Genomic DNA, 144,179 nt, shown 5'->3' with positions numbered 1-144,179 from the left:
GGTCGTTCCGATATCACAGCACGAGTACGCTCCGATGATACGCACGTCGCAGATTTTCTTCCGCATTAAAGGGCAATACGACTCTCTGAACGTTTTATTTTGACTTTATGTATGAAATGTAAAGGCAGGATTTATTTCGAAAAATATTCACAACGGCGTAGTTGTGGTTCTACACGTGGAAGAATAAGGCCGTTATTTGTATTCCATAAATTCTAATTATTTGTCTCTCTCTCTGTCTTCGTTCACTTAACAGTGTGTCTATATTTCTAACCGTATATCACTGCACCTGTCCAGTAAATCATCGACTTCATTGTATATACACATTACCAGCCTCAACTATGCATGTGCTGGATTTCCAAATTTTTGTCTGGGACGCATTGTTCAAAAATAAATTATTTATTTATTTAATCCGATCTCTTAACATCGGATCAGAATTTCATACGTACCATAACATTTTTACGTAATAGTCCCCTAATATATAACAGTTTTAATATCAGAAATAATGTTAAAATAATTTGAGTGTCTGAAGTGTCAGTGAGAATAGATTGTACTGACCATGAATTAATAAAGTTAATACTGGCAGTACTTATGCTACTGCAACTGATGCCACTAACAGCAATAAAAATAGTAATACTATTAATAATAATAAGAATAAAAACAATAATAATAGTGGCAGACAAAATAAGAATTTACATGTGTACAAAATAGATACAGCGAAATTTAAGGAGACTGCATCGGCTAAGAACACTGGGTAATGAAGAAGATCAGGTTGGATATAGGAATGTACGGGGTAACAGGTCAGTACAAGAAAAATGGTAATATTAATTGTTGCATTAGTACCTAAGTCATTAGGTGACTTCTGAAGCTGGAGATTTAGTCACCTATCCAATATGATGCGGGAGGTTATTCCAGAATCGGATTCCTGCTACTGAGAAGGACTTCGAGAAACTGGCTGAACGATGGAATGTGACAGAAATGATTTCGCTCTGACGGGAACGGTTGTTTCTGCCATGTTGTTCAGATAAGAGCTTTAACGTCGAAGATGAATATGAGTACAGTGTTCGTTGATAATACAGCAGAGAAGACAGGGAGTGTGGAAGTATCTGCGCTTGTCTGCACGCATGTGATGGTGTAATATGATCAAAGAGTCGAACGGCACAAGTATAACGAACGCAGCCATTCGTGACCAGTTCCAGACGCCGTGAGATTTCCTGAGAAAGGCCTTGCAGGATGACATCGCTGTAACCAATAATCGGAGGTATAAGTGTTTTGTCAAGTTTCTTTTTCAGGTTAAGAGGGAATGGCCTTTTAATTATTTTTGTAGGGCATGTAGAACTACTAATGCTTTCTTGCACACTGCAGTGACGTGCTCCGTCCAACTTAGATTTTCCTCTACTATTACTCCTAGACTCTTTGTTGAAGGTTTTCGGGAGATTTTGCTTGGCCTTAACGTTGATGCTGGCTGAAACAGTAACTACCCTCTCAAACGTGCCAAATTGGTATTTCCTTTGCCCCAGCAGCAATTCGCCTGGTATTCGGCTGTAAAGACCCTGCCTCTTCACTGGGTCATCGCTCGAACAGTCCGCTACACGTTTAAGGGTAGGGAGTGAAAAGAATTTTAAAAAGATAAAAAAGTCTATCTTTCCGTCTAACTGCGTACCTCATCCATCAACAGGTACCCACCAACCTTTCTATCTTCCCACACAAATATTTTGTGTGTGTGTGTGTGTGTGTGTGTGTGTGTGTGTGTGTGTGTGTGTGAAGGAGAGAAAGAGAAAGAAGGGGAAGTGACAGAGACAGAGAGAGAGAGAGAGATGGGGGGGGGGGGGGGCGAGGGGAAGAGCATCCCACTGAAAATCCGTGACAACCGGAGATCGAGATGAAATATGACGTCACCTTGTGAGTTCCCAGATATTCGTCGCCAACCTACGGCGCCGCATGACGACCATCGAAATTGCATTTGCTTCCTAGGTATCTCGTGTTCACTAATACACGACTAACGTGTTTTACAAACCCTCAGTATCACGTAATTTTGTAACAAAGACTGTTAAAGATGAGAACTTCATTCTCAAAAAAGTACCTCAATCACTGCAGGCTGCGTTACAACCACATGTAACGTGAGAAAATTTCTCTAAATCAGTTGCAATATTAGCTGAAAATATGATAGTTACTATAAGTAACAACTAACAATCATGGATACAGTCCCAGATGGTCCGCTGAGAGTGCTTTATATAGCGTTCTAGGTACAATACCGACAGACCTGTCTTGGGTACAATACCGACAGCCCTATCTTGATATGCTATTCGCGACGAGTCGCCACACCAACTCCAACTTGATGACGATGAAACCACTGAAAATCAGATTTTGAGTCAGGTCTATAGCCTGCTCAGATAGTCTAATGGTTAAGGCAACTGCTCGTTATAAGAAAGAGATCCGTTTTCGAATCCTAGTCAGACACAAGTTTTCATTAACCATAACGATGTACTTTCCTTGTATCTGAACAGTTTGCATTGATTTCATTACATCTTCGTACCTTTCATCCCCTATCGATCCACTCGTTTCTTTTCAGTGTATTCTATTTATTTCAAAAACATCTATTTTATATAGACAGCTGAGCACATCGACAGGAATGACAACGTCGTGCTGTCTACATCACAGTGTAGTTCTTTTTATTTGACGCCACTGAGCCTGTAGGCTTGTGAACACACTGCATATCTCTTCAAGCAGCTACTTAGTTGCTTTCACGGCAGTGGACTCCGAATGGACCCCCATTTCTGCTTGGAAAGAAAATTAAAGAAACGAGGTGGTGTCAATAGCTACCAACGCTGGTCGCAAGGTAACTGAGAAGGTCCTAATAGGTGCTAGCTAGGAAATACGTCTTTTCATATACAACTGTAAATTACGTGATGTCAAACGTTTGCTGTAGTTCGTCAATAGACGAAATGCCTCTTTTACGTAGGCTGGTATAATTTGTCGGCGGTTGCAACGAACAACATATGAAATTTATCGAAATAATCAGCATCCAGTTTATTTTGATAAATAGAACTACAGTTGCTGAAGACGGATGAAACAGAATACACGAGTAATTCACAAACGAACTGTTACATCAGCACCATATGATTCCTGTAATTAAGTCGTGAGTGTCAACGGAAGGAGTATAAATCCCAAAGAACCCGTAATCTATGCTCAATGCCGTTTTTCGGTGGCTTTTAAAGCACAGTCATGAAATAACTGACTGCTACTACTATTTTCATATACTTTAAGTATACTCCATGTTTGTCTTAGCTGCACGTTATGGGACAAATAACGAAACATATTTCGTATCTGTTTATGCATTTAGGAAATATAGGAATACTTCAGTTTGTACACATATCCGTTATACAATATTAACACGTCAATGTTTTTACACCATAGGCCACACAACACGTTTTACTATTTATTCGCCCTAGCAACGTGGCGAAGTACCTTTTCAGTACGTTTGTAGCTTTTTAAACAAGCGTTCTAGGCTAACTATCGCAATTGATTGTAGTTTTATCCATCTATTAATGCTCTTTAGGCAACTATGTGTGAATTAACTTGAAGAACCATGCAGTGATTTCGCTGGAAAACGGCCCATCTTAAGTTTTAATCTTGGTACTTAAGACTTCAGCTGGTTTGCTCCTTACAGAATCGGCAGGCAAACAAACAAACACATGTTTTGTGAGCGTTATTGTTCAGTATACTACAGAGATCCAAGTGTGATCCTTCAAGTATAAGGCTTAGTGATAGTTTATCTTCTTGCCATTGCGGGCTTTCAAAAATAAAGATGAAAGGTGTGGTGGCACTCAACTACGTACCCTCTGACTCAACGATGAAATATTAAAAGTTTTGGCTGGTTTTGTTGTCTAGGGACTGGGATACACAGTTGCCACAGTACAGGCCAAACACTGCTCAGTCTACAGTATACGATAAGAACATGCACATGAATCGAATGGTCGAAGGTTTCTATCACTCGGCAATTGCGAATTATGAATGTAACACATAAATTTATAAATGAAAGATTGCAATCAAATAAAATCTGCAGGTACTATCTTAACGACTTTAAATGATGAGTAAGGTAGTAGAAGTACTTTTGAGAATGTGGTATATTTCTGCAAAACACTTATTGGTGTCAATGGTCCAGCAATTAAATAAAATATAAGTTGAATAACATGGAAACAATAGATTCCTACTTCACGTAATTACTTAAGAACAACAACATAGCTCGCGAGATATTCACTTCTGAACGCATACTACGACTTTACTGCAGAAGCCACGAAATCACACAAGAACACAAGTCTGCACTCCGAAATATTTCTATACTCCGCAACCACGCGCGAACTGCTCCACTCTCCAAGTCTTTCCGCCGACTCCACGTCCGTCGCGACGTCGCGTCCAGCACTTCCCATGTCCAGAACTGCCGCACCACTCAGAACTACTTCGTATCCTCTCCGGAAACGATGCTCCTCCCCAACCTCCATACATCTCTCTTAGTAACGAGCGCTGTGATTGGCTAGAGTGCTCCCTTCATGTCTCCAAGCCAATGTGCACTCACAAATATACACTCCTGGAAATTGAAATAAGAACACCGTGAATTCATTGTCCCAGGAAGGGGAAACTTTATTGACACATTCCTGGGGTCAGATACATCACATGATCACACTGACAGAACCACAGGCACATAGACACAGGCAACAGAGCATGCACAATGTCGGCACTAGTACAGTGTATATCCACCTTTCGCAGCAATGCAGGCTGCTATTCTGCCATGGAGACGATCGTAGAGATGCTGGATGTAGTCCTGTGGAACGGCTTGCCATGCCATTTCCACCTGGCGCCTCAGTTGGACCGGCGTTCGTGCTGGACGTGCAGACCGCGTGAGACGACGCTTCATCCAGTCCCAAACATGCTCAATGGGGGACAGATCCGGAGATCTTGCTGGCCAGGGTAGTTGACTTACACCTTCTAGAGCACGTTGGGTGGCACGGGATACATGCGGACGTGCATTGTCCTGTTGGAACAGCAAGTTCCCTTGCCGGTCTAGGAATGGTAGAACGATGGGTTCGAAGACGGTTTGGATGTACCGTGCACTATTCAGTGTCCCCTCGACGATCACCAGTGGTGTACGGCCAGTGTAGCAGATCGCTCCCCACACCATGATGCCGGGTGTTGGCCCTGTGTGCCTCGGTCGTATGCAGTCCTGATTGTGGCGCTCACCTGCACGGCGCCAAACACGCATACGACCATCATTGGCACCAAGGCAGAAGCGACTCTCATCGCTGAAGACGACACGTCTCCATTCGTCCCTCCATTCACGCCTGTCGCGACACCACTGGAGGCGGGCTGCACGATGTTGGGGCGTGAGCGGAAGACGGCCTAACGGTGTGCGGGAGCGTAGCCCAGCTTCATGGAGACGGTTGCGAATGGTCCTCGCCGATACCCCAGGAGCAACAGTGTCCCTAATTTGCTGGGAAGTGGCGGTGCGGTCCCCTACGGCACTGCGTAGGATCCTACGGTCTTGGCGTGCATCCGTGCGTCGCTGCGGTCCGGTCCCAGGTCGACGGGCACGTGCACCTTCCGCCGACCACTGGCGACAACATCGATGTACTGTGGAGACCTCACGCCCCACGTGTTGAGCAATTCGGCGGTACGTCCACCCGGCCTCCCGCATGCCCACTATACGCCCTCGCTCAAAGTCCGTCAACTGCACATACGGTTCACGTCCACGCTGTCGCGGCATGCTACCAGTGTTAAAGACTGCGATGGAGCTCCGTATGCCACGGCAAACTGGCTGACACTGACGGCGGCGGTGCACAAATGCTGCGCAGCTAGCGCCATTCGACGGCCAACACCGCGGTTCCTGGTGTGTCCGCTGTGCCGTGCGTGTGATCATTGCTTGTACAGCCCTCTCGCAGTGTCCGAAGCAAGTATGGTGGGTCTGACACACCGGTGTCAATGTGTTCTTTTTTCCATTTCCAGGAGTGTATTATAACACATACGAAATACTGGATTTACGTTTAAATAACTTGAAATCAAATAAATATTCCTACGGCTGGACCATAAACACGCTCTAACACCCATTATTAAATACATAAACAAATTAAATAAACATATATCAAAGGAATAGCAACAAAAGGTAAGCCAGTAGCCTAATGTTTCTGTGATTCCTAAATACAGTAAATATTTACCCAATTTCTTTATGAATAGTATATATATCTGAGATAAACAAAGACATGGATGAATCAAAATATTTGTAAGCATGCTGCTACCGTTTTTTCGTGTAACTGTGTACTTATCGCCTGACGCGATGGATAGTAATCAGCCACTTTTACCTCCAATAACTCATGTACTGTTTAAGTTACATGCCTGTAATTCATACCAATTTAGGTTTACACTAATAGCTTTCTAAAGACATGTAGATCGACAAAATCGGATGAACCGTTTGGATTTTGGAAATTCGTTGCTGGGTGTTACTTGTATAATTTATTGTCAGGCACTAAACTTTAAACTAATAAATATATTGAAAATCTGATTACACCATCAGAATCGTCGTGCAAATAATGGTAATTTACATGTTTCTTTTTGAGGTATCATTATGCATCTTGCTACTATTAATTTCTATACGAACTGTGAAATGTCTGCCATTAAGGTTTCACGAAGTCCGCCATCTCTGGCACTCCCAGCTTGTCTCCTTCATCGACACAGCGTCACAGTGGAATTCCCAGCCACGCAGCTGGACCACGCGCTGGGGCTGCCCCTCTCTTCCGTCTAACGTTCGGCACCACGTGTTTGCTGCCGGGCCCCAGCTGACCGGGCAGCCCGTGCGGCCATGCCAACTCCGAACTTCGAATATTTTCAGGGCGCCACAATTCGCCTGTTAGCTCACACTGTCCAAACTACTACTGTCAGGTCTCTGTATTGCACAAGGGATCCACAACGATAGGACCAAAAATCAAAAAAGTATTTCTTTGGACAGAAAATGGACACTACCAACACCAAGTTAACTCAACTTCGCAACTGGCTACGTTAGTATCAAAACACTCGCAGATCCGACAACAAGACTGGAAAACGAGCACCACAAATGGTCACTGCATCATCACTAACCGGTTTGTACCATCTCCTCTACAAGTTACACGTGACCACAATCTAAAGACAAAGAGCACTATTGAGAAGATGTAGAGACCCGGCATTTGAAGGTAACTGCAGAAGGATTCTATTGCCTCCAAAGCACATTACTCTTGAGGAGGGCGAAGATAGGTTAAGAGAAATTAGATATCGTATGGAGCCAAATAGACAATCCTTTTTCCCTCGCTCCATCAGCGAGTGGAACAGGACAGAAAATGACTAGTAATGGTACAGGGTACCCTCCGCCACGCATCGTACTGTGGCTTGCGGAGTACGTATGTAGATGTAGATGTAGATGTAGATGTAGAGAACTAAACACTTCATATTTCCACTTGAACAAAATGGAATGTACTATCTGCTAATAATCCTCGCAAATCCGTTCCGTTCGTTAAACAGTGGCCCCAGCTAGCAGACGGCTCCACGCACTGCTACGTGGTCTCTTCCTGTAGCGCAATTGTACACACACTAGACAACAGACCTCACCTTGAAAACTGGCAAACGACTGAGCCACTATCTACGTCAGCGCGTGAAAACGCACTCGTGAACTCTTCCAAAACTTTCCGCACGGGGAGAACCATTTCATTGATCACTGACTGCCAACATCTGAAATACACTCCGTACCACTACATCCAACCCAGAGGGCACGAAACTAGCTTCTGTCAATCCACTTGGACGCCAATCGATTCCTGATTTCGCGAGCTATCAAACCGCTTCACGAAATTATTATATAGTGCAGTCACCCTTCAAAGCGGAGCGTAAGCACTTCAACTGGCCGTTTCCGGCTAACGCTCGAAATACTTGGCGACACTTCCTGGAGTTTGTTTCTCAATGGGTTTTCAAAAACAACAGTCTTCCTGTCGAAATGGTTCACATGGTTCAAATGGCTCTAAGCACTATGGGACTTAACAGCTGAGATCATCGGTCCCCTATAACTTAGAAATACTTAAACCTAACTAACCTGAGGACATCACACACATCCATGCTCGAGGCACGATTCGGACCTGCGACCGTAGCAGCAGCGCAGTTCCGGACTGAAGCGCCTAGGACCGCTCGCCCACAACGGCCGGCCCTGTCGAAATGACTTGTATTTGAAAACAGGTGGGTGGGCTCAGGCACCACTCATTTCCTAGATTAAAGGTGTAGTCTTCTTTGAACACATGAAAAATAGGTGATTTTCGTGATTTTTCAAATAAAGTCTTGGGTTACATACATCTAGTCAGAGATCCCTGAACATGTAGAAATCCTTCAGGATCCAAAAGGTCGTCCTCCGTCATCTTCTTCGTGGCCACGATGGTGCTCTGAGTCCCTTTAACAGCTTCTGCCATCCGCTGCTTTGCTCGATCGACACGCCTTTCGTCTGCTTTTGAGCAGAAGTTGTAATAGGTTGGTCCAATACCAAATTCGAGTACTTTCGTAATTTTCATAACGCCTGGCAGGATGTCTTAAAATTACATGCTGCCACATTAGCCGCGATATCGACTAGTCTTCTCGCGCTGCGAATGGTTTTCTGAGACTTTTTTCACAAATCGCCTTGTAACTCGATAGCGGAGTTTCTGCCGAATTTGGGATGAACACTACAATAGTAGACATCTCAGAGAACGTTTTAAGTCAAAACAAAAGTACTGATTGTTTGAAATTTTCGAAGAGGGCTACCTAGGGGAAGACCGGCCTCTTGTCTCCAGACCGAAGAACAATCTCCGACACGCAGAAACCGGGAAACTGCACTGGCGTTCACAGCAACGACCATCACTAACAGAGCAGAGCGTTACACTGACAAATACTCTACGAGCACATAACGATTCCCCACAGAGTTGTGCCAGTATCATGACTTAAGAAGTCCAATTAACTTTCGTAACGTTAAAGTCACACTCTAGAACGCGACGACCATAAGAACCGCCTGCCAGATGCACGGCGGACTCTGAGTGCAGACAACTTGGCATGCAGTGTAGACTAGTCTTACTGTCTGCCGTGCTTCTGCCAGCCCATCAACGGAATGCTTACATACGGTCCAGCCACATTAATTTCACCAACGCCTACTTTCGACGTTAACTACTAAAAGACGGCAGCTCTCAGCCCTAGCAGTGGAGAACGTATAAAGCCTGTCGGGGAGACGCGCCGTTGTCGTAATGCAGAAGCCGAACGATCTACCAACATCCGAAAAGTAAAAGTCATTGGTGGAAGCATTTCTGAAACGGCTAAGTTTGTAAACTGTTCGCGTGCCACAGTGGTCAAAGCACAATGAGGTGACAAAAGTCATGACGTTGCGATGTGCACATATACAGGGTGGTCCATTGATCGTGATCGGGCCAAATATCTCACGAAATAAGCGTCAAACGAAAAAACTACAAAGAACGAAACTTGTCTAGCTTGAAGGGGGAAACCAGATGGCGCTATGGTTGGCCCGCTAGATGGCGCTGGCATAGGTCAAACGGATATCAACTGAGTTTTTTAAAATAGGAATCCCCATTTTTAATACATATTCGTGTAGTACGTAAAGAAATATGAATGTTTTAATTCGACCACTTTATTCGCTTTGTGACAGATGACGCTGTAATAGTCAGAAACATATGGCTCACGATTTTAGACGAACAGTTGGTAACAGGTAGGTTTTTTATATTAAAATACAGAACGTCCGTCAACCTCAATGCATTTGGCAATACGCGTAACGACATTCCTCTCAACAGCGACTAATTCGTCTTCCGTAATGTTCGCACATGCATTGACAATGCGCTGACGCATGTTGTCAGGCGTTATCGGTGGATCACGATAGCAAATATCCTTCAACTTACCCCACAGAAATAAATCCGGGGACATCAGATTCAGTGAACGTGCCGGCCATCGTATGGTGCGTCGACGACCAATTCACCTGTCATGAAATGTGCTATTCAATACCGCTTCAACCGCACGCGAGCTATGTGCCGGACATCCATCATGTTGGAAGTACATCGCCATTCTGCCATGCAGTGAAACATCTTGTAGTAACATCGGTAGAACGTTACGTAGGAAATCAGCATACACTGCACCATTTACTCTGGCATCGATAAAATGGGGACCAATTAACCTTCCTCCCACAATGCCGCACCATACATTAACCCGCCAAGGTCGCTGATGTTCCACTTGTCGCAGCCATCGTGGATTTTCCGTTGCCCAATAGTGCATACTATGCCGGTTTACGTTACCGCTGTTGGTGAATGACGCTTCGTCGTTAAATAGAACGCGTGCAAAAAATCTGTCATCGTCACGTAATTTCTCTTGTGCCCAGTGGCAGAACTGTACACGACGTTCAAAGTCGTCGCCATGCAATTCCTGGTGCATAGAAATATGGTACGGGTGCAATCGACGTTTTTGAGATTCCCGATTCTGCAGCAATTTTTCTGCTACTGATGTGCGGATTAGCCGCGACACCAGCTAAAACACCTACTTGGGCATCATCATTTTGCAGGTCGTGGTTGACGTTTCACTTGTGGCTTAAATACCGTAACTATCCGGCGAACGGTGCGGACACTTGGATGATGTCGTCCAGGATACCGAGCAGCATACATAGCACACGCCCGTTGGGCATTTCGATCACAATAGCCATACATCAACACGATATCGACCTTTTTCCGCAATTGGTAAACGGTCCATTTTAACACGGGTAATGTATCACGAAGCAAATACCGTCCGCACTGGCGGAATGTTACGTGATACCACGTAGTTATACGTTTGTGACTATTACAGCGCCATCTACCATAAAGCGAAAAAAGTGGTCCAACCAAAACATTCATATTTCTTTACGTACTACACGAATATGTAATAAAAATGGGGGTCCTATTTTTAAAAAAACGCAGTTGATATCCGTTTGACCTATGGGAGCGCCGTCTAGCGAGCCAACCATAACGCCATCTGGCTTCCCCCTTCAAGCTAGACGAGTTTCGTTCTTGGAGGTTTTTTCGTTTTATGCTTATTTCATGAGATATTTGGCCAGGTCACGATCAATGGACCACCCTGTATAGTTGGCGATAGTAACGCGTACACAAAGTATAAAGGGCGCTGCCTCGGCGGAGTTGTCATTTGTACACAGATCATTAATACGAAAAGGTGTCCCATTTGATTATGGCCGCACAACGGTAATTAACAGACTATGAACGCGGAGTGATAGTTGGAGCTGGGCGCATGGAGTATTCTATTTCGTAAATCGTTAGGGTGTTCAATATTCCGAGATCCACAGTGTCAAGAGTGTGCCGAGAATACCAAATTTCAGGCGTTACCTCTCACCACGGGAAACGCAGTGGCCGACGGCCTTCACTTAACGACCGACTGCAGCGGCGTTTGCGTGGAGTTGTCAGTGCTAGGAGACAAGCAACACTGCGTGAAATAACCGCAAAAATCAATGTGCCACGTACGACCAACATGCGGCAAAATTTAGCATTACAGAAGACGACGGAAGATTGTGCCTTTGCTTAACACCATGACATCGCCTGCAGCTCCTCTCCTGGGTTCGTGGACCCTAGACGACTGGAAAACCAGGGGCCTGGTCAGATGAGTCCCGATTTCACCAAGTGCTGATGGTTCGAGTGTGGTGCTGACGCCACGAAGCCGTGGCTACAATTCGTCAACAAGGCATTTTGCAAACTACTTGTGTCTCCATAATGGTGCTTGTTGTGTTTATGTGGAATGAACTGTGTCCTCTGGCCCAACTGAACCGATCACTGACTGGAAATGGTTATGTTCGACTACTTGGAGGCCATCTGAACTCATTCATGGAGTTCGTATTCCCAAAGAACGATGGAACTTTCATGGATGACAATGCGCCATGTCACTGGGCCATAGTTGTTCGCGACTGGTTCAAAGAACATTCTGAGGAATTCGAGTTAATGATTTGACCACCCAGATCGCCCAACATGAATCCCAGCGAACAATTTATGGGACATAACTGAGAGGTCAGTTCGTGCACAAAATCCTGCACCGGCAACACTTTCGCAACTATGGGCAGCTAAAGAGGCAGCATGGCTCAGTATTTCTGCAAGGGACTTTCAACGACTTGCTGAGTCCATGCCACGTCGTTGCTGCACTATGCTGATCAGAAGGAAGTCCGACATGATATTAGAACGTATCCCATGAATTTTGGCATAGCAGTACATGGACCATGCGTGGCAAAATGGCGCTATGCGAAACCGGCGCAAAGGCAACGGTGGTGCACCACGAGCTGTAGATGAACAGGGTGGACCATGGCTATGTGTATGATCGAATAGATGTGTAACTGTTGAGCAACTGACCGCCCAGATGAACCAATGGGCTACCAAAAGCGTCTCTTCAACGATCATTCAGCTTCATACGGGCCTCCACAGCAGGAGGTTCATCCACTCATGCTGAGTACTGTTCATCGACGATGAAGGCTTCAATTTTCACGCATAATACCGCAACTGGACGTCTAGTGAGTGGTGCCAGATGGCCTTTTCAGATGAATCACACTTTATTTTCCATCTAACAGTCTCGTCATTCTGGAAGGCACATTTGACCAATACAAGTGCGCATCTATCCTGGAGGACCATGTCCACCCCTACATACCGTTTGCTTTCCTCGGCACGATAGCATCTACCAGAAGGACAATTCAACCTGTCAAACAACTCGCAGTGTACGTACGTGGCTCGAAGAGCACGAGACTGAGCTTACCGTACTCTCCTGGCCATCAAACTTCCCGAATTTAAATCCAATTGAGAATCTTTGGACCACCTGGACCCTCAACCAGAAACGTAGCGTGGTTGGCCATGGCCCTGGAATCGTTATGGCTCCACATCACTATCTGTACCTTCCAGGACCTCACTGTCACTCTTCCTGCACTTCTCGCAGAAGTCTGCGCTGCAGAAGGTGGTTATTCGAACTTTTGACGGGTGGTCACGTTAATGCGACTGGACAGTGTATGATCGTCACGTTCATGCCCGGTCCAGACATAATAAATTAGTATGAATACGGCTGTCTAGGTTTTTTTAATTACACTACTGGCCATTAAAATTGCTACACCACGAAGATGACGTGCTACAGACGCGAAAATTAACCGACAGGAAGAAGATGCTGTGATATGCAAATGATTAGCTTTTCAGAGCATTTACACAAGGTTGGCGTCGGTGGCGACACCTACAACGTGCTCACATGAGGAAAGTTTCCAACCGATTTCTCATACACACAGTAGTTTTCGGCGTTGCCTGGTGAAACGTTGTTGTGATACCTCGTGTAAAGAGGATAAATGCGTACCATCACTTTTCCGACTTTGATAAAGCTCGGATTATAGCCTATCGCGATTGCGGCTTATCGTATCGCGACATTGCTGCTCACGTTGGTCGAGATCCAATGACTGATAGCAGAATATGGATTCGGTGAGTTCAGGAGGGTAATACGGAACGCCGTGCTGGATCCCAACGGCCTCGTATCACTAGCAGTCCGCATGACTGTAACGGATCGTGCAGCCACCTCTGGAATCCTGAGTTAACAGATGGGGACGTTTGCAAGACAACAACCATCTACACGAACAGTTCCACGACGTTTGCAGCAGCATGGACTATCAGCTTGGAGACCATGACTGCGGCTATCCTTGTCGCTGCATCACAGACAGGAGTACCTGCGATGGTGTACTCAACGACGAACCTGGATGCACGAATGGCAACGCCATTTTTTTGGATGAATCCAGGTTCTTTTTACAGCATCATGATGGTCGCATCCGTGTTTGGCGACATCGCGGTGAACGAACATTGGAAGCGTGTATTCGACATCGCCATACTGGCGTATCACCCGGCGTGATGTTATGGGGTGCTGTTGATTACACGTCTCGGTCATCTCTTGTTCGCATTGACGGCACTTGGAACAGTGGACGTTACATTTCAGATGTGTCACGACCCGTGGCTCTACCCTTCATTCTATCCCTGCGAAACCCTACATTTCAGCAGGATAGTGAACGTCCGCATGTTGCAAGTCCTGTACGGGCCTTTTTGGATACAGAAAATGTTCGACTGCTACCCTGGACAGCACATTCTCCAGATCTCTCACCAATTGAAAACGTCTGGTCAATGGTGGCCGAGCAACTGGCTCGTAGCAATACGCCAGTCACTACTCTTGATGAATTATGGTATAGTGTTGAAGCTGCATGGGCAGCTGTACCTGTACACGCCATCCAAGCTTTCTTTGACTCAATGCCCAGGCATATCAAGGCCGTTGTTACGGCCAGAGATGGTTGTTTTGGGTACTGATTTCTCAGGATCTATGCACCCAAATTGCATAAAAATCACATGTCGATCCTAGTATAATATATTTGTCCAATGAATACCCGTTTATCATCTACATTTCTTCATGGCGTAGCAATTATAATGGTCAGTAGTGTAATATCAACAATAATCAGTGTAGAGTTTAGAACGATAGAGATTATTAAAATGTATAATTTACGGGTGTGAATTCGCTACTGATAATGTTATATTTGTGTATCACACGTCAATTTTTTATCTGATAAATTCGCAGCTCAGTTTGTCGTCGACAATTTCATCTACGTGTTTCAATACATAGTATCTGGTACAGCTGAGAAGAGAGCAGTGTTTACAAGACGCATTTAGTTTTTTTTCATCCGTTGGATGCATATCCATCGAATGGGGACGTATATGCGACTTTTAACGCAGTTGCGAGTCGAATATTAATTCTTGTTTTCAGTGTACTTGCCATTGGCAACACAGCCAACGTTGAAATGTGTACCTTTCTCGTATGTCATTTCTTAATTTATGGTTTAGTTTAGCCAATGCAGTGTAATTCAGCACTGAGGTACAAACAGTTTCTGCGCCAGTGACGCTTATGAGAGTAATTTATTTACTATTATTTCGGTGCAGGAATACGTATCGCCCAAGCGTATCTTGCATCCTATGGTCGGCAGCAATATGACGTCAACACGGGGTGCCTTTATTAGGCAGTCGCCGCTGCCTGAACGAATAACATTTTTTATAAGTAATGGTAGATGATTGTTCTGTGTTCACCGATTACATGTTTATCTGAATTTTCTGTTACATAAGAAAACGTTTCCAATTTATATGTAGTGAAAAACCGAATTTTCTTTAATTGCATCTTTCAAATGTGGTATAAACCATTATAATAGCTGCATAGTAACCATTTACCAAAATATGCATCACAAAGCTTGATTATCATCAACTGCTCCAACTTCCTCACCAGGAGTAAGAATAATTAAATTTTTTAAACAACCCAATATTGAGCGAATCAGTACGTAGGAGGAACAGAGCGATGTCAAGTACACTCCGGAGTATTTAGAGGTCTACGCCTTTGGTTTATTAATCGTGATCGAGAACGCAAGTCTCCTTGGAAATTGTAATCTCCTTAAGATAAAAAGGATATCCACTAGAAACACTGGTATCTGTTTTTTCCTTTCCTTGTAAAATAACCATTTCAGTTTCGTTACCCAAAATTTTATTTGCGAGCACTTGATTGCTGTAAGAATTTTTTTTAATTTAAAATTATGAATGAATATTCCAAAATAGCTCGTTGGGATTATCAACAATCAGCACATTGCTCCCGAAAACTAAGGCTTCGTTGCTAATGTCGATTATTCGTGCTTGCCATTACCTAATCACCAACGTCACCGGTACCTTCGCCATCCCTAATTTTTTCTCAAACAGTAACTCATATCCAGAATGAGATTTTCACTCTGCGGCGGAGTGTGCGCTGATATGAAACTTCCTGGCAGATTAAAACTGTGTGCCCGACCGAGACTCGAACTCGGGACCTTTGCCTTTCGCGGGCAAGTGCTCTACCAACTGAGCTACCGAAGCACGACTCACGCCCGGCCTCACAGCTTTACTTCCGCCAGTATCTCGTCTCCTACCTTCCAAACTTTACAGAAGCTCTCCTGCGAACCTTGCAGAACTAGCACTCCTGAAAGAAAGGAAGTTTCAGTAACTCATATGTTAGTACGCTAGGATGGAATTCCGTCAGATTCTCAGACTTTCCCCGTAACACCGATCTCATCCCTGCAGTGCATTTTCCAGGCATTACGACGTATGTATACCCAGACTTGTCGGAAAACATCCACATGTTTTAGGCCGGCCGCGGTGGTCTAGCGGTTCTGGCGCTGCAGTCCGGAACCGCGGGACTGCTACGGTCGCAGGTTCGAATCCTGCCTCGGGCATGGGTGTGTGTGCTGTCCTTAGGTTAGTTAGGTTTAAGTAGTTCTAAGTTCTAGGGGACTTATGACCTAAGATGTTGAGTCCCATAGTGCTCAGAGCCATTTGAGCCATCCACATGTTTCTGAGTTACGCTGGGCCATACAAAAACGTACATCAATCTTTATACAGATTGGTTATATGGCCTGGTATTATTTACACTGATAGTATTCTTTTAGTCACACATTTTCCTAAACGAGTACTGTCACTGGAATGCAGCACTGATTCGTCCATTAAGTGTTTCCATGACGAGCAGAACTGGTAGTAGCAGCTGAATAAGACACTAACAAACTTTGTTAAAACATGTTAAATATAACGAAAACCTACGGCTCTTTTTCTGTGACAGGAAACCAACACCAGACAGAGGAGGAAAATGTGCCCAGGAAAACTGCATGTAAGGCGACGTATAGATAGCCATCGAAGTAACAGCAGCGGAAATTAAAAAGATAAGAATATTGTAAAGTTAGTTCAATATCCAGCACAGAAAAATATACTGTGAAATGACTGCGGTAATAATAGGTGTAATATATAATTTGATCTGAACCAGTCCGTTGTTATTTTTACCAAACACGCATACTAGAATGGATACATAAATGAATATACACTCCTGGAAATTGAAATAAGAACACCGTGAATTCATTGTCCCAGGAAGGGGAAACTTTATTGACACATTCCTGGGGTCAGATACATCACATGATCACACTGACAGAACCACAGGCACATAGACACAGGCAACAGAGCATGCACAATGTCGGCACTAGTACAGTGTATATCCACCTTTCGCAGCAATGCAGGCTGCTATTCTCCCATGGAGACGATCGTAGAGATGCTGGATGTAGTCCTGTGGAACGGCTTGCCATGCCATTTCCACCTGGCGCCTCAGTTGGACCAGCGTTCGTGCTGGACGTGCAGACCGCGTGAGACGACGCTTCATCCAGTCCCAAACATGCTCAATGGGGGACAGATCCGGAGATCTTGCTGGCCAGGGTCGTTGACTTACACCTTCTAGAGCACGTTGGGTGGCACGGGATACATGCGGACGTGCATTGTCCTGTTGGAACAGCAAGTTCCCTTGCCGGTCTAGGAATGGTAGAACGATGGGTTCGATGACGGTTTGGATGTACCGTGCACTATTCAGTGTCCCCTCGACGATCACCAGTGGTGTACGGCCAGTGTAGGAGATCGCTCCCCACACCATGATGCCGGGTGTTGGCCCTGTGTGCCTCGGTCGTATGCAGTCCTGATTGTGGCGCTCACCTGCACGGCGCCAAACACGCATACGACCATCATTGGCACCAAGGCAGAAGCGACTCTCATCGCTGAAGACGACACGTCTCCATTCGTCCCTCCATTCACGCCTGTCGCGACACCACTGGAGGCGGGCTGCACGATGTTGGGGCGTGAACGGAAGACGGCCTAACGGTGTGCGGGACCGTAGCCCAGCTTCATGGAGACGGTTGCGAATGGTCCTCGCCGATACCCCAGGAGCAACAGTGTCCCTAATTTGCTGGGAAGTGGCGGTGCGGTCCCCTACGGCACTGCGTAGGATCCTACGGTCTTGCGTGCATCCGTGCGTCGCTGCGGTCCGGTCCCAGGTCGACGGGCACGTGCACCTTCCGCCGACCACTGGCGACAACATCGATGTACTGTGGAGACCTCACGCCCCACGTGTTGAGCAATTCGGCGGTACGTCCACCCGTCCTCCCGCATGCCCACTGTACGCCCTCGCTCAAAGTCCGTCAACTGCACATACGGTTCACGTCCACGCTGTCGCGGCATGCTACCAGTGTTAAAGACTGCGATGGAGCTCCGTATGCCACGGCAAACTGGCTGACACTGACGGCGGCGGTGCACAAATGCTGCGCAGCTAGCGCCATTCGACGGCCAACACCGCGGTTCCTGGTGTGTCCGCTGTGCCGTGCGTGTGATCATTGCTTGTACAGCCCTCTCGCAGTGTCCGTAGCAAGTATGGTGGGTCTGACACACCGGTGTCAATGTGTTCTTTTTTCCATTTCCAGGAGTGTATATAATGTCTGAATTAAACACAACTGCAGCTGAGCTGCGCTGAGATCTGGGTTTGCCTGGAATTATCTTCGTGGTACAAGTGCAAAATTACAAAAAAATTTAAATTCAAAAGCATAGTTGAAGGTAACACTATGATAGGAGCTCAATAAAAGTAAACCATATGCCTGATGTAAAGGTTGTAGCAAGACCAGAGCTCGCTGCCCGCAGGTAGATTTATCTGAAAAGTAGGGAAGAAATTCCATTACAAAGGTGCTTGATTAACCACACACACTCAATTGGAGCTTGAGTTGAGGAAGAATGTGCAAGCGGAAGATTTTTCAGATTGAGAAACACACTGTCATGCAAAGTCCTGCTACAGAAAAATTTTTCAAAATCTACACCATCATTCACACTCTTCTAATTTTCAGCTCCGAAACAGCAAAAGGTAGGAGAACTGGTAGATAATTATTTGAAATCTCCAAAAGAGTTATCCATGAGACTACCACAAATAGAAGACAGTGGAGGCAGCAGAGAAACAAAAGCCTATAATATGATGGGGTGATATTTGAAAACACCGCGAGAAAGAAGCAGATCTAGTTAGCTGCTTCTTGACACGAATTTCTGAATAGGCAATGCCCAACACTCTGACGGAGGTAAAACAACAGAAAATATGCCCCGTTTTGCAGTACGACTACGTGGGCGTGATGTGGTGGCAAACAACCTAAGTAGCCGTATGTCACAGAAATAACATACTACCTAGACATAATTGGAGCTAAATTGTTGAAGAAGCAAGTTTCAGTGCCTGTGACATCGAGGTGTTGTTAAATTCAGCAGCAGCTGAACAATAGTTTTAAAATATACTATCGGTATCTAGTTCTTCATTCAGCGCATAACAATTACGATTCCCTGCCTGTTCTCATAAAGTTTATGATCATTAGCGATGTTCTCATCCAATAACGAATTCTTCCTGTTTTCGAATTTTTTAACTGTCCAACACACATGTTTGCTCCTCTATTAGTCTATTTCAACTCTATCTCGAACCATTTTCGTAAAAAATAGCGATTAACTTCAGTGAGCGCATTGTTTTATCTTAATTAGTGAAAATAATAACGAAAAAATGATCAGTAGGGGAATTAAGTAGGCAGTCGGCTCGAAAAGGTACGCCCTATTATGTACGTCTGCAGTTGTGTTACGCGATTATTCGCCTCACTGCAATGAAATAAACTGATTACACTATTACGGTGCAGCTGCTCATAAATTGTCAACTAAAGAATGCAAAAAATATGTTTCTCCCTTTACTCAAAATGAACCATCTTTAAGTTCGTATTAGTGTATGTACATTCATCTGCATTAAGGACAAAGCTCATTTTTTAATACCTTCAACATAAAAAGAAGTGTTCTCCATAAACGTGCAGCGAAAGTGATTGTCTCGTAGTTATAACAAAACCGACTGTAAGAGTGCGTCTTCACACAGATGTTAGACATCAGACGAAAACAAAAATAACGACTTAACTTGTTTCTGTTAGCTGTAGCGTTCTTGTAATAGAGGCGGCGATTGAAGGAGTTACTCCATACAAATTTAAAATAAATAAATAAATAAGAGTTTTTGCGTCATTTGGACAGCTCATGCTGTCAATGTAAAAGCTCTAGAAATTGCTTTGTCTCATCTGTTATCTACAGTCACTAACGCAAAGCCACTAATTTGGCACTGGTAAGATTTTCACCGTTAGATGGAGTAATTCCACAGTGAAACAAGCTGCACGTTTGCCGTTTTAAATTATTTATTTCTCCAGAACCATTTTGTTGAAATATTTATTTTCAGTACTGTAATACAAGAATGTACACAGTACGTTGCACTTTCTTGATTCCAACATTACTTCAGACTTTAATAAGATGAAACTAATGTAACGGCGTCGTCAATAATAACAACGAAGGTAAGAAATTTTGAATATTATAACGCAAAAGTTCATTATCATGTGAATAAAAACCAAGGGTAAATGGCACAGCTAGTATTGATAAGAAACGAAAATGCAATGAAAAAATTTATACCCACAAGAAAATGACTTGTTATCGAATTCTGCCTAAGCTATACAACAAACAGATAATGCCCACTTGCAAGCATAGTACTGGTTGAGTGTGTAACATTCGTCCAGCGACATCTAGCGTAAAGTGTCGTAGTTGTTCTTCATTATATGACGACACAAGAAACAGATTTTTCCAGTTGTTTTGCTAAATAAAGGAGAATATCGTTAAGAAATATTTTTTTTATTCTCATACAAAGAGTTTCCTCATGATTATTAGTGCGAGCGAAGCAATACCGAAGCGGGAAAACTCTTTTAAGTATAATGTGAAATTTTGAAGTGGTGAATAGAAGAGAGTATGTCTGAAAGATGTTTGAGACTTTTCCGACATAAAAAAAGAGACATTCCGTGGCTACATTGTCGATTTATATCAGAAAAATGACGTTGTCGATTTTGGTATTGAAGAATTAGAAAACTTCGTTTCACCTGGATGTATGTTGGAGTTTACCAGGTAACAGGTACAAAGTTGCCGGAATACACCTTATTCTCGCCGTGACATTCCCAACTAAGTGTACATAAATACAGTGAACTCTATTCCTAAGATTTACTGCCTATGTGAAGAGACAGTTGAACACTTCATTTAAACTACTTTCGCGCGAAACATGTAAAGCATACTGTAAGTGGATTGATTCAGGAAATGAAGAAATATCTCCAGCTATAAGACTTCATCAGGTTGAAGCTTATGTACCCCACTCCTTACGGGAACGATTGTAATTGGGTATAAAAATTGAAGAGTACGATTACTGTTTGGTAAAGTATGATTTATTGTAAGTATTGTCCTTACCAAAGTTACCCACTGAAACAACTCAGAACGGTTTTTTCAGATAACGCCGCTTGTGGCCAGAAAGTTCAGAGTCCAGACGCTCTCCTGAAGCAGCATCCTACTTGTGTTGCACAAAGGAGGTATCAGAAAACAAGCTCTATGAAAGGAAGTGTGTTTAGGGCAGAACAAAAAATAACACCATCTTCAGCCTTCTTTATGTGCTTTTTTACTTGGATGTGTATGATGATGATAAGCTTGTACCTGGTCACATCTACGTAACTAATAACAAAGATTTTGCTTTGACAGAGAAAAAAAATGACGCAGTAATCACATTTAACACCAGACCAGTAGCATTAGAATCAAACGTATTATGACTATAAACTGAAAAGGAAGACTATCATATCATGATCTGAAAAGTAACTAAAGGTAATTTAATGAGAATGACGAGATACCTTTATGAAGTAAGAGACACTGTTGTAATAAAACTGTGAGATCTGTAGTCCATGATGTCCGAAATCTATTAGATATTCCATACCACCAGTTTACCGTGTATTTTATTATCCTTTAAACAAGCCGGTACGGATTTCAAATTGACTAATTATTGACTAAGTATTTTCAAAACTTCTCAAATGCTTCAGTGGTTTCACTGTCAAACTATCTATTTGTAAAACTTATTGCTTTTTAAAAATCGAGATTATGTTTAAAAGAAGTAAAAAGTAATTAGTATATTCAAATTTTTGAGTTACCTGCAATAAGCGAGAGGCGTAGTGATCTTTAAAAATCCTGAGTAACAGTACAAAATTTTCTTTTTCTTTGCCAAAACCTTCCAGTGAAATCACTCTCTTTCCTATTTCAGCATTAGACTCCTCAATTGCCTTTGCAGGTCTCTGTCAAAGCACCGATCACACACGAACTAAACTTCACGAAACTGAATTGTCAGGCATCAGATTTCTAGTGATAGGACAACTGCATGAAATTTACGGTTGACAGTACTCATTATTCTTAGAACATATTGTGTACCAGAGGACTTACGTGCATGTCTGCCCGCGTTTTTCTATCTTTAATTTCTTCTTATCACACACCGAGTATGTGTTCCCGTTGTACTGAATCTCTATGCTGATAGTGTTGCAGGGAAGGAGGTCATTATGACTACATGGTATGGCGTCATTGGGAACTGCCTCTATCCTTTTCGTGCATTTCAGAAAAGCATGAGCCGTCCTGCTTTGAATGAAATTAGTTATTTAAAACACTTAGACTTTCCTAATTATAGTCCTCGTTCGATTATGTTTATAACAGCAAACAATGGCGTAATTCTTCACGTGATTGGGAAAAGCCACATGGAAGTGATAACCCCAGCTGGACGCCCGAAAATCAATGTGTTAATATGCGTTATAGTTTGTCAACCTTCAGTGTTTATTCGTGCATCAACGTTATTTAATTATACTTCCAATATTTAATCCAATATTTAATCCAATATTTGACACCAGCGGCGTTCAATCAGCACCAGCAATGAAATGTAAACATTAAAAAAAAAGCTGCCTGTCTTCGAACAAGATTAATTTATTTCTGTGCTCGTTTACTTTCATTGCGTGTCAATTACGGATTACTGTCCAGTTCGGTACTGTTCTCTTAGACTAATGTAACTACTAGAAGGGTACCTTAATTTAAATGCGCACGTTTTGCTGCCTTGAAGTCATAGTTTTTTTTAATTCGCTCTCCTCTCTGAAATGATGAGCTAATTGCTCAGACATTAAGACATTTAGAGAAACAGAGGATAAATTATCTTTCGGCATTCCGACTTAATGTTCACGAAACCCTCTTTACGCGGACGATTTCTCCACAAAGTCTGAGATTGCGGGGTGCTTCTAATGACGTGGTTTTACACCGTCTTTTCAGTTGCCTGTCTATCCTAAGATGTCATTTTCTACTTTCTACCGCTTATAATCTTTTTAAAATTTTCTTCAACTATCCATAGGGGAACTCGGGACAGAACGCTATAGCGGGGCGCAAAGGAATTCCGCTGTTTTCTACTCTGGATAATGCTGAAATCTATTGTAGTGACAGTAACTGGATTTTAAATCAACGGAAACGACATTTCACAGGTTTTAGCTTCTGAAATGAAAGTTTTAGAAGCATCTAAGGAGTTTAATATACTCAAATCAACATTGGAAAGATACGTTCGTAAAGCTAAGAATAACCCCAACTATAGAGCTGACAAAGCAGGCGGGAAATTTAAAAATGCGTTCGCTGCAGAACAAAAACTCGAGACGGTATCATACCTGAAGTCAATGTAGCGCACACTTCATGGCCCGAAGATGAAACAGATCATCAGCCTGCCAAGTAGCAGAACGAAATGACTAATCACACAGATTTGACGAAGAAACTTCCCTAGCTGGGAAGGACTGGCCGATAGGATTTATTACTAGGCATGCTATGCTGTCTGTGCACATCCGGTGCACGAGCTGTGGGATTCAATAAAGTAACAATAACAGTAACTTGGCATTCAGCATTAAAAATAATTGTACATTTTTCAACAGGATATTAAAACATTTTCTTATTTTTAACGATCTTTTATGATTTTATACTCCTTAGCTTAAAATGTTCGTTAAACAATTTTATGTATTTATTTTAAGAATATTTCCGTAATAATTTCCACTTTTTATACAATAATTTCACAGAACATTGCTTATCCCATTTCCCGTTCGGGAAATATGCATGAGTTTCTTTGAAAAAATGTAAAAAAATACGTAACACACAGTTACAGTTTTCAAGCATGTTACATTAGTTTATACTACAAGGTTGTTTTTCATATCTTTGAGATATGTTTTCGTACGCTCTTTTATTTTACAAAAATTGTTAAGCGTTAAGTATCCCGTTCCACCCCGGGTTCCTCTACGTATGTGTCAAATTTAGGCGATAATCTGTTTCCATATTCTAATCTTTGTTAGATCCTGCTGTTCCTACCAGCACCAGATAACTATTCGTGAATACCTTAACACATATCAAGCTGCATTTATGTCTTTCTCCAGATGTGTATTGGCCCCAGTTCCAACAGATGACGTGTGCGGCTCGAAAGGTATTTTCAGCAAAAGAACGTCCTGCATTCGTTGAGGCGTAAGGGAACTGGTGTGCATGTATTATGCAGATGTACCTGCTGCCCCGAAACTCGCGATCTTTGCAAAGCCTGCCGTTCACCCTTGTGCTGGGGCGAAGTAGCCAGGTCCGGCGTCTTGTCTGGGAGAACAGCGTCCAGGATCTGAGGTGACACAGGAGACAGCTAAGGTGTCACAGATGGCGTCCAGGGCGATCCTGCGTCGCCGCATTCCAGGGAGGCAGCCCGGAGCCCGTCCACAGTAGCTAATACAGCTTCCATTTGCGGCAGCGTTTATCGAGGCCGGTGGTCTGCATCATACTATGGCGTGTCGTACCGGAAATGCTGCCAAACAGGGCGTCGTGAATGTTCCATTAAGTTTCAGAATTGCAGCCGGATTACGTCGACTTCTTGTCACGATATTCCGGTTGACAACCTTTGAGTCATCTTCAGGTGAATGTTTCCCCTAGAGATTAACAGTGTATACCAAAAATTGGCGCGGAGACGCACGCGCAAAGGCAGCCGCTGCTACATAAGCGACCTCTGTCGAGTTGGCGCCCTCTTCGAATATTGCTCCTTATGTGGCGCACAGGCGCATAAGTAATAGTGAAATTACATGCGCGCTCTTTGTCGGAATGTGCGCTCGCGGAGTGAAAATTCAAATGGCAAAAATTTTTCGATAGGGAGAGTGAACAGAGGTTCATGTCAAGCACATTTATCCTGACTAATGGCTTGTGACCTCGGAAGTCAATCCACGTGAGGGAGAATAAATTAAAACCCAAAACTGGCGTAAGAACCAATAATCTTTAAAGATCAGATAATCACATCAAGCTAACAGAAACTGTGTACGTATGGATATTCATCAACCGGGAAATAGTGTTATCGAACGCTGTAAACTAGTATTCGTTCGATATTCGCGAGCGTCAAACATCTACTGGCAGTCTGATCACACATGGACAGCTCGATTCGCAGCCATCTTCCACAGCAAACTTGGTCTCGGAAATATCACTGGGCACACTACTGCGTACGTAAAAAGGAGCATGAATTTCTATTATGCACGAGAATTGTAATAAAGTAACTTAATTGTAGGTGAAGCCTGCTAAAGGAGATTCCAAATAATTCCGGAGAAACTACTTTCTTTCATATAAGGTGAGAATGTGGGTCGCGCGGGAGGAATGCGCGAGATAGTCGCTGCAGTCGCACTATCCTCTGTGCCCTCCGTGGCTCAGATGGATAGAGCGTCTCCATGTAAGCAGGAGATCGCGGGTTCGAGTCCCGGTCGGGGCACACATTTTCACCTGTCCCCGTTGATATATATCGACGCCCGTCAGCAGCTGTAGGTATAAATATATAATTCTAATTTCTTTACTTTCTTTGAGGCGGGAATTCACAAAAAAAGGAAATACCTGAGGGAGAAGATTTCGTTAGTGAACTGTACGGTAGCCACTGAATTAAACAGACGAACAGTGCTTGAAGAATCATGCTCTGAATGTAATATTATTAACAAGTGACGGAACACGAATCATCACGAACCAGAATACCCGAATTCTAACGAAATATGACTCTTGCTGATTAGTATTATTAACAAGTGACGGAATACGGATCATCACAAACCAGAATACCCGAATTCTAATGAAATATGATTACTGCTGATTACTATCGCAATATGAACACACGGGTATGTAAGTATACCGAAACAACGAAACGGGCAACCTACCTCTGAAATGAAAATTGTTACAAGACACTTTAAATCAGTGCTTCATGCTTGAGAGTAATGAAGAGATAAATTTTTGCCTGGGAATATGCGCTGCAAGTGTGTCGAGAGGGTTCATGACAGTGGTGTATGAGGCCCGAGACAAGTAGCCGCCCGGGGTAGCCGAGAGGTCTTGGTCACCTTGTCACGGTTGGCGCGACTACCCCCCTCGGAGGTTCGAGTCCTTTCTCGGGCATGGGTGTGGTGTTGGCCTCAGCATAAGTTAGTTTAAGTTAGAGTAAGTAGTGTGTAAGCTTAGGGACCGATGACCTCAGCAGTTTGGTCCCGTAAGTCCTTAACACAAATTTCCAAATTTTATTTTTTTCCGACACAATCGACTGTGAGAAGACAGGTCAGGTAGCTTAACCCATGGCAGGGAAAAATTGCCTTTCTGAATCCTTCACAGTATTTCCCATCCTTGGCAGACTCTGGTCTTCCTCAGTGTTGACAAAATATTCATAGAGAATCGTTGGCTTTCAAGCTATGGGAAGCAGACTAGTACAGGAGCGGGTAAATAAAACACTACTGTGTTGCACTATGTGAAAATTATCCACCAGAGTGGCTTTCCCATACATACACATATGTGGTATGGTAAGGATGGACATATCTATGCAGCAGGGTCTTGGAGATTTATAAATATTTTATTATGACGAAACGGTAGTCACAGTCGCTTTACAGAGTCGCTGTAGTATATGCCAATTTGGCGGCATACTGACAACCCATTGCGTATGTAGCATTTCAAGTGACCAAAAGAGTACTGAAAAGAGATTACCCGATAAAAATACCTATAGGAGCCACGTAGGTATGGAAAACCTGTTTGAACAGCTCATTATCTTTTCAAAATTACCTTCATTAGGAAGATGTAGCTATTCAAGCAATACAATAGTCTCTATGTTTTTAAATTATTTTCATTTTCCATCGACTCTTTGTTTACTTGGTAGGTACTTACTTCTGGTTAACTCGTGGAAGCCGAAAAACACGCCGACAAAGAAGAATTTGGTTTTCGTAACGTCGACGACTACCTTATTAGAGACGGAGTTTCAACTCTAATCGTGACCTGCTCGAAGGAACACCCTTGATTTTCGCTTAGTTATTTCGATAATTCACCGAAAGTATAAATGTGGCTAGCGGATAAAACGTTGAAAACTGCAAAACTGAGAGAAGTAGATGAAGTCATATACGAGTCGCCACTGCTCAGTATTTTAGCAATGACGGTTAGAAACAAAATTCGGTTAACTTTATGTATTTTATTACGTAATCTAATTTTTAATTAATCGTAGTTAGTGGAAAATTTGGAAAAAAGGTTTTCAAAGTATGACGTTAATGAAAATAACCAACGGTCGCCAGTTCGTCACCGGAACGAGAATCATTAAATTGAAACTGAACTTTATACTCGTAAGCAATCTTACGTAAGGATAGTCATTGGCATCATGACATAAGAACAGTGCCTAACGCACACTTTCAAGTACTTCACACCACACTTGTCAGAGAAGTCAAAGAATAATCAAATAGCAAATACATACAACATATTATATTAATTTTAAAAGATCAATTAAAGTAAAATTGCTTACTGCCTGTGACAGAAATTTTTTGTTACATTACTCACCGTAATACTGACTGTCGTAATTGTAGCAAGCAGAAAGATTGTTTGAATTTACTCATTGGTAAGGACTGTCATTTACCTAGTAGTCTCATATTTCTTTGTAATAAAAGTTATAAATCATTCCACAAGCAATAAATTAGAAACTGTGTTTTGACAGTGAAATTCAGTGTCCAAGTTACGTAAAGTTTTACTACCAATTTTTTATTATGAAAGTTACTCTATTTTGAGCAAGTGAATTAATACTGACTTTTTCATCATTCTATTTCTGAATTTATTCATACTCCAACCAAAGATTTCATTATTACGTAATTGTCCAAAAGTTGATAATCTAATAAATTATGTTCAGTCCATTTTCAGTTCATTTTCTGATTATCTAGGTTCGTACAAAGGGATGGAATGGATGCTACTTGGATAACGAATTAGGAAAATTATTTACGTGACAATGTGCCCGAAAACAATGTTATTTAAGCAATAAATTTTCAACTATCCTGGTTAGCCTATTACAATTCTAGTTATAAAAAGTCTTGATCTTACTTCACTTCATGATGCCGTTGGTTTGTCGAGGGGCTTCATTTGGCGATAAAATAGGGCACAGGTTGTTCGAACTGCTACTACATTTTTGGTGCGCTCGCGCGCCCAGCAATAATACATTTACAGTTTATTACACTCTTTGACAATAGCGTTCCCTTGACTAGGCCAGCGTGTTTACTTACAAAATGTTAACATTCGATGCGTATTCTCTTTCTTAAATAACAAATAGCATTTGTAACTTGACAACATATTTACAAGGATAATATTCAGCACAACTAACAAAACAAACTTCGTAAAACACGTAGAAAACGTACGATCTAAAAAATGGTTCAAATGGCTCTGAGCACTATGGGACTTAACATCTGTGGTCATCAGTCCCCTAGAACTTAGAACTACTTAAACCTAACTAACCTAAGGACATCACACACATCCATGCCCGAGGCAGGATTCGAACCTGCGACCGTAGCAGTCGCGCGGTTCCGGACTGAGCGCCTAGAACCGCTAGACCACCGCGGCCGGCAAACGTACGATCTACCACAGAGTTGTGATGTTACAAGTTGTTCTTACAAACAAAAGCCGTAAATAAATAAATGTATTGTGTGCCAACAGTTCGTATGACTAAAAAGGTAAACAGATGGTCTCAGGGTATCTGAGTAAGTACACAGACAGCGTACTACACTATCTGATCAGACGTGTTTGGGCACCTAATAGTGGACATTACTGTGGCGTGGGACCGCCCTTCGCATTCATGACGGCTGGAACTCTGCTGAGGATCATTCCACGAGGTGTCTGCATATCTGTGGAGGAATGGCAGCCCATTATTTCTCAAGAGCCGAAAGCAGAGAAGATAGTCACGATGGACTCTGGGGACTGGAGTGAATTACAAGGTTTAACCCATCCCAAGGGTGTTCCACTGGGTTCAGGTTGAGAACCTGTGCCGGCCACTCTATTTCAAGAATGTTATTATCCGCAAAGCATTGCCTTACAGATGCTGCTGTATGACAGGACTCACTGTCATGCTAATTCAAACAATCAATGTCTCGGGACTGTTCCGCTATTGCACATAGTACATAATGCCGTAAAACGTGTTTGTATCCTTGAGCATTTAGATTTAAGCGCCTTAAGGCAAACACACCCTAAAAACTAAAAACGTCACCATACCGCGTCACCATCTTCTTCATATTTCACCGTAGCCTCTACACATTACGTACCTTCCCTCATGCAATCCGCAAGCCCCATACATTCCATCTCGTTCGTAACCCCAAATCTCTCGTTTTCAGTCATCCACTGTCCTTTGACGTCGTTCTTTACATCACATCAAGCGTCGCTTAGCATTGGCTGCAGAAATGTGTGGCGCATGAGGAGCTGCTCGACCATTCTACCCCATTCCTTTAAACTGCCAATGTACAGTCATTTTGCTAGCTGGCCTGTTGGTAGCAATTTGGAACTCACACTTTAACCCTTCTGCTGATTTTATGCGATTTTTTGCAACTACCCTCTGCAATTCTCGACGATCCCTGTCCGTCAGTATATGAAGCTAGCCTGGTCGAGGTTCATCTCTAGCTGTTCCCTCGCGTTTCCACTTCACAGTCACATCACAGACAGTTAACTTGGACAGCTTTAGGAGGACTGAAATTGTTACTGAGGTGGCATGCAACGACTAGTCCATATTCGAAGTCCTATCGGCCCAGGCTGCTATTACTGATTCTTTACTGACAACAAAATGCCTCCCGCTTCCTTTCCTAATGGCGGATGCACCTCTCGTGACATCTAAGAGTCAGTTCTGCATTCCGTAGGCGTATCTTCATACTTCTGATCGGACAGTGTATCCTTTAAAGCTTTTCTTTTCTTTTTCTTTTTTTTTTCTTTCCTTGAATATTTGTAATCAAATATCTGTGTGTCTGAAGTTGTTATTTATAAGTTGTGCACACTGTAAGATAGAACTAAGTTAAACTACCGGCCGCTGTTTCATGCTCTGCCCATAGGCGTCACTGGATGCGGATATGGAGAGGAACGTTGTTAGAACACCGCTCTCCCGGCTATATGTCGGTTTACGAGACCGGAGCCGCTACGTCTCGAGCAAGTAGCTCCTCACCTTGCCTCACAAGGGCTGAGTGCAAACTTGATGGTCAGCCATCCAAATAATAGCCCAGCCCGAGAGCGCTTAACTTCGGTGATCTGAGGGTAACCGATGTTACCACTGCAGCAAGGCCGTTGGCACTGTAATATAGAACTGATGAAAATAATTTATTTTACAAAATGCCTTTACAGGCCTTCAACATAATCTCTGTTCTTGCTTATTACAGCCTCCCAACGTTTTGGAAACATCTACATCTACATCTATACTCCGCGAGCCACCTTACGGTGTGTGGCGGAGGGTACTTATTGTACCACTATCTGATCCCCCCTTCCCTGTTCCATTCACGAATTGTGCGTGGGAAGAACGACTGCTTGTAAGTCTCCGTATTTGCTCTAATTTCTCGGATCTTTTCGTTGTGATCATTACGCGAGATATATGTGGGCGGTAGTAATATGTTGCCCATCTCTTCCCGGAATGTGCTGTCTCGTAATTTCGATAATAAACCTCTCCGTATTGCGTAACGCCTTTCTTGAAGTGTCCGCCACTGGAGCTTGTTCAGCATCTCCGTAACGCTCTCGCGCTGACTAAATGTCCCCATGACGAATCGCGCTGCTTTTCGCTGGATCATGTCTATCTCTTCTATTAATCCAACCTGGTAAGGGTCCCATACTGATGAGCAATACTCAAGAATCGGACGAACAAGCGTTTTGTAAGCTACTTCTTTCGTCGATGAGTCACATTTTCTTAGAATTCTTCCTATGAATCTCAACCTGGCGCCTGCTTTTCCCACTATTTGTTTTATGTGACCATTCCACTTCAGATCGCTCCGGATAGTAACTCCTAAGTATTTTACGGTCGTTACCGCTTCCAATGATTTACCACCTATGGCATAATCGTACTGGAATGGATTTCTGCCCCTATGTATGCGCATTATATTACATTTATCTACGTTTAGGGAAAGCTGCCAGCTGTCGCACCATTCATTAATCCTCTGCAGGTCTTCCTGGAGTACGTACGAGTCTTCTGATGTTGCTACTTTCTTGTAGACAACCGTGTCATCTGCAAATAGCCTCACGGAGCTACCGATGTTGTCAACTAAGTCATTTATGTATATTGTAAACAATAAAGGTCCTATCACGCTTCCTTGCGGTACTCCCGAAATTACCTCTACATCTGCAGATTTTGAACCGTTAAGAATGACATGTTGTGTTCTTTCTTCTAGGAAATCCTGAATCCAATCACAAACCTGGTCCGATATTCCGTAAGCTCGTATTTTTTTCACTAAACGTAAGTGCGGAACCGTATCAAATGCCTTCCTGAAGTCCAGGAATACGGCATCAATCTGCTCGCCAGTGTCTACGGCACTGTGAATTTCTTGGACAAATAGGGCGAGCTGAGTTTCACATGATCTCTGTTTGCGGAATCCATGTTGGTTATGATGAAGGAGATTTGTATTATCTAAGAACGTCATAATACGAGAACATAAAACATGTTCCATTATTCTACAACAGATTGACGTAAGCGAAATAGGCCTATAATTATTCGCATCTGATTTGTGACCCTTCTTGAAAATGGGAACGACCTGCGCTTTCTTCCAGTCGCTAGGTACTTTACGTTCTTCCAGAGATCTACGATAAATTGCTGATAGAAAGGGGGCAAGTTCTTTAGCATAATCACTGTAGAATCTTACGGGTATCTCGTCTGGTCCGGATGCTTTTCCGCTACTAAGTGATAGCAGTTGTTTTTCAATTCCGATATCGTTTATTTCAATATTTTCCATTTTGGCGTCCGTGCGACGGCTGAAGTCAGGGACCGTGTTACGATTTTCCGCAGTGAAACAGTTTCGGAACACTGAATTCAGTATTTCTGCCTTTCTTCGGTCGTCCTCTGTTTCGGTGCCATCGTGGTCAACGAGTGACTGAATAGGGGATTTAGATCCGCTTACCGATTTTACATATGACCAAAACTTTTTAGGGTTCTTGTTTAGATTGTTTGCCAATGTTTTATGTTCGAATTCGTTGAATGCTTCTCTCATTGCTCTCTTTACGCTCTTTTTCGCTTCGTTCAGCTTTTCCTTATCAGCTATGATTCGACTACTCTTAAACCTATGATGAAGCTTTCTTTGTTTCCGTAGTACCTTTCGTACATGATTGTTATACCACGGTGGGTCTTTCCCCTCGCTTTGTATTCCGTATTGGACCCCTTCATTGTTGAGCTGTCTGATTATTCAGGTCACCTCACTGGGAGCTTTGTCAGTTGTATCAAAAAGTTTTCCAGAGAATCATTCCGTTAGTTTCGGAAACAAGTTGAAGTCTGGTGGCCTCATATCACGACTGTGTGGTGCTTGGGGAAGTATTTCTCATCCCCATTTGTCGAGCGTTTCTCTCTCTCACTGGAAGGGCGCTGTGCGCTAGTGAATTATCGCCCAATATGAGGACGCCAGTTGCAAGCATGTAAGGCTTTCTTTGACGAATTTTCGCGTGAAAAACATTTTACAGAAACAGCTTGTGTCTAGTATGCATTTTTTACAGACCTCCCCTGGGGCACTCTATTCGTAGCGATGGCTCCATTCTTGTCAAACGCAAAGATCATCATTTTCACGTTTGATTAGTATCGGCGGATTTTTTTCGGTCGTGGGAAGTGCGGACTTTTCTATTGTGACCTTTGAGTGTGCAGTTCTAGCTCAAATCCTCGTCTCCAGATTTCAGAAAAAGCAAAAATCCTATTCAGAAACTGTTCTGCTTATCGATAACGCTGAAACAACTCTTCAGCGATTATTTTGCGACCTGCTTTCTGCTCTCCACTCTGGTCATGCGGAATCTATCTGGCAGCAATTTTTCTCATCGTTAACTTTTCAGTTACGATTCTGTAGACTGAAGTCACAGATATTTTCGCCTCATATGCAATTTCCTCACATGTTTTTCGTCAATTCTCTCCTTAAAATGTCATTAACAACAACGTGATAGGTGTAGTCTGTTGTATTTTATGGCCTTCCACTTCTTGGGTTGTCCTCAAGGTTTACCTGGCCCTCACGGAAACGAGCAAACGACAGTGATACTGGGCTCCAACGTACTGCTCTAATCCATCACACCTCTCTCAAACGCGTTGTAAATTTCCTTTGGGTTTTTTCCACTTTGGGATTAGACTTTGATTTAGGAACGCTGGTCACTAAGTTTAATCCGACCTGCCTCGCTTTCAGCTTCAATTTTAAAACTCACGATACAGCCACGCGAACCACGCAACACATGTACGACCGTCATACCTGACGTTCCACTCACAGCTGACATAAATTTCAACTTGATCATGCCACCGTAACGGTCGCGCATACATGGTGTGCAGCATTTGCCATTTTAATAGGACGGCTTACCACAATCGCGGAGCATTGGTATCCTGTTTATATATATACAGGGTGGTCCATTGATCGTGACCGGGCCAAAAATAAAGCGTCAAACGAAAAAAGCACAAAGAACGAAACTCGTCTTAGCTTGAAGGGGGAAACCAGATGGTGCTATGGTTGGCCCGCTCGATAGCGCTTCCATAGGTCAAATCGGATATCAACTGCGTTTTTTGAAATAGGAACCCCCATTTCTTATTACATATTTGTGTAGTACGTAAAGAAATATGAATGTTTTAATTGGACCACTTTTTTCGCTTTGTGATACATGGCGTTGTAATAGTCACAAACATATGGCTCACAATTTTAGGTTTTTTAAATTAAAATACAGATCGTAGGTACGTTTGAACATTTTATTTCGGTTGTTCCAATGTGATACATGTACCTTAGCGAACTTATTATTTCTGAAAACGCATCCTGTTGCAGCTTGATTACCTGTAAATACCACATTAATGCAATAAATGCTCAAAATGATGTCCGTCAACCTCACTGCATTTGGCAATACGTATAACGACACTCGTCTCAACAGCGAGTAGTTCGCCTTCCGTAATATTCGCACACGCATTGACAATGTACTCACACGTGTTGACAGGCGTTGTCGGTGGATCACGATGGCAAATATCCTTCAACTTTCCCCACAGAAAGAAATCCAGGGACGTCAGATCCAGTGAACGTGCGGGCCATGGTATGGTGCTTCGACAACCAATCCATCTGTCATGAAACATGCTATTCAATACCGCTTCAACCGCACACGAGCTATGTGCGGACATCCATCATGTTGGAAGTACATCGCCATTCTGTCATGCAGTGAAACATCTTGTAGTAACATCGGTAGAACATTAAGTAGGAAATTAGCATACATTGCACCATTTAGATTGCCATCGATAAAATGGGGGCCAATTATCCTTCCTCCCGTAATGCCGCATCATACATTAACCCGCGAAGGTCGCTGATGCTCCACTTGTCGCAGCCATCGTGGATTTCCGATGCCCAATAGTGCATATTATGCCGGTTTACGTTACCGCTGTCGGTGAATGACGCTTCGTCGCAAAATAGAACGCGTGCAAAAAATCTGTCATCGTCCCGTAATTTCTCTTGTGCCCAGTGGCAGAACTGTACACGACGTTCAAAGTCGTCGCCATGCAATTCCTGGTGCATATAAATATGGTACGGGTGCAATCGATGTTGATGTAGCATTCTGAACACCGACGTTTTTGAGATTCCCGATTCTCGCGCAGTTTGTCTGCTACTGATGTGCGGATTAGCCACGACAGCAGCTAAAAAACCTACTTGGGAATCATCCTTTGTTGCAGGTCGTGGTTGACGTTTCACATGTGGCTGAACACTTCCTGCCGGCCGCGGTGGTCTAGCGGTTCTGGCGCTGCAGTCCGGAACCGCGGGACTGCTACGGTCGCAGGTTCGAATCCTGCCTCGGGCATGGGTGTGTGTGATGTCCTTAGGTTAGTTAGGTTTAAGTAGTTCTACGTTCTAGGGGACTTATGACCTAAGATGTTGAGTCCCATAGTGCTCAGAGCCATTTGAACCATTTTTTGAACACTTCCTGTTTCCTTAAATAACATAACTATCCGGCGAACGCTTCCGGATACTTGGATGACGTCGTCCAGGATACCGAGCGGCATACATAGCACACGCCCGTTGGGCAATTTGATCACAATAGCCATACATCAGCACGATATCGACCTTTTCCGTAATAGGGAAACGGTCCATTTTAACACGGGTAATGTATCACGAAACAAGTACCGTACGAACTGGAGGAATGTTACGTGATACCACGTACTTATACGTTTGTGACTATTACAGCGTCATCTATCACAAAGCGAAAAAAGTGGTCCAACTAAAACATTCATATTGCTTTACGTACTACACGAATATGTGATAAAAATGGGGGTTCATATTTTAAAACACGCATTTGATATCCGTTTGACCTATGGCAGCGCCATCTAGCGGGCCAACCATAACGCCATCTGGTTTCCCCCTTCAAGCTAGACGAGTTTCGTTCTTTGTAGTTTTTCGTTTGATGCTATTTCGTGAGATATTTGGCCCGGTCACTATCAATTGACCACCCTGTATATTAAGAGAAAAGTGTAATTGTTTCTACCAAGTCTTCACATCGAGGTACAGTTATTTTCATTGGCTGTTAGATTTAAGGCAACGTTGTAGAAACGAACTCTTGAAAGCGAAGTCGTGTTGGCTACAGTCCATTGTGTGAGGCGGTCCGGTTACACACAGCCGGCTCATTGTGCAGCACGCCCCTGGCACGTTCGGGCAGCGCTATACCGTTGCCACCCGCTTGACAGCCTTCGGCGGGGTCGAGTAATGGAGGAAGCGTGCTGCGCTAGGAGGCTGTGTGGCGGTCAGCCTACGCACGCGTGCGTAGGCTGCCCGCCACACAGCGGCGCCCACGTGGCTGCAAAGACGAGGCCGTCAAAGGTAGGGACTGCGCGTCTGCGCCGCACACTCGAGAGCGTGCGCAGCGTTCCTGGCAACCGCTTCACATGGCCGCCTCAGCTTGTAGCGATGAGCTCTTACAACACCCACCGCACAGGTAACAGGGTGAGGATCCGTGTGAATACTTCTGTTGAGGAGGAAACTGATCCTGAGGAACACGCTTGGAGTAATCTACAATGTCTTTATATTGGCCTTCGCACTGCAGATCAGTTATTTCTAGATGCATATCAGCGCGTATCGGGCACTGGAAGCGTTGTCGCTTCCTGATTTTTCCCCCCATCATGATTGGCACTTCGTCTGTCTAACTATCTATCTTTGCACCCCCACTGCTTCGCTCGGGTCGACTATATAGACTGCAAACATTCCTTTTTTCTTTAATCGAATTTTCATGTTTGAGTTTTGATTATATTTCCATACAAACTTTCGTCCCTTAACACACTTTCATTTAGAAGTCCAATACCAATTTTCGTAGATTCAGCTTCAGAAATGTTTTAATATAACTAAATAAGTTCATTCAAATTTTCATCCTCTCAAAAACCACTGAAGCTAACTTGTTTTTTAATTTGTAACTGAGAAGCCAAATTCAAGTTTTCATAAATTTAGCATGAAATATTTTCATAAAACATTTCAATCTCCTAATTTATCCTCGTAAGGGTTGAATTTCCAAAACCACTGAAAAACAATTTTTAGCTATTTCTGTCCGAGAACTCAAACACCAATTTTCAGGGATGTAGCTTTAAATATTCTTTATTTATTTTCAAAGAAAACCTTCATCCGCTATTTCACACCCATAGGCGTTAAATTCCCAAAAATGCTCAAACACCTATTTCTTTATTTCTGACCAAATACGAGCTGCGCAGTTCTAGATTCAAAACAGCCTTAAGAGCGACATATTTCCAAAAATACCTTTCATCCGCTATTTGAGCACCTTAAGGGTGGATTTCAAAAAACTTTCCTTAATCGATGTCTGCATTACTATATCAACACCCTCTCCAAATTTCAAGTTTCTACCCTTAGCAGTTTTCCTTTTACCTTTAAATGCCATGACGAACCTACATTCACTACACTTTCCTCAGCGCTGCTAAAAATGTCACATCCAGCTGTCTGTCTATGATATCTGCACTTTCACAAAGCGCTAAAGTCTTTACAAAGATTTTGCAAGCAGGCTCAGAACGCCAGCCGCTGTGGCCTAGCGGTTCTAGGCGCTTCAGTCCGGAACCGCGCTGCTGCTACGGTCGCAGGTTCGAATCCTGCCTCGGGCATTGATGTGTGTCATGTCCTTAGGTTAGTTAGGTTTAAGTAGTTCTAAGTCTAGGGGACTTATGACCTCAGATGTTAAGTCCCACTGTGCTTAAAGCCATTTGAACCATTTTTGGCTCTAAACATCGTCTGCCATAGCCTGTGAGAATGCGCGATTGTCATGTTTGATAACGATACTACGCGAAATTATTCTACCTCTAGTGGTCTCGTCCGCAGCTCATGGTCCAGTGGCAAGCGTTGCTACGTCTAGATCACGGGGGTCCCAGGTTCGATTCCCGCCCTGGTTGAGGATTTTCTTTACCGGGGATTTGGTATTTGTGGTGCCCTCATCATTCCATCATCATTGTTGAAAGTGGCTAGATTGGACTGTGTACAGATTGGGAACTTGTACGGGCGCTGATGACCACGCAGTTTAGCGCCCAACAAACCAAACATCGTCATTATCATCATCATCTATTGGTCGTAAATGTTACTTTGCAGCTACCAAGTATTTTTTTATTAAATCAGCATTCTTCAAATCGTACAAGATCTTTGCTATAGTAGAGCCATTTGTAGCTCATCCTAACGGCACAATCATTTCATTTCTCTTTCTCTTCTTCAGAGAGCTTCCTTTGACGTTAACAGCTTCTTGTATACGCTCTGTTCTTCACATTTTTCGTTTCCGGATTTGTAAATAACCTTATTGAGAGCATTCAGTGTCTTTTGTTACACTAAACATTTTGCCTGCGCCTCTTTTTGTGGAATAAGATTCCTCGTACTGCCGATTCAAATGCTAACTCGCCATTGCTGCTGTTAGATGGCACCGCTGTCCAAAGACCCTCCCCTATTTCACAGCTGGAGCTCCTCGCCTGTTATCGCGACCACAAAGTGCGAGCGAGCATTGTCCTCACTCTCCACCTTGCCGCCACTGCACTGCTCGTGAGCAAGAGCGTGTGTGTGTGTGTGCCCAGGCTCAAACTCAGTGAGCTGTAAAACTCTGCCATACAGACATGTTTTAAAAGGATTCACCAATTGTACAAGACTATATGTTCTACATGAATGAAAAAGAAACGTGAGGAAAATTTTAACTTACGCAAAGGATTATAAACTTTTTCACGAGCTGCGACATAGTGGCGGGTAGAACAGTGATCCAGAAAGTGCACAGTAAATTTCTTTTATTTCCGTCTACGACCACAAAATTGTTAGGTCCGTAGACTACCGGTTTCGGTCAGCGATGACCGTCTTCAGATCTCGGTACTGATTTCCTGCTTCAGATTACAGAGCCCGACATTGCACTAGTTTCGCAAGCTCCGACATGGCGTACAACAGAGTCAAAAGGCTGTGTAAAATGAAGTACAGAGATCTGAAGTAGGTCATCAATGACCGAAACCGATATACTAAGGACATAATAATTTTGTGGTCATAGACGTAAATAAAACAGATTTCTGATAAACTTTTTATTTTGCACAAAAAGAAATCCGATTATACTACGCTACACCTTTTTTTTTTCATGCCCATACAACCTTGGGGTAATTTTTACAAATATGTTTACTATCAAAATTTTCATTTACCTTTCATAAATGTATAGGCACACGCCAATGGACGCACGACACATATCCCGGTCTGGAGTTCCTGCATAAACTGCTGCTGCTATACGGCGTTGCAGCTCACACAATGTTGTTAGAAGAGGAGGCACATAGACGGATTCTTCCATAATCCCCTACACAAAAATCTTACAGACCTTGAGATCAGGTGACCTAGAAGGCCAAAAGTGCAGTGCGAGATCCATACACCCCTTGCACTTGTTGTAGTCTCGAGAAAAATCACGCCGGACAGGTGTTACTGACTTGCGCCTGTTGAAACGAAGAACGCAAAAAGCGTTTTGTTGTTATGTCATAGCGTACGGTAATGAGCAAACGAGCGAACTAGCTAACAGCAGTAGGTGGGCCTCTAACGACGTCAAGGTAGAATTTAATTAAAATTCACCCCCAAATTTCTATCATCACTCTTGAAGAAGGGATAGTCTTGCCAAATTTAGCCTCAGTTATACAATATCGGCGATTGGTGCACAAACGCTATCCCCATGTACGCTACACCACCATTACTCTACTACGCAAACATTTGGGAAACACTCGTCTGGTATAAGTCCATACCGGGGGTCCACTGGGTCCACTGGGGGTCGAACCGCACAGTGACCCTTGGTTTGGTGTGTGGCGGCGGTGGGGTGGGTGGGCTGTTGTGGCCTGTTGTTGGGTTGTGAACCACTGAGGGCTACGGCGGGTCGAAGCTTCTCCATCTTTCTAGGTCCCCGGTTCAATACACAATACACACACAATACTACTAAGACGCTATACCATTTCTGGGCAATGTTATATGCTATTCGTCCAGCTAGTCAGCTTCAGTCATCACTAAATGCTATCATCAATTTCTCCACAACCGTACCACCGAGAAAAGAAGTGGTAATGCACTAGACAGGTTCGAAGAAACTTCATTCATCCATCTATATTTAGGTTCCCAGAATTGCTTAAGACAAATGCTAGGATGGTTCCACTGACAAAGACACAGTCCATTTTCTTCTCCATCACTTGAAAAACTAAAGTCGTTCACAGACTCTAATGACCTGTCGACAATCGGAAACTAATCGGCAGTGTTTTACGTTGTAGAGCTAATGATAGCTTCTGCATACACTACCTCTATACGACTTTGTGTTACCATTATACAGCGTGTTCCACATTTCCCATTACAAACTTCCAGCGTTTCCAGAGCAGACTTACTTGATAATATTTTGATAAGGAACCCAAGACTGGAAATGTATCGTTTGCGGGTAAAATAATTTTGAAGATCGAGTTGCTGTCAAATCTTCCGCTTCACGCCCCCCCCCCCCCCCCCCACACACACACACACACACAAACACACACAGAGGGGAGACAATGAGCTCTGACCTACGTGCTGTGCAACAAACAGCCCTTGCCGTGGACAATGCTTCGAGTACTCATCACTGGACTCTCTTCTACGTGACGAAGGACGCCCTCTTCAAAGTCGAGAATACGATGCTTCCGTGAAGCACTACGCATGAAAGTATACGTACAGTCTAAAGCCAAGATCGTATAATATTTCTTTATTTTCAACAACCTATTTATACAGACTTTGGTGTCATCTTCATGCCAAGCTGTCATATGAGTGTATAAAATGTAGCACATAATACAAAGGTTTGTCAAAAACAAAACATTTATCGCCGAAAAGAACCCTGTGCACATGGCCATGGTCATATATGTAGATGTCTATTACGTCGTAAATGGAACGTGTCAAGCTAACGCAAACAGATGTGTAATTGTGTATTTTATTGTATGCGGTATATTGTGATTTTTATGACGTAACAATCATCTGTGAGAGCGGTATATACGGACTTGGCCATGCGCACAAGGTATTTTTTGATTGGAAGTGTTTTATTTTTGACAAAACACTGCATAATGTGCTACATTTTACCCAATAATATCACCACTTGACATGATATTCCAGCTCACAATGAACACATTTTGTAACTAAATGTTTTGAAGACCTGAAGATGACAGAAAAGTCTGTCGAACCTGGTTGTTGAAAATAAAGTCATATTTATACGATCTTGGCTTCCGAAAGATTTTTATCAACTAAAACAGATCGCTCCTTCTGATTTCTCAACATTAGAAAATTCGTTGAGAAAGTATATGTCATTCCATCGGATCCCACATACGCTCTGCAGGTTATGAACCACGGTACCGGGCAGTTCAGTTAACGATCTGTACTCTCTTCAGTGTGTTGGTGTTGTGAACTGCAGTGTGGGATGTTGTTTCACTATGGTGCAATATGCTCTCTGGTGACCTGGTCATGAAGGGTTTGTCAACAGGGTTTACCACTCTGGCCACTTACTGGCCAGACCTCAACCTCCCTTCAGCATTTACCAAATCAATCCTGTTGTTTCATCCAACAGTTCCGCACACCATGATCCCAGCAGTTGGGGAGGTATGGATCTCGAGCTTCGCTGCTTCCTGTGAGCTTTCACTATGTCGTCTAGGAACGCGTTGGTACGATCTGTCCACCACAAACAGTAGCGAAACTCATCACTGAACACCACAGATCGTCTGTGGTGTTAGCAGTAAGCTAAGACCTCAACCTAGCTACGAGTAAACTGTTCGCGACAGTTCGTGGTGACGCTGTTCCTTAATCTCTTCCCGGATATCAGCTGTTGTCATCCGTTACATGTTACGGCCAGCCTACAAACCCTTTGATCTTCTCATGGTGTACTTCGTTTGGAAGGAACTGTGCCTCCTCTTCTTGCCAGACCATCCCGTCATCACCCCTTCATTGCGTTATAGCCAGCTGCTTGTCTAATTTGTCAGTATGATGCTCCCGTGTCCCTCATGCCTATCATTCAACGTTTCTGAAAGTCTGGAACATGCCAATGAACTTGAGCATGCTCTTCCCCGCAGCATGTTTTGTTACGATATCTACGTGTAAAGTTTAAGTAACATTACATACACTCAACAGTCATTATATATTCAGACAATTCTTTATCTGTACGAATGGATTTTTTTTTCTGTACGCAGCATAAGCTCTTATAAGGAAAGAATTTTAATCAACTTATCCAAAGGCATGAAATTATTAGAGTACCAGTCTGGTAGCGTTTGGTGAAGGTGTCAGTGATGTTAGACTTTCGAGTTGTTCACCTGTTAGTATCAGTCAGGTAGAACAAAGGTTTACCTCCGTTTTGCAGTATTTCAGTAAAAAGCCAGCCGTGTGAAAAATGCCTAACAATATGTTAGAGAAACCTAAAACAGGTCGAAATTTGTTGTCTTCGATTTCAGTATTGGAATACTTTGTAGGCTGCAGTACTTTGCAGACAGTAATTGCAACAACAAAAATTATTATTATACACGATTAAGAACAATATTTTACTGTATACCTGTTATCTTTTGCCAAAGCTCTTTATTCAGGGCATCTTTCTTGCAGACATCGCGATGTTTTATATTTTAGTCGATGATTTATTTCCAAGAAGGTCATTATCTGCTGCATTTCTGTCTGTCAAGTAGTTTCCATTCAAAAATTCACAACAAATGTTCATTCCAGTTCAGCAATTTTATTTCAGTCCTATCTATGGTTGTTACTTTTGTCCTCTTTCTAGATCTTACTTCATCATTATCTTTTTTCTCGATTCCTGATTTTCTGGTGCTCTTTCGGAAATTATCCATTTCCGAAGCTATCAGTCCTCTTTTGTTGTCAGCATTTAAAAATCCATGGGTCTGATCCATATATAATACGTCATACATCGTGAAGCAAAATACAGGGTTCGAGGGATATAAATGCAGATCAAGTGATGACTGAGGACAGTGAACTCGACAATATTACATTAGTATTTACTTCATTTGCAGACTAATAATTGTACATAGTTATTACGAGTAGTGTGTTTTTAGGTTGATTGGTACCTCCAAGTAACCGTGGCATGTGCAAGCCGTTAAAGTTTATTTTCCACTTAGCAGCAGGTCGGGTACCGAAGTGTGGATGCATGGAGGCAAAAGGATAATTTACACTGACAGGCGTAGTTACGACTGCGCGTAAAACATCAGCCAGTAAGTTAAGTGACGTGTTTGCGTGAAGACTGTTAGATGCAGAGGAAGAACAGCATACACACTCAAGTTGGTACATATTAATGTACCAATGATCACAATATATGTTCCTACACAACAAACATCCTGCATATGATAATGCTTTGCCCGTTCTGTCTGCTGGCCCGCAGCGTAAATCAAATTGACTTTCATGGATGAAAATGAAAAATTTAATTTTTGGAAACTATCTTGAAGTTGCAGGTTCTTAAGTTGGCCATGAAAAAAGATTAAACAGATACAAACAGAATCCATTACATTATATTATACGACTCTCACTTCTTTTCATGCTGTGATCTCTAGTGCTCTTTTACTTAAATATTACATTTGCATATCAATGACAGACGTTGGTTTAAATTATGTAATCAAGTTGAAAGTATCATGCCTAAAATTATCTTTAAAACTGAAAGTATCTAACCAAAATTGTTTCCTTCTTAATTACTGAAAGTATCAAAGATAAAATTGTTCCAAAATAATTACTCAGCAAACCTGCATCCGACTGCGTCTGCGAACTTGTTTCGTGCACTCCTCCATTTTGCTAGTAATGAAACATGTATTTGACTCAGCAATCAAGTTTAAGAGAATAATGCCGTTTGTGCAAAGGCATTAAGTGGTGCTGAAAAATTAACTTTTGGCCCTGATATTTACCTAATGAAATTCAAATGGTTCAAATGGCTCTGAGCACTATGGGACTCAACTGCTGTGGTCATTAGTCCCCTAGAACTTAGAACTACTTAAACCTACCTAACCTAAGGACAGCACACACCCAGCCATCACGAGGCAGAGAAAATCCCTGACCCCGCCGGGAATCGAACCCGGGAACCCGGGCGTGGGAAGCGAGAACGCTACCGCACGACCACGAGATGCGGGCCTTAATGAAATTATATCTTGACTTGAATAATGCCAGTTGTGCAATGGCATAAAATTAGTTATTTGAAATAACTTTGCCCTGATAAATTTAGTTATACCAAAATCGATTTCAAACCATGAACTGCACATATACATTGCATAGATGCCTCATTTTCTTTACGTTCTTACATTTGGTGGTTAACTTTACTTTACTACTCATTTTTATATTCAGTACAAGCAAAGGATGTGGATTATGATTCTACAAATCCTAACTCTGAACATTATCTAAGAAAAACCATTTTAAAATCATTTTATAGCTTCTCCCATTAACGTGCTAACTTTTGCTCAGTGTACAACCTGAAAACTGCGTAGTGCAAATCCTACCTTAAAGCTGTCACCACACGTCTGCTTCCTCCAGGCACCTAGCTGCGACGACTGAGTTGTTTACTGCGCGCCCCTGGCTCTCTTTACCATCAAAGACCCTCCCACTCAAAGATATTATACTCATTCCACCTTTCGGTTGGCAACTATCGACTTTATTTACTGGATCTACCCTGATCAGACCTTAGCACATACCTTTCAAAGTCAAATTACTTCATTTAATTATGTGATTTACTGCTTAAGTATACATTATCATAATAGCACTACCTTTCTTTCCCTGATGAGTCAGCTCAAAAGGCGGACCAAAATGGCCATCTAAAATGGATAACAATTCTTTTTCTATTTTGTTATTTTAGAGAGTAAAATGTAAAATGGTGTCAGATAGTTTTAAATCGGCCGTACATATAGCGCCTCTGGATTCTTACGCGGACGATCAGATATGAAGATGTCAGAAAAGAAGATATAAACAAGATACATCACACTTAGCATAGAACAGTCACCCATTACTCTACGCACTCTTTTCATACTTTTGTTGGAAATATTCTTGTTCGAACAAAAAGAACTGCCATAATTTTGATCCTGTAGCCAATATGAATCAAGACAGCAAGGAACTAAAGACATTAGCTACCACTGGGATTGATTTATATCAATGGCGCAAGTTGGTCCAGCAAAAATTTTCCGTTTGCCCAATTGAAACAAATCAATGGCCATTGGCAGATAATATCTTCCTTTGTGTCTCGAAATGTTCAAATGTGTGTGAATTCCTAAGGGACCAAACTGCTAAAGTCATCGGTCCCTAGACTTACACACTACTTAAACTAACTTATGCTAAGAACAACAAACACACCCATGCCCGAGGGAGGACTCGAACCTCCGACGGGAGGGGCCGTGCAGTCCGTGCCATGGCGCCTCAAACCACGCGGCCACTTCGCACGGCTTTATGTCTCGAAAACGAGTTTTATACATGCCCTTAGTTTAGCTTGGAGAGCTGTATCAATCAGTTTTTCGGACTGAGGACCATAACAACAACAACCTTTTACTTATTCTGTATTACCCAATTAACTTTTGTCAGTATATGCCGCTGCACATTTAAATTTATCTACCTGTCTCATAACTGCTCCGTCATTGATGTGTGCTTCAAATCTAATGTCATTACTCACTACCAGACTGCAATTATTAAACAAAATTATCGCTGTTGACTTCTTCGTGAACGAATATTAAAGAGCAGTGTTTCCTGTGATACACGAGGGTAACTCAATTATTATCTTCAATTTAGTTTTTTTTTTTTTTTGTTTCTTTTGGTAGTACTGCCGTTTTACGTTGATGAAGCATGCTTTGTTTATTTGTTGTTATATCTTCGCAATTTTCAAGCTGCTAGGTTACTTTCGTTATCGCTGCCGTGCTGTTAATCATAGCTGCTCCGCTGTCTATTTGCGCCAAAGAAGAGCAACGTTCAGTGATCCGTTTTTTGTGGTCGGAAGGCGTATCAAGGGCCAGAATTTCATCGAAAACTTTCGGTACAGTACGAGAATAGTGTTTTGCCACAACGGAGTGTGTACGAATGGATTGGAAAATTCCGAAATAGTCGCAAAAGTATAACGCACGATGAAGGAGCTGGAAACCCGTTTACCGCCACAAATGAAGAAACCATTGAGCGTTCACGTGAAATGATTCTCTTATACAGACGATTAACTATTGACGAAGTGGCACATCGTCTGCAAATTAGTTACGGTTCAGCCTACGAAATCATCCACAACAAATGGCTCAGTTACGGTTCAGCCTACGAAATCATCCACAACAAATGGTTCTGAGCACTATGGGACATCAGAGGTCATCAGTCCCCAAGAACTTAGAACTACTTAAACCTAACTAACCTAAGGACATCACACACATCCATGTCCGAGGCAGGATTCGAAACTGCGATCGTAGCGGTCACGCGGTTCCAGACTGAAGCGCGTACAACCGCTCGGCCACACCGGCCGGCCATCCACAACAGACTTGGGTGCAAGATGGGTCCCAAAACAACTCACACAGTTGCATAAACAAACGCGCTTGGACATCTGCAAAATACATTTGGATCGTTTTGGTAACGAATGGGACAACTTCTTAGAGAGGATCATTACTGGTGACGAAACATGGATCCATCATTACGAGCCGGAGAGTAAATGGCAGAGTATGGAATGTAAACATCCATATTCTCCGTGCAAGAAAAGGTTCAAGACCCAACCGTCCGCAGGAAAACTGATGCTTACGGTTTTTTGGGACGCACAGGATCCAGTACTGGAACATTATGGTGGAAGGGGCACAACAATAAACAGTGTACGTTACAATGAGATGCTTCCTGCCAGGCTGAATCCTGCAAATCGAAGCAAACGCCGAGGATTGCTGCCAAAAGGTGTTGTGTTGTTGCACGACAATGCCCGTCCGCAGACTGCTACCCACACTGCTGAAACGCTCCAGAAACTCAAATTTGAAGTACTGGATCATCCTCCATGTTGTCCCGATCTTGCCCCTTCTGACTATCACTTGTTTGGTCCACTCAAACAAGCATTAAGGGGCCGTCGATTTGCCTCGGACGAAGCAGTGAAAGAAGCGGCGCATTCCTGGCTTGCAGCTCTACCGAGAACCTTCTTTTATGAGGGCATCAGGAAGCTTATACAACGATGGACCAAGTGCGTTGAAACGCAAGGAGACTATATCGAAAAATGATGTATAAGAATATACAGCCTACAGTTGCAGGTTAACTTTATCGTTTACCTAGGTTTCAACGTTAGTAATAACGTCTTCTTCAGAACCTGCAACAAGTTAATATTATAATGTGCTAGTAAATTATATTAGATATGGTCATCCTACACGATGCAACGTGTAGTACTTACATAAAATATTATTTAAATGTTTGCCTAAAACAGGCCATGTCCTAAGTCAACTTTATAAAACTTGATGCAAAACCATAAGGTTTTGTCACTTCTATTAAACAAGCTGTAGCAAATTCACTTTAAGCCCGTTGTATGGGCCTCACAGAGGGCAGCGCGCATGCGCGAGATGTATAGAATCAAACTCTTATTACGCACGCGTCAGATAACCTTTTTGCTATGAATTAATTTGATAGCCCGCATCTCGTGGTCGTGCGGTAGCGTTCTCGCTTCCCACGCCCGGGTTCCCGGGTTCGATTCCCGGCGGGGTCAGGGATTTTCTCTGCCTCGTGATGGCTGGGTGTTGTGTGCTGTCCTTAGGTTAGTTAGGTTTAAGTAGTTCTAAGTTCTAGGGGACTTATGACCACAGCAGTTGAGTCCCATAGTGCTCAGAGCCATTTGAACCATTTTTAATTTGATATTTTACTGTTGTAAGTTAAGTACAGTATCCAGCATGACTACGTTTTACATTCTACTACAGAGCCTTCTATACTGACCAACAAATCTCGTATGAACATCTGTAGGAAAGGTTCTATTATTACAGAAAATGGTCACATGCATTATGAATTATTGTGAACCTAATATAGGCTGGAAGCCTTCGAAGTATGCCCTATTTTTTAGATACAGTTGATCGTTCAGTAAATTGTCTCTATCTGAAATTAGGTGTGCATAAATTTGTAGTTCCTCAAGCGTGTCGAGTCTATATCGCTTAACTTCATGATGTAGTATCTCTATGTCACGTAAAGGTTTAGGTGTATGAGCCATTTGCACCAGATGTTCCGCAAAGGCTGACCCCCGTGTTCCTACGCCCTTTATTGGAAGATGTTCTTTAAACCTTACTGCTAAAGCTCTGCCTGTTTGACCTATGTAATAACATGGGCAATCATCACACATAATCTTATATACGCAAGGGAATGAACCAAATTATGCTTTAAACTATTACTCGTCGAGTAGGAAATTTTAAAACCTGAATTTTTCAACAGGCGCCCTATCTTGTAGGAGACATTACCTATATAAGGAACCGACAACCATTTCTTGGTCGATATTTGGTTTGAGTATTTGTGTTAACTAAAGTCGTCCTTTTTCGCGTTTTCTTATGATATTATTATTACTAACGTTGAAACCTAGGTAAACGATAAAGTTAACCTGCAACTTGTAACGGAACATATTAAAGGCTTTACTTTCCCGAAGTATGCGATACCCTCCAAATTCAACCAGTTTAATGAGTAGTTATGATTATAGAAAAAGTATTGTGTATGTTAACAATGATTGCACAACATGTCTCCATAAACAGTCAACCCATTAAATTATACTGAATAACTGACCCACACAAAAGTTTATATCACTTGATCACTGATACAGCAAATGTCATCATGTAAAAACACTAAGTTCATCTTAAATAATTAATATGAAGTACGAAAAATAGTGGCCAACTTAGGTATTTTGGATCTCCTTAAATAAAAATCACCCAGTGAAACCTATTTGTTCACTAGGAGCGTTTTCACTCAGTATTCACGTAATCAATCCTATTTTAGACGAAAACCAATGTAATTCTTAATAATTCATGTTACTTACTTATTTATGCAAATTAGAGAAGTCAATTGACAAACTTCTAAAAAACGGCCTTTTTGTAACAGAGAATTATTCTGTCAAGTCAACAAATCTGTCTGTTATTTTACTAACATGTTAAATTATGTCACTCAATGCAAATTAATAACTTTTCTGCACAAATTATGATAACAGATGTACATGTGACTTATAAACTATATCTCTTTTTAGTAGTTCTTTGACAATGTTATAAATACAAGCAGCGAGAAGGGTCGAGAGAACAGTCGGAGGCAGTCAGGGGCAGTCGGAATGTCACTTTGGTGAAGTGTGTTTCTGTGTTATTGTTTGGCAAAACAATGCAAAGAACATGTAAAGGAAGTACTACTTTGTGTTGTGTTATGGTCTTTGGTGGACAGTGGAATTAATATGGCCACTAAAGTAATAAATATTTGATGTTTACATATGTGTTGGTTTCGCTCGTTCTTTATCATCAAAAGCACATGAAAAACACGGGACCTCATGTGTTTACCCTAGACAACCAGATTTAGAGCCAGCATCAGCATCGAGACACAGCAGCGATCCAGCAAGCAGCAGCGATTACTACAATACAATGCATGTTAATGGCGCCAACCTAACATCAAGTGCTAACAAGCTCCGTAAATTGGAGTGAAATAGTGCGATTACAGCAATTAGCAAAATATCTACAGACCAGGCGGACCATTTACAAACTGTAGGCTGTATATTCTTATATAAACAATATCAGTTGCTGTCGCTGCATAAAAATGTTAAAAATTAAGAAAAATGATGTTCTTGTAAGTTTCCTATTTGATTACAATAAAATTTTGTAACTACTTTGATGATAATAATTGCCTTACCCTCGTATCATAGTACCGAAATGAGAAGTTTAGAACACTTGCTCTCAGAGAGAAGTAACACAAACCGTCGGAGGCGAGGCAACACTGCAACACTGTGTCCTGTGAACACAAGACTGCCACGCCCGCACCCGCTTGCCGACGAGAAACAGAGCGTGTAACGCCGGGCACAATGGCACGGCTACGTCCACCGGTCGCCATCGACTCCGCTGTTTGCAGCTCCAATCCTGCGCCCTGCAGAAAGCCCCGCGGCAAGGAACGACCTATATTGCGAGGAGCTGTGTGTTTGACTGCCGCCTTGCCTGAGAAGTGAGGAAATTTGTTTTCCGATAAAGTCCCAATTTCCTGGCCTGTGTGTTTGGCGAGCACTCGCGGCCCCGCAGACAAGTGTTCGCAGTGGCCCAGTAACGCCTAACGCCTTCCGCTCGCCAGGTGCTCCAACCGCGCGAGGCCGGCGAGGCTCTGCAAACACAGCCACACCCTGCCGCAAATAACACACACCCGCCACTCCACTCCCCACCTCGCTACCGCCGTACATCTGTATTTATTCTCAGCGGCTCTCCGCCCATCTCGGTCAAAAAGCACTTCGAGGCAATCGAGAACGGCGGGGTTCCTCTAGAGATTGTGACTGTAAGGAAAATAATAGTAACACGATTATATCGAAGTACATGGAGAGATACAGTTCCCCATATACTTGTAAGTACACTGCTGACCATTAAACCTGTAACATCACGAACCATAGCAAGCAACGAAATTTTTCATTATTGCCTGTAGCCAGAATAGTAGGAAGAACACATTATCAAATTTTAGGTTCTTTGAGAATAAACAGGATGCGAATATTAGTACACACAGCTACCACTCTGGTGACAACAGTAACAAAAAAACCAACAACGACGACGACGACGACGACAAGAGCTGAGCTTGGACTGCAGATACTTTTTTTTTTATTTTTTTTATTTACACGTCAAGTTCCGTGGGACCAAATTACGGAGCAAATCTCCAACGTGTCAGTACATGAAATTACAACAGAAAAGTAATAACAGATAAAAATAAATGTTTATAAAACCGAAAAAAGTCAGTCCATAAGTTTAAGTAAACACAGTCAACAATACAATAAGAATCAGCTTAATTTTTCAAGGAAGTTCTCAACGGAATAGAAGGAGTGACCCATGAGGTAACTCTTCAGTTTCCATTTGATAGCGCATGGATTACTGCTAAGGTTTTTGAATTCCAGTGCAAGCTTATTGAAAATAGATGCAGCAGTATACTGCACACCTTTCTGCACAAGATTAAGTCCGATCCAAGTGCGGGTTTGATTTCTGCCGAGTATTAACCGAGTGAAAGCTGCTTATTTTTGGGAACACGCTAATATTGTTAACAAGAAATGACAGTAAGGAATATATATATTGAGAGGCCAATGTCAAAAAACCAAGACTCGTGAACAGGGGTCGACAAGAGGTTCGTGAACTTACACCACTTATTGCCCGAACCGCCCGTTTCTGAGCCAAAAATATCCTTTTAGAATGAGAAGAACTACCGCAAAATGTAATACCATACGACATAAGCGAATGAAAAATAAGCAAAGTAGGCTAATTTTCGTGTCGAGCGATAACTCACTTCAGATACCGTTCGAATAGTAAAAATGGCAGTATTAAGTCTTTGAACAAGATCCTGAACGTGGGCTTTCCACGTCAGTTTACTATCTATCTGAACGTCTAGAAATTTTAACTGTTCAGTTTCACTAATCATATGCCCGTTCTGTGAAATTAAAACGTCAGGTTTAGTTGTATTGTCTGCTAGAAACTGTAAAAACTGTGCCTTACTGTGATTTAGCGTTAGTTTATTTTCCACAAGTCATGAACTTAGGCCATGTACTGCACTATTTGAAACCGAGCCAATGTTGCACACAACATCCTTTACTACCAAGCTAGTGTCATCAGCAAACAGAAACATTTTAGAGTTACCCGTAGTGCTAGAGCGCATATCATTTATATAAGTGGGTTAAGCTATTTCTTAAGCGCCACAGAGATAAACTGTCAGAGAGGAAGCCTACTGGAACATCCTATGTTAGGGCTTGTGGATTTAGCAAGGAAAACACAGAGAAATTCCAAAACCTTCTGGAAAATCTTTATGACAGGTTTAAATGCACTCCTGACAGAATTTACAACATTGATGAGTGCGGCATTACTGAGGTACAGTCAAAAGTAGCAAAAGTAATTGGCCTTAAAGGTAAAAAGCAGATAGCCTCCTTAACATCTGGAGAACGTGGACCTCTTATAACAATCGTTGCTTGCATGAGTGTTAGTGGATCATTCGTGCCTCCTTTAGTGATTTTTCCAAGGAAAAATATGAGTGAACAAATGATAAAAGGTGCTCCAGCAGGAACAATTTTTGCATCGCACCTTTCAGGTTGGATTCAAATGAACTTATTTACTCAGTGGTTTCGACACTTTATTGAATTCGCCAAACCTACAGAGGAAAAACCTGTGCTGTTGCTCTTGGACGGCCATTTTAGCCACACGCAGAATATTGATGTGATCGACTTGGCAAAATCAAATCATGTCACCATTGTCTTATTGCCACCTCACTGCTCACACAAACTGCAACCTTTGGACAAAACTTTCATGCGTTGTCTCAAAGTTTACTACAGCAAGGAAATTAGGCAGTGGTTAAGGCACAATGAAGTGCTGTCAGTGCTTATGATTTAATAGAAATCTTTGGGAAAGGCTATATTAGATGCCAAACTGCCCAAATAGCGATTAATGGATTTAAAGCAACATGAATATACCCGTTGAACAAAGACCTGTTCTCAGATGCTGAATACATTGAGGAAGCCAATAAAAAACGAGATTCATGTTCCTATGAAGCTGCGTCAAGCAAACAATTACCAGGAAATCGGGGGTTTTCAGAGGACGGAGAAGAATGTGATGACATAAATCAACCACCAACTTCGAAGCCTGGGTGTTCCTTTATCATCAGTTACACTTGAAGATCCACAGGGCACCACATCTTCTGAGACAAGTCCATTCGACATCACTCACAATCCAAAAATTAAAAATAGAACCTCGAATAGGGGCCGAAAGGCCTGCAGTTCTACAGTCATCAAATCTACATCTTATAAAGCGTAGTTGGTGGAAGCTAAAATAGCTAAAGAGGCCAAGGAAGCTGAACAGCAACCACGGAGCCATGCTCAAGGACTGAAAAGCAAATCCAGTTGGGGGCGTGGTTCAGCAGCAAAGCCCTTGAGTAAAGGGAAGAAACACGTGAAGAAACGTTTAAACTTCGAGGAAAAAATGAGAAGGAATCTAGCACTGAAGATGAAAACAGCGTGTCCCCTTGGAACATCTGAATCGGAGTTTCTCCCCGGAGTTACCCCATCAAATGATGATGATGCATGGTGTATGGTCTGTGACTGGAAATTTTCTGAAGATTCTAAAGGGGAACTTTGGGTTATGTGCGTTTTGTGCTCGTGTTGGGCCGATGTAGATTGTTCTGGGGCTGAAAAGGACGTGTATATTTGCGACTTCTGTCGCTGAACTATCTCATTTTGTAACCTACATTTTCTGGTTTAATTGTTGAATATATTTTGTAATTTTTAAAATTAAATCCTGAAATTGTAATGTAAAACTTATACTTTGAATCTAGTTTATGTTCTTATTGATATAATGCGCTTTTCTAATTTTGTTTACTATTTTGTTTTTGTTTTTTTACAAGGGGTCCGCTTTTGGCAACTAGTTTTCCCATTCGCAAAGTGCAAGGATCTCAATTAAATTTTTTTAAATACTAATTTTTTATTACATTTTCTGAAAGTAAATTGTAAGTGGTACACAACATTACAAAGTACATAATAAATGCTTTTGAAAGATAATTGTCTACAGTTTTCTATCATTTAAAAGTCAAAAACAAAATGGTGGTCCGCTTTTGGGCACTTTCCTCTACGAGTTATTCAACCTTGAACATGTATTCGATCCACTGCAGGTTCATCATCAGACGGAAGTTGAAATGTTGCTTTCTGAACAGTTAATAGAATATTCCCAAACCTTTAATTAATGCTAAAAAATATTAAGAATAAATTTTCTCTGTGTAAATAAATCTGTAAAGCAATGAGAAAAGGTCATAATTTAATATAAAAATTAAATTTTTATATTGCTCATATTAAGAATGTTCCAGATGTTTCTTTATGAAACTTGTTAAAAAACGCTCTGAAAACAAACTGAAGGCAGTCGCCGTAATTTGTTTTGACTGTATAAAAGCAGGCGCTGTGATCCCTCGCTCTCTATCGTTTGTTTATGACTGCTGTCTCATAAAAAGTAAGTGTCGCTAACTTTTGGTTAAATAATTACGTTAATTTAATGATAACAGCCTATTTCAATGAAGAAACCTACTTTCCTCTTCCACTATGCCACATCTCACTTGGTGTGTTGCATTTTATAACTTTCTCAGGACGCAGCGAAGGAGAGTTTCCGGCGCACTGTTTGATGGCCACAGTTCAACCTTACTCGTGTTCAACTGACATTTACTTTATCGAACTTTTATTTCAGTGTCCCTGAGATCTCTTTTACCGATCGTTTCTATCACTATCCTGCAATATAATTAAGCAAACTGCGTAATTTTGAGATCTATCACTGGCCTCTAAACAATGCCGTTTGTCAACATTCTCGTCGGTCTGATGGGAATATGATGCTGGATGGCAGAATGCAAATCCATTATCAAGCAAGTAAAATTTTCTATGCATCATTTTACTATTTCAGAAGCTTTGCCACCAGCAGACGTGATTAAAAGTTTCTATTTTTTAAATATCAGTAATATAATGCGTTGCAAGAACATTATGCTGTGAACTGAGTGTAGCTAGATGTAGTACTGATGCTGCTGGCGGAAATGACGGAAATTTAGTAATTGGTAATTAAACGTTTATGAAACCGAAAGTTTCTTATGTTTTAGATGCTTACAGTGCACTGCCTTGTTGTATCCATATCAACAGTATTTAGCTGCACTTGGTTTTACACTGGTTCACAGAAAGTAAACACTGGATGTTTTAAGAAATAGTATGGATGTGAAAGATATTACACTTTACTACGCCATGGTCTTTGGCATGATATACATTGCATTGCACTACAAATATTACTAGTACAGATATTATATTTCAGTAAATTTTGTTAGCTGTAGGAGCGTTTTTATATTGGCAACAAAAACGTAATATGGGTTAAAAGTTATACAAAAGGTAAATAAATATATTGGAATATCTACTATATAATAAAAACTTTTTGTAAGTTACAGTATGTCATAGTTGATACATGACAAGGAGAACATTGGGGGAAGATGAATACTTATTATTATTGTCATTTTTGTTGTTTTGTTGCCAGGATGTCCCGAAAATTCTGGAAGAAAAAGTTGTGTTGATCCAGTTTGTACATTTAGGATTTTTTGAGGTGATTTTAGTTTGTGGATGTAAATCTCCAATTGTTCAAGGAGGTCCATCTGTATTCCTTCCTCAGCAACGTGTAGCACAGAAGGATTGTCATTGATATCACCAACAGAATGTTCATGATTAGCAATATGTGATGCAATGCTGGGCTTATTTCCTTTTTTGAGTCGAAGGACGTCCATACGTTCTTTGTAGCGCATTGCAAAATTTCTCCCTGTTTGACCTCTGTAGAAGCAAGAACAGGTGTATGTGAGTTTGCACATGCCAGAATTTTTATGGCGCTCTCCAGTCGATTTATTATTGTGAACAGTTTTATTTTGTAGTTTACTGACAGTGTGGAAAGATATTTTTATGTTGTATGGTCTGAAACGATTTGCTAGTTTATATGAAATTTTGTCAAGGAGTGGAAGACAGACAATTTTTGAATTTTTTGTTAGCTTTTAATGGTGATGGCGGTTGCTTAATTTTACTCTGGATTTTTTGTTTCAACTTCGGTACTTATCAAGGTGGTGTTATAACGATTATTTTGGGCTATAGATTTAAGTATGTTCATTTCTTTACATGCATCTTCTTCAATGACAGGGATGCGGAGTATAGGGCTTACGGATGACCTGAAGAAAGCGGTGTTTTTAATGACAACATTACTCATCACTGCTAGTGGATTTTCTGTGTGTTTGGAAGGTATGCTTGTTATTGTGAGTGGAGATAGCCATGTCATGAAAATTAATTCCTTCAGTGGTCTGATGTTCAATTGTGAATTTTAGATTTAGTTGCATTTTATTCATTTCATCTTCCAGGTTATTTTGTTGTTCTTTTGGACCACTGAAAACTATTATTGTGTCATCCACATATCTTGTATAATCCATAATTTTGTCAGTAAATTGTGGGTGTGTTAAGAAGAATTCTTGTTTCAGGTTATGTATAAATATGTCAGCAAGCAAGCCTGCGAGGTTGCTACCCATGGCCAGACCACTGTTTTGAATGTAAAATTTGATCGGTGCAAAGGTTTACTATGTCAAAGGAGGCAAATGTTGCTGTGTCTGGCACGTTTGCAGTTCGTCATCCACAATGGATATGCTGAAATTGACGTATACTGTAAACAGCGACCGCCCTCTAACAGCTCCTTGAGGTACTCCCAAAATTACATATCATGTTTCGATTTCATCCCACTGAGACCGGGTATTGAATTTATCTGTTAAGAAGCCCGAATCCAATCACAAATCTCATTTCCTGACTGGCTAAAATATGCAGATGTTAAGCCTCTATTCAAGAAAGGGGATAAAGAGATGCCATCAAACTACAGACCGATTTCGCTTTTGCCAGGATTCTCAAAAATTTTAGAAAAAATAATGTACAGGCAGCTTCTCAACCATCTGACCACAAATAACATATTATCAAGAACACAGTTCGGATTTCTGAAGGGTTCTGATATCGAGAAGGCTATTTACACCTACGGTGAAAATGTACTTAATTCATTAAATAACAAATTACATGCAGCATGTATTTTCTGTGATTTGTCAAAGGCATTTGATTGTGTGAACCACAACATCCTTTTAAATAAATTAGAATTCTATGGTGTCATGGGCAGTGCTGCAAAATGGTTCATCATACCTCACTAACAGGAAACAAAGGATGTCAGTGCAAGGTACTAGTGAATTAAGTCATCAGTCATCATCAGAATGGGAAGATATTACATGTGGTGTCCCACAAGGATCTATTTTAGGGCCATTGCTTTTTCTTGTGTACATTAATGATCTCTCATCAGTTACACTGCCAGAAGCAGAGTTCGTTTTGTTTGCAGATGATACAAGTATTGCAATAAATAGTATGTCAAGTGTAGTTCTAGGAAGATCTGCTAATGAGATTTTCATGGATATTAATAAATGGTTTAAAGCCAACTCACTGACATTAAACTTCGAAAAGACTCACTATATGCAATTCAGAACCTGTAAGAGGTTTCCACCCAGCATACGCATAAAGTATGAAGAAGAGCAGATAGAAGAGGTTGACAGTCTTAAATTCCTGAGATTACAACTTGATAATAAATTCAGTTGGGAGGTGCACACCACAGAACTGCAGAAACGCCTTGACAAATCTGTATTTGCAATTCGAGTCTTAACAGACATAGGCGACATAAAAATGAAAGAGCTTGCATACTTTGCCTACTTTCATTCCATAATGTCATATGGTATAATATTTTGGGGTAACTCTTCAAATCAAACAAAAATTTTCAGACTCCAAAAGCGTGTAATGCGTATTATTTGTGGAGTAAATTCACGGACGTCCTGTAGAAACCTCTTCAAAGAACTGGCTATACTAGCTACTGCCTCTCAGTATATTTACTCCTTAATGAAATTTGTACTTAATGATATATCTCTTTTTCCAACAAACAACTCAGTTCTTACATACAATACCAGGAACAAAAATGATCTGCACAAGGACTTAAAAGCACTTACTTTAGTTCAAAAAGGGGTCCACTATTCAGGAACACTCATCTTCAATAATTTGCCAGCAAACATAAAAAATTGAGTTACAAATAAAGAACAGTTTAAAAGAAGCCTGAAAGACTTACTAGTGGCCAACTCCTTCTACTCCATTGACGAATTTTTTAATAGAAACAAATGATGTATTTATTGTATATACTCATACTATTAATATTGTTATTTCAGTTTAAAAACTTATGTATTGCATATACTCATACTATTAGTATTGTTATTTCAGCTTAAAAAAGAAAGTGACATGTTCCACATCCACGAGGATCTCCTCCGTACGAATGTATGGAAGAAAAAACTAATCTAATCCGATGCTCGGTAAGCTCTTGTTTTCTTCATCAAACGACAGCTCGGAACTGTATCAGTACCTTCCGGACGTCTAGGAATAGGGAATAAATGTGCGCCTCGCTGTCCGTGACGCTCTGGATTACAGAGGGTGAAAGATCGATTGAATCTGGTAGGATTCCAGTTTACGGAACTCATGTAGATTTTTATAATCATTCTCCAGGAACGTCAGAACGGGAGAGCATAAGACGTGTTCATAATTCTACCAAAGACTGACGTCGGTAGGGCTACAATTACGAACATCCGTCCGACGATCTTAGTGGTAAGTGTGAAACCTCTGGCAGCTGTTACTCAATGGAATCAACAAAAAGAGAAGCCGTAAGGAATCGTTTAAGAGCCACGGCTGAATTACGAGAATATCTTAGAGTAAGCACCGCAGTACGGCTCTCGCCTGCGCGATGGGGAGCTCTCCTCCGTCTCTCAGAAGGCTCCTGATTGCCTCTCCAAAGCGCAGACCGGCTCTTTCATCTGGCACCAGCTCCGCGGCGTGCCGTGTCGTCGTCCGCCGGCGCCAGACACACTATCAAATTACTGTTGCATCGCAGCTGCCCCGCCATGTCTTGCCTCATCTCCACGTGCAGCTGCGCTATATCACACGTGTTGCAGTCTATCGGCGAGACCATTACTCAAAACCCGTGACCGAGATCAGTCGAGGGAAACATGGTGATTAGAAAGAGTTCATGAACATTCTTAAGACTGTATCTTCTACATGAATGAAGACAGTAATTTTAGCTTTTTCATAGAACTACAAAGTTTTAATTTTCAAAACAACCATCCAAGATATATCTTTTACATGCAATGCATGTACAAAGTTGGTTTAGTTTTTAGAATTACTTTTAGAACCAAAATTATCATGTACGTTTCACAAAAATTCTGTGTGCCCTCCAGTGGACGCACAGCGCACATTCAGACGATACTCGTACTTTTCCCATACATCCGCTATGCGACATTGCAATTTACCCAAAGTTTTTGGATAGGGGGTAGCACTGAAACAGTCGAAATATCTCATGAACACGAAAAAAAGAAAGGAAAGAAATTGAGATCAGGTGAAAGTGAAGGCCAGTGCAGCAAAGCGCGTTCTGTAAACCCATTACGAATATTGCGTTTTCGAGGCTACTCATTGTTGAGAAACGCTTTTACAAGTGGTTGCCCTTAACGTGGCGCTACATCGTATTGACAAATGAAAACGGAAAACGCTTTTGTTACTGCGTTATCGACATTTCTACTCGACGCATATTGGGTAACGAACGAGAGAGCGAGAGAGCTAGAATAGAGTCAGCGAAAGCTCACTGACAGCTGCAGTGGGCTTGGCGCAGCTGCTTCGTGCATCCGCTTCTACCAGCCACGTAATGCGATTTTGAATAGGTCTCAGTGACAACGGCCTAGTGTCGTAAGGTTCCACAGGCACCTCTTTGCGCCTGCAGCTGTGAGCACTTCGCAGTTGAAATCTGGCAACAGTGTTAAGTGTTACCATCTGTCAGGGAAGTTCTTTCGCTGACTCTGCTTCCTCAAGAACTCCCCTCCAAGCAACCACAAGAAGCAGAAACTTTCAGCAGTGTCAGGGTGATGATTTATTTTGGATGTGTCAGGCAGAATTCTCCAGGATAGTTCTCTAATCATTCTTATACATTGTACTAGGTAGTTTCCCGACTTGATAGACCACAAGTGTCCCGTATTAAACTGTTCGTCTCAACTTGCTACCTCAATATACTATCTCAAATTGGTCTACAAAAACTACGTAAGCTAGAGCGTTTTTCAACATTCTCGCTCTCTCTTCGAATAAACAAGAAAACTTGAGAAAAAAATTGAATAGTACATTTCTTGTTGGAAATTTAATATAGTTTTTGTACTGCGACACGTTTTCGCTGAAGAGTGCGGCTTTCGAATGATATTAAATGTGTTCTTCCTCGGAAACCATTCGGAATAGGGCATACGTCCATAAGAAGTTTTTTTGTTCAGAACCGCTATCACCCCTCAAAGCATGTACCTTTCCTCCTGACCCACCCTGTATATTTCGACGTAACTAATATTTCCAAAATAAATTGGTCACTAATACCTTTCAGAGTTTTTCTTGGCATATTCCACTGATGAATTCTTCTCGCCAGAAGATGATGGGTACGAATCTCACTGAAACGTTGCGACAAGGCGACGCCACCACTCGGCTGATAACTCGAGAAGAATTCATCACATAACAAAAGTTCTTTTCTTCACTTATTTATCAATCATAAATTTTTCAGTGTCCTTCGGAAGCCAGTAAAGTTGAAATAACTTGTGTCTTGCTCGATAGTATCATCACTACGCTACTCAACAGATATACTTGTCACACGTTTAAAAAAACACTTTTATAATAACATACAGTGGCCATTACAAACGCAAGTCTTTTTGTGGACTGAAATATTTACATAGATTCATTTCAAACGTCAATTTCATAATAATGCGCAGAGAAGATGCTGAAGATGATAACACGACGTTCTCACCCTCGCGGACCTTAGCTACTCTTGCTGCCTATTGCTGCGTCGGTGCAATATCGCTGGATAACTTGCCAGGATCTTCCCGTGCGACATGAATCAAACGGAAAAAACAATAATATTTTAATACGCACATCACACCAAAAAGCACATAATTAAATCGTACAGTTTTCTGGCCTATCTGACGTTGCTCAAGCGGAAACTGAGGACAGTGGTACTCGCGAAAATCTGGAGCCCCAAAAATACCCTGCAACGTGTGCAAAAAAAGGAGCTCCCAAACCCTCTGGAACCCTTTCCTCATAGCTTCTGTTCATTCCCACACCCTTGTTCAAACCTACATTATCATCAAATACTGTGTTAATCTTGTGTCTATGTGCCAATATGCTCTCTGATTTTCAGGCTGTCAACATTTCCGTAAAATACAATGTTATGCTCCAATGCTAAATTGTTACAAAAATCTTTCTCAGTAATCTGTAATTCTTTGAATGCAGTATAGCGCATTTGATGAAGAAAACCCTCTTCGCCTCTTTCAATCTCCAATTCGCGTTTCGTTTCTTATTAGCGCTTGTGGCATGATGCCTAAATAGCAGAGTTTTATCACTGCTTTTAGTGTGACTTCCTCTCAACGTTTACTGTGTCTACTGTATTTTCTGTTTATTTGCGATCTTGTGTCACTCCCTAATTTACAAGGACTCGTCGATCTTAGTCTTCTAGTTTCACCACTCGCACTCCATTTTTGCAGGTGTCGTAGATCACTCTTCTGACTTTGGCCTTCTACGAGCATATATTCTAGTTAAAATTACGGACGTAACATTCCACCTCGCATTGTTGGTGACTTTATATGAGCCCACAAATTATAAGAAAGCACCCATTATACTTCGTGGTGTTACTAAGTGCATAATCAGGATTAATTCACTGGTAACTTTACCTTTTCCCAAACCAAACTGTACTTTATCACTATCTCTTCAATTATCTTTAGTCCTATATATTCTAGTTGTCTACATGTATAATTGTGGAGCCGGCCACGGTGGCCGAGCGGTTCTAGGCGCTTCAGTCCGGAACCGCGCGACTGCTGCGGTCGCAGGTTCGAATCCTGCCTCGGGCATGGATGTGTGTGATGTCCTTAGGTTAGTTAGGTTTAAGTAGTTCTAAGTTCTAGGGGACTGATGACCTCAGATGTTAAGTCCCATAGTGCTCGGAGCCATTTGAACCATTTTATAATTGTGGAATGAGGGTGGAAACATATCTATAGGTTTCACATTTATCAATCTGTGCGACGTCTAGATACTGCGTCTCCAGCGGAACCAAATGCCGACGTAACTTCTTTAATCTCGGTTTATGGCATTCCTTGTCTGGAAAATTTGCATTTCGCTGAGAGCCATACACAACCTGACAGCCTTGAACGCAGTCCTGCATATTTACATACTGCTAGGACTGTACAGACTGCAAGTTAGGAACTGAGCTTGCACAGTAACTGAGTTTCGTCAGTAATCTGCGTATCGCAACCTACTTCACACTCCCCTTTAATGCTGTCCCTTTCTCATTGTGTCCAACAGTGAGCGCAAATGAGATTAAAGCTCCGTGGAGCTGTTAAACCCCAGCAGAACGACGAACCTGTCAATAAACTCTTTTACGTGCTATTGTACATATTTCATCGTATGAATCGTTTTTTATTATGAACGCTTAATGGATTTCAACACATTATTTCATTTTCCTTGTCGTTTCTGGACATTCTAAGTCGAGAACAAAAGTTTCGAAAATTTTTGAAATTGACGTTCAACGCTTTTCCAGGCACAACTCAACAACTGCACTTCTCTATGCACCTGCTTCACTCGTATCAAAGATGGCGTTGTGTTTGCCAAGAAGACTTGTTTGCACTCGTCATTCGTCTGTCTTCTATGTGTTCACTACGTACATGTAATACAGGTAGTGAGTTAACTGATGTGCTCCGTTCAAACAAGACAGGATACTCATTTCATGGGTATGCAGACATGATTTTTTATATATGGTAATGGACCGAGGCTGCACGGCTGTATTAGACGGCGTTTCCAGGCCGAAGACAACCGAGTCAGCAAAATCTTGGTGATGCGCGTTGCTGAGGCCGGAGAAGACCTCGTGTTGGTCGTACGACTGACCGTGAAGCGCACGTTCTACGGGATTTCGAAGAAGAGCCGGGTATCAGCGCAAGGCAATGGCCCTAGCGTGTAACACATCTCGTAGATCAGCATGGAGAATACTTCACGAGCAGCTCATGTATCCGTATCACCTTCGGCGTGCGCAAGCACTTACACCGCCCATCCCCACCACCGGAGAACTTTTGCCGATGGACTGTTGAACAAACTGCCAATCCCTAGTTCGTCTCCTCAGTTTCGTTTACAGACGAGGCAACATTTAGAAGAGATTGACTAACAAATTTCCGCAACCAACACGTATGAGCCGATCTCCACTTCTTGCTGCAGTAAAGACTAAATATAAGCATCAGCTTAAGATTAATTAATGAACTGGAATTCTACGTGAATGTCTGGTAGGATCATGTGTTTCCCCAGCAAGTCTTGGAGGCGATACCTAAAGGAACTTTATTGAGAACACTCCCCAAGATCTATTGCAAGACGTGGCCCTGTAAATATGAAGAAACATTGGTTTCTGCACGATTGAGCTCCAGCATATTTCAGTGTCAGTGTTCGAGATGCGTTGGCTGATATCTATTATGACAGGTGGAAAGATAGAGCAGGACAAGTTTCAGGGCCTGCACGTTCCTTCGACCTCAGTTCTTTAGTTTATTATCTATCGAGACACCTTAAACAATTGGTGTACGCAGCAGACAATTCGGATGCAGAAACTCTTCATCAACGAAACCGAAACCATTCGAAAACGTTAGGGAGTGTTTCAACGGGTGCGACGGTCCACGATTCGACAAGTGCATGCGTCATTAATAACTCGAAAACGAAGAATTTTCGGACGTAAGTTGACAACAAATTTCTTGTTTTAGCGTAAGACATCTTTCCCAAAGTTTGTGCAAGTATTTTTGAAATACCCTGTAGAATACAAAATATGCCGAAGCAAAGTGTCCTCTAGTAATTCGGAAGGAATTTTACACTCCTAAAACTGTCGGCTGAGAACCAGCGCTGGTGCGGATTGTGTTTTATTTATTTTTCTGGTTGTGTATCTGGAACGGCCATCGATTAAAATCTACACATGATAGAACAGTGATTCAGCACGTATGATACTTAACCACCATCAGGCTGTGATTTGACACTTACATACAGTTTGAAGTAATCGAATATTGTTATCAATGGTTTCCCAGGAAACGTTTGAGAACAGTATCATAGAGAAAAAACACGCGAATCCAAAATATGTGGTGTTTTATTTTTATGCTTCAAGTAAAACGTTTTCAGACAAACTTAGCTTTGTTTACATACAGTACGATCTTTCAATAGTGCAGCAGATGAATAAGCTTCCAGCATTCAGCTTTCCTTTGAATCAAACCTAGACGTGGACACGATTCTTTGCGTGGCACAGCGATGAAGTCTGCCAAAGAGTCAACGACAAAGAAATGTGGCAGTGAGTTTCAACATTGCATCACAATGCGCACTAAAGTCACAAAAGGTGCTCTGCAACACGAGCCACACATTTACATCATGTGTTTCTTTTTTATTTTTTTATTTTACTTGTGCCACGTCAGCCATCTTCCGACACAGAGTGAGCCATTCAGTCACACATACACCCATGATTCCAATGCACTATTTACATTGGTTCCAGACATATTACTTACCATCAGGATGTGTTCCCATCATTGCCATGAGACATTACTCCAAACGCCAATTCTATATGTAAAACACAATATTTATGCCCCCACACAACTTCCGCACCGTGCGCTGCTTACATCGCACAATTTATATGAAAGTGATGATATTATACTAAAATGTAGACTTTCACGGCCGGAAATATCATGTCCATTATAATTATCCGGGCTGTTATGCCACGCACACGGACCGTTATTTGCACCGGGATTCGAACCACCACCCACAACAGAAGCGGGGTGTTATCAAGACGTTAGCGGACAGGGCTAGAAATATTTGTGAACCTGAGTTGCTCGACGCTGAGATGGAACATCTCCACAGTGCACTAATGAAGAACGGATATTCGTCCGCCGAAATAAAACGTGCGTTGAGGCAGCCACGCAGAAATCATACTGACGTACAGGCTACTGCAAAATCTAAGGTTTTCCTGCCGTTTGTTGAAAATGTAACGGAAAGAATAGGGAGGATCTTGACGAAGCGGAATATTACCGTAATTTACAAGCCCACCAGGAAGATACAGGAATACCTTAAGCCTGCCAAGGACACTCGCAAACCTTTGGAAAAAGCTGGAGTGTATAGGATCCCATGCAGCTGTGGTGATGTATATGTGGGTACAACTAAAAGAACTGTTTCTAAACGTTTGGAAGAGCACAAGGGAAATTGTAGAAGAGGAGAAACGGAACGATCAGCTGTTGCGGAGCATGCTTTCCAGCCAGGGAACCACAATATTCGTTTCGAGGAGACGCAAGTACTAGCGGCCACAAGCGGATACTACGAAAAGCTCTACAGGGAGGCAATCGAAATCGCTAAACACCCTTAATAATTTCAATCGAAAGGAGGAGGGCGTGAATTTAAACGGTATATGGATGCCGGTGCTAAAGAAGATGTGTACCACCCGTCCACTACTGGGTGATGGCAACGGCGATCGACGGCGACGGACAGCGGTCAATTGCACTGACGTTTTCGAACACGTGACGCCACGCCGCGGCGCGGGAGCGCTCGGACACGGAATTTAGCGGCAGTCAGTAACGAGCCAGTGGGTGTGTTGGACCTCCCATAGACCTACGGACCCCCTTGAAGATGTCTCCCGCAGTCGGAGACGAAACGTTGGGAATTGAGACCAAATTCATCAACCGACCACGGCATAACAGCCCGGATAATTATAATGGACAGTGATGATATTGTCTTACTTAACGCTGTTCTCTGTAATTTATTCGTGGCCTACAAACAAAATACGCTATTCCAGTCCAGTTGTCTGGACTTAGATACTTAATGCTACCCGTGCGGAGCCGGGCAGGGTCTCTAGTTTGTACACAAACTTAAGTTTCCCACCGCAGTTTTTGTCCCTATGTTCAGGCTAATCTCAAGAGCTGTTGTAAGGATTTTGAAGTAGTCTTCACTAGCAGGCAGATTCCTGTACGAGGAAGGTTCGTTTGATTCAAATGGTTCAAATGGCTCTGAGCACTATGGGACTTAACTTCTGAGGTCATCAGTCCCCTAGAACTTAGAACTACTTAAACATAACTAACCTAAGGACATCACACACATCCATGCCCGAGGCAGGATTCGAACCTGCGAGTGTAGCAGTCGTGCGGTTCCGGACTGTAGCGCCTTGAACCGCTCGGCCACTCCGGCCGGCTTCGTTTGATTAATTTATAAATATTTTGTGCAAAATGGCTGAATTGTGATGAATTTAAGTCTCTCGTCCCTGTGAACATGACGCCTTTGCCATTCAACGGTGGATGGCCAAATTCCTTGGAAAAGAACAAGGCAGCAGGCTGCAGCGGGGTACCAGTTCGAGCTACCTGCGACTTGCTAAAACGACATTTGATGTAGAACACATCGGATATTTAGCTGATGAGAATAAATTTTGTGGTATAAAGTTCATGGCCGGCCGCGGTGGCCATGCGGTTGCGGCGCTGCAGTCCGGAACCGCGGGGATGCTACGGTCGGAGGTTCGAATCCTGCCTCGGGCATGGGTGTGTGTGATGTCCTTAGGTTAGTTAGGTTTAAGTAGTTCTAAGTTCTAGGGGACTTATGACCTAAGATGTTGAGTCCCATAGTGCTCAGAGCCATTTGAACCATTTTTGTATAAAGTTCATGTTTAAGGGGTCTGAAGGGAAATACGGGGAAAGGTCACACAGAAAATGCAACCCGCTCTGGACTTACGCTGTAGTAATGATATTCAGTTAGCTAATGCTCGTCGTTCTTCGAATTTTAATCGTAACTCTACGCATAGGCCCTCAACCAGAGTTACTGCCACGCCAGATAAGACGACTGCGCTGCCCGTGCGAAGACGGGGCAGATCGCTAGTATTATACGGGTATAAAAGGTTAGTGACATCAATGTTTGCGACAATACTGAACAGACACGTTGATCACAGTTGTACAACTTCGTACATTCCCTCTGCTAAACAATGGTCTGAGGTACACAGTGTAGAGTTTTCCCAGCGCCTAGCTAACCATCGCATCCTTTCTCATACAACCTGCTGTGATCGACTTAACGACAGTTCAGTTAAAAACATAGTCTGAAATACCGTAATCAACAGACTACTTTCGGCACTTTCTTTCAGAAACAAACGTTATTGGATTGTAAAGTACTGAAAAAACAGCACTTCAGAACGCAAGAAATTACATAATTTTATACATGATGGTTTGAGAACACCGCTGCTGTTTCCATAAATGTCCACTCTTCACCGGTATGATGGCCTGAACTCTGCTGAGAAAACTGATTTTTTGAATGAATGATTCAATTCACAGTAGCTAGTTTCGGGGCCGGTCCTTCCATCAAGTGGCAGAGAGGATTATTCGTTGGAATTTCACTTTTTTTTCCTACAAATTAACAGAACATTCGTGACACTTTCTCGCTTACAATAGCTTTTAGAACGTCTTTACATTTTACTTACTTGAGGAAAGGTTTTGCTTATTAGTGCGTAGAGATCTGCATTCTTGATGTGTGATACGTTGATCATGAGCTAGACTGAAGACATGATGGCGAGCACATGTGTAACACATGTGTCCGCCATCTCGTCTTTATTCTGGTTCATGATCAGCATATCACACATCAAGGATGCAGACCCGAACGCAAGTAAAATTTAAATACCTGGTATAATGTAAAAAATACTGCAAACAATAAAATCAAGAACGTTGTTGTTTTAAAGGGCAAAATGTGAAATGTGTAAGAAATATCGTCGCTGTCGTCTTACAAGGAGCCCGGACCGAAAACTAGTTATGATGTGGAATATCATTCGTTCAAAAAGTATGGCTGGTTGCAGTTTTGATCTGTTGTGAGAATTACATTAATCTCCTGCATGTCATCTAGCAGACATGTCGATTGTCTGATCAAGAGACACCTATTAGTGGCCATTAATATGGGGTGTGTCCACTCTTCGCCGGTGTGACGGCCTGAACTCTGCTGAGAAACCTTAGAATTAGGAAAACTAAACCATGCAGATAAACGGAATATCGGCACGTGAGGCGCAACTCTACTGCAGACCCTGACGGAAACGCACGAAGTGTGTCTAGTAATACGCAAATATTCGAAAACCTAACTACCGAAGCACTCCGGTGAAACTAAATAATTTGCCCCAGATTACGAACTTGTAATATTTCACAAAATCGGTTTACTTTCCGACGCAAACGAAAACGCGACAACTGTGGCTATTATATATTAAATTTACATGCATAAACCCAAGAAAGTAAACTATTAAAGCACACAGATGATACAATAAAATTCGCTCCTGGTTAGGAACTCGTTAATGACACTAAAGCGGTTACTTCCCTGTTGCTGCGTCTGTCTCGGTCGGCTACTGCTGCCTGACTCTACGTCGCGTTTGCTCGGGAATGGGATCGTCAGCAAGCAAAACCCCAGAAATTTCACACGGAGAGCATGTATCGACACAACTAAGCATATGCATTTTATAAGGGATACCATACAACCTATTAACTGTTCTATTGCTGTGCAACAGACTTTTCGTGCCTTCTTGTCTTCGGTTGTAGGACTCCTCTAGTTAAATAATTTGGACCTAGATGCCTGTCAAGTGTCTTTCGGTCAAGCTTCAGCTTGTTTAATAACCTTTATTCCATCCTGTTCAGGAAATAAAAACGCAGTTGTTGGATATGCACAGGTTCTGAAAGCTAATGCACATGGCACTGCATGCCTTACGGGAAAATAATCTAGGATACCAGTAAGTTATACAAAGGGTATCGTGATTCGCACGATACACTAAAAATAAAGATAACTCACACAGCAAGAAACGTTTCTTCTAAAGAGGCAAAAGTTTTCGGACCCGAACACGGCAGTACAACTATATTTATTTAAGAAGCTCAGCGATGTGCATGTAAGTTGTTTCCCGTTCACGAAGCTTAACGAATTGCGGTTCAACCTGTTTGTACGAGCACTTCAGAGTAACCACAGCATGTTGCAGTCGATACGCATCGTGTGTAAAACGACGCGGTTTGGCGCCTCTATACTTCTTTGCTTTCGTCATACGGGGGGACGTGTGAAAAAAGTAGCTTCTACTAGCGCGGTGGCCGCAAGGAAGAACTGACTCTGCGGGTATTCGTAGTTTACGAACAAAGTTAACGGTATTCCTAAACGTTCGACACTCCCTGCTACGAAACTATATCGAATATAATCTGTTTCGGAGTAGATATTCTGAATATAAATCGTAAAAAAAAGTGAGCACCGTTACCTGAAGCCGGAATAAATAATTCCCTTTATTTCTATTATATCCTCGACATTAATGATAGCCGCATTTCCTACCTGAAGAAAAATGTATTTTTTTTAATTAAACGAAGGCCACAACAATTTCTGTTGGCAATCGGGGTACGTTGAGCCCTTGTAAGTCAAATTGAGGAGCTACTTGACTGGGAAGAAGCGGCACCGGTCACGACAACTGCGTACGGCAGGCGGGGCGGCGTGCTGAGCCTCTCCATATCCACATCCAGAGACGCCTATGGACTGACGGACGACACGATGGTCGATTGGTACCCTTTGGGTCGTCACAGCCTGTTCAGACGGAGTATATACACACTTCAAAAGAGGTTTTGCATCTCCGCGGTTCATAGAACTCCTGAAGATAGACATTAACGTGCATATATCACAGACACAGTCCTTTGACTGTCCAGAGATGTCACCAAACCTGCCCAAAGATGTAAACAACCACGAATGAGCAGCGTCTATTAGACGGAGGGGGTCCGACAGCCGATCAGTTCCAGTCATTCCACCAGGAAGGATGTACACGGCTCAATACTGCGGTTCGATCGCGTCCGCATTGTTACTTTGTGCCAGGAAGAGCTCTCAAAAAGGAAAGTGTCCAGGCGTCGCGGAGTGAACCAAAGCGATGTTGTTCGGACATGGAGGAGACACAGAGAGGCAGGAACTGTCGACGATATGCCTCGCTCAGGCCGCCCAAGAGCTACTATTGCAGTGGATGACCGCTACCTAAGGACCATGGCTCGCAGGAACACTAACAGCAACGCCACCATGTTGAATAATGATTTTCGTGCAGCCACAAGATGTCATGTATCGGGACTGCAATTTCTCATTCTGCGATATTGCTTGAAAGTGTATCTTATTTGTATTATTACTCTGCAGCTCAAGCTTAAGTCTTTAGTATTGAGTTCATGGAACCACTTTCGGAATATTTTCCTACCTTTTTAATCTCGAATAGCGTGTGGGAAATACGGAAACTCGGAGTTCTGATTTTTGTTATTTTATCACGGTGATTATTTCTCTGTAAGTAGGAAGGGCTCTACAAAATATTTTGTCACTCGGAGGACAAAGCTGGTAATCGTAATTTTGTGAAGAGATCTCCTCATAAGGAATAACATCTTTTCTTTTTATGTTCTCCAAGCTAACTCCTTTATTGTAACCATGACTTTCTTAGTATCAGCCGTCTACCCTATCCGGTAAGGATCCCACATCACATAGCAATACTCCAGGAGAGCACGGACCAATATTCCGGAAGAAGACAGACAATCAGACTGTAGACAGCCCCTTTAGTTGATAGGGATTCCTAGACTGCCTTGCGAATATGAAATCGATAGGTTCAGGAGATGACACTGAACCTCATGCAGGATCTCAGCATCCCACGAGAATAGCGCCCGAGAGGCTCTTGAGGATCGTAGACCACGTTACCTGAGGCTGGAGCTTGTTTGCAGCAATAAGAGTATCGATACGAGCACTGCGACGGCATGTGGAGCTCTAAGAACTAACAGCAAGGTGACCATTGTTGCTGCTTTCCTTGAGACGGCAACAGAGAGAGGTCCACGCACAGTGGCGCGCTCAACAACAATACTGTACAACGCTGTAGCATAACGTTATCACAAAAATGAAATGATCGTGTGGCATTGATGGCCGGGAGGCGCCATCAGGGGAAGTTCGCCCACCAGGTTCCAGGTCTAATTTCAGGTGACACCACATTGGGCGACTTGCGTGCCGGTGATGATGCGGACAACACAACACCCAGTCCAGGAGCGGAGAAAATCTCCAATCCAGCAGGGAATCGAACCCGGTTCCGCCGCATGGTACACAAACACTTAACACAGCAGTCCCAGTACTGAGCACAGCATCACGATGGGCGTATCCGTCACGGAAGATCCGTCGGGAAAAAACGTTGCGAGATGCGTTCGTCATCGTCATATACTCCCGAAACTTGGCGTGGTATGGAGTCTGTGTTGGTACACAATACGACCACCTCTGGATCGCGTACCTGGCAGTATGGTCAGCAGCCATTATATATCTGACATCTTGAGTCAATGGCTGTGATTTGCGCTCCTTAGCTTCTAACAAGATAACGCAGGGCTCCATGTTGTCTGTGCTGTCATGACGTACCACTATAGAGAGGATATTCCACTGTTGTCAGGGCCTACGATTCTCCAGGTGTCTCAGCCACTGAAAACACCTTGTCATGCTTTACCGAAAGACTGCCACACCACAACGATTGCTGAACTCTATTGTACGCACGGTGTATCATAATTAATGTAGTAAATGCATACAGTTGAAAGTACATGATACGAGAAAAAAAAGAGTCCAAATAAATATGGGCCCTAAAATGCACACCTTAAGAGCTATGAACGCTCGTTCAGTAGAAGAGATGTGTTTCACAGGAGCAAAGATGAAAAAGAGCTCGTAGCTCGTAATGTATGTACTTTAGCGTTCATGTTCACTGATCATTTTTTCATGTTTTTGGTCCATACTACCATTTCTCAAAATATGGAAAGCAAAGAGCTTGTAGTAGAAGAAATTTGTTTCACAGTACCGAAGATGAAGAAATGTGCATAGCTCATACGATATAAGTTTTAGCGCCCATGTCTACAGGAATTTCTTCCTTCCATCGTGTACTCTCTACTGTATACGTTTACAGCAATAATTATGACACACCCTGTTTACAGTTGCAGCAGCCTAGAATGACGTCCATGTGTCTTTCATCCAACCTCATTTCAAATCGATTACCAGTTGACTTAGTGCCTTTGTTCCCACCAAAAGCAGTAGCTCAGTGTGCAAAATTTCACACAGTCTATAATCCCAGATCACCTACAAATTTAATCGTGTATCTTCCTACTACATAGTATTTGCGCAATAACTAAAACATCATTACTTGCCATCGACATCTACATCTACATACATACTCCGCAAGCGCCGTAAGGTGCGTGGCGGAGGGTATCCTAGATCACTACCAGTAGTTTCCTTTCCTGTCCTACTCACAAAAAAACGAGGGAAAAAAAGACTATCTACATGCCTTCATATGAGCCCTAATTTCCCGTATCTTATCTTCGTGGTCCTTACGCGAAATGTATGTTGGCTGCACTAGGATCATTCTGCAGTCAGCTTCAAATGCCGATTCTTAAATGTTCTCAATTGTGTTCCTCGAAAACAACGTTGTCTTCCCTCCAGGGATTCCCGAATCATCTCCGTAACACTTGCGTGTTAATCAAACCCACCGATAGCAAATCTAGCAGCCCGCATCTGAATTGCTTCTATGTATTACTTTAACTCGACATGGAGTGGATCACAGACACGATCAGTACTCAAGAACAGGTCGCACCAGCGTCTTATATGCGATCTCCTTTACAGATGAACTACACTTTCCTAAAATTATCCCAATAAACCAAAATCGACCATTCACCGTCCCTACCGCAGTTCTCACATGTTCGTTCCATTTCATATCGCTTTGCGCTATTACTCGAGATATTTAAACGACGTGATTGTGCCAAGCAGGGCACTACTAAAGCTGTATCAGAACATAACATGTTTGTAATTTCTTATCCTTTAGGGTGTTACAGTTTTAATGTCCAACAGCGTATTTACACGATTATTTTGTAACTACGTGGAGTGCATAGAGAGAGCAATTTCGCTCTTTCCTAGGCTGTCACCATTAGGATAAAAAGAATTATTACGTCACAGTAGTTCTGCTTCCAACAAATGATTCCTGGTAATTCTGAATAACACTCCAGGTGCTGCATTAATCCTAACGGGGAGAAAGCTGAAAATTAAATACCATTTCATTCGTCAGCGCGTCGCATCCATTCGTTCAATTGTGATTTTTCATACTCGAAAAGGCAATGAACTGCCAAAAAACTTTATTGTGTTGTTTTCCGCACTGTCACTCGTGAAAGCATGGGCCGTTGACCTTTCTCTCTACTATTATTATGAAGATGTCAATCCCTTTTGCTTTGTGCAACAAGCACTGCATAGAGGTTTTATTTTATTTTCTCCTGGCACAGAAACGCTAAAGCGGTTATAGCAGACCACTATTTGAGGCATTTTACTGCGTTCTTGCAGAACAAATTTATTGAGCGTACATATTGTGAACTCTATTTCATTCCATCATTAATCCTATTTGTGTTCACATTCTCTCGCATTGACATAACGGCCATTATTTAGTAGTTCACTGCTTACGAAATCGGAATACCAAATCAGCTACCGTTAGCAGCGACCATGTGTGTTTCAGTAATCCGAACGCTATGCGCCGCGGTCTACGTATGGAATTGCAGGCGAGCTTTGTGTCGGCTGCGAGGGCGGGCACGTAGACAGCCGCTGACCGCTGCCCTCCCCTCCTCCCGCTCACCCCAGCCCCCTGACCAGTCCCCCTACCCGTAATGGACAGGCCGGAAACAATGCCGGCTCAGACGCAGTGAGAGGGATCTAAATGCAATTTGTCTCTCCAGGTCCCGGAAACACGGGCACTGACCAACGTACGGAGTTAGCTGAATTGATGCACCCTGACTCAAGAGAAATGTGTTTCGCTTTATTTTCCCTAGGTACATTCAGCGTGGTTTGTGAAGTCGCAAATCAGATGCAGAACACACTTAACTGAAGCCTGTCTAGCTGCTGGAAAACCTTTCTGGATGTGGAGAGCATGCTCTTCAGTCAGGAAACCACAAAGTGTTTTCTGAAACAGAAATTTTATCTACAACCTCAAATTATTATCCATGACTATGTAGAGAAGCTATTGAAATTTATAAGCATCAGGATAGTTTTAATAGGAAAGAGGAGCCACTGAAACTTAGTGACATGTGGACAGTAGCTCCGCATAATCGCTGGACAATTTTATCTTCGACAGGACGACAATCGATAGTTGAGTTTTATCTTTGACAAGGATTATCTCTGCTCATCACGTGTTACTTCGACCACGCCCCCTTTCCTACAGTATGTATGTCGCTGTCGGAGGACGTCTGACCTGTCCAAGCCAAGGCACGCTCCCGACTCCGCCTCCTCAAACTCGTCTCTGGCCGCACATGGGGTCTGGACCCCTCCACCATCCTCCACACTTATAAATGCCTCATCTGCCCCATCCTCTGTTACGCCCATCCTACCTGGATCTCCATCCCTCCTACCTTCTACAAGTCCCTTCAAATCCTGGAACGCCATGCGCTCCACCTTGCCTATCGCATCCGCCTCCCATCCCCCATGCAGATCCTCTACGACTTAATTCCTTTCCCCCACCTCCTCCTCTTCCTTGAACGGATACGGATCCTTTACACCTCCCATAAACTTGATCCCCCTCACCCACTTGTCTCTCCCATCCTTTCCCACCCCCATCCACTGCCGTACCTGAACTACTGCATCCCACCCTTCTCTCCATCTTACCACACTCCATACCCTTGCCCAAGGTGACCTGCCAACTCCCCCTCCCTGATCAGGCCATCGTCCCCTCCATCTACCCCCCCTACCAGCTTTGATCCTCCCCTTCATCCTGTGTTTTTCCCCAGGGCTCCCTCTTTTCCTCTCTCTCTCTCCTCACTTCCTCCCCTTTCTCCCTCCCTTCCCCCCCCCTTCCCAGGCTTCCACCCCCCCATACCCTCTCCCCTCCCCCTTCCTTCTTCTTTCTCACTGGCATCCTCCCCCCTCCCTCCTTCCTCCTACCCTCCCCTCTTCCTTACGGCAGGCCCACGACTTTTTCGTGCAAACAGTATGTTTTAGTGCGTTGAAGTTCGTCGCCACTGTGCTAGCTAGTGTTTCTCTTTCCATTAGTTCATCAGTGTCTCTCCTTCAGTGCTCTTACGTTCACGTGTGCAACTCTGTGTCTCCGTTTGTGTATAGTGCTGAACTTCTTTGTACAACCAGTGCGTCCGTGAACGACTTCCTTTCTTTTAATATCTATGTCTCCTGTTTTTATCCTTCATGTATGTTTGTTTTTATGTCTTCCTGTTTAATGTACGTATTTCTATGGCCGAAGAGCGGCGTAGATAGGCCGCTGCCGGTCTACCTTTATGTAAGGGTTTGAAAATAACAATAAAGGAAAAAAAGTCCGATGGGTCAGTTGGCAAGACTCAGCGGAGGAGCGCCTCTGAGAATGTTCAGCGCAGTCCTGGACGAAACGTCAGGAACAGAAGAGTTTCTGGGACCACGACTTCAGTCCCGAAAGGTTTACCAGCAGCTATGACATACGGTCGCGAAAGCCTTCATTCTGTGATGTCTGTCTTCCGCCGCGTATTTCGAGGGCCCAGTACCGCCACCGGGCAAACCGCCAACGTGCATGAGTGAATAAAGGGGTGTACATGCAGACTTCACGTTCCCCAGTTTCCTAAACTTGGAAAAATGATAATAATTAATCGCAAATTTCCTCCTTATTCGAATCAGTTCAGATTTTGTACTTGTTTGTGTTTGGAAATATTGTGATATGTTTCCAAATCTGTAAATTTAATAGAAGTACTTGAAAAAATTATTCAACTTTGGATAACATACCGTTTGTAATATCAAAACGCAATCAGGGAGTTCATGTAAACATGAAAGAATAATGTGATTTTTGAAACGAAGATATATTTAATAACTAATTGTCAGTTGCACAGTTGTAGTTTTTAGAACAGTTTGCATTAAATTCTGCACTTTAAACATTTTTACATAACATTTTTCATGTTAGATACATATTTTAAATATTTAGTGCTAGTCTAGAACTGTACATAATCTGCTACTTGCGAACATCAAATTTATCTGAGTGATACCGCCTTAAAGTAGTGGCCGCATAATAATGTGGCTCATTATAACTAAATGAATTTAAAAATTGCATGACACCGTTCTGTTTGGATGTAAACTCTTCACTCCCCTGTCACCTCAATGCATATCATTCTGAATATTTCCTCTCTTTTTCAGTGCTCTGCGGATACGACTAATTCGAAACCTAGAGCGCGTTTAATACTCCCATAAAATTCTTTAAACACATCTGCCAATGTTTACGAATAGGAATATTAAATGTTTCGGTCTTGCTATCTGTTCGTCATACTTTCCACTTCTTGCACCCGCCCTCTTGTTTGGCACGACTTTTCAAAATTCTATTTCAAAATTAGATGGCCTTGATGGAATTTACTGTTCACTGCATATGGTTTTTCGCTGAATCTGTAGATAATTCGAAGTGGCAATGTTTGACACAAGAGTGAGTTGCGTGATCGCTTAGCGGGATAACAGAAACATAAGAACAGAAACTAAAGAGTGATTCGCTAATTTCACGTGATTTTTTATAACCACCGTCGGTAATGCTCGACAGTCCCTGTTCATCAGTAGATGAGGTCTGCCTAGTCTTGGTTTGGATATGGTTTCGGTATTTTAATTTATAGACACGGTGTTGATGAAGAGATCCAGATGCAGATGATGAACAGACTGAGGAAATGTCTGATGAGATAAAAGAAATTATTTAGATACTCCAGAGAGATGCTGCTTTATGACAGGGTGCATGTCATGCTGATACAATCCTCATTGGCTATGAACTCTTCATCTGCTGTACGAACTACCTACAAAATGCTGCACACTCTTTTCATATTATTCCACGTTTAACGTTTTCTTTAGCACAATAAGGGAATCACATATTCACTACGAAACACACCCATACCATACCACAATCTTCTACGCATTTCGCTTTTGTCACTGCACATGATGGCAAGTAACCCTCTCCAGACATTCACCAAACCCGAACCCTTACATTGGATTGCCACAGGGTAGAGCGTGACTCACCACACCGAATCAGTCGTTTCCATTCATCCTCCGTCCTGTGACGTCGTTCTTTACACCACCTCATGTGTCGGGTAGGATTGACAACAGAAATGTGTGGCTTATGGGGTGCTGCACGATCATTGTACCCCATTCTTTTTAACTTCCTATGCATAAACATTGTGCTAGCTGAAATGCTGATAGCGCTATGCAATTCATGAGTTATTCCTTCCGCTGATTTCATGAGATTTTTTATAACCACCTTCTGTAATTCTCGACGGTCCCTGTCCTAGAGCAGATGAACTGTGCCTTGTCTTGGTTTAGATATGATTGTTCCTTTACGATTTCACTTCACAATCACGTCCCCAACGGCCGATTTGTGCAGCTTCAGAGGGGTTCAAATATCCCTGACGGATTCGCTGCTCAGGACATATCCAGTGACTGTAGTCCACGCTCCAAGTCGTTGAGCATTCCTGGTCGACCGTTTATCCTGTTACTGCTTATCTATTGACAACATACTCCCCACTTCCTTTTATACTAGTGGGTCCACCTCTCGCGACTTTTGATGATCAATTCTGCATTAAACAGGACTGTCCGGATACCTTTGATCAGGTGGTGTGAAACCCTCTTATATAGCTGAATTAGCACTTTGAGAATGAGCTGCACAAACTCAGTAAGATTCTCCTTCAGGTATAACAGCGGCATGATATAACAAAACTACTGCCGAAATGCTGTGAAACAGAGCGCAAACAGTTTCACAGTCTTTGTTGAAGTCTGATTTTTAAGAGCAGCGTTACGTGCAGGACGTTTATAAGATTCTACCGTGAAATGGTGGACGATGATGAGGTCCCACACTCCGAGGAGCGTAGGGGACGATGTGGGAAATCCGCACCGCCGTACTAGGCAAGGTCCTAGCGGAGGTGGTTTGCCATTGCCTTCCTCCGACCGTAATGAGAATGAATGATGAAGACGACACAACAACACCCAGTCATCTCAAGGCAGGGAAAATCCCTGACCCCGCCGGGGATCGAACCCGGGACCCCGTGCACGAGAAGCGAGAACGCTATCGCAAGACACGAGCTGCAGATAGAGAAGCAAATTAAGTAAGCACTTTTTCCTTTAATTCATAAAAGCCTCTATCCACAATTCAACAAGGATTTAGAATTCATAGCTCGTCCGAAATTCACCCTGTCCTTTGATCGCACAATATCGCGCGAATCTTGGCTGAAGGACAACAGTTGATCGACGAACATAGGAGACCACGGAGAGAACCCGTGTTCGACCTAGTCTTGAGTACTACTAGAATGTTTGGGATCCTCAGCAGATTGTAAAAGGATGACATCGAAGCAATTCAGAGACGTTGCAGCTAGATTTGTTGCCGGTAGGTTCGATCATCACGCGGAGTGTTACGGAAATGCTCCGTGAATTCAAATGGGAATTCCCGGAGGAAAGAAGGCTTGTTTTCGCAAAACGCTGTTTAGATAGTTTAAAGACCCGGCATTTGCGATAGACTGCAGAACGACGCTGTTGCCACCATCATTCATCTCGCGTAAGAACCGCAAAGACAAGGTGAATGATTCCGACACAAGTATATAATCTTCCCTTACTCCAGTTGCGAGGAGAACAGTAAAGGTAATGGCCAGCAACGGCACAAGTTACTCTGCATTACGCACCGTCGGTGGTTTGTTGCTGCTATCTGAAAATATAGATTCAGATGCAAATCAATGGGTTTGCGAGAGTCACCTGACAAGTTTGCTTTTGTCAAGGACCTCAGCGCGTTACATACAGTTCATGACGCCTGCCTGCTAATAGAAAAACCCGGATAAAAGAACCAGCTAATTACATCTGGCCATTCCTGGTTCTGAAAGCTTTTGGCGGGGTCCCTCTGATATGCTCTCCGTGACACTATTAATGCAGAAACCTACGTGCGATGCATTCAATCCCTCTATTGTAACGGTTAGAGTACTGTTCGCTGCCATGTTTTAAAACCTCCTGTTTTTCCAATCGGTGTCAGTCTTCACCATGAATACGCGCTCTTATCCCTACAGTTCATTCTGTGTATGGTCACAGAGAGAACAGATACTCAAGCAGACCATCCTTCGATGATGTTTTCTGCCGTTGGCGTGCTTCTCGCCAACCACATCCACCAATGTCACGAAACTCGGACGCAGAGCTGAAAGAATCGCTTACGTTATAACTGTTTGAGATTAAACCTAAAGAATACTGAGTTTCTGAGAAGCGGATCTGAATCTAACTGCCCCTTCACCATAGTTATCAGTTACTCAGCAAAACCACACATTTTAAATGGAAAATTATGTTGTAAATTCGATGGTGACACTTTCCCAGGCATTCAAAAGTAATGCTATATGACTGAAATGACACCAAGTAGCTGGACAACTGTTTGGTAATAGAGCAACTAATCAAGTTAATGGAAAAACTGATAGGTCTGTCATCCGCCTGTTAGGTCGACACGGCTCAGAAGGTTAGATATCAACAACGAAACTAGACCAAATGCAGCATGGACCAGAAATTAAAATTCTCATGAGTGTATCCTTAAGCAGATGGTTGTCGTACTTCGGCTGATCAGTATGAAATATTGAATCGAAACACCTTCAGCCGTCTAAATTTCCAGTTGTTATTTTGTTTCTGCAATTAGTTTCAGCGCTACATTACGCCACTTTCAGGCCCCGTGTCAGACGTGCAGGAATAACCCACCTCTGGTCCAGTCGGTAAGTGATGATCGAAGGAATCGCTGTGTTAAGAAGAAATCTACAAATACCAGTCACTGAATGCTAACCCCTACACGTCGGTCAGGGAGCCTGAAGATGGCGTAATGTAGCTCTGAAACTGACTGGACAAAAAAATAATAAATGGAAATTTAGACGGTTGATAGTGTTTCGATTCGACTTTTTTATATAGAAATTAAAATGTTTCCGTGGTCTAGGGTGTCAAGGCCGGAGCATATAAAAAAACGCACATGTAATGGAACGAATGGGAGTGACAAAAATCGCCTAAAATTTAATAGATGTACAACTCAGATGGTACGGGAACATCACCAGAAGCGTCGGCAACTACAGCAACTACCTCCAGTTACTACCCAAGATGGAGTTGCACCTGTGGCCATCCTACGAAAGGAAAGTCAGACAAGGACAAGGAGAGCATTGAAGTGACAGGCCCGAGGATGCACTTGATAGAAAATTGTGACGTAAATCAACGAGTATTCGGTTTAGAAACGATTAGGGTGCGTAATTTGGCATACGAAACTAATTTTTCCCTATCCCTACAACATTAGTGGAACAGTGCATAAAACTGTTATCTCTTGCATAGTACACATGTAGAGCTCAACAGTGACCACCGTAGCTCAGCTACTGACTGTCTACACGCCTCGGCAGCGAAGTCGCCATGCTACGCCAGTGCGGTGGCGGTCGACTCTGACAAGGGAACCTCCCCATCGCACCCCCCTCAGATTTAGTTATAAGCTGGCACAGTGGATAGGCCTTGAAAAACTGAACACAGATCAATCGAGAAAACAGGAAGAAGTTGTGTGGAACTATGAAAAAAATAAGCAAAATATACAAACTGAGTAGTCCATGCGCAAGATAGGGAACATCAAGGATAGTATGCTCTCAGGAGTGCCGTGGTCCTGTGGTTAGCGTGAGCAGCTGGGGAACAAGAGGTCCTTGGTTCAAGTCTTCCCTCGTGTAAAAAGTTTAATTTTTTATTTTCAGACAATTATTATCATCCGTCCGTCCGTCCGATGCAAGGTAAATGAGCCGTAGTATGGGGACGCTACACCTAAACAAACATCGAAACACACGACGTCAGTCGACTACAGCGCACGGAAGAGAGAGTATTCCCGCTAACGATGCTCCCTGGCTGGCGATTGACTGTTCGCTGCTTTGGACGAGAGTGCATTAAATACGTGAGATGTATTCTGTGGGCTATATGAATCCAGCAAATATAGCTCGCGACTTCAATAACAAGGCACGCCCTTTCGTCTACTAATCGCACGGTTTCACGGTGCTGTCGCAAAACACAGACACTAAAATTATTACAGTGAACAGAGACGCCAATGAACGAATGGACAGATCATAACTTTGCGAAAATAGAGAAAGTTAACTTTTCACTCAAGGGAAGACTTGAACCAAGGACCTCTCGCTCTGCAGCTGCTCACACTAACCACGGGACCACGGCGCTCCTGAACGTACTTATCCTTGATGTTGCGTATCTTCCACATGGACTACTCAGTTTGTATATTTTGCTTATATTTTACATGGTTCCACACAACTTCTTCCTGTTTTCTCGATTGATCTGTGTTCAGTTTTTCAATGCCTATCCACTGTGCCAGCTTGTTACTAAATCTGAAGGGGGTGCGATGGGAAGGTTCCCTTGTGAGATAAGCCGGTTCAATTCCTGGTGGTGGATGAAATTTCCACTGCCATTATTTGGTCGGCATGGGGAGCGAGGCGGTGGCGTTCCTGATCAACATATTTTAAGCCAGTGTCCTGGATTAAAATCAAAGCCTTTCCCCAGAGTCTCATGAAGTGAGGACATCCTTCCTTCGGATGGGGAGTTTAAGGCCAGGTTCTCATTCAAATCGATCGAAAATTCGATTTTAATTGCATTTTTTTAAAAGTATGCATGTCTAGAATGTTGAGACGAAAAGGTTTTTTTTAATAGGTGCTTTACAGAAGTTGCTACAGGCTATTGTTCGAAGCAGTTTTACGGCTACAGTGGGATGCTCTCAGCCGGAGACGCCCGTCTCAGGTTGAAAGCTTGTGGTGCCCTGATGCACATTCACAAAATAATGTACGCTGCGGTGTGTATGCAAACATATTCGCCGTAAAAGGTGCCGAACATTGTGTGCAGCCTGCCGAATGCAGCATATCCAGCTCAGCCAGATCGGCTTTCCCGCCAAGAACAAGGGGATTGCTCTCCAGGGACAATTCGAGACAGAGTAAGGGTTGATATATGGTCCTGGAATTGCAGACTAAACATAAGTAATGAACATTCTTTTTTGGTCAAATTTTGGTCAAAATTGGTCAAAACATAGTTTTTGGTCCGTCATACTGGATTAGCCATTTTGAATTTTGAAAATCTAACTTCAAACTTGTGTTCAGTGATATCAAAAATATATAATAACATGTAGTTTTTATACAAATTGAACTAATAATACATATAAAAGTTTTCCCTAAACTGTAAATACGTTTTCTTAGAGAGAAGATTTTTCAAAACTGCGTACGGCATAAAATAAAAACGGTTCAACCTATTAACTTCTATCTTTAACCCAGAAAAATGAACACATTTCTTGGGACCTTATACCTATAATACACGGAATTTGTCATTATTAACTATTTTTTGTAAAGCCTTAAAGAATAAAACAAACGCCAAAAAATTGAACTCAGTGTTAGAGTTAGCACCATATCGTTAAATTTAAGGTTATTTCCTTTTGGTTAGGTATATGTTCCCATAAATGTAATGTAGTATCGACTTACGTTATCCATTTTTTATTTCAAATAACTCCTGAGGGGCTACACAGGACGCAGTGTGTGTACTTCAGACACGCACGTCCTTGATCAAACCATAATCTTTTTTTTTAATTTAAAATAATGTTCAAAATATGATCATTCGTAGCCCCCAAACTTATACTTTGCAATTCCTTTCATTGTTTCAAAAAAAATTCTAGACTTTGCCTATTTTTAGCTCATTTGAATAAGAACTATGTCATAAGCTCGGCGGCCTCCTTAATGCCATTCGAGAACAGAAAGCTAAAAACAAACGTAACACTGCACAATACACGCATCCATTACAATTACCACACTCTACAGACACGCGTACGACACAATTCTCATAATGTATCCGCACGGAAAGGAGTCACTGTGGGCGGAGAAAGAACACCCTTCCCGACAGGCGACGGAACCCACCCCTTGCCATACAACATTTAAATTTTACATTTTTACTGACTGTTCAGATCAGGAACGCATCGCCTTGCTACACCTAAGCCTGAACTCCATAAGCGACACACGTAGCGAAGCAACTCGACGTGGCTTGTAGTCAATAAGTCGTTGGAAGTCCCCTGGAAAAATAATGCGCCATGCTGCCTCTACAGCCGTCCATAATTGCGAAAGTGTTGCCGGTGGAGAATTTGGCACTCGAACTGACCTCTCAATTATGTCCCATAAATGTTAGATAAGAGTCATGTACGGCGATCTCGGTGGCCAAGTCATTCAGTCGACCTGTCCAGAATGCTCTTCAAACCAATGGCGAACAATAGTGATCCGATGACATGTGTGGGAGATGAAGTCCATGAATGGCTGCGATTAGTCTCCAAGTAGCCGAACATAACCATTTATAGTCAATGAACGGTCGACCAGAGTACCCAGTCCGTTCCACGTAAACACAGTCCACTCCATTATGCAGCCACCACCACCTTGCACAACTTGGGTCCTTGGATTTGTGGGGGATGCGCCATACTCTCTTACCAACTGAAATCGGGACCCATCTGACCAGGCGACGGTTTTCCAGTCTTCTAGCGTCCAACCAATGCGATCACAATGCAGGAGAAGCACTGCAGGCGATGTCAGCAAAAGCACTCCCTTCGGTCGGCTACTGCCATAGCCAATTAACGCTAAATTTTGCGTACGTCCCACATTGATTTCTGCGGTTATTTCACGCAGTGTTGCTTGTCTGCTAGCACTAACAACTCTAAGCAAACGCCGCTGCTCTCGGTCGTTACGTGAAGGCGTTGGTCACTGTGTCGTCCGTGATGAGAGGTAATGCCTGAAATTTAGTACTCTCAGCACACTCTTGAACCTGTGGATCTCGGAATATTATTCTGTCAGAGACAGCAAATGACCTGGAAGAGCAGTTGAACGGAATGGACAGTGTCTTGAAAGGAGGATATAAGATGAACATCAACAAAAGCAAAACGAGGATAATGGAATGTAGTCGAATTAAGTCGGGTGATGCTGAGGGAATTAGATTAGGAAATGAGACACTTAAAGTAGTATAGGAGTTTTGCTATTTGGGGAGCAAAATAACTGATGATGGTCGAAGTAGAGAGGATATAAAATGTAGACTCGCAATGGCAAGGAAAGCGTTTCTGAAGAAGAGAAATTTGTTAACATCGAATATTGATTTCAGTGTCGTTTTTGAAAGTATTTGTATGGAGTGTAGCCATGTATGGAAGTGAAACATTGATGATAAATAGTTTAGACAAGAAGAGAATAGAAGCTTTCGAAATGTGGTGCTACAGAAGAATGCTGAAGATTAGATGGGTAGATCACATAACTAATGAGGAGGTATTGAATAGAATTGGGGAGGGGTTTGTGGCACAATTTGACCAGAAGAAGGGATCGGTTTGTAGGACATGTTCTGAGGCATCAAGGGATCACCAATTTAGTATTGGAGGGCAGCGAGGAGGGTAAAAATAGTAGAGAGAGACCAAGAGATGAATACACTAAACAGATTCAGAAGGATGTAGGTTGCAGCAGGTACTGGGAGATGAAGAAGCTTGCACAGGATAGAGTAGCATGGAGAGCTGCATCAAACCAGTCTCAGGACTGAAGACCACAACAACAACGATCTGCGAAAATGGAATGTCCTATGCGTCTAGCTCTACCTACCATTCCCATTCAAAGTCTATTAATTCCCGTCGTGCAGCCATAATCACGTCGGAAACCTTTCCACCAGAACGCCATCTGTATATCCGCGTATTTCTGTCCCATGACTTGTCACCTCACTCTATGTGGTGACTTGTGTAGATGTACATTACGGCACGCGCGTAACTGCAGCATTGGCCTCCTGGCCGCTGTATAGCCGTAATTGCCTCCGGCCTGCGAGGCGAATTCGGCTTGCGGGGTCAGTGACCGGCGCCCCGCGGAGTCAGACGGAGGCGCAGGGAGGAGCGCGGCATTCTGAGACGTAATTCGCCGCCCACGGCGGTCCGGCTCTCAGCTCATTAGGGCTCGCGGCCGCTTTCCGGCCTTCCGGAGCGTTTCCGGGAACAAGGCGACGCGCCCGCAACTACCGCGGCTCTGGCCGCCCCAGCCGTTCAGTTTGTTTTGCCGCCCACCCGGACGGCCGGCCGGGCACTCGTTGACGCAGCCTGCTCCTCTCCACACACTATTTTGTCGCGACTTTTGTACCTGTGGAGGGGCAGATACGGTTTTTTTTTTCTTTTTTAATCGTGTGGTCTTCCCGGTCGCTCTCGCAGTAATGCTGCGTTTATTTTACCTGCTGGTTGAATTAACACTGTAATGAACGGATAACCTTTATTTTAATTTAAAAAACACTGAGTCCTATAAACGTCTACAGAACGTAACCAGATGTTAACTACTTGTTGTTGTTCTTCTCTTGGTCTTCAGTCCGAAGACTCATTTGATGCAGCTCTTCACGCTAGTCTGACTTGTACATGCTTCTTCATCTTTGCGTAACTCCAACCCATGTCTACTTGAACTTTTTTATTTTAGCCAAGCCTTGTTCTCTTCACAGAATTTTTGCAGACGCAAAAAATTGTCGTAGTCACATGTCTGGACACTTAAATTCTATAACGCTGTTACCGTTAAGACAGCCTGTGGAAAGCGACTGCTGCTGCTGCTGCTGCCTTGCTTCACGCAGGAACATAGGCAAGTCCTCGTCTGCCATAATACACTACTGGCCATTAAAATTGCTACACCACGAAGATGACGTGCTACAGACGCGAAATTTAACCGACAGCAAGAAGATGATGTGATATGCAAATGATTAGTTTTCAGAGCATTCACTCAAGGTTGCCGCCGCTGGCGACATCTACAACGTGCTGACATGAGGAAAGTTTCCAGCCGATTTCTCATACACAAACAGTAGTTGACCGGTGTTGCCTGGTGAAACGTTGTTGTGATGCCTCGTGTAAGTAGGAGAAATGCGTATCATCATGTTTCCGACTTTGATAAAGGTCGAATTGTAGCCTATCGCGATTGCGGTTTATCGTATCGCGACATTGCTGCTCGCCTTGGTCGAGATCCAATGACTGTTAGCAGAATATGGAATCGATGGGCTGAGGAGGGTAATACGGAACGCCGTGCTGGATCACAACGGCCTCGTATCACTAGCAATCGAGATGACAGGCATCTTATCCACATGGCTGTAACGGCTCGTGCAGCCACGTCTCGATCCCTGAGTCAACAGATGGGGACGTTTGCAAGACGACAACCATCTGCACGAACAGTTCGACGACGTTTGCAGCAGCGTGGACTATCAGCTCGGAGACCATGGCTGCGGTTTCTCTTGACGCTGTATCACAGACAGGAGCGCCTGTGATGGTGTACTCAACGATGAACCTGTGTGCACGAATGGCAAACGTCAATTTTTCGGGTGAATCCAGGTTCTGTTTACAGCATCATGATGATCGCATCCGTGTTTGGCGACATCCCGGAGAACGCACATTGGAAGCGTGTATTTGTCATCGCCATAGTGGTGTATCACACGGCGTGATGGTATGGGGTGCCATTGGTTAGACGTCTCGGTCACCTCTTGTTCGCATTTACGGCACTTGGAACAGTGGACGTTACATTTCAAATGTGTTACGACCCGTGGCTCTACCCTTCATTCGATCCCTGCGAAACCCTACATTTCAGCAGGATAATGCACGAATGCATGTTGCAGGTCCTGTACGGGCGTTTCTGGATACAGAAAATGTTCGACTGTTGCCCTGGCCAGCACATTCTCCAGATCTCTCACCAACTGAAAACGTCTGTTCAATGATGGCCGAGCAACTGGCTCGCCCAAATACGCCAGTCATTACTGTTGATGAACTGTTTGTTGTATCGTGTTGAAGCTGCATGGGCAGCTGTACCTGTACACGCCATCCAAACTCTGTTTGACTCAATGCCCAGGGGTATCAAGGCCGTTATTACGGCCAGAGGTGGTTGTTCTCGGTACTCTCAGGATCTATGCACCCAAATTGCGTGAAAATGTAATCACATGTCAGTTCTAGTATAATATATTTGTCCAATGAATACCCGTTTATCATCTGCATTTCTTCTTGGTGTAGCAATTTTCATGGCCAGTAGTGTAATAATGAAAACCTAAGTCAGGGCGTGCTCAAAAATAATGGCTCCGAAATTTGATGTGAGAACTCATAAAGCTTTTTTTTAAAAAAAATCAAATAAACGTCATTAACAGTCTACCTATTTTTCCCTCATATCAGCATATTTATATCTCAACATAGACAATTTGGTGACGAACATTTTTCTCCCAACAAGACATCAATTTGTTGATACCGTCACTGTAAAATGTTTGACTTTGTTGACGGAGCCACAACCTGAACTACGCTAGCACCGCTTCGTCACTATCAAAGTGAAGTCTCCGAAGGTGTTCTTTAAGTTTTGGAAGCAGATGAAAATCGGAAGGGGTTAGTAGGAACCGTATCGATGACGGTGGACCCAGGGATCGGATTGTTTCAGGTGTCGCAGTGCTCGTACCTGTTCTGCCATCGTCATGCTGAAGAAGTCGGAGCTCCTCGTGTAAACGAACTCCTCGAATTCGAAACTCGATTGCAGGATGTTGTTTCCCACGCACCAACATCGTTACGCTACACAAGCCATGTTAGACGCTACAATTCGGAGCCCTCTAGAGGCAGAGGACTGCAGATATGTAGTCATAAAACATAAAGATGTAGAATGTGAAAAATCTTAACGCTTTCAAAACAAATTTGGAAAGTTTTAAGAGTTTTCGCATAAAAAATTTTTAGCGCGTCCTCGTATAACGACATAAATTTTTACTACTATTACTACTATCACTAATAATAGTAATGATGATGACAGCTGAATGGACAAGTCACATACAGATAGTCCTCTTCTTGGCTGGTCTCTGCTGATCATCTCAGTACTAAGCACATGCAGCAGGTGACTGCACTCATGCAATCTAATCATAAAAATTAAAGCTGCTCAATCTGCTCCAGGGCTGGAGGGCTGGGCTTCCACGCCTCTGGCCAAAAACGTCAGTGTCCCAGGGCCCTGCAGCGATTGGCTGAAAGTACGATGACGTCGACGCACGCACACAACACCATTGGCCAAGGGAGAGGAAATTCTGGCAATACTGATGCTGATGTAAGCGATTTAAAGAATGCTGATGCTGACACCAGATAATTCCTTGCCAGAACTGGGAGTGACATCAACTCGCACATCATTATCCTTCCCTCCTATTTCGCAATAGCAAAAACGAGCTGCCCATCTTTGAACTTTTACGATGTCCTCCGTCAGTCCCATCCAGAAAGGATTTTAGTAGATGTATTGTTATCTTCTAAGTGTTCTGGCAAGAAAAGGCAGTATTTGGTTCGCCATTCCTACAACATCACCCATCTTATCGTTCCAATTTAAGTTGTTCGTAAAGACCGATCCATTTTCCTCTTCGGATTTTATGTAGACAGTCGCTTGCTTCACACGATCATCTGATTTCGGCTGTTGGACATTTTCAGGGGCTTCGTAGTTTCTAAACGCCAGCCTGTGTAAATGTATAAAATGTGTTGGTAGCTATATACGTAACTGCCGTCGTAGTACACTCGAACGAGAACAACGGGCCGTACTCGTTAACGATTTCAAATAACATCACTGCCGCAAACATAAAAATTCATAACATACCGCACATTACCCTCTGGACAGTGTCGAATAAACCCGTGGAGAGTAATATTCTGTTGCGATGTGTCATGAGCTCTTTTGTTTACGCGCGTATGCCGCTATGGTAGTAATGTTATCTGAAACTGTTGCCGAGTATGGAACGTCGCTGCAATTCGTGTCTGCTACGACGGCAGTTGTTTACAGGGGGCCCTCAAAAAGTGAGTTATACATTATTACGGCTCCCCAAATAACTTTTGACAGAAAAATGTCTATTCGCTCGTCGGTCGAGCTTTCTTGTGTGACAAAATACCGTCTGATTCGAATCGCTAGTAACTACACGACTAATAATGCGTAGACAATGGTTAATCCATTGTCAGATAGATTATGCTTGCACATGTTTGTCGCGAAATACATGAATTGTTTATGACGTCATCATTCCACACCATGCGCATGAAGTCACAAATTTGTGAAGAACTTGTAGAGAACTACTGGGAGCCAAAGTGAAACGTAAAAATATTTGACGGAGTATAAATGAAAATCGGTATTAAACTGAGAATTACAAAATAGTGAAATAAGTGGTTTAACATGACTCATAAATATGCCCGGATTTATGGTAAACGTCAGTCAAGCGAATAATTCGGTCGAAAGGAATCCAAGAAGCATAAAAAGTCCATTGCCGGGCGAATGCGAGAGCTAAGGCAGCGTCGAAACAAATGAAAATACTGCTCAAAGCGATTATATAGCTGGCCAACGACAGCCAAAACTTGGGATTTATCTATTTTGTAACCTTCATATTACTCTGTGTAAGCAGTGTATTAAATAGATTAGTAATTAAATAACTTATTAATGCGAAGCACTTATGATTTTTATCCCGACGTTTTCAAGAAGAAAGCCTTGGCTCGCACCCGAACTGCACACTAAGTAATTTTGATTGAATTCTGCACAACACCTCAAAGTGACACAGACCCATGATACTATTCTTCAATATAGTCACAAGTATGTAAACAATGGTCGGAACTTGCGACTGATTGTTCATTTTCTCCATGGTAGATATCCGCTCCTCCATCACGGACCCATCGCTGGAAAATCCCTTTCCCCGAGATTTTCTTCGTCGATTGCCTAGACATTGTTCTCTGTGATCGACGTCAGTGGTCGTCACCCACTTCTGTGCGGCCTCGGTCAAGCTGTTGGCACTATTTCATTACGGTTAGACGCGACACTGCACTTGGTCCATATGCTGCCAGAATTTCACGGTGAATTTGGATGTGAAATTTAGACGTTTTGCCCACAAGTATCCTACTGTCCTGTATGCTTCAGATTTGAAGTACGGATGCAATTGCCGCCCCACTTCACTCACATGCTGTGATGTAGCTAAAGTCTCTACAGGAAATCCTAAGATGTACTCTCTTCTGACAAAAGTCCGCCCCTGGTAGCTGAGTGGTCAGCGCGACGGAATGTCATACTTGACGGCCCGGGTTCGATTCCCGGCTGGGTCGGAGATTTTCTCCGCTCAGGGACTGGTTGTTGTGTTGTCCTTATCGTAGTTTCATCCCCATCGACACGCAAGTCGCCGAAGTGGCGTCAACTCGAAAGACTTGCACCAGGTGAACGGTCTACCCGACGGGAGGCCCTAGCCACACGGCGTTTCCATTTCTGACTACAGCGCCACTCCTGTTGCACAGTGGTGCTGGCGTGGGACGATATGAGTAATTTACTTTAGTCCGAAGACAGGTTTGATGCAGTTCTCCATGCTACTCTATCCTGTGCAAGCCTCTTCATCTCCGAGTAACTACTGCACCCAACATCCTTCTGATTTTGCTTACTGTGTTCATGTCTTGATCTCCCTCTACGTTTTTGACGACACACGCTTCCCTCCAGTGCTGAATTGGTGATCCCTTGATGTCTCAGAGTATGTCCTACCAACCGATCCCTTCTTCCAGTCAAGTTGTGCCAATTTCTCTTCTCCCCAGTTCTTTTCAGTACCTCCTCATTAGTTACGTGATCTACCAATCCAATCTTCAGCATTCTTCTGTAGAACCACATTTCAAAAGGTTCTCTTCTCTTCTTGACTAAACTGTTTATCGTCCATGTCTCTCTTCCATACATGCCTAAACTCCATAAAAATACTTTCAGAAAAGACTTCCTAACACTTAAATCTATATTCGATTGTAACAAATTTTTCTTCTTCACCTAACGCTTTTCTTGCCATAGCTAGCCTACATTTTATTCCCTATCTACTTCGAACATCATTAATTATTTTGCAGTCCAAATAGCAAAACTTATCTACTTCTTTAATTGTCTCATTTCCTAATCTAATTCCCTCAGCAGCACATGATTTAATTCGACTAATTTATTTTTCTCGTTTTGTTGTTGACCTTACGTCCTCCTTTCAAGACACTGTCCATTTCGTTCAACTGCTTTTCCAAGCCATTTGCTGCCTCCGACAGAATTACAATGTCATCGGCAAATCCTAAATTTTTTATTTCTTCTCCTTGGAGTTCAGTTCCTGCCCCAAATTTTTCTTCGGTTTCCTTTACTGTTTGCTTAATGTACAGACTGCATAACATCGGGGATAGACTACAACCATGTCTCACTCCCTTCCCAACCACTGCTTCCTTTTCATGCCCTTCGACTCTTATAACTCCCGTCTGGTTTCTGTGCAAGTTGTAAATAGCCTTTCGCTCGCTATATTTTACCCCGACACCATTAGAATTTGAAAGAGAGTATTCCAGTCAGCATTGTCAGAAGCTTTCTCCAAGTCTACAAATGCTCTAAATGTAGTTTTGCTTTTCCACAACCTGTCTTCTAAGAGAAGTCGCAGGGTCAGTATTGCCTCGCACGGTCCTACATTTCTCCAAAACACAAACTGTTCTTCCCCGAGGTCGGTTTCTACCAGTTTTTCCATTCTTCTGCATAGTATTCGTGTTATTATTTTGCAACCATGACTTATTGAACTAGTAGTTCGGTAATTTTGACATCTGTTAGCACATGCTGTCTTTAGAACTGGAATCGTTACATTTTTCTTGAAGTCTGAGGGTATTTCGCCAGTCTCGTATATCCACATATCTCGATTTCGATTATTGGAGATAATAGTTCATACTCAAAGGAGATAACAAATAGCCTACCCAAAAATTTTTTCAAGCATGTGGAATTCTCATAGGATTGTGTTGCATTTTCTTTGATACTGATTATTTTGATTTCATTTATTTCCATTCCTACTGTTAGAGAAGATACTTCTCGCAATTTGTTGAAAGTTGTCGCCTCTAGGGAGTTTTGCGGTAGCGTTCTCGCTTCCCACGCCCGGGTTCCCGGGTTCGATTCCCGGCGGGGTCAGGGATTTTCTCTGCCTCGTGATGACTGGGTGTTGTGTGCTGTCTTTAGGTTAGTTAGGTTTAAGTAGTTCTAAGTTCTAGGGGACTGATGACCATAGATGTTAAGTCCCATAGTGCTCAGAGCCATTTGAACCATTTTGGAGTTTGATTCAGCAGGAATGGTGGGGATTCCGAAGATCTGAGCGCAGTTACTCAACCACCAGACACACCTACATTATGCTCAGGGATTCATATAGTCGACATGGTGTGAACGCATGCACGCTACGCACAGAATGTGAACGTACAACTACTAGAGCGCATAAGTCTTCTTCGCTTTATATTACATTCGTTAATTAAGTGGAAATGACTTGCGAAGAGGACACTTGAGGGTACATCCGAATGTATTAGTTTTAAGCACGTAATTTATTGAGGATATTCTGTGTGAATTTCATGAAATGCATTAACAATCGTACTGTGCTCCAAGGCGCAACAAGCATGGTTGAATGTAATAAGTGCTGAGAGTTTAGCGATGATGTTCATTTTCATCTCTTCATGAACTCTCATGTCCATGGAGGTGAAATACATCATGATTCGAAAAGAATATGAGTATTTCGTATGCATATATTTATTAAACAGTAAGACACACAACTATGAAACTTGGGACACATATTTACGAATCTCTGAAGTTTAGATTACAGATGTTCAATGTGGCCTCCACCAGCGACACGAACAAAATATCACATCGATACTCCAATTCCTCCCATACTCGGGTAAGTACGTCCATCGTCACTGACGTTGTGGCAGTAAGGATCAGGTTCTTCAACTCTTCTAGGTTTGTGGTGGTGTTGGTTCATAAACGTTGTCCTTAATTAGAGTCCACGGTAAGAATTCATAGGTTGTCAAATCTGGTGACCGTGGGGGCCAGCTGAGATGTGTTGAGAAGCCGCCTGCTTCCTGATGACCATTGCAACGGCTCGGTAGAGTTACATCCAGATATCCACGAGCTTGGCGACTCCAGTGAAGGGGTGCCCCGTCTGTTGAAAAATGGAGTTGTCCTCGTTCAGCCTCGCAAACAACCAGCTTTTTACCGTAGCAAGATACTGGTGACCGTTCGCTGTGTATCCACCACAGAGAAATGGGCCGTGACAGATGAGAGGAATATCGCACAAAATACAATGACTTTGGGTGAATCTCGTACATGTTCAGTGGGTGCAAGTAAGTTATGTTGGTTCAGTACACCACATATCCCAATATTATGTTTGGTTCCCTCCCAACTAAGATGGGAAGTCGCTTCATCACTGAACACGATGCGTTGTGTGAATGTGTTATCATTGTCAATAGTATTCTGAGGCTCCTCAGGAAGTACCACACGTCTGCGTTTGTCGTCGTGAGGTAGAGCCTCTAACAGCTGTAACTTATATAGTTTCATAACCTACCCACGTCTCAAAATACGCCAAATTGTTGTTGTAGGCAGTTGTAGCCCTCGATCAGTACGAGGAGTTGATTATGTAGGACTACGTTACAAAGCGGTTTGGATTCGTGCCACATTTTCGTCTGAAACACGAGGGCGGCCAGGACACTTTCATTCACATACACATCCTGTGTCTACAGATTATCGACATTATCTCCGAATGTTCCATCCATTCAGAGGATCAGCTTGCTACTTCACTCTGAAGAGTCTTTGCACTGTAATCATGGAATTACACATCGCAGACTCAAGAACATAAATTGATTTCTGATGCGGAGTAGCCATTTTGAAGTGGCGGCGACTAAACAAACAGAAGACAACCGACATCTAGGAGCACGAACATAAACCAGACAATGTATTTGGTATTCGAAAGACATCATGTTTACGCCGGTGACTGTTAAACTTTTTATTTCCAATAAACCAGACAATGTATTTGGTATTCGAAAGACATCATGTTTACGCCGGTGACTGTTAAACTTTTTATTTCCAATATTGCAATTTCGGCCTTAGGCCATTATCAAGTGAAGATGTTTTGGCTTTAAGCCATGTCTACTTTATACAAGCTGACACATTTATATGTCGTTGTCATTTTCTGTTATAGACATTCGTAATGCTGCTAAGTAGTGCGAGCACACGTGTCCATATATTGCAAAACAGCACAGTTTTACGATATATGGACATCAGTGAGTTTTAAAGAGGGCGCATTACTGGTACGCGATACAGTGATGCGACCATCCGGGAGAAGGCTGCTCGTGTAGGACAAAGTATTCCAGCAGGACAACGGATGTGTGCATAATGGTTCACTGAAGACCGTAGAACACGACGAGACGGGTGAGGTCGCACCACCCAGACCAACCCCCAACAAGATCGACACCCCATCCGAATGGCATTGCAGGATAGATCTGGATCCTCCTCGGCTCTGGGGCAACAGTGGAACAGTGTAACACATCGTACACTATCAAGTCCATCAGTGCATCACCGTTTATTACGGCATCTATTACGTGCGCGTCGTCCACTTCCCACGCTTACCTTTGACGTCAGTGCAGAAACATGCTAGAGGCAATGGTGTATGGAACGACGTCACTCGGTACAGGGATGGCATCAGATACGTTTTCGACAAATCCAAGTTTTGTTTGTTTCAAAATGATGCCTGCATTTTGGTTCGCCTCAGACAGGGGGAGCGGCATCACAGTAACTGCATTAGCACAAGACATACAGCGCCAACTCGAGGCCTTAAGGTGTGCGGTACTATTGAGTAGAACAACAAATCACAGTTGGTGCGCGTCCAGGGCACAGTGACCAATGTGACCTACGTGAATGACATTCTGCGACCTGTAGTAACACCCTTTCTGCACAACACCCCAGACGCCATTTTTCAGCAAGACAACGTACGACCACATGTTGCTGCACGAGTAACCTGCCTTCTAGGCGTAACAGGATGTCAGGCTTTTGCCCTGGCCCACCAGATCATCAGGCTTGTCGCCGGTCGATAATGCGTTGGTTATGGTGAAGCGACAGGTGCAGCGCTGTGACCGAGAACCAACCACAACAGATGAACTTTGGAACCAAGTGAACACAGTATGGATGGCTATACCATAGGGTACCACTGGCGCCTTACACGCGTCGATGCCATCACGCATGGAACAAGTGATCAGGGCCCACAGCGGACCCTGTGCCTTCAAGGCAACAGGCCACATGCTGAACCGAGGTGACTGAAATGCTAATCATTTCTGCAGAAAGTAGTAATGTAAACGTCCTATGAATATAAACGCCCTATCTCTAGTCATTCAAGGTGTCCTGTTTTTCTGAATATAAGAGTATTACAACATTGCTACTAATATGAAGCAAATGAGCGCCTTAATGATTTCAATGCCTATACGTTATGCACTGTGCTATTGGTGACTATATTAAAAGTTAGATTAGTTTTATATTTAAGAATATTTAGGAATATTCTGTCTTCAGAGAAGATTTCTTTTAACACACTCGAAGAGTGCCTGTCCGTACATCGCCTAGTGTGCTGTGTGCTAATTTCTTGTCGATAACAAGCGATAATTCCAGAGCAAAAACGATTTGTGTTATAACATTGTTTAGATGCTGTTCCGGAAAACAGGTGTTCGTTAGGGGGACAGTTTGTAATGTTATGTGTGCCTTACTGTTCTTTTTTCTTTAACTAATTTGTGCCTGATTTTATTCTGAGAAGCTCAGTAATGTATGTAAATGCCGTAAATGTAAATGTGATTCAAAAAGTACTTGAAGTGAAGTGAAGCGCAGTTGAACAGCAAGAAACTCTTTAGCGTGCAATCCCCGCAACTATAGTATTAGAGAATCTTTGGGTATGGACTCTAAAAAAAAGACAATTGATTTTTTTTTTAAAAAAGACTGTTAATCTGTATCTCGTGGAAAGAGGACGTGTTGCTAGGCCATCGCTCAGAAGGTATTGTTACATTTAATGAAAACTGATATTTTAGTGATAAAACCGAGTGAAGTATGTGTAAGAGTTGCCAAACATTTATCTATACAAATTTTCTGAAAGTGACGAATAGAAATATATTGTTTTTGGAAAAGGAGGTGAACTTCATTGTCGTTGCCGTCTATCAATCGACAGAATTGTGAGTGTAGAAAGTTCACTAAAATACAGGAAAAGAAATGCATTCTCTATAGTTTTCATTCAATAAGTAACAACCTCTCATAATTTCTTAATTACAGTAATTGGATTATGTTCTTGTACAATAGTATGGTGCTGAACTCCACTGGCCAATTTTGATGTAGCAGGACATGTAGTTTGAAGGAAGTTTGCGAGTCAAGCAATCTCGTTTTCTCACGAAAAGCAGATCGCTGTTTGATCTTATTTACTTACAACAGTGGTCCCTTAGGTATGAAAAGCTACGAAAACGTGGGCTCAAAGCTATCCGCAATACGGCCAAGTAACTAACAAAGTCGTATTTTAAACCTTAAAAAACAATAACTTCCTCCAAATTGCAATACGTCAACAACTGGTGCAGAAGCTGATCATTCAAGGAGGCAGCAACCAAAATTCAGGTACCAGTTACGACTTAAAGTAAAAATCTCAATCAAAAATCAATCTCTCTCTGTCCAAACACATATACAAATATTGATATTATTATTTTAAAAAAGTCATTTTACAAGTTGTATCGAAAACGTCGTCTCCTCCCACACAGAGACGAGACAATATTCCCAGCAAGCTAATCGCTAAGCTCGCTAACGATACTGCTCAATACTTCATCCGAACCGCACGCGGTGAGACACACGAGAGTAGAAGGCTTTTGGGCAATATTTGAACTCCATCGGCTACAGAGGGGGTAATTTAAGCCAAATGTAATTAACTTCGTATCCACTAACACCAGCGAAGAGCAACAGTTGTGTTGACAATGTGCGAGTACACACGGGAGGCTCTGCCTGTATAAACCACGGACGGCGTCGAGAGTGGGCGAGCATTTTGTACAGCGTGCGGATAGCGGCAGCATCGAACCGTTTTCGCTCCCGTTTCACCTTGCGTTAAAGGCAGCTCGGTTTCATTCGCTACAAAGAAACGATAGCACCCACCAGTCTGGGATTTTCTTATACGGATCCCGTTTGCTCTCCCTTCCTCTCATTTATCGTCGTTCCTCAAAAAATGGCTCTAAGCACTATGGGACTCAACTGCTGAGGTCATTAGTCCCCTAGAACTTAGAACTACTTAAACCTAACTAACCTAAGGACATCACAAACATTCATGCCCGAGGCAGGATTCGAACCTGCGACCGTTGCGGTCTTGCGGCTCCAGACTGCAGCGCCTTTAACCGCACGGCCACTTCGGCCGGCCTCGTCGTTCCTCTCTCGTACTCACAAGGGAACCTCCCCATCGCACCCCTCCTCAGATTTAGTTATAAGTTGGCACAGTGAATAGGCCTTGAGAAACTGAACGCAGATCAATCGAGAAAACAGGAAGAAGTTGTGTGGAACTATGAAAAAAATAAGCAAAATATACAAACTGAGTAGTCCATGCGCAACATAGGCAACATCAAGGATGCTGTGGTCTCAGTAGAGCCGTGGTCCCGTGGTTAGCGTGAGCAGCTGCGGAGCAAAAGGTCCTTGATTCAAGTCTTCCCTCGACTGAAAACTTTTACTTTCTTTATTTTCGCAAAGTTATGATCTGTCCGTTCGTTCATTGACGTCTCTGTTCACTGTAATAAGTTTAGTGTCCGTGTTTTGCGACCGCACCGCAAAACCGTGCGATTAGTAGACGAAAGGACGTGCCTCTCCAATGGGAACCGAAAACATTTGATCGCAAGGTCAAAGGTCAACCGATTCCTCCACAGGAAAACACCTCTGGTATATTCTATACGACACTGGTGACGGCATGTGCGTCACCTGATAGGAATATGTTGTCGACCCACCTAACTGGTACACTTGGCGAATGGGTGAAAAAAATTCTTCTACCTTGCCCGATTTAGGTTTTCTTGTGGATGTCATAATCACTCCCAAAAAAGTGATGAAAACATAAGAGTTTGTCACATAAACTGCAACAAATAAATGCAATAGTTTCACAGTCGCACAGTTGTCCCTGTGCTCTGTCAAAACATATATTTTTAACGTTTTCAAATTTTTCCGTGGGTAGACTGTCAAATCCTACATATGTCCAAGCAAATCTGAACATGTCCTGGAATTTTGGAGAGCGAAGTTGATTATGTGTGAGTACCTGAACTTTGATAATTGTCTGAAAATAAAAAATTAAACATTACACTCGAGGGAAGACTTGAACCAAGGACCTTTCGTTCCACAGCTGCTCACGCTAACCACGGGACCACGGCACTACTGAGTCTATAATATCCTTGATGTTGCCTATGTTGCGCATGGACTACTCAGTTTGTATATTTTGCCTATTTTTTTCATAGTTCCACACAACTTCTTCCTGTTTTCTCGATTGATCTGTGTTCAGTGTTTCAAGGCCTAGCCACTGTGCCAACTTATAACTAAATCTGAGGGGGGTGCGATAGGGAGGTTCCCTTGTCAGAAGTTTCTGCTTCCCGCTTTTTGAAATACAAAATTTATGGTTGAGTGCGGCCATAAAACAAAAAAGTAGTTCTAGCGAGTCTTCTGCAACGTATCATCTATCTACGCTCTGCTGGCATACATGTCTTCAGGTAGCAGTTAAAGTTTTATCTTATTTTCATGCAGACAGAGATCTTTATTAACAACGTGAGTGACGAATCACATCCGTCTGCTGTATATAGCGGCCCAGTCAGTGTACGTGTCTCCTTTCAAATTGGAGAGAGGTGAGGTTATGTGGTACGTAGGACGACGAAACTAGACCTGAAAAAAGGAAAAAGTGAGGATATGATGTGGAGGAAAGGAAGAAACAAATCGACCAGAATTGTGTTTTGTTACTGCATTACGCTAAGACGACTCCTGGAGAAATGGTCAGTTTTTAGGGATATGACAGGAACGACCATTCAAAGCAGGAGAGGCAAGTAAATATGGGCTCTAAAATGCATCACTTAAGACTTGTTCATCTCGCTACTATGAAAAACGGTTCTTCTACTGAGCAAGTGCTTAGAGTTTATAATGCATGCATTTTGGAGTCCATGTTTACTAGACTTTAGGAGTGTGGAAATCTCGCTTACAGACGTATGACTTAAGTGACACCCAACCACCCGACCGCGTTCTAAGTCCGTGAGTACCTTGGAGCGCCCCATTCTGCTCTCTCACAATGTCTAAGAGTACTGAGGTCGCTGATATGGAGTACGTGGCAGTAGATGGCAGCACAATGCACCTAATAGGAAAAACGTATGTTTTTTGGGGGTGTCCGGATACTTTTGATGACATAGTGTATATTTTACTGCAATCGCTGATGAGAATTACGACATTCTGTTGTAAAGAAGTGAGGCACGATTCGCCTTCTATCTTTTGTTATCACTTCTTCTTGGTTAGCCTTCTTGATCACAGCAGTTTCGTATGTAAGCACCCTTGTACTAGCATTTAACGAGTTGAATAATAATAATAATAGTAATTTATACTTTTACCTACTTTTCATTTTCAGAACATAGTTCCTAAATGTTGTCACTAACGATAACAAAATTTCTATTTTTTAGTGTAACTGAAGTTGGAAGGAGATGAGTTTGGTGATGCAGGCAATTAGTGCAGATTTCCACACCTTATCACCTTCAACTTACACCACGATGTCCGACCTGTACTATTGTACGTAATGCAAAATTATCTGTCCATCATGGATAACACAAACACGGTCCGCAGTCAACAAACTTACAGGCTCGCTAACAATGGTTCGGCAAGTGATTGCTAGCACATTCGATAAGCGAATCGACAAAACAGACCTATTCCAGTAGAAATTATAATGTATCAGCATTACTTAATTTAACTCCGATTTGTATATTTGATTCCTGTTGTGGTCAGTGTGACTCATCCCGACTTTCGAACAAGCAAGATTTGGAAGACTGCTACAACAGCAATTTTCTCAACTTTAGTTTCTCACTCTATTTTTATTCGGATGAATTACAGGACGTTGTGTAATTTTAGTGGCCTCTCTGTGATACATTTACATCTAGAGCAATAAATTTCTTCGTCTCTCATTAATATATCGTCATTGTAATTATGACAAGCAACACTTTTCTTCCAGACAATACGCTTTCATGCCACTCCACTTTAAGTAACATATGCTGCCATATTGCTAACTAGCAGCAGACGCGATACCCGATGCTGTTACACTAAATGAAATCTCTGCTCAACTAGTGCAGTTCTATTACAGGCATAATAAAATATTATACACGCTTTAATTTTATTTTACTATACATTCTACTGTTTCTGTGTTGTTTAACTATTGAAAGAACGGATTACTAAAGTAATAGTATCTGCAGTTACTAGTTTTCTCAGACAGAAAAAGACAAAATTTACTCTTATGCAAACAGTTTCCTACGCTACTAATATTGTATTTACAGAACATAGGCACATACCTCAAAGTCAGTTATCAACTGACATTAACAAATTTACGAAAATTATGCTTTGTCTTCATGTTTTGAAGGTGTGTCCTAAATTTATGTTAATGTTTTGAATCAGCTGCCTCATTACGTTCTCACGAGGGAAAAAAAACACCATGAAGGTATTACGGAACCAAACCTTGCGTCAAAGTCCCCACACCACTTGTCCGTATGACAAGAATATTCCTTCCAGGTGATCTGCAACTGTAATTCTGCTGCAACTAGAGATTTCTTCCGTGACCTACACACTACAGAAAGACCATTGCCGAAAGGCGTTACAACGTTGAGCAATATTTATCTTGCTTCCACTAGCTACGTGCAAGTAGTCATTGCAAATAGATGTGATAGCTTCCAGTCTACAACGGATTGCAGCAGCTGTTTAACACGACAGGGAAGATCCGTCGTCATAACCAGCCCCTTACACATCGCGCTACTCAGTACTGTTTAATGAGGACCACTGCAAGCAGGACTGAGCGATAATTGTAGGCCGTGTGCAGAGCGGATCCATTGCAGTGCATTCGAGCGCGTGCTAGCGCAGTCTGACAACTCGGTCCTTAGCTAACAGGGCGTCAGGACCTGAGTTAATTGAAACACACCAAACACAGGGCGGCAGCACGAGCGAGAATTAGGCCTGTTGTCTCCAAGCGAAAGTGGAGTTTAGGCATGAAGCCGTGGGGTTAACAAGATACCTCGGTCTGACACCTGTAACGAATCTGGTTTGCTGTTCACACTTCCAGCAAGGCGAAATACCCTCAGACCTCAAGAGGAATATAATAATTCCAATCTAAAGAAAGCAGGTGTTTGACAGGTGTGAAAATTACCGAACTATCAGTTTAATATGTCACGGTTGCAAAATACTAACACGAATTCTTTACAGACGAATCGAAAAACTGTTAGAAGCTGACCTCGGGAAGATCAGTTTGGATTCCGTAGAAATGATGGAACACGTGAGGCAATACTGAACCTACCAGTTACTTACCTTAGAAAATAGATTTAAAGAAAGGCAAACCTACGTTTCTAGCATTTGTAGACTTAGAGAAATCTTTTGACAATGTTGACTGGAATACCCTCTTTCAAATCCATAAGGTGGCAGGGGTCAAATATAGGGAGCGAAAGGCTATTTACAATTCGTACAGAAACCAGATGGCAGTTATAAGAGTCGAGAGACATGAAAGGGAAGCAGTGGTTGGGAAGGGAGTGAGACAGGGTTGTAGCCTCTCCTCGATGTTATTCAATCAGTATATTGAGCAAGCAGTGAAAGAAACAAAAGAAAAACTCGGAGTAGGTATTAAAATCCATGGAGAAGAAATAAAAACTTTGAGCTTCGCCGATGACATTGTAATTCTGTCAGAGACAGCAAAGGACTTGGAAGAGCAATTGAACGGAATGGATAGTATCTTGAAAGGAGGGTATAAGATGAACATCAACAAAAGCAAAACTAGGATAATGGAATGCAGTCGAATTGAATCAGGAGATGCTGAGGGAATTGGATTAGGAAATGAGACACTTAAAGTAATAGATGAGGTTTGCTATTTGGGGAGCAAAATAACCAATGATGGTCGAAGTAGAAACGATATAAAATGTAGACTGGCTATGGAAAGGAAAGCGTTTCTGAAGTGGAGAAATTTGTTAACATTGAGTATAGATTTAAGTGTCAGGAAATCTTTTTTGAAAGTATTTGTATGGAGTGTAGCCACGTATGGCAGTGAAACATGGACGATAAATAATTTAGAAAAGAAAAGAATAGAAGCTATTGAAATGTGGTGCTATAGAAGAATGCTGAAAATTACATGGGTAGATCACGTAACTAATGAGGAGGTACTGAGTAGAATTGGGGAGAAGAGGAATTAGTGGCACAACTTGACTAGAAGAAGGGATGGTTTGGTAGGATCTGTTCTGAGGCATCAAGTGATCACCAGTTTAGCACTGGAGAGAAGCGCAGAGGATAAAAATCGTAGAGGGAGGCCAAGAGATGGATACACTAAGCAGATTCAGAAGGATGCAGATTGCAGTAGGTACTTGGAGATGAAGCATGCACAGGATAGAGTAGCATGGAGAGCTGCAATAAACCAGTTCCCGAGCTGAAAACCACAACAACAACTTCCAGCAACTTACCCATAGATAGTCGTGGAAAAATATACTTGATATTATCCATTTATGACACAGTGGCCAATAATACGAAAAGTAATGGATGTAAGACTAAGGTAAAACTACGTCTGCTCATGGTATTATTAGATCTTGAAAACTTCTTTAATACTGCAATGTGGAATAAGCTGTGCGAAATCGCAAGAAGAACAGGTATTAAGTACAGGAATAGCCAATAATCTATTAGATCCGTACAGGTGAAATAGTAGCAGTCAAAGCTTAAAATCAGAAAACGTAACTCGCCTTACGATTGATGTAGGTCACGTTTTATTACGATCATAAGCGTTGTGTCACTTGTGTGTCGAAGAAGCAGCGAAGCCAGTCTAAGGAAATTACACAAAAACGGAGGCAGGGATTTCCATTGCTGAGGTTCGCGTAGAGCAAACCCTCTTTACCAAGACCTAGAAAGACTTAGAAGAACTATTGAACGGAGTATTTAGTTTAAGAGAAAAATAGTGGTTTACTGAATATAAAAACTGAATCAAATCTCTAGGTAAAAGGTAAGAATTCTAACAGCCCGAAATCACGTAACTGAAGATGGCTGAAGCGAGAGATACATTAGCAGCAGATTGGCGCAGACGTGTAATCCTAAATGCTCTGTTGGTCTTAAATACAGAATGATTTAAGGTTCCTGAAATTGTACTTCAACAAGACATAATACCATTAAACCGAAACATCTACCATGAGGACACAACACAAGAAGAAGTTGAATTGTTATGCTTTAAAAATTCAGCGCTCACATGGAGGGGAAAATAGGGAGTTGTTATCAATAACAAGAGCGAGAATAAGTCTCGGAGAAATTTTAACACACAAGGAACAATGTTAGTGGCCCATGTGTAACGTCACCCGAAGGACAACTGAGATGGATCTAGGAAACGTTTATGGGGTAAAAATTATGCGATAATTTTCTGATTTAAACTAGAGTACCCTCCTGAGCCACATGAGAATGAAAGCTTACCTTTGTGTTGACCTTTCTCCGTCTATGGGATGAGGACATTAGACTGAAGACGGTCTTTATATTCTTAGCAACAATACATATGGACTTCAACCTTCTTTTCATCTCTGTACGCTTTCATAATAACACAATATAATATTATATATCACAATCAGCCACCTTCCAACTTAACACAAGCGCATATCATAGATTTGCCCCAATCTCCATGTTATTTGATGAAATTAGCCGTATTCATTAGGGTTATACCCGGGACCAAAGACTTCTTAAACTCTAATTATCACACACTACTACCCATCATATCCTGCAGTGTATCATCGTCTCATTTGAGTTAAGCGTCGTAATTTTACAGAGGTTTATACAGTTTTATTAGTGAAGTGGCGTAATCTACAAGATACTGCGAAAACGAATATTGTTTAGAGAAGAAGTTACACATTACTTCCGGTTTCTTAAATGTCTTTGAATCTCTCTAGTGTGTAAAGTAGTCCAGATCATCTAGAACTCCTCTGATACCTTGAAAGCTGAGGAAGGTGGAGTACTGATACCTAAATAAATCTAAACAAACGAGTAAGTTAGGTAGCATTCAGGATGGTTTATAAGGGATAAATCACCGAGGCCCGAACGGCCGATTTCATACGTGCCTCGAACTCACTACTGAAGAATCGAGCAATACGTCATGTGTACGTGATCGGAAATTGAAGCCTAAAGCTTTGCGATGGTGAAACAAACGGTACGGATACGTGGCGCACACTCCAGTCACGCCGAGGAGACAAAGGGTCACTGACCTGCCCTGTTAAGTGCGTTGCCCTCTGACCTGCTAATATCGTACTCTCCGCTGTGCTCCACATTTTAACGAAGTGCATTTTATTAAGCGACACGAGAGTGGCTCTCAGCTGGAATAGTAACTCGCCATCTGTTTCAGGTGGCAATGAGAGCGGCTGGAGAGCTAAAATAGTGTGACGTCAACTCTCTGCCCAAAGAAGAGTTACGCGTCAATTTAAATTTTGATAAATATGTGTTATTCTACATTTTCCATTACTATAAGTTATACAGCAGGACGTGACTCGTTATTTCACCCTATCTGTTTAATGAGAAACTTTTTGAGTAATTCCAAAGTCATACCCCATGCGCGCTATGTGCCTTTACTGGGTATTTGATTATCGTCGCCATTAACTTGTGACTAGATTGAGGAATTTTGTTAGGGAAGGGGGAGCATGTTGTTTTGGATGCAGAGTCATCGACAGGCGAAGAAATAACTTCAGGAGGCCGTCGGGAAGTGCGAGTGGAGCATTCCCGTTCACGTTGTGTGGTAATGACCTGACCTAAAATGTTAATAGCTTCCAGTGAAACGTCCCCTTAGAAAAATTTAATGAATTACTGTGCTGATAAACCTCTTACGTTATTTGATTTTCAAACAGCTGAGCAAAACTGAACATACTCAGACATTACTCTCTTTACTTATTCTGATCAACACTAAACTGACACATAATATTTTTAGCGCAACGCAATCTGACTTTTAATAATCCCTACAAAAGAATGGCCCTGACTAACAATAACCTATACCTTTCATGAATCACTTACCTCACAAAAATCTTCGTTATTAGAACTACTGCAATACAGCGAGCGCCAATACTGCCAGCTAAATAAAAGATTCTAACTACTGAAGGCACTATGATAGGCATAGTTAGCAAATGAAAGATTTTGATATATATATATATATATATATATATATATATATATAGCAGTTCATGACATCCAGTCTACCAAATTTACTGTCTCTGATGGACACATGTCCAGATCATCCGCTCTAAAAACTCTGCCATCTCTCTCCCCACATCCACCACTGCTGGCGGCTCACCTCCAACTGCGCAACGCTACACGCTGTTAACATACAGCTGCCCAACACTACAATAGCAAACAACAATGCAAACCAGCCACAGACTGCACACAGCACAGCCAGTGATTTTCATACAGAGCGCTACGTGGCGTTACCAACATAAAAACCTAAATAGCCTACTCACACCAGGGCGGATCATAATTCTGCAGCCGAGTGAACGACAGTTCGAAACAGCGTGACAAACCGAAACTGTGCAGCGCACCGGAACTCTAACCCGGCAGCTTGGCTGGTTAATGTTCAGTCAGGTGAGCCATCCAGACACGATTCTCGGCCCCCTAACGCATCTTTAATTTAGTCAATACCTCTCTCCATGAAAGGCAAATGGTCCGGTTTCGAGCTTCGGTCCGGCGTTCAATTATAATCTGCCATGAGCTTCCTATATCAACAGTAGCTTTGCACATCTGCAGACGATGGAATTATTCACAGGACAGTCCTACCTAAAAAGAGCTACACAAATATTCAGTATGATCTTGACAGGATTTTAGAATGGTGCAAAAATAGGCAACTAGCTTTAAATGGCCATAAATGTAACAATGATCACAAAACGTAAAAACATAGTATCATCTGATTACAATATCGATGAATCACAAATGGAATTAGTCATACAAATAACTGGGTGTCACAGTTTGTGTTGATATGATGTGGAATGATCACGTTCGCTCAGTTGCACACGTATGTACATCAGATCGATTGGTAGGATAATGGGAACATTCAGTCACTCTACAAAGGATACTGTTTACAAAACATTAACGCAACCTGTCCTAAAATGTTGCTCAAGTTTGCGGGACTCGTACGAGGTAGGGCCAATATGGATATTGTAATATACAAAGAAGGGCAGCACGATTTGCACAGATTCGTGTCACGGAAACGCTGAGAAACGCTTGATGATAGACGTGAAGTTTCCTTCGAAAGTCTACTTACAACGTTTGAAGGATCAACATTAAATGAGAAATCTAGGTCGTGTATATCGCTCGTGCAGTACCCTGAACACAAGTTTAGACTAATTATTGCACACATAAAGTCTTAAGCGATTACTCTTCCCTCGCTACATATGCAAATGGAACAGGGAGATTGCCGAACAACACAGCGCACGAGCAACCGTTACGGTGACGGGATCAAGTTCAAATTCATGTCAGCTGTGAGCGAGTCTTTGGGCGTGACGTTCGTATACTGCTAAGCGTTTGCGGTTTGCGTGGCTGTGTCGTGAATAATTCAGTTTTAAAATGGAAGCTGGAAGGGAGACAGGTAGCATTACAAGTAGTAAACAGCGTTCTTACACCGAAATCAAATCCCTACATTGAAAGAATCCAACGGAAATTCGTAACCCTTTGAGAAAAGTCTGTGGGAAATATGTGGCGGATCATAGCACCGGATAACGATGGTATGCTCGTTTCCTAAAGGTCGGGTAAGCAATGAGGGCACCCCAAGAAGTGGAAGGCATTCATGTGCAACAGCCTACACCTCTCAGGTTACTGTCAGCGACATTTTGAGAGAGGATTCACAAAAAGATGTGAGGAAATTGCTTATGAAGCCAGAATATATGTCACTTCAGTTTACAGAATCATAACTGAAAAGTTGAAGGTGAGTAAAGTTACTGTCAGATGAGTTCTGCAAGATCTGAGTGGAGAGCAGAAAGCAGGTCGCAGAAGAATTGCTTCACCTTTATCAAACGGATGGAGAACAGTTTCTGAAAACGCTTCTTGCTCTTGATGGAGCCTGGATAACTGAAGTCTCAGTCGCACCATGGAAAAGTTCCGACTCTCTACAAATAGAATGCCCCAGGGGACGCCTGTTACACTCACGTACTACAAGCTGTTACTGTAAAATGTTTTGCGCCCTAAAATTCGTCGAAGAAAGCTTGACATGCTTGGAGCTGATGAAGGCCTCGTACTGCCCTGCCAGTGAGAGAAATGGTCGACAGATATGTATAGAAAATACTTCCCCATCCACTATGCAGTCCTCATATGAGCCAACAAGACTCTGATTTGTCCTCCAAACTGAGTGAACAACTCCGTGGAAAATATTTTGATACATGTGATGAAGCTTCCAGTGAGGTGGCTCAAGTAATCAGACAACCGAACAATGAAGGTGCCCTCTCCGGAATACAGAAGTTGCTAAAAAGTCGGATAGTTGTCATAAGCAAGAGTGGACGTCATACTGGGGGCTTATTTGCTTCAGTTCTATCTTTGAAATTCCTGGTCTTTCCTGCGTGAAACAGTTTTTGTTTTATATAAATACGATAATTTTTTCGTGAGATATGATGGTTATCCTGAGGCTCTGTGCAGTCTGGGGACGGTGACAGCAAGGCTTATGACCGGGTATGTGGAGAACAATGGCCCTAATGTCCCAATTTCTAAATTAGAGTGCACTGTGCATGTCCAAAAGAGAATGGGGTCCAGGTTGAGAAGATTATTGAAAGAAAAGTCAAGAATAGTGTTGGAATATGGTAAGAAGATAGGTGGTAAAGGTCGCCTGACAAATGTTGAAATAGATTACAGAATTATTATGGCTTGACCATAAGAAGAAATGTAGGGAATTTAGAAAACATGAAAAAGCTATATGGGCTATCTTTCTCCAGAAACTTTTCACAAGTGAAAATCCAGTGCACGGTCTTTGCCCGAATGATCCTGAGATTTGGTGCAAGTACATAAGAAGTGCCAGATACGACCACAAACATTCTTTAACTGCATCAGTAATGAATGAAATCCATATTTAGCGACCTTTGTAAAGATACCTTGTTGAAGAAATGTCTTCATGGGAAAACCCAAAATTTAAATAGATGTGAATTCTGTCATTTGGAACCGGTTACCAAAAACTGTATTTGTTCAGCTTACAACCCTCAAATTTGGTGTTTATGATGCTCTTTTATGCTTCAATGATGGTGAAATTAGAAAACTAGATGTTTTGGAATTATTGGGCACAAAATCTAGTGGAGATACTGCAAAATCCTTGGAGCAAATGCATAAATAGAGAATCCGCGAAGCAGATATTGCTAATTTAAAATCAGAAAAAAGCCAGACAGAAAATAAGATGGAGCAAGAGAAGAAAAGAAGATCAGTATGATGCAGGTGATACTCAGTATGGTGCAGGAAAATATTATTGGTAAGTAATTCTCATCAATAACTATACTAGAATTGCAATATTAAACTTAAAAAGGATTTTTTCAAAACTACATTGTTTTGCTTTCAGGTACCATTATCTGATGAAATAACGGGGTTAGAAACATGAAATTTGGTCAATTTGTACTGTAGATGGTAATAAGCTATGACAAGTAAATTGCGAACCACCAAACAATCAGAAACTGTATAATAATAATAAATGTACAAAAAAAGTTAAATTTTACTAGGGAAAGAAAACTTTTCTTCAAAACCATAAGAATAATTATGTTCACTTTACTTGTAAATTGAGGCGTATATGTTGTATATATGCAGTAAAAATTTCATTGTTTTATCACTTATAGTTCTTTTGAAAACTGTATCTATTCAAACGGTAAAGTAGCATTGGCAGAATAGGGATAAAAATTGCCTTCCGTCTCCCCTAAACAGTAAGCGGAACTTCCGAAATGACCCTCGTATGTTGTACAAATACTTGAAAGTGTTTTACAAAGTACTAATGTAGATGTAGATGTGAATTTCAGTAATTTCCTGAAACATTTTGAGGAAAAGTGCTGTAACTCATTCAGCTAGTCCTTGGTTCCATAACTTACAGACTAAAAATTATGGCCCGTCTGCAGTAACAAACGAGCGCTTACAGGCTCGCTCCAAACTTCATGTCCTCGTCTTTAGGTCTTTCGCTTGCAGTCTAGTTCCACTCCGCCTACGCGACTCGGCGTGATGAGTTCCGAGTCTCGTCCTTTTGCTGATACTAGGAATCCGAGGAAGAGGCAGCCGCAGTGAGATGCGTAGCTCGCAATCAGCAGAACCCGTATTCGGTTCCCGGTCTTGGCATCCTGATTTATTACCTCATTGGCTGCCCTATATCACTTTATACGAACGGTTCCATTTTTCTTCCGACGAAGTCGCAGTGGGTTTCCTACACCGGATGCCGTGACATGAGAGCAAATGTGGTCCGTTAGCTAGAACTTCGCTGTCAACGGAACATTAATACAGAGCCCCAAAAAATGTATGTTACGTAGCGCAGTGTATAAAATTTCTATTTCTTTCGATTTAGAACATTTGTTTTTTTAGGTGGTTAAATCAAGTTTTAGATCCATTATTATCAAGCCTCCTTACTGTGAATGACTTCTTACAGGCAACAAATTGTTAGCATAAGTGTGTGTGAAGTATCACTAACTTCGTATGCTAAGAATAATTGGTGGAGTCTCGATTTATGACGTCACGAATCAGAAGAAACAAAGCCCTGATCTAAGCCGCTTGCATTGGATGGTGACGTCACCTGCACGGAAACCTTCCAATGATGCATGTCTTTTCTTTGCCTAAAATAGTGCCAGGAGCAGTATTAAAGTCAACAGTTACATCTGCGCCACTGCTGAGTGAATAATCTAAACAGCACAAGTCGTTTAACAACAGCAGCACTGTGACAGACAATTTTTAAACTGTACACTGATACTGAAACTGTTATTAGAGACACAAAGTAAACGCCCTCAGAGGGACGTTTCGTTGGTACAACAGAGTAAGCATCACATCGGTTACCTGTAACACACCATGAACTAAGGAATCATTAACTTAAATTGAAACTAAATGGTACAGCACATACCCTAATCACCAAAATAATCTTAATTTTCATCACACTCTGGAGAACCTTATAATCTGGTGTATGGCATGAAAGGTAAGAATTTTTTGTTTTTGTTTTCTTTAGTGGACTTTTTACGTCGTTCATAAATTGCAACAACTTCTAAACTATTCAAGCTAATTGAGACCATAGAACCATGAAATTTTCGAATGTAATTCCTACCAAAAAACCATTCTGGCAGCTGGAGACAGAGGTCTCTCTTAATCCTGCCTCTTGAGTTCTTGTTGTGATATTTCCACAGAAAGTTTCATGCCATAACACATTTCTTTATTTATAACCAAGAAGTGAAATACCAATTTTCATACATTTAGTTTTAAAAACGTTTCATCCCTATTTCACTCACCTAGTTGTTGAAACACGCATTTCTTTATTTCTGACCAAGAAACCAAATACCAGTTGTCATTCTAACTTCAAAATTGCTTTAATAACAACATTTTTCAAAAGACCTTCCCTTCCCTATTTCATCCCCTTAGTGGTTGAATTTCGACAAATGCCTTCTTAAACGGCACTTACAGTATAAAGCTAACACCCTCTCCAAATTCGAAGTTTATATGCTTTGTGGTTTGACCTCGGTGATAAAGATTCAGTCAGGCAGGCCACTACCTTTCGTACACTGTGTGATCAAAAGTATCCGGAAACCTGGCTGAAAATGACTTACAAGTTCGTGGCGCCCTCCGTAGGTAATGCTGGAATTCAGTATTGTGTTGGCCCACGCTTAGCCTTTGATGACATAGTTACTTTGATGACAGCTTCCACTCTCGCAGGCTTACGTTCAGCCAGGTGCTTGAAGGTTTCTTGGAGAATGGCAGCCCATTCTTCACTGAGTGCTGCACTGAGGAGAGGTATCGATGTGGGTCGGTGAGGCCTGGCACGAAGTCAGCCATTCACTCTTTTACTATATGAATGCCCATCTAGCGATGAAGAATGAATACAAATATTGTCTATGGCTGTGATGAAAGGAGAAAATATAAAAATGCAGTAAATGAAGCAGGCAAAAAGGAATACAAACGTCTCAAAAATGAGATCGACAGGAAGTGCAAAATGGCTAAGCAGGGATGGCTAGAGGAGAAATGTAAGGATGTAGAGGCTTGTCTCACTAGGGGTAAGATAGATACTGCCTACAGGAAAATTAAAGAGACCTTTGGAGAGAAGAGAACCACTTGCATGAATATCAAGAGCTCAGATGGCAACCCAGTTCTAAGCAAAGAAGGGAAGGCAGAAAGGTGGAAGGAGTATATAGAGGGTTTATACAAGGGCGATGTACTTGAGGACAATATTATGGATATGGAAGAGGATGTAGATGAAGATGAAATGGGAGATAAGATACTGCGTGAAGAGTTTGACAGAGCACTGAAAGACCTGAGTCGAAACAAGGCCCCGGGAGTAGACAACATTCCATTAGAACTACTGATGGCCTTGAGAGAGCCAGTCATGACAAAACTCTACCATCTGGTGAGCAAGATGTATGAGACAGGCGAAATACCCACAGACTTCAAGAAGAATATAATAACTCCAATCCCAAAGAAAGCAGGTGTTGACAGATGTGAAAATTACCGAACTATCAGTTTAATAACTCACAGCTGCAAAATACTAACGCGAATTCTTTACAGACGAATGAAAAAACTGGTAGAAGCGGACCTCGGGGAAGATCAGTTTGGATTCCGTAGAAATGTTGGAACACGTGAAGCAATACTAACCTTACGACTTATCTTAGAAGAAAGATTAAGAAAAGGCAAACCTACGTTTCTAGCATTTGTAGACTTAGAGAAAGCTTTTAACAACGTTAACTGGAATACTCTCTTTCAAATTCTGAAGGTGGCAGGGGTAAAATACAGAGAGCGAAAGGCTATTTACAATTTGTACAGAAACCAGATGGCAATTATAAGAGTCGAGGGGCATGAAAGAGAAGCAGTGGTTGGGAAAGGAGTGAGACAGGGTTGTAGCCTCTCCCCGATGTTATTCAATCTGTATATTGAGCAAGCAGTAAAGGAAACAAAAGAAAAATTCGGAGTAGGTATTAAAATTCATGGAGAAGAAGTAAAAACTTTGAGGTTCGCCGATGACATTGTATTTCTGTCAGAGACAGCAAAGGACTTGGAAGAGCAGTTGAACGGAATGGACAGTGTCTTGAAAGGAGGATATAAGATGAACATCAACAAAAGCAAAACGAGGATAATGGAATGTAGTCAAATTAAATCGGGTGATGCTGTGGGGATTAGATTAGGAAATGAGACACTTAAAGTAGTAAAGGAGTTTTGCTACTTGGGGAGCAAAATAACTGATGATGGTCGAAGTAGAGAAGATATAAAATGTAGACTGGCAATGGCAAGGAAAGCGTTTCTGAAGAAGAGAAATTTGTTAACATCGAGTATAGATTTAAGTGTCAGGAAGTCGTTTCTGAAAGTATTTGTATGGAGTGTAGCCATGTATGGAAGTGAAACATGGACGATAAATAGTTTGGACAAGAAGAGAATAGAAGCTTTCGAAATGTGGTGCTACAGAAGAATGCTGAAGATAAGGTGGGTAGATCACGTAACTAATGAGGAGGTATTGAATAGGATTGGGGAGAAGTGAAGTTTGTGGCACAACATGACTAGAAGAAGGGATCGGTTGGTAGGACATGTTTTGAGGCATCAAGGGATCACAAATTTAGCATTGGAGGGCAGCGTGGAGGGTAAAAATCGTAGAGGGAGACCAAGAGATGAATACACTAAGCAGATTCAGAAGGATGTAGGTTGCAGTAGGTACTGGGAGATGAAGAAGCTTGCACAGGATAGAGTAGCATGGAGAGCTGCATCAAACCAGTCTCAGGACTGAAGACCACAACAACAACAGCAATGGCTGTGATACTGTTCCCCTGCACCCTAGCTGGAAAAAACATAGTCCGCATCAGATCTTATGAATTTATGAGATGCACCAACATCCTTTTTCTTGCACCATCATATACAAAATTTATACTGAAGTCACCACATATAACTAATTTCTGGTACTTCCTGCAAAGTGAATCAAGAAACCTCTCTAGCTTGAGCATAAATGCTCTGAAGTCAGAGTTAGGGGACCTATAAACAACAACAATTTGAAATTTAGTTTCACTAGTATCAAACATAATTAAACGCCCCTACACAACCTTCAAATACTTGTTCAGTGCAGTGTCGTGGTACGTCTATTGACTCAAATGGGATACTGTATTTTACGTGCATAGCCACTCCCCCACTCCGCAAGGAACTCCTTTTCAGCAGTGAAAATGCTACATTCTCTTTTCTCTGTGAGGTACTGGATTGGTTAAACAAAAGGTTTCGAACGCTAGGCATATTTTTTTATTTAACTAAGGCATTTGATTATATTGATCACAAAATATTGCTCCAGAAGTTGGACCATTGAGGAATATGGAGAGTAGCTCACAATTGGTTCACCTCTTACTTTAGCAACAGTCAACAAAAGGTTATTACTCACAATGTTTATAATGGCTGTGATGTGTGGTCTGAGTGGGGTACGGCCAAGTGAGGGGGGGGGGGGCGGGGTAGGTGCCCCAGGGATAAGTGTTGGGGCCACTCTTGTCCCTTATTTATGTAAATGATATGCCCTCTAGTATTACGGGTTAACTATAAAGTATTTCTGTTTGCTGATGACACTAGCTTTGTAGTAAAAGATGTTGTGTGCAACATTGGCCTGGTTTCAAATAGTGCAGTTCATGACCTAAGTTCATGGCTTGTAGAAAATAAACTAACGCTAAATCACAGTAAGACTCAGTTTTTACAGTTGCTAACACACAATTCAACAAAACCTGACGTTTTAATTTCACAGGATGGTTCAAATGGTTCAAATGGCTCTGAGCACTATGGGACTCAACTGCTGAGGTTATTAGTCCCCTAGAACTTAGAACTAGTTAAACCTAACTAACCTAAGGACATCACAAACATCCATGCCCGAGGCAGGATTCGAACCTGCGACCGTAGCGGTCTTGCGGTTCCAGACTGCAGCGCCTTTAACCGCACGGCCACTTCGGCCGGCAATTTCACAGGATGAACATATGATTAGTGAAACAGAAGAGTTGAAATTTCTAGGTGTTCAGATAGATGTGGAAAGCCCACGTTCAGGACCTTGTTCAAAGACTTAACGCTGCCATTTTTACTATTCGAACGGTAGCTGAAGTGAGAGATCGTTCGACACGAAAATTAGTCCACTTTGCTTATTTTCATTCGCTTGCGTCGCATGGTATTATATTTTGGGGTAACTCTTTCCGTTCTAAAAGGATATTTTTGGCTCAGAATGGGCGGTTCAGGCAATAAGTGGTGTAAGTTCACGAACCTCTTGTCGACCCCTGTTCACGAGTCTGGGTATTTTGACATTGGCCTCTCAGTATATATATATATATATATATATATATATATATATATATATATATATATATATATATATATATATATATACTTATTGTCATTTCTTCTTAACAATGCTAGCTTATTCCCAAGAATAAGCAGGTTCCACTCAGTTAATACTCGGCAGAAATGAAACCTGCATTTGGATCGGACTTCCTTAACTTTTGTGCAGAAAGGTGTGCAGTATACTGCTGCATCCATTTTCCATTTTCAATAAGCTACCACTCGAATTCAAAAATCTTAGCAGTAATCCACGCGCTTTCAAATCGAAACTGAAGAGTTTTCTCATGGACCACTCCTTCTCTTCTGTCGAGGAATTCCTTGAAAAATTAAGCTGATTCTTGTTGTATTGTCAATTGCGTTTACTTAAGCTTATGGACTCACTTTTTCGGGTTCATTAACATTTATTTTTCTCTGTTATTACTTTTATGTGGTAATTTCATGTACTGACACGTTCCATGACCTGGGAGATTTGCTCCTCAATTTGGTCCTACGGAACTTGACATGTAAATAAATTTTAAAAAAGTAAAAATATCAATACAAAAAACATGTAACAATTCGAATTACACGGTCCAGTCACATTAATGAGTCTGCCGCCTGTGTGTCACGTCAACGTCCAATAAAAACTCACAGACGGCAAGTGGCAGCACTAGCAGTGGAGGGTTCGTAAAGCGTATCGGGGTGGACTGGGTGAGGGTGAGTGGAGGGAGACGCAGGAAACAATGCAGTCGCAGTCATACTGCAGAAGCGAAGCAATTTATCTGACGTCAAAAAGGGCATGATCATTGACTTTTTGGCCGGCCGCTGTGGCCGAGGGGTTCTAGGCGCTTCATTCAGGAACAGCGCAGCTGCTACGGTCGCAGGTTCGAATCCTGCATCGGGCATGGATGTGTGTGATGTCCTTAGGTTAGTTAGGTTTAAGTAGTTCTAAGACTACGGCACTGATGACCTCAGATGATAAGTCCTATAGTGCTTAGAGCCATTTTTTTATCATTGGCTTTCGGGCCAAGGGCATTTTTGAAACGGAAACGTTTTTAAACTGTTCGCTTACCGCCGTGATAAAGTCTACCGTGCATGGCAAAATGGCGCTTTCCAAAACATGCGCCGAAATAACTGTGGGGCACCATGGGCCATAGATGACTGGGACGAACGACGGCTGTAGAGATGTGTTCAGGGGAATAGACGTGCAACTGCTGAGCAACGGAAATTCCAGGTGCACCAATGGACTCGTCATGGACCGTTGGAGGCGCCTGGTTCATGTACTCATGCGGACTGCTGTTCATCGGGAACAAAGGCTGGAATCTGCACGTTAATTACACAAATGAATGTACACCCAGTAGCGACAGGTGGCCTTTCCAGGTGAAGCGCAGTTTATGCTCCTTCAGACGGTCGGCCATTGGATCGTAGGAAGAGCCCAGGCGGGAGGAGGGAGCGTTATGATCCGTGGAACATTTTCGTGACAATCGGTGGGGGATCTCGTCATTCTGAATGTGATTACATTTTCACGCACTTTGGGTAGATCCTGAGATGTCAGTACCGAGAACAACCACCTCTGGCCGTAATAACGGCCTTGATACTCCTGGGAATTTAGTCAAACAGAGCTTGGATGACGTGTACAGGTTGAACTGCCCATGCAGCTTCAACACCATACCACAGTTCATCAACAGTAGTGACTGGCCTATTGTGACGAGCCAGTTCCTCGGCCACCATTGACCAGACGTTTTCAATTGGTGAGAGATCTGGAGAATGTGCTGGCCAGGACAGCAGTCGAACATTTTCTGTATCCATAAAGGCCCGTACAGGACCTGCAACATGCGGTCGTGCATTATCCTGCTGAAATGTAGGGTTTCGCAGGGATCGGATGAAGGGTAAAGCCACGGGTCGAAACACATCTGAAATGTAACGTCCACTGTTCAAAGTGAGGCCAATGCGAACAAGAGGTGACCGAGACGTGTAACCAATGGCACCCCATACCATCTCGCAGGGTGATACGCCAGTATGACGTTGACCAATACACGCTTGCAATGTGCGTTCACCGAGATTTCGCCAAACACGGACGCGACCATCATGAAGCTGTAAACAGAACCTGGATTCATTCGAAAAAATGACGTTTTGCCATTCGTGCACCCTGGTTCGTCGTTGAGTACACCATCGCAGGCGCTTCTGTCTGTGATGCAGCGTCACGTGTAACCGCAGCCATGGTCTCCGAGCTGAGAGTCCATGCTGCTGCAGACGTCGTCGAACTGTTCGTGCAGATGGTTGTTGTCTTGCGAACGTCCCCATCTGCTGACTCAGGGATAGAGACGTGGTTGCACGATCCGTTACAGCCATGCGTATAAGATGCCTGTCATCTCGACTGCTAGTGACACGAGGCCGTTGGGATCCAGCACGGCGTTCCGTATTACCCTCCTGAACTCACCGATTCCATATTCTGCTAACAGTCACTGGATCTCGACCAACGCGAGCAGGAATGTCGCGATACCATAAACCGCAATCGCGATAGGCTACAATCCGACCTTTATCAAAGTCGGAAACGTGATGGTACGCATTTCTCCTCCTTATACGAGGCATCACAACATCGTTTCACCAGGCAACGCCGGTCAACTGCTGTTTGTGTATGAGAAATCGGTTGGAAACTTTCCTCATGTCAGCACGTTGTAGGTGTCGCCACCGGCTCCATCCTTGTGTGAATGCTCTGAAAAACTAATCATTTGTATATCACAGCATCTTCTTCCTGGTGTAGGAATTTTAACGGCCAGTAGTGTACATTCTTACATGCCGTTCGTTTTTCCTCGGTACCGGTGGCATCTATCAGCAGGACAGTGCAACATGTCGCAGAGCTCGCAGTTTACGTGCGTGGATCGAAGAGCACCAGGATGAGTTTGCCATTCTCCCATCGCCACCAAACTCCCCGGATTTAAATCCAGACAAGAATCTGTGGGACGACCTCAATAGGGCAGTCCGCACCATGGAGCGTCAACCGAGATACCTAGCGCAGCTGTCTACAGCACTGCAGTTGGCATGGCTCCGCAATCCTCTCGGTACCGACCAGAACCTCATTCACTTTATATGTAAATTGACGATGGAGTGGCGAGGGGGGCGAGGATAAAAAAGGAAGAGAAAAGGAAGGGATTACTGATGTCAGCTGCATGGGGACATTATGTGGAATCGGCGGCAACGAGAGAAAATGTGTACCGAACCAGGATTCGAACCCAGTATTTCCCACATAGTAGGCAGGTGCGTTAACTACTTCGCCTTCCGAGCTATATCGGTACGCCTCACAGCCGACCCAAATTCCCACAGAGCGCCACCTACCAGCAGTCCCTGTCCATTTCTTCCATGCTCGCTACTCTGAGATTTCTGCAGGAGGTCTGACGTACTTGTGCATCAGCACTGAAGAAGGTGGATCCATTGCCCATCTAGGTGAATTATTTGTATGAAAGTGTGATCTAATCGCGAGATCCAGGGCACGCCGTGTCATTAAAGACAGCAAAAAACGGTCATGGCAGGAGTTCCTGGATTCCATGAACCGTTCCACTTGTTCCACAAAAGTATGGGAAGCCATCCGGAGGATTTTCGGTACACGCAGCCGTTTACCGATAGCAGCAGTGCTGAAGCAGGGGTGCCTCCAAACGACGCCCAGAGACATTGCTCAGACGCTGACCCAGCATTTTGCGCAAACTACTGCCAATGCGAGCCAGGATCCCGCGTTTTGTCACTACCGTGCAACTGTAGAGAGGGAAAAGTTGGACTTCAGGTCCAACGTTTCTGGTGCCTACAATTCCCCTTTCTCTATGTGGGAGCTCGAATCGGCACTGGCTGAGACCGCTGACACTGTACCCGGTCACGACCACATCCGGTATTGCATGCGTCGCCATTTGCCAGCGGCCTCCCAGAAAATCCTCCTCGACTGTTTTAATCTAATGTGGCAGATAGGTAACTTCCCTAATTCGTGGAGGGAGGCAATTCTGATCCCTCTGTCTTTGATGCAAAATTGTCTGCGATCTTGCGGGCACTGGAGCAGATGAGATGTTCTTCCCGTCCTAAATTTCTTGTCTGTTCCGATTCACTAAGTACCCTTCACTCATTGCACCGTTTGTATCCAGCAGATAAAATAGTCCAGACGATCCAGGATTCTCTCCTCCAACTACAACGACTGGGGAAGGAGGTGGCTTTCTGCTGGGTTCCAGGGCACGTCAGCATTGCTGGGAACGAAAGGGCAAATCTCGCAGCCAAGTATTTAAGTGTACCATCCCCCTGCACGCACTCACCTCGCTGTTTAGCTCACGAGTCATCCGTCGGTGGGAGGATTTGTGGCTGGCAATGACTGACAATAAGCTCCGTTTAGTGAAGCCCACAACGCGTGTGTGGTGTACTTCCTTCCAGCCCCGTCGACGGGACGAGGTTCTCCTCACTCGGCTTCCGATAGGCCTCAGTCCTATGACGCATGGCTTCCTGCTCCGGCGAGAGGACCCTCCAACGTGTGATGCTTGTGGCGTCCAGGTCACTGTGCGCCACGTTTTATTGGATTGCGTTTTATTTTCTGACCAGCGGGCCGCGGCTGACTTGCTGGCGGATCTGCCATCTCTTTTAGGAAATACTCAACCAAATGTGGTTAAAGTTTAAAATTTCTGTGACTTGTCCAATGTTTTTACCAAGATTTTAGGGAGAGGGTCTTAATTTGTTCACAGGGTGACTGGCTCGCCCATATTTTATGTAAGTGGCCAGCCAGTGACACTTTTCTATGGCATTCTTGACGGTCCGTTTTCGTTTTACTTTCTTGTACAGCATTTTACTCCCTTTCCTGCTTTCTTTGCGCGTACCAGGTGTTCCGATATGAAATGAGCGTTTTTTTTTGTGAAAATGAAACACTAATTTTGAATTGAAAAGTAAAAACAATTTATTCAAAGTACTGACCATTGCTTTCTATACATTTTGACCACCTTTCTGGCAATTTGTGGACACCACGCCAATAGAAATGTTCATCTATCGAAGCAAACCAATCAGACACCCAATTTTCGACTTCTTCGTAGGAATCGAAGTGTTCCTCAGCCAATGCGTGTCCCACTGATGAAAACAAATGGTAGTCGGAAGAGGCCAAGTCTGGTGAATACGGCGGGTGGGGTAGCAGCTCCCAGCCAAGTGTTTTGATTGTATCCTGAACAAGTTTTGCTTTGTGTGCAGGTGCATTGTCGTGTAAAAAAATTACTTTGCCATGTCTTCTGGCCCATTCTGGTCTTTTTTCGATCAATGCACAGTTCAAATTGATCATTTGTTGTGTGTAGCGATTAGTGTTCACAGTTTCACCAGGTTTTAGAAACTCATGATACACCACACCTTTCTGATTCCACCAAACACAGAGCATTGTCTTATTGCCGAATCGCTCTGGTTTTGCAGTCGATGTTGATGGTTGTCCCGGGTCAACCCATGATTTTTTCCGTTTAGGATTCTTAAAATAAATCCATTTTTCATAGCCAGTAACAATTCGATGCAAAATTGATTTTCTTTCATGCCTTGAAGCAAAATTTGACAAATGGTTTCTCGGTTTTCCATCTGTCTTTCATTCAATTCATGTGGCATCCATTTTCAACACTTTTGGATCTTTCCCATAGCTTTAAAACGGTCATAAATTGTTTTTTGTGCAACATTTAGCATTGCTGCCATTTGCTTCTGACTCAAATTATCATCTTCATCCAATATTGCTTGCAATTCGGCGTCTTCGAACTTTTTTGTAGGTCTTCCACGTTCTTCATTTCTTACATCAAAATCATTATTTCTGAACCGTTGAAACCATCTTTCGCATGTTGCTTCTGATAGAGCATGATCACCATATGCCTCGACAAGCATTCGATGGGACTCTGCGGCACTTTTTTTTTCAAATGAAAACAAAAAGTTAATGCTTTCCGCAAATCATCACTTTCTGCTACAAAATTCGACATTGTTAACACGATGAAAACATATGATGTTGTTTGTTCCATGACTTAATGTATACTAAATATCTTTGACAGATGTCATACCAGCCAACCACAAAAAAATTATGGGTCGTTCACAACAAATGTTCCCTATCCACACATTTGTATCTTAACGCTCATTTCATACCGGTACACCTGGTATGCTTCCAGTTTGCTAAGTTTGTACACATTCGTTCCATTTAATATGTGTCAGAGCGCTGATGACCTCGACGTTGAGCACCCGTAAGCCCAAACACACACACAATCTCTACTCTATGTCTCGCAGCGGTCCGCGCTGCGAAAGGTGGTTTATTCAGGCTTTTGAAAGGTGGTCATGTTACTGTGACTGGACAATGTATAATCATATTTGTGGATTTGCTGATTGTTTAACCTTTAGAAGACGTTCGAATCCAGATCACCCATCCCGTCCAGTGGTTTTCTGGAATCGCTTCTTGTAAGCTGTGGGACGCTTTCTGCAGCAAAGGCGTAGCCGAATTCCTCTCCCAGCGATGTCCAGCTATACTCGTATTAAAGGACTCGGAAGTACACGGACTGTTAAATTCTGAACTGTTTAAAACGCTTGTAAGGCTGCTTGAGATGCTACGAATCTGATTAAAGCATGCCATCTGTGGAGTAGCTGACTGCATCTTTTAATGGAGTGATTGTAGTTTAACTGAAGATGTAACTCTCTTCATCCCACGAGTGCTGTTACTTGTACTCCTGGATTATCTGTCCCATATGCGCTGTGCTATCGACTGGGAGCACTGACCGGTCTATTGCATAAATCTGGTCCCGCTCCGCTGGCGGTAATATGCACAGCGGGCGCGCCGTATCTGCCGCTACTCAGTTAATTGCGGTATCTGGCGTCGAGGGCCCCGGAGCCGTTGCCGTGCTCTAGTCCCAATACATCTTCAGGCTGGCCCCGGGACAACAGCGATATGGCAGCAGCGCACTCACCGTTCCAGTGGGAGTTCTACCCTTTGTTCCAGAGCTGCTGCCTCACTTTAGTTCTCTACTGGCTGCTTTGCAGCCTTACGTGTAAAGCTGCGCGACTCTCTACAGTATTATTTAAGCAGGATCATCTATTGTCCACTGTTGGCAAGGGATTATTAATAAAGTCACATTAGTGCTAGTAACATTAAGCAACGTTGCTAAATTTGTAATTGAAATCAAACTAAATTTAGTATAATGTTAATAAATATAGCAACTATCCACTTAGTTATGTACTTTTATTTAAGCTAATATACGTTTCGGACTTTATTAGCATAATACGTAGTTGAGTCCTCAGTCAGTACATACAAGATTACCATCAAAAGCAAACTGGATGCTTCTACTTTGCTTGTCGTTATTCCAAATTAGCGGAGTAGAAAGTAAGTACATTTAAACAGCAGTATTTTGTAAATATACAACGTGAAGTGTAATAACAAAATAAAAATATTGTTTTTAGATAATTAGATATGGAGAATTAGATCGGATTGAGCAAAAACGTAGGAAGGAATTCACAGTAATCTCATTCCAGGAACGATCTCAGCATTCGTCCCATTAGGGAAAGGCGGAAAAGTAACTTCAAGATTTTGATAACTTCAACAGTTCGCCCTGCTGTTCTATTTAAACCACTCCTCTTGTAATTATTTTCTCAAATACATGTTAGTCAGTCCACCATAAGGAGTGCTTACGATGCGCATTTCATGTCAATTGGAAACATTTTTAGTTTTAGCAGTAAAATTTTGCGATCTATTCAAATAAAAAATAAAAGTAAATGCCATAAAGGATTTACCCTGTCCTGGGCTACGCCCCATTTTGGCATACACTTTATTATTATAATAATCAGTTATGAGCCGTCTGAAAACTACGCAGGGTATTTCTTCTAATACTCGTACGACTTCCGTACTAAACGCTCCTACACATGTTACCTAGTGAGTTTCTATACGATGTAGCGCGGAATTTCGCGCACTGTTCTGACACTGGCAGTAGTCAATCGGATCTCGATAACGAGGTACCTTGGGGGAAGTAGAGTGGTCTGCAGAACCTCGTTTTGCCTATTTGTGAGGCAGAACGTGTGTGCAGTTATTCTGACGACGTTATTTGTGCCGGGTGTATGCAGTTTTGAACAGAGTGAAAGTTACGGTGCTGGATACACACGTCTGTGAAAGAGACGTTCTATATTATCGTTACATATATTAATAACTAAACTAAATGTTAGCAGTGACAAGAACAATGAAATTTTCACCTACAGTTATTAAACAATGTCGATGAGACAAATGTATGGCTTGTTTTAGTGGGAGTATCGACCTGTGATGAACAAAACGTTTGCTGAAGTCTTTCATTCCAGGTATCAAAATAATAATAGTCAATTACAGTTCATAAAACTATGCATGTCGAGATGTTTTGGGTACATCGGCAGTAAACCTCCAAACTAGGTGTGACGTACTCAGTAAATAGTAACGGCCAATCAGTTAAATTGCCTAAAACATTAAAATGAAGAAATATAACGAGAAAGACATGCGCCATTTTGTAATGAATTTTTGAAACATTTTCTTCGTGATTTGGCACTTGTGACAAATCTGTGGACATGAAACAGAATACCAGGAACAAAATAGTGCTGAAAACGCGTTTTGCGAAAACATGGCACATAGGATGTTTGTCATTTCCGCTGTTCATATATTGCCAGTTGTTGAACTTGTCAGTCAGTGAAACGATTTTGTTCACAAACGACTGTTATTCCATACTCGGTACGGCTTTGGTCAGTGTGTGGCAGCTTTATAGTAGGAACGTCCAGTGGTGAAGATTCTTTCTCCCGGGGAAGTCGCATACAAAATTCCTTGATGCGTCAGGATGTGTCGTGCCAATCGATCACTTCCTTAGGTCAGGTTATGCCACACATTTCTTTTTTCCCCAATTCGGTTTAATACCTCCTCATTAATTATTCACTGTACCCATCTACTCTTCAGCATCATTATTTTTGAGATCTGTTGTATGTGTTATAGATACGGTAATAGAGTTCAAACCACAAATATTTCCATGAATATCTCTTTTCAATTCTTCTTTTTTTTTTGGCTCCAGATCAATGTACCTTTTTGGATATATTTAGTTTGCTTTTACTCTGTTATATTCGTACATGTTGTCACACTTACGTCGCTAAGATTATGGACACACTGACTTGATGATGATGATGATGATGATGATGGAGTTATTAACGGTTCAAATTCGTACAACGACAAATTTTTAGTCATATGGCCTCGCAATATACATCTGCTTCTTATTTGAAAACACGTGCCTGTGAAAAATAAGGACGTGTGGTTGCGATCGAGATCATTTAGTCAATAAGGAGGTAATACGACAGGTTGATTTATTGTGATTGTAATCTGAACTGATGGCTAACGATCTCTCGAATGGGAACTTTCCGGCCACTAAAAATCGATGTTTAAATGAGATGTTATTTGTTTTAGTCGTGCAAAAAAATGGTTCAAATGGCTCTGAGCACTATGGGACTCAACTGCTGAGGTCATAAGTCCCCTAGAACTTAGAACTACTTAAACCTAACTAACCTAACTAACTTAAGGACAACACACACATCCATGCCCGAGGCAGGATTCGAACCTGCGACCGTAGCGGTTGCGCGGTTCCAGACTGTAGCGCCAGAACCGCTCGGCCACCAGCGGCCGGCTTTAGTCGTGCAAATAGTTCCTATGATAACATACAGAATTACAGTAAGTAGTTTCATTGGTATTGACTTTCTTGTTTCCATTTCTTTACACCCTTCGATTTTACGTTGTTGCATGAAGTACCACCACAGATGCTAATTCAAGAGATAATGTACTTTACAGGGCAAGTCTTAATAAGCTCGTTCCACCACATGTCTGTTATTCCAGTCTTGGCAGTGGTCGAGAACTAAAACTGTACTCGTAAATGTAGCCATTCGCCCGCTGATAAAACCGCTGTATTCATCTGGGTAATGACGCCCTCGACCTCTCGACCTGTCAAGTTGCATGTCGTCTCTGAAGAGTCTGCAACCTTGTGTATGCGGCTTCTCCGGGAGAAAGAATCTTCGCCACTGTACGTTCTTACTAAAAAGCTGCCACTCTCTGACCAAAGTCGTACCGAGTATAGAATAACACTCGTTTGCGAACAAAATCGTTCCACTGACTGACACGTTCAACAGCTGATTCAACAGCTGACAATACACAAACAGCGGAAATGCCAAACATTGGTTCTAGGCGCGCAGTCCGGAACCGAGCGACTGCTACGGTCGCAGGTTCGAATCCTGCCTCGGGCATGGATGTGTGTGATGTCCTTAGGTTTAAGTAGTTCTAAGTTCTAGGGGACTGATGACCACAGATGTTAAGTCCCATAGTGCTCAGAGCCATTTGAACCATTTTTTGCCAAACATTCAATGCGCCATATTTCCGCAAAACGCGTTTTCAGCACTATTTTGTTCTTCGTACTCTGTTTCATGTCCACAGACTGGTCACAAGTGGCAAATCACGGAGAAAATGTTTCAAAAATTCATTATAAAATGGCGCATGTCTTTATGCCAAGCATTTCTAGGGTTCCACCTACCAAGCGTCAGTTTGTGTGGTAAGCAGAGTGCGTGTAAGCTTTTGTCTGTATCAATAAAACATCATATGTAATGGAAGGAGATAATTTGGGTTTCAAAAAAAAGTAAAAAAAATAAAAACCAATATGACCAAAGTGTTTCATAATCGTCCATCTCAAAAAGCTATAAAAACTGTTACTATGAAACAGAAGAATGGAAGTAAGCTAGTGTATTCAAAAGAGAAAATACCGCCATGTTTGTTGTGTGCCATACCGTACATCACTTGAAAGATCAAGCATGTTTGTCAGTTTCAAAGCAGAAAGACGTGTTGACGATGTCGCCATTTCTTCCTCGGCAGCACAGTGAGTTCTGTCCCACATTCTGTAACATCTTAACCCAAGAACATATTGTATAAAAAACGGAATTGAATACTCAGAGATTTTTTTAAATTTAGTTTTGTTATGCTCATGTAAAAATTTAAAAGATATGAGAAACAGTTTTTGTTGACTTCATTTATACTAGTTGAAACTTTACTGCTGTATTTCTACTATCACAAATATTGAAGACACTTGAGACAAAAACTTTCTTATTGCCACTTAGAGCTGTCAGTTCCCTGGTATGGCAGCTAGAAAGCTCTTAATAAATTATTTATTTTCTAAATGTCTCATTATTATTTGTAGTTAGGAAGTGAGCAACATAAATCTGTGGTAGCATAACACCCTCTCAATTTTTTGGATCCAAATAAACTACGTATAAAAGTTGATATATTGTTTTTTTCATTCTCCTGACTAATGTGAGATTGTCGCTTAGAACGCAATTCCTGTAAGCAACAGCGGTATAAACCATATGAATTACATTCACTAAAACACAGCACATTACTATGCAGTCTCCTGTCGGCTGCTGTAGTTTGCATATGTTAATCAACGAAAATCGACTCCAAACGATATGCTATGATGTGACAAAACTCATCAAAAACGTAAAACGCATGATGTTCCTTAACATGAAAATATAACACCATTTCCAGACAATAAAGAATGTTTGGCTCGTGAAAAATTGTATAGCTCATGAAAGGGTAACAATAAATGTGAGGCGCAATGCGAGACTCATAGAGCTGTGTGACACTGTTACAAGTGGTACGTATATACGTACAAAGCTCCTCCCATTGAGGCACCATACTCGTCCGCCAGCTGAAGTCTGAATGGTTGACGTGAGATCATCACGTGTTGTTCCTTATAAAAAGAGAAAGCATAAAAGACGGCATCTCGGTATTGTTGCGAAGTCACAATAACACGCAGTGTATGTGTGTCCATAAAAAGACAGACCACCTCACAGACACCGCTACACACGAAGTCATCGCTATATAAAAACAACCTACCTCACACAGAGACATAGCCCCACATGAGGACATCGTTTTCAGATGTGTATAACGGTTGATCAGAACAGATCTCTAGTAGTATTGGGTTCTGGTTCTCAGCAAAATGAAAATAGATCCCATATCGTTTTCAAAACGTCAACTGAGCCTCATAAGTTAAAACAACGACCTCAATGGGCCTTCTGTCAAGAGTACGTATTGCTGAGTGATTGGAAACGCTCAACCTTGTAGGACAGATCGTGTAGCCATGACGACGTCTCATTCTTATTACTGCGAATGCATAGCAGAAAATATGAACCACTGGTGCCCAGCTTAGTAACTGGTCGTCGCTACCTCAGACTTCTGAACTGTTGTTAGAACAAGTTTCACAGACTACGAACAACACATGAGCAAACGTTTTAGCAATCCACCACATTGCGTGTCATCCCACAACATTATAAAGGGGTGTCCCAAATAAAACTGGTTCGCTGCACGTACCGTGTGATAACGTCATCGCACGAAGTCATCGGTGTCTGGATGCCCAAAGCCACCACTTCCAACATCTCTTATACACAAGAAACTACGTGCCTCTTAACGTTACTATCATCTATTACTCTCTAGGTTATTTCATTGTTATTTGAATCTCAAGATGGTTTTATGTGGCACACCCTGTATTTGTGAACTGGAAACAAACATACGAGCGTACAGAATACGTTCGTGAATAGGCTCTAAAAACTCGAAAGTAACGTCTGGTGTACCTCACGGAAACGCAATAGCCCCACTTACGTTTTTTGTACGCACAGACCCTTTATCAGATAAGATCAGCAACATCCTCACGTTGTTTACTAAGGCGCTCTATACGAAAGTAACATCGATGGAAGATCATTTGGAAATTCTGAATTACGTAGTCAGAATTTTCGCTTTGGTTATTCTACAGCAACGCGGATAAATGGAAGATAAACGCTCTTAACAAAGAGACAAATCCAGATGGCATGCTTTTCAAGCTCCGATGGTTATGGTCACGATATTTAATTCGTGGGGGCGCTCAACTGCGCCGTTATCAGAGCCCGTACAAATTCCCAACATTTTCACAGTCCAGTCACGTCACTTTTCCCGAATGATGATGAGACGATGAGGGCAACACAGAGACCCAATCCCGGGACGGAGAAAATCCTCGACCCAGCAAGGTTTCGAACCTAGGATCCCGTGATGGAGAGGCCGCAACGCTAGCCACTAGCTGCAGATACAAGATCAGAAGTTATTTTCTAAAGTTCGAGGCGTCTTTTAAATATTTATAGATAAAGCGGCATGAAAGAGAACGAAACCGTAAGATTAGTAATAGGAAAGAGGAACAAAAGACTTAGCTTTCTTGGGAGAGTACTGGATTCTGGGGAAGTATAGTTCATCTGTAAAGGAGAACTGAAAAAAGAAGCGACCACACTTCCCTCATCCATTGCCAACGATCTGTGCATCTGCAAAATATCAGTTTGCATCATGTTTCTGACGGTACAGTAAGTTGTAGGTTCCCTAGTTATTAGAAGGGTAACCCATTTCAAGTGTCCGATAAAAGCAGAGGCGTACCACATCCCATAATACTGTGCCTGGTAATACACTGTGGCGTTCAGATCAAACTTCGGGTTAAAAACATTTTTACCTTAGTGTTGGGAGTCATTATCAAATAGTCATGACAGCAATAATCGAACGAAATGAGATATACACGGCTAAGATTGTATCACGGCCTCATAGCGAACTGTAGAGTTTATCGGAGATGTGGAGGGAACTTATTATCGGAGATGTGGAGGGAACTTAAAACGGAATTTCTGAAAGAAAAGCAATTGAGTCGTCTCTCAGTCCTGTTGGTTTGTTTTAAAGAACCAATGGTCGATAAAGACTAATTAACATTAGATCTGCTTGCTGTTTTCAACCGAAATCTTCGCCTCTTCAACCGGCCGGTGTGACCGAGCGGTTCTAGGCTCTTCAGTCTGGAACCGTGCGACCGCTACTGTCACAGGTTCGAATCCTGCCTCGGGCATGGATGTGTGTGATGTCCTTAGGTTAGTTAGGTTTAAGTAGTTCTAAGTTCTAGGGGACTGATGACCTCAGATGTTAAGTCCCATAGTGCCCAGAGCCATTTTTCGTCACCTCTTCGAGTCAGGTGTTAATGAAGGAAGAGAATGAGATCCTTATCCCTCCTACCAACTTTAACTTTTCTCCACCCATCCCACTCCACACAGTGCTCCCCTCTCCTTTTCCTTCTCCATCTATCCCTGTCCCTTTCCTCTTAATACCAATATCCTTCCTTCATACCAAACTCCTTCTCAACCCCTCTCTTGCCCACCTCTGTCCTCCCACTATTCACCTCAACACCTACCTTCACCTGCATAATTTCCTACCTAACAGACTCCTATCTTTTCTACCCACACCTGTGTCTACGGAATATTTTTCTGCTCGTCAAATCCTCTCCCAGTGCTGGTCCTTCATATTTTAAGTTAAAGTGGTGTGCTTTTTCTTTGAATTTCAGCTTTCTCCGATGTAGCTTTAAAACGCATATATTTTCAGTTTTTAGCTATTCTTCCTTTTTTTGTTTTAAGAAAGAAAACAGTCTTAAAGGTACCTTTCATGTGCCCGCAAAACCAATTCATATTTTTTTTTTTTTTAACAATCGTATTGACCAACTAGAATCACGTTAACAACTTCATTTCCTCTTCTTCCTTTGTTGTTGTTTACTATTTTTCCAGTATTCCCTCATTTTCTCCCCATGAAGTCTCTTCCTTTCTTCTGTCCATGTTGTTCTGGATTTTTTATTTCTTCTGCTTTGAAAGCCTTCCAAATTTAGTATTTTGTTTTTAAAACGGTTTCTTTCTGCTATTTCTGATTCTTTGATGTTGTTTCTTTCAAGATCTTTTCTTACTTCTGTAATCCATGCTATTGTCGATTTCTTCTTCCAGAAATATAGGAGTATTTGTTTTGTTAGTCTATTTCCATCCATTCGGTAGAGATGTCCAAAAAAGGTTAATCTTCGTTTGGCCATTACTTCAGATATTTTCTCTATATTTTTGTAGATCTCCTCATTACTTCTTATTTTCCAACCATTTGCAGTTTTCATTGCACCCATTATTTTTCTAATAATCCTTCTTTCCAGTACCTCTAGTTTGTCCATCTTATAGTTCATCGTTAGGCATTCAGAGCCATATAAACATTCTGGTCGTATCACTGTGGTGTAGTGTTTTAGTTTTGTTTTTCTAGATATACATTTCTTGTTGTAAATATTTTTGATCAAACCATATGCTCTTTCAAATTTGGTTAATTCTTACATCTATTGCAGATTTTTCTAGTCCATTCTGTTGTATAGTTTCTCCAAGATATTTAAATTTATTTACTCGCTCTATTTTACCTATTTGTGTTTCTATGTATTTTGGTACATTTTCTATATTTGTCATGAATTTTGTTTTTTCAGCTGAAATTTTGAGACCAGTTCTGTTTGCTAATTTTTCCAGAATGTTTATTTCAGTAACTGCTTCTGTCAGTTTTCTGAAGGTATTGCGAAATCAGCCGCAAAAGCCAAGCACTTTACCTTAAATTCATTCTGTTTATTGTTTTTAAAACCACGAGTAACGCTTTTCCTTCAAAAAACATTTCTTATCATCTCTATTATAATTTTAAAAATGCTCTTAGCTGAAGAACGGAATATGGTACCGCTGACAGCCCACACACGCCCGTACCAGACGAGAGGGATGAAATAACAGTGAGGGACAAATAAATTAAGTGTGAAGTTCGATTTACGGCATGAGAGAGCTATCTGCAAACCGCAGATTCCACCGCACCGACTGCTTGTTGCTTAGTCTGATTATGTCATCAACCGTAAGTGACCGAGTCAGGACGCTGCTTGACCCAGTAAGCGAGGCAATATATTTTGAGCGAGTCTCTAATGGGAGTACATTAAGGCTGGTTGGCGGGCTGCTAAAGATATTGGGGTTTATTGCGAATTGTGTCGCATTTACGGCCAGTCGTAAAACTGATAACGCAGCGGCCTGCCGGCGCTGGCGTCGGCTGGGCGACAGCGTGTAGTGTGCGCTCGGCGCTGATATGGGCGGCCAGGGGACAATGACGGCCAACTGGGTCAGGGGGACGCGGATGAGCGGCCCGACACACTTAGCCAGCCAGCCAGGTGACCAACCAGGGCCTGCGAACCCTCCATAGTCACTGATACCAGCCCACTCCGTGCACTCACCTCCCGCATTGTTCTGACCACAAGTGCAACGCAATGTTTTGTATTCAACTATGCTGCCAATGTACACTGAGGTGGCAAAAGTCATGGGATTACGGTATGCACGTATAGAGATGGCGGTAGTGTCACGTACACAAGGTATAAAAGGACAGTGCATTGCCGGAGCTGTCTTTTATACTCAGATGGTTCAAATGGCTCTGAGCACTATTGAACTTAGCATCTAAGGTCATCAGTCCCCTAGAACTTAGAACTACTTAAACCTAACTAACCTAAGGACATCACACAACACCCAGTCATCACGAGGCAGAGAAAATCCCTGACCCCGCCGGGAATCGAACCCGGGAACCCGGGCGCGGGAAGCGAGAACGCTACCAAACGACCACGAGCTGCGGACATACTCAGATGATGCATGTGAAAATGTTTCCGACGTGCCCGTTGCCGCACGACGGGAATTAACAGGCATTCAACGCGAAATGGTAGCTGGAGATAGACGCGCGGGGCATTCAGTTTCGGAAACTGTTAGGGAACTCAATATTCAGAGCTCCGCAGTGTCAAGCGTGTGCCGAGAATACCAAATTTTTTGGCATTACCTCTCACCGTGGGCAGCGCTGTGGCTGACGGCCTTTACTTAACGACCGAGAGTAACGGGCGTTTGCGTGGAGCTGTCAGTGCTAACAGCCAAGAAATACTGCGACAACAAACCACAGAAATCAGTATGGAACGTATGACGAACGTATTCGTTAAGAAAGTGCGGCGAAATTTGGGGTTAATGGGATATGGCTGCAGATGACCGACGCGAATGCCTTTGCTAACAGCAAGACATCGCCTGCAGCGCTTCTTCGGGGGTTGTGTTCGTATTGGTTGGAGCCTAGACGACTGGAAAAACTTGGTCTGGTCAGATGGGTAAGAACTGTGGCGCACACCCCACGAAGCCATGGACTCAGGTTGTCAACTAGGCGCTCTGCAAGCTAGTGGTGGTTCCATAATGGCGTGGGCTGTGTTTGCATGGAATGCACTGGGTCCTCTGTTCCAACTGAACTTTAAGACCATTTGCAGCTGTTCATGCACTTCATGTCCCCAAATAACGATGTAATTTATTTGGATGGCCAATGCATCATGTCACTGGGCTACAATTCCTCACGATTGGTTTGAAGAACATTCTGGACAATTCGAGTGAATGGTTCGACCACCCGAGATGAATCCCTTCGAACATTTATGGGACATTATCGAGAGGTCAGTTCGTGCACAAAATCCTGCACCGCCAACACTTTCGCAGTTACGGACGGCTAGAGAGGCAGATTGGGTCAATATTTCTGCAGGGGACGTCCAACGACTTGTTGGGTACATGCCATGTCGAGTTGGTGAACTACGTCGGGCAAAAGGAGGTCCATTACGATATTAGGAGGTATTAAAAGACTTTTGTCACCTCTGTGTAATATCAGTAGCACTACCGTGTAAGTTTTACAATAAGGAACATGGGTATATCGACGGCAAAATACGGGGTAATACATGATGCCCATTTGGTTAATTTGTTACATGTTCCGTATAACATCTGAACGATTCTTCTATCGAACTGATGTGGAACGAGTCAGTTTACAGGGTGTGTATACATGATTAGTTTTAACATTAATAAACACATTACAATCTTTTGTCCTACTCATGCAACATCACTTTATTTTTTTTTTACTATCGACCAGTTTTTGACTAGAAACTCTTCAACGGAATGGAAGGAGTTGTCTAGGAGAAATTATTTTAAATTAGATTTAAGACTTACTTCGTTACCTGTAGGACATTTTATGTTATTGGGCAAATGCCAAAAATATTTGTTGCTGCATATTGAACTCTTTTCTGAGTAACTGACAGCTTCAACAATGAATAATAAAGGTCATTTTTCCTCTAGTGTTGTAATCATATACGCCACCGTTCTTCTCAAATTGTGAAGGATTGTCTGTAATGATTTCGTTACCGAATATATGTATTGTGACGGCGCAGTTAAAATGCCTAGCTCCTTGGAAAGGTACCTACATGACGTCCAACTAACATTTTGTCCACAAGCAAAATAATTTTTTTCCAGGCAAATTGTCCTTACAGACTGGTTGTTGGCTTCTGTCTTGGGTTCTTTGGCCAACGTTTGTTTGATGAATTTTTCTGATGTTTTGCCAGCAATTGAGGGTAAAGTTTCGACAAAGTCAGCCACTCGTGCTAGAGAAACGTCAAAAAAATCATCGAACAAACGTCCGCCGAACAACCCGAGACAAAAACCAACAGGAAATTAGTCAACGTGTGGCACGAAAACCTCAGTAGATTTGTAAATGATGCTTAGCTGCCTGGGGGACAATATCCAACATGAGTGTCTTTCTTGTATCTTTGTTTGCGACGAATCTACGAACATCAGTACGTCCTTTTTATTTTTTTAAATACCACCCTACATTTTTTATTCAGTAATCCACCTACTGTCCGGAAGACCTGTTCAGAAAAGTATCAGAGTTTATTATTATTCGCGTGGACGTAACGATATTGAAAACGTAACACGAAATCGACTTTGACTCTCCTGTACTAGCTCACAGTTGAAGTACAGGGAGTATCTTAACTCGATCATTTGCTGAAGTTGATAGTAAACAAATGGAAACACAAAGGAGAATGCACACTGGGCATTCGATCAATCGCCGCGTTGAAGGCTTGTATGAGTACCATCAAGGTCTATATTTACTGTATACAACATATCGTTTAAAAGTTTTACAATACTGCACCACACGCAATCTTATTCTAAATAAACAGGAGGACCCCAGCGAAACCTTAGCACTTTTAGATTTCTAATAATGACAGAATCTGGAATAAATGCAGTCGTTGGGATGAGGGTGGTTGTGGGAACGAAGAGAAAAAAGATCTTTACAAATGAACTGAACGACAATATTATCTTGGAACTCTTCCATTTGGTCCGTGTTTGCAAAGAAAAACAGTAATATCAGAAATTCAGTACGCCTTGATGCAAAACACCTTGTGGAACAGGAAAGGGAGGTAATGACAGTGGCACATAAAGTGCCCTCCGCCACACACCGTTGGGTGGCTTGCGGAGTATAAATGTAGATGTAGATGTTATTCGTTTATTTTTTTATCATCCCAAACTAGTTTCGGCGACAAATATCACCATCATCAGCGGGGTTTTTAATCTAAAACATGCAGAAAATGGCATGGTTGTACAAACATAGTAAAACATTATTACATTTTTACAATTCGTCTTTTGAAATATAGTTTTCTATTGATACTTTCATACTACCTTATTTACTGTATGTTACAGCATGTTTTAGGCAAACAGCGCCAATAATTGCCTAAAACAAGCTGTAACATACAACAAATAAGATAGTATGAAAGTATCAATAGAAAACTATATTTCAAAAGACGAATTGTAAAAATGCAATAATGTTTTACTATGTTTGTACAACCATGCCATTTTCTGCTTGTTTTAGATTAAAAACCCCGCTGATGATGGTGATATTTGTCGCCGAAACTAGTTTGGGACAATAAAGAAATAAACGAATAACAAGGTGTTTTGCATCAAGACGGACTCAATTTCTGATATTACTCAACTGAACGGTGTGAAATAATAATAGTAAATTTATGATATATCCTTGTAAATACATTTCTATGTGTCCAAAAATGTGCTTTGACATTCGGAATGTTTGTCCCAGCTTGTACGACGGCAGAGATCACGGACTGTCAGTAGGGCGCATAACCTATAACTTTAACTCGACATGCAGTTTCATTTATAGTAAACACGTTAGGCCGTAGTAGCAATAGGTAAATCACAATTCAAGACGACAATGGCAAAATGTTTGTCATTTAGGAAAGAATATTCGTTTAGAAAAGTCAGCCTGTACGAAGTGCAGAGATAATGGATTACCACAGTGGTATATAAATTACCCAGGTAATAAGTACTTTAGAATAAATAAAATGGTATTTGTAATAAGTTAATATGAAAATGGAGTCTCTCATTCGCGATTAATAAGTTAGTTTGGCAAAACGTATGTATGGAACTGGACGTCCATGATGCCCTTTTGCCTATGATAGTTAAAAATCTCTTTTATATTAAAATTTTCCACAAATAGTAACTTTTAGCGCAACGTCCGTATGCAATGTCAGAAGCCGGTTAAAAAACTTTTCCATCGAAACCTCATTCATCCCTGTACGATTAGTGTGTGATGAGAAAAAGCGATGTTGACTTGAGAAATAATGTTTATGCGATGATTATAGAAAGTACTGTTTTGCTAACTCATATTCTCCATAGTCGAGGAACATTTCTACCTTCTGTTGTTTTTGTGCATTGTAGTCACACTTATCTTCAACTGAAGACGGCTGACTGAATAATCGGAAAGCATTCTGCTTGTGTTTCCATTTGTTCAGTAAGCATTCTGCTTGTGTTTCCATTTTTCACTGTCTATTCCAGCAAGCGAGCATGTTACGTCACCTGCCTTGCGTGCTTGTACAGCCGAATCAAAGTCAGTCGTGTGCTACGTTTTCAATAAAGTCATTTTACATGAATGGTACACTATGATTCGTTTCCAAACAGGTCTTGAGGAGAGGAAGTGGATAACCTAATAAAATATAGAGGGTGCTCTTTGAAAAAGATGTTCTGTTGTTCATCTCTTCGCAGTGAGCAAAGTACAAAAAAGGCAATCATGCTGGTTTAACGTCGCATTGTTACAGAAGCAGCATTTTTGTTTTGCTTATGGGCAAAAAGTTATATGAGGTGGTCACGATAAATTGGCTATCGTGTAGACCTGGCAACAAAACAGGATAGATCGAAGAAGTTCAGAGCGTGTGCATACAATAAAAGCACCGGCGAAACCACCTCGAGAAGAAATTCAACAAGGAAACAACGAGGATGAAAGCTCATACAACGCTTCTAGTTCGCATAGATATTATGGTAATGACAGATCTAAACTGATGAGTGCGCTAATTACCGCTATAATGTGTTCAGTTGTTGAAAGGGCACACCAAAAAAATTTTAGACGTAGGAACTCAAATGGTAACGCGAGAGCTCGAGCGCTGCCGGGCCACGCTGGGTCATTTGGCAGTAGTAGTTCAGTACAGTGACACACGTAGGAGTAGAGGACTTCATTATCAGTAATGTTGCTGATTACCATCATAACAGAATAAAGAACGAGGATCTCATGGCAGTGCGGTTTCGTTTCACTTTGAGTTCACTCTTACTTTCTTTCATTTCTGTATTTTTCTATTAGGAAAAACTGTAGACTTTAGCTGCAGATGTTTGATATTACACATTCACTGTCTTATTGAAATAAATATGGGTTGTATCGAACGTAACACCAACCTTAGAATCACAGGACTCCTAAGTTAGTTGTAAGAACAAAAAATAAATAAATTGTATTGACATTTATGAAGCCCTGAAATAGCAAGGTTTCCTCTTCTCTTAAAGAATACCGAGATGTGCTCGAAACTGACGGCCATTACTGAATCCAATCCCCAAAACAGAATGTAGAAAGTCAATACTCTGGGACGTGATACAAATAAAAACGTCTATACCCCCACAAATGGTTCAAATGGTTCTGAGCACTATGGGACTTAACATCTGAGGTCATCAGTCCCTTAGATCTTAGACTACTTAAACCTAACTAACCTAAGGACAACACACACATCCATGCCCGACGCAGGATTCGAACCAGCGACCGTAGCAGTCGCGCGGTTCCGGACTGAAGCGCCTAGAACCGCTCGGCCACCGCGGCCGGCTTATACCCCCACATGTTGAAACTTCCTGACAGATCTAAACTCTGCGGCGAGATTCGAAATCGGAACCTTGGCTTTCAATAACAATGCTCTTACACACCGAGCTACCCAGGCATTATTCTCACCCCTGCCTCTTCCTTCAGAGCTACAAATTTGCCAGTAACTCTGTCACACCTTCCTAACGTCACAAACGCTTATCTACAAACACTGTTGGACTCCAGGCAGGACGCCTATGGCGGAGAAATAGCTTAGCTACACACCTAGCGGTTAGAGTCTGACCCAACAGCCGGTTTTGCCTGGAAGTTTCAAAGCAGTTCACACTCCATAGCAGAGTGTAAATATCATTCGAGAAAAGACTCCTGGAATGTGTATAAGCCATTTTTTGTGATATTTATAATTCCATTCGATGGTTAGTACATAAAGTATGCAGGTGCGCTTCTGTGAAGTTTGGACATTAAAGAGGCAGGTAGCGGTGGGGGCAGTGGTTAGGAAAGGGGGGCGGGAGGAGAGAAGGCGTGGTACCTGTACAGCTTACTGCAAATTTCTTCCAATACAGAAGACTGACAGTCTAACGCTTGTTAGTCATAATGACATCCAGCCCCCCCCCCCCTCCCTCCCTCCCACATACTGCAATTTTTAATTATATTGTTTTTCGTGCACCGGCCGAAGTGGCCGTGCGGTTAAAGGCGCTGCAGTCTGGAACCGCAAGACCGCTACGGTCGCAGGTTCGAATCCTGCCTCGGGCATGGATGTTTGTGATGTCCTTAGGTTAGTAAGGTTTAACTAGTTCTAAGTTCTAGGGGACTAATGACCTCAGCAGTTGAGTCCCATAGTGCTCAGAGCCATTTGAACCATTTTTTGTTTTTCGTGAGGAGTTTTTTTTTTCTCTTTTCTTTCTCTCAGCAATATACAGGATGTTAGAGGTATCAGTGCAGATATTTTGATCGTTGGTGCCTTAATATTTATCATTTTCGGTGTGTTACTTGTTTTTTCTGTGCACCTAACAGTCACCCCACAAACACGTCTCATAACTTACTACCTGATGTTTTCTGCACGGTTGTAACTACATCACTAAGCGGACTACGCTTGTCAGTATAGACTAACAGTTTTGCGTCCGGTGACCACTCTTCAAACCTGACCTACAGTCCATGGGAAAATTAAGAATTTGCTCTTGCCACACGTATCTGGAGTTGGGCGCTGTCGGGCGTGGTCGGCACTTGGATGGGTGACCATCCAGGCCGCCATGCGCTGTTGCATTTTTCGGGGTGCACTCAGCCTCGTGATGCCAATTGAGGAGCTACTCGACCGAATAGTAGCGGCTTTGGTCAAGAATACCATCATAACGACCGGGAGAGCGGTATGCTGACCCCACGCCCCTCCTATCCGCATCCTCCACTGAGGATGACACGGTGGTCGTATGGTCCCGGTAGACCACCCGTGGCCTGAAGACGGAGTGCACACGTACCTGGAGGTACTAACCAACCTAAAAACATAGCACTCCTAATAGCTATAATTATTGGTCAGAAAATGAAGGAAATACTGATGTAATGTTGTTTAGTACACTGTCCCCAGTCACCAATAGAAAATAATGTCCAAGAAAAAATTATTTTGTACAGTACATAGTTCCGAATATGTGACATAAACACTGAGATCTGTGATTAGTCTGTGAGTGAACAATTCAGAACTAAAAGAATCAATTAATTAGAGTTTTGCGCGTTCATCCATAAGGGTTTTCATGCTTAACGGCATATATTTAACACAATAACGCTTTTGTAAAGTAGACTCCTGAAACTGTTTTCTACTTGACAGTTCGAGGCTTTAATGAATCTGGGGTGAAACGCAACTCAGCATTTCCTTCATTTTGTCACTTAACAGTGAACACTAAGCCGCATAAAAATACCAGGAGAAACAACAACGATAGACACAAAAGCCACGGGCAGAAATACTATAAAGAATTTTAGGATGTCTACATCGCTCTACTAAATTAAATTTTAACTTATGAAGTTTAAGTTTACGTAACGAGTTTTTTACCTTCAAATGCAGTCTGTAGGTTCATTATAATAGCTCTGTTCAGGTCACTGTATCCGATCATTTCTTCTTAATACATTTATGACATTTAGCTATACGAGTAATTTAGCAATACACGAACTGAATGCAGAGGTTAATATTACTGCCTGCGGACAGCATGCAGATTGAAATGTGAATGCATAGCGCAAACGTTGACGCCAGAACGGATGCTGCTATTGGCAGGTGACAACAGCCGAAGTTACCTGTTATGACACGGTAGATTAAAAGCATGTCAGCATCATACACTGTTTGCTACGTGTTACTCTGGATCGCTGTTGAGATGAAATATGTGATTGCCTTCTATGTCACAGATAACGAATGCTGTTGGCAGCTGGTGTGGCGTTGTATGTTGTTCCGAAATTATAAACCTCAATTTTTCGTCCATTACCATTGTTCACTAAAGGATGAAGAACATCTCTATAAAAACACAGAACAGCAAATAAGAAAGTAAGCAAACATTTATTAGTAAAGTACAATGCCGGAACAAAAATATAATACCCTTTATAACAAGGTCATTTTATTGACAAGTGAGGTGTAGGTACCTCATCATTGTAAGAGCATATGATAAATTCAGACCAAATGAAGCTGATATCACAGTAAGCAGTCACGTCAATACACAGTGAATCGCCCTCTGGCGGCAACATAGGAGCCTATTCTCGCATGCAAATGATCATGAAGATCCAAACGGCATCCTGTGGTAGAGTGTCCGTACTACACTCATGCTCATAAATTAAGGATAATTGCAGAATGTGGTGCCACACAACGTGGCACTACACCAAACTGGCGCTAATAGCACAGGTGATAAGTTCACAAAACGCCACTGTTTCCTGCGCATCAATACGGGATAAGATCACCATGCACACGTCCACAGGCCGTACAACGAGTTGGCATACTCTGGATCAGGTGGTCGAACAGCTGCTGGGGTGTAGCCTCCCATTCTTGCACCAATGCCTTTCGGAGCTCCTGAAGTGTCGTAGGGGTTTGAAGACGTGCAGCGATACGTCGACCGAGAACATTCCAGACGTGATCGATGGGGTTTAGGTTTGGAGAACAGGCAGGTCACTCCATTCGCCTGATATCTTCTGTTTCAAGGTACTCCTCCTCGATGGCAACTCGGTGGGGGTGTGCGTTATCATCCATCAGGTGGAAGGTGCGACCCACTGCACCACTGAAAAGGCGGACATACTGGTGCAAAATGACGTCCCGATACACCTGACCTGTTACAGTTCCTCTGTCAAAGACATGCAGGGGTGTACGTGCACCAATCATAATCCCACCCCACATCATCAGACCACGACCTCCATACAGGTCCCTTTTAAGGACATTAAGGGGTTGGTATCTGGTTCCTGGTTCACGCCAGATGAGAACCCGGCGAGAATCACTGTTCTGACTATACCTTCATTCGTCCGTGAACATAACCTTGGTCCACTGTTCCAATGACCATGTACTGTGTTCCTGACACCAAGCTTTACGGGCTCTCCTGTGACCAGGGGTCAGTGGAACGCACCTTGCAGGTCTCCGGGCGTATAAACCGTGTCTGTTCAGTCGTATGTAGACTGTGTGTCTGGAGACAACTGTTCCAGTGGCTGCGGTAAGGTTCCGAGCAAGGCTACCTGAGGTACTCCGTGGCCGTCTGCGGACACTGATGGTGAGATATCGGTCTTCTTCTGATGTTGTACACTGTGGACGTCCCGTACTGTAGCGCCTGGACACGTTTCCTGTCTGGTGGAATCGTTGCCACAATCTTGAGATCACACTTTGTGGCACACGGAGGGCCCGTGCTACGACCTGCTGTGTTGGACTAGCCTCCAAGTCGCCGTAGTACTGTACCCCTCATAACGTCATCAATATGTGATCTTTGAGCCATTTTCAACACAGTCACCATTGGCACGTCTGAAAACATCTGCACACTTAATTGCTGCACCGTACTCTGACATGCACCAACACACCTCTGCGTATGTGGACTGTCGCCAGCGCCACCGTGCGACGACCGCAGGTCAAATGCACCGCATGGTCATACCCAGGGATGATTTAAACCCGCAAATCGCTTTCCACAGCGTTGTTTCGCCATGTATCAGCATTATCCTTAATTTATGAGCATGAGTGTATATTTCACATTTTGCTGGCATTCGGCAGTGGTTTTTGCAGCCCCTAAGAACTAGTAAGTTCCTATTTCATCCTGTACCATAAGTGCTCCCTTGGTGAGAGTTCTGGCAATCTAGCTGGCCAGGGTAGTAGTTGTACCTGGCGATGAGCAAGTTGCGGCGCAGCAGCTGTATGTGGACTTGCATTGTCGTGCTCAAAAAGCACATCAACTTCCTGCCTAAGAAATAGCAGTAGTACGAGAATAACAGTCTGTGTAATGTAGCGGGCACTGGTTGCTTTACAATGCAGAAACACCAAATGTCACCGCGAGTTGTAACTGATAGCCCCCCACACTATGAAGCCTGGGATGAGACCTAAGTGTTGTGAGCGAATGCGCTGTGGAATAGGTAGCTCACCTGATCTACGCTACATAAGTGTACTTCTATCACTCACATACAGACAGATCCTACTCTCATCACTGAAGACAACAGGGCGCCATTCCACTTTCCAGTCAACTCTGTCACGACACCAGAGTAGCCATGCTTGGCAGTGTCCTGGCCGGATACACACGTGACCTTAAGCATGCTGCAAGAAGACTGTTCCCAATGCTCCCCGATAACACAGCGGTTGCAACATGTGCCCGGATTTCGTACCTGCATGACGTTCGGTTGACCACCCCTCCTAGGAAAATGGGTCGATCTTGACACGCGTCTGTACTACGCTGTCGTCCAGAACCTAGTCTACAGGTGTGGGAATGTTCCAAAGACCACTATTGAAAGCAGCGACACACCACCGATACATTGTGCCCAACATGAGCGCAGCAATCCCTCGATACATCCATCTAGCTATATGCAGATCCACAATGCGGCCCTGTTTAAATGGCTGAAGCTGTTTAACTGGAGTATGTACACGTCGGTGGGGCACGATTGTACCCTGAATGAATGTCGCAAACACTGTTCCCCTCTAAACTCAGCATAAGTACTGCCTGCAGAGTCAAAAGAGAGCGTGCGTAGGCAAGTTTCCTGAGCACCATCTGATCGTTGATGAATGTGACAAATAAATATACAACCCCTCAGTATGCACATACCGTACCCTGGTGTCACTGATCTCAATCCTGGAGTGTGTTGCATTTTTTCCGGTAGTGCATGACGAAACGTTGCGTGAAGTGAAAAGTGTTCAAATGGCTCTGAGCACTATGGGACTCAACTGCTGTGGTCATAAGTCCCCTAGAACTTAGAACTACTTAAACCTAACTAACCTAAGGACAGCACACAACACCCAGCCATCACGAGGCAGAGAAAATCCCTGACCCCGCCGGGAATCGAACCCGGGAACCCGGGCGTGGGAAGCGAGAACGCTACCGCACGACCACGAGATGCGGGCAGTGAAAGGTGTCTAGCCAGGGCTAGCTTCTAATGAACTGCAACACAAAGAGAGACAATCCAGAATAAACACAACCTTAGAGAAAATGTGGAACATAGTACGAGCAATATGTGATTGCGGCTATAGAGACGTATCATACACGTATGCGCAGCTACGTCTCACTTTGTGTGAAAAACTGCCGTATGTTTAAGTACATCAACAATTTCACGAGCTATAATTACTTACTGAGGTAAATGTAGACACAGTTCCGTAGCGGAAGGCGCTAAGGAACGGGAGTGGAATGCCTCCCGACCCGGAAGTATCAGATTGCAATCCTGGCAGCGGAAGAAATTTTCATCACCAGTCTTGGATCGATAAGGGGAGAAGAGGCGAAGGCATAAACTTCCTCATTACCAAACCACGCCTCCACGAACTGGGTTAAATGGCAAACCACAACGTACTCTTTATAGTAGTCACGAATGCGTCAGATATCTTAAAAGCCATGTTATTCGCATGTCCAGTACATATTTTGTTTTTAAATAATGCGGCGTCTGCATTGTTTTGTATCTACATTGTTTTCCGTTCTTGTAATACTTCCAGCCGGCCGTGGTGGCCGAGCGGTTCTGGGCGCTACAGTCTGGAACAGCGCGACCGCTACGGTCGGAAGTTCGAATCCTGCCTCGGGCATGGATGTGTGTGATCTCCTTAGTTTAGTTAGGTTTAAGTAGTTCTAAGTCTAGGGGACTGATGACCTCAGAAGTTAAGTCCCATAGTCCTCAGAGCCATTTGAACCATTTGTAATACTTCCACAGGACCAATAGAATTTACAGAGATTGTCTGAAGAACCACAAAGACTCACTACACAAACGACAGTTGGATATGTCGTCTATATGCCATTCGACCATTCAAGGACACTTTACATAGAGTGGTCTGTAGAGAACTATATGTGAAATTTTGCAGAATTCTGATAAGTTAATGGGAAGCATAATTAGCTTCCTAAGATTCGTTAGTTTCCTACTCGTGATTTCGTTGACAGACGGATGATAAGCATCTTTACTCCAAATTTTGGAGCCTCGCTCTTTGCTAGTGTGTGCTGTTTTGCTTACAATGTCAATTTATACGTTGATTTAGCTCTTGCTTAATGAAATGTGAACTTGCGATAGTTATTCCTCGAGACACAGAAATAGTGCGATATCGAAGCTGCATATAAAATGAGACGCGGGTGAAATCCTTGTTTCAGAAGGTAAATATTATTTCGTTGGAAAATAATATTAATGATTCCAACGTAAGCAAATTTAATGAGAATGGCTTTTTCAATCTGCAGGCGACAATAAGCTATTATGGAACGCTTAGCTGATGAAAACTGTGAGCCGAACCGAGAACCTACGAACATCACTACTGAGAACGTTACGTGTCGTAAGCACTCAAATGCTGGCTCTCATTGAACACGAAGAAGCAGAACCACCAAGGTGAAGTTGTAACGCGTGATAGATGCAAATTGTGACAGTAACTAGAGTGGGTAAGTCTGCGCGGCGGGTAAGATTGCGCAACGCTTGTATTTCATTTTTAATAATTCGGCAGTTGGCTACTCTGCAGAGCGCGAAATAACCTCTGTGGCTGTCCCTTTGTTGCCATAGTTGGGGCTGTTGTCCAGGTATTAACAGCTGTGCGATGCGGTTGGGGGTTGTTTGGGGGAGGAGATCAGACAGCGAGGTCATCGATCTCATCGGATTATGGAAGGACGGGAAAGGAAGTCCGCCGTGCCCTTTCAAAGGAACCACCCCTGCGTTTGTCTGAAGCGATTTAGGGACATCACGGAAAACCTAAATCAGGATGGCCGGACGCGGGACTGAACCGTCGTCCTCCCGAATGCGAGTCCAGTGTGCTATCCACTGCGCCACCTCGATCGGTAAGAATTGTTCTATGTTATTTTCACATAAAATTTTATGTTGGGAAAATTAGCTTTAACTCAGGTAATAATGTGTATTACCGTTTGTTGTCAGTCCTGGATAAGTTAACCCATAGGAATTTCTACAAAGTGTTTCTTTGTGCAGACGAAAGCTGCAGTCTCGTAGTACGGGGCAAGTTTATGCGTCCCGGATGAGGTAAACAGCGCAGTGCGTAAGCTTACCTAATCCGTTAAATCATCAGCTCTTTCGTTGATATGAAGCTAGAAATGTTTATGAACGTTACAGACGGTTATTATGCACCGATAGTACTCTTCAAAGAGTCAGTTGTTTTTCTGTTTTAGCGTCTACAGAAGGAAAACCGAACGGAAGCCATGCGCTCCAGAAATGCTGGAAGTTGCAAAAGAGGGCTTGAAAAATGGGAAGTCTAAACAAGTAGCGATGGGGCTTGGAATAAGTGAAGCTGCTCTCATAAATCGCTGTAAAGGCCCTTTCAAGTGTACTTTTATCTCTGTATCTTTTATTTTCGGGACTGTTACCTACGTAAAAACAAACTTAAAATTAATACTCCCCACCCCTATTTTTTCGGGGTTTTGTGGTACACAAACTGGGGAGATTCGGAAGAACTTCTAATGATGAGCAAGAGCTGTAACTCGTGGAAGACTGCAGATCTTTGGATAGATGTTGTTATGGTATGACACTGAAAGATTTCAGAAGATTAGTTCATGAACACTCAGAGGAATAATATAAAAATAAACATTGACAAAAACACTAAGTTGGCCGGAAAGGACTGGGCTTGTGATCTCATGCAGAGACGAAACCGTAGCCCCTGGAACCCACAAACGAGTATTGGACGTTTGATGGGGTTCAACAAATAGCAAACGAGGATCTTCTCCGATAATCTTTCGACGTTAATGGAGGGATATAAATTGGAACCTCATCACGTATTTAACATGA

The sequence above is a fragment of the Schistocerca nitens genome, chromosome 1 (assembly GCF_023898315.1).
Source record: "Schistocerca nitens isolate TAMUIC-IGC-003100 chromosome 1, iqSchNite1.1, whole genome shotgun sequence".
In the NCBI taxonomy this organism is placed as follows: Eukaryota; Metazoa; Arthropoda; class Insecta; order Orthoptera; family Acrididae; genus Schistocerca; species Schistocerca nitens.
Note: the sequence above shows the minus strand (reverse complement) of the source record.